This window comes from Heloderma suspectum, chromosome 2 (assembly GCF_057233095.1).
Source record: "Heloderma suspectum isolate Gila_16-S chromosome 2, 16-S_ref, whole genome shotgun sequence".
NCBI classification, from domain to species: Eukaryota; Metazoa; Chordata; class Lepidosauria; order Squamata; family Helodermatidae; genus Heloderma; species Heloderma suspectum.
In genome coordinates this window covers 337004343-337148032 of record NC_139459.1, presented here as the reverse complement: position 1 = coordinate 337148032, position 143690 = coordinate 337004343, and the positions used below count along the sequence as shown (strand labels likewise).

The window sequence follows — 143690 nt, the reverse complement described above, 5'->3', positions numbered from 1 at the left end:
TCACGACTGGGGAAGGCAATGGCAAACCACCCCGCTACAGTCTGCCACGAAAATGCCAGCACAAGCGGCATCCCTCTAGGGGTTAGTAATGACCCGGTGCTTGCACAGGAGGAACCTTTCCTTTTTTTCTCGTACATTGGAGTTATGCAGAGAAGCATGAAGAGATGGATGAACACAGGGATGGGACAGACTAAACAGCAAGTAGTGCCATGTAGCTCAGCAGAAAAAGCTTCAACCACAAGGCCTGAGACCTGTATGATCTTTGTCAGACAGAGCAGACTTTAAGTGTGTGGAAGGGGAGTGGGCTGTATTCTGGAAGCAAGCAAAAAGATTTCCAGATAGGGTAGCCGCTTGTGCATCACCACAAGAGGGCATCAATCTGCATTAAAATGCGTATGTTAATGTGCATGTCTAGATGGAAATTTTGAAATAATTTATCTAATTTATGTAGAAATGCACCTTACCATGTTGGGGAAGACTGGGCATGTTTAGCCTTGAGAAGAGGACTGAGGGGAGATATGATAGCGCTCTTCAAGTACTTGAAAGGTTGTCACAGAGAGGAAGGCCAGGATCTCTTCTTGATCATCCCAGAGTACAGGACACAGAATAATGGGCTCAAGTGACAGGGAGCCAGATTCCGGCTGAGATTCCGGCTGAACATCAGGAGAAACGTCCTGACTGTTAGAGCAATACGACAATGGGACCAATGACCTAGGGAGGTAGTGGGCTCTCCCACGCTGGAGGCATTCAAGATGAGTCTGGACAGCCATCTGTCGGGGATGCTCTGACTTAGATTCCTGCAGTGAGCAGGGGGTTGGACTCGATGGTCTTGTAGGCCCCTTCCAACCCTACTATTTTATGATTCTATGACTGTGCCCAGGTGATCTGTGTGCCTGCTCAGTCTGCTGTCCCGGTGCTAACTGCTGATGGGCCGCTTCAAGGGCCCTGCCCTGCGCCGTGTTCTTATGGTTCCTTATCTTTGAACTGGACAGCCCTTCAAATAGAGGACTGCCCTCTGTAAAGTAGGTCACGTGGCCACCTTTTTTCTAGCTCTATGGACCACGTGGCTTTTCCTGTAAGTATCTCACTTTTCCCACTCAGACATGCAGAACTTTAGTCAATGAGATAAATAAAAAATAAAAACGTTCTCTCATTCTGCGGTGTTATTTCAGCAGCGGGTTGAAGGGAGGGTAGCTTCGTGCTCCGTGCAGTGAAAGTAGGAAATGCCACAACATTCTGGTAATGAAATGACAAGGCAAAAATTACAACGCTTCCTCCTGCCGTTATTGATTGCCCTCCATGGTGACTTCTGTTATTCCACTATTGGGCCTTGCTGCTCAGAAGACATGGTAATGTTTTGGGCTAGATGAAGCACTGCCACCATCTAGTGAGCACTGGAAGAACCTGCTCCCAAATTGTTCTTTTTTGTTGCAAGACCTATGTGAATCAGCGTTTGCATTTCCTGCATCACCTGAAAATCCCACATTCATTGAGAACAGGGGTAGAACAGATATTTTGGCCTACAACTCCCATCATGGCCAATGGTGAGGGATGAGGAGAGGTGTAGGCCAAAACATTTGGAGGACCACAAGTTGCCCTTCCCCCCATAAAATGACTTGCTTCTGCTTTGTATGCCACATCCATACGAATAGGAGTGTTGCTTTCCTGATTGAAAGGTTTTTGCGGCATCATGCATAGTTCACAATAGGCAGGAGAACTCTTTTCTTTTAGAAACCACCCTTTAAGCTCCAATGCCCCATACAACTGATACTCAGAGCTGGTTGACCCACTGAACTAGTGGAATGGCCTACGGGAGGTTCCATAATAAGCTATTGCTGGTGACTCCTACTGTTCCTCACGTGTGGGCCTGGAATGCTTTGCTTATACCACAGATGAAGGTAGGATGAAGAATCTTGTAGCTGCCTAGTAATTGCAGACAATATCCTCTTGCTTCCTCTTGAGCAGGGATGGCCAATGTTTGGCCCTCCAGGTGTTTGGGCCTACAACTCCCGTGATCCCTTACTAGTGGCTGAGCTGGCTAGGGCTGATGGGAGTTGTAGGCTGACACATTTGGAGGGCCACAAATTGCCTACCTCTGCTCTAGGGGTTAAACGTATAGGACTCCAGCTCAGACCAGTCCTCTTGAAACCCTCACAGTTCCACTGAGCCTTGTAAGAAAGTGATTGGGGGAGATAATCTGTTTCACAAAACTCAAATAAAACAAACCTTCAAAACCCAACATTTTTATGCAACAGACACAGCAAGAGCTTGATAGATCCCCATCTTGTAGGCCCCTCTCCCAGAGTTTCACAAAGGCTCAAGGAGCAAACTTTCCTTTCCTGGGAAGGAATCTTTATCCCAGTGTATTTCCAAGTCCTTGATAGGTAGTCCAGGCAGCATCTGGAGCAGTGCTGGGCAGACTTTAAGGTTTTGATACCTACTTTTTTCCCACTAGAACCCAAGAGCCACCAGCCAGAGCCTGGTGCAAAAGATGTACACTTAGAATTAAAGGAATTTGTTCTGAGCACCAACACAGCTCTCCGTCCTTCAACACAAAAATCCACTCCTTGTTATCCCAGGCATCCTTCATTTCAGCAATATTAATTGCAGGTCGGAGTAGGGAGAGAATCCTTTGGTGCTGCTGTTGTTAAATAGTTGGGAGTCAGAAATTCTTGCTGAATTTCAAAGGATAACTGGGTTTCAGTTTGTGTATTTGTTTGAAAGTGCGAAAGTAGGTAAAGTGCAAACTGAACTAATTTCTCCCACATCTCTAAGACCATCTTTTAAGGACATTTGCATATACACCTTCATGTGTCAGTTTTTCCTCTCTATCAGTACTTTCTGTACTGTACTTAGACCAGTTGAAAAGGTACCTCACTCTTTGATCAATATATTTTTCCCCTGAGATATTTTTAATATGGGTTTGGACTAGTGTGACTTTGTTAGTCTAGAAAAAGCATCTCTCCCTCCCTCCTTCTCTCTCACATACACACACACAAATGCCAGTGGGATGGATAAACAGTTGGACAAAAAACCCTTAAGTTTAAAGAGATTGCATGCAAATGATATGTTTGCATAAGAATCATGCAATTATACATAAGAATTATACATAAGAATCAATGTATAGATATTCATACCCGAAGCAGCATTACCATGATCACCTTTCTATTTACCAATTATATATCGGATGCGCAGTTGACCAGAGCTGCTCAGAAATTCCATACCACGCCTCCAACAGCTACTCCTGTCTTGACAGTAAACAACAAGTTTGACTCCAGCAACTGCCAGCTCCCACTTCAGGATGTACTCACACATCACTTTTTGTCCTGCATATTGCAAGTTATCTTTTCACAAATCTCTGGGTGAATCTGGATTGCAGGCAGACATCATACATCAGGTAAACTGAATGGATTTAAAAGGAAAAATTACCTGGCCATGGGATTGGGAGATGAGGTATTACCTTTAGAAGGTAAATACAGGTCCGGAACCATAGAAGGGTAGGAAAGCAGCTGGGGTCGGGGTGTTAAGTGAAGATTGGCTGGCTGGGGATGTGTTAAGCCAGGGGCGCAGAAGCTCTTTCAGCCCAAGGGTCAAATTCCATTTCAAAGAAGTTCTTGGTGGCCACAGTCCAGTGAGAACCTTTTAGAATGGAGGGAAAACTGTACAAAACATGGAAACCTCCTAATGATCAGTGGTTGGGGGAAGGGGTGAGCCTGGGGGAAAGGGGTGTGACCTGGTGAACCTTGAAGGACCAGATTGGGACCGCCAGAGGGCCACACTTGTCCCCTAGTTCTGAGGTTGTGGATTAAGCACTCCCTCCACTGCAGCCTTTCTCCTCCAAAACACCCCTACCCAAAGGTGCTTTGCAAAAGGAACAGCTGTCCAACAAATATTACACCTGACTACATAGTAGTGCAGTTTGGTCCTCACCATCACCTCTGTCCTTTGCCCACCTGTGATGTGATTGACTATCCAGTTATTTGGAGCTCCCATATCCTCCTCAGCAATTTCCTCCTATATGAATTAAGGTTGGAACAGTCGGAAACCACTGAGCCATGCCTATTCTTCTTTTCAGAGGGCTGTGAGATCTGAGGTGATTCTAGTTTGGAAACCTGGCAACTGACCGGCTGGTATTGTCTGTCATGCCATGCTTCCAAAGAAGGTTCCTGCAGGACACCCTAGGGATGTCTGGTTGAAATGCCTCTCCTAAGACCTTGCTACTTGCACTAAGAGCTGTAAGCTAACATATGCTGGTACGTTTGGCCCCACCCTTTTTGCTTGTGGCCACACCCATCACTGGAATATGTCTCCCGGGGGCTTCTCCAAAATGGAATTCAGCCCTTCAGTGGGAAGAGGTTGAATGCTACTGCTCTAATCACTTAGAATTTGTGAGACCTTCAAGCTAAATTCCTTAATAAGAGTTAACTCTGCATGAAGAGTTAACAAATGAAGAGTCTTCATTTGTGAACATCGTCCCTCTCTTAACCTTGCCTGTGTAATCTAAAAGTATTGATCACAATCACAACTTTTGCACTGTTGATTTATAGGAGCAATTTTAGTACTATCAGGCTTTCAATATCATTAAATGCTCAGACAATATGAAATATATGCCATAGGTTGGATCCAGGATCTGCCTTCCACAACAGTAAGGGTTTTGCTTGCAGAAATTCCCTCCACCCAATTTTGGGGGATCCCCCTCCCCCCCCCCGCACCACAGCTCCCCCCATTCAGCAGGGTCTCCTGACTCTCTGTGTAGCAATTTCAGGAGGCTAGAAGGGCTGCTCTGGGAATGAGGGGACAGGAAGGTGCAGTTGACCCAGATTAAATCTGGATCCAACCCATTATCTGCGTTCACAAACACTGTATTTGAAATTATCACAGATTCACATGCATTATGGATTCCCCCACCCCACCCCCAATTTCCTACATTGTAATGTTAGAAAGTGCACATCAAGGACACATATCATGTGAACATCCAAGTTTAATTTTACACTATGGCACTGAAGTATGTTATGGAACAAATTCCAGTCTCAAAACTTCCACCTTTTTTTAAGCACACCATCTGTAGTACCCTGTACTACAATTCAGCTCCATATTGCGCCTTACTTTTTAAATGTTGAGCTGGTTGCATCCTTACTGGTACATGTCAGGGCCAGCTCAAGATGTTTTGCTACCTCAGGAGAAGAGCATGATGGAACTGCCCCCCCCCCCCCGGCATTCCATGTACGGAAGCTGGTGGCCAGACTGGCAGTTGACTCTTATGTCAGTGCTGGATGTGTCTACTGCATCTGAGTGCAGCAGGGCAGCTTAAGGGGTGCAGGGCAGGCTGTGTGGTACACATACACCTCTGCCCTCCGATACCTTGCTGCCATCTGAGGCAGCCGCCCCATTCTGCCTAATGGTAGGGCCAGCTCTGGTTACAACATACTGCAGAACCAGCCACATGCTCAAAGGCTTCCTTCCCTCCCTCCCTCAGAGGTCAAAAAAGGAGAGGAGGAACAGTTTCTATTAGCTGGATGATGCCTTAGGAGAGAACCTGCTATCCAGCACGTGGCAACCCCTGCCTCCTTCCCACCCACTCCGGCATTTCACAGAAAACAATGGGTGCTTCTAGATGGAGGGCTCCTAGCACTACCAATTAAAAGGCATTATGCAGCTATTCCATCTTTTCCTCCTCGATGGATTCTTTTCTGGTAAGAAAAAAGAGGGAAGAGGCAGTCAGAAAACACAGGAGGGCTACAAACAGAAAACGATGTCACCTGGGATCTGTAAAACTCCGTGTTTGAGGCAGGATGATTGCAGGATAAAAGCCTTGTCTGGCTTTTATTATTTTTTTATTATTTTTATTTTTAGACCCAATATCTAATGGTAAGAGATAAAGTGGTATAAGAATGAGATGGTTCTGTGGATCTGGAGCAGGAGTGGGGAACCTGTTTTAGCCCGATGGCTGAATTCCTTCTTGGAGAAGCTCTTGGGGGCTGCATTCTCGGGGGGGGGGGAGGCACAAGGCCAAAGGCAAAGGTTGTGCAGCCAAAGATACAAATAATACCAGCATATGGTAGCTTCAGGCTCTGAGTACCAGTAACGAAGCCTTAGGAGAGGCACTTCAAGCTTTTATAATGGGGAAAACTTCACAAAAGCTGGAAAACCACCAAACAATAGGTGATTGGAAGAAACAGAGTGGGGCCAGGGGAGGGGGGCGTGGTGATCTGGGGACCCCTGGTTGGCTATGTTGGGGCCTCAGGAGGGCCAGATTTGGCCCCCAGGCCTGAAGTTCTCCACCGCTTGATCTGGAGGCATGCTCACACTGAAGAATGTTGGAAATATTAACTTCTACCTTCATCTTTTCCTAAAACACATTTTCTCATTCAAATGCCAACCATATTTATTGCCACAGTAAATCTCAGTTCCAAAATATCAAAGGGCCAAAGTTAAGCACCAAAGGTTTCAACAGGAGAGCATTTAAACATGTGCTTCATTCTCCCATTGCATGAATAGGGCTCAAAAGTGCTCAGCTTTGGCCAGATCCTTCCCAAATTGTTCAGAATGTTCAGAGTTAGAAGGCATTAGCAGAGCTATGAGACCCAGTTCCAAAATAAAGCAGACAGTCTCAGGGCCAGCCCTACCATTAGGCAGACTGAGGCAGCTGCCTCAGGCAGCCCATTTCAGGTGTCATGAAAAGGCATCAAATTGTTTGTCATTTAAGGCACAATCCTATGCATGTTTAGACAGAAAAAAGGCCTACAATACCCAGCATGCCATGGCTGCTAGGGCATGCTGGGAGTCGTAGGTCTTTTTTCTGTCTAAACATGCATAGGATTGTGCCCATAATGTATTATTACTGTGTTTTTATGGGGAGGGGGACAGGTCCTTGTGGGATTTTATGCCTCAGGTGCCAAAATAACTTGGCTAGATGGGGTATTGTGCCCCTTGACTTGGGAAGGGGAGAGGAGGCCATTTGCTGGACCACCCCTGGACAGTTTTGTGTCTTTCTGAAAGAGGTATAATTGTCAGGTGAGTGCCAGGATTAATAACATAAGAAGAGCCCTGCTGGATCAGACCGAGGGTCCATCTAGTCCAGCATTCTGTTCACACAGTGGCCAACCAGCTGTCCAGAGGAAACCCACAAGCAGGACATGAGTGCAACAGCACCCTCCCACCCATGTTCCCCAGCAACTGGTATGCATAGGAATATTGCCTCTGATACTGGAGATAGCACACAGCCATCAGTACTAGAAGCCATTGATAGCCTTCTCCTCCAGGCATTTGTCCAATCCTCTTTTAAAGCCATCCAAATTGGTGGCCATCACTACATCTTGTGGAAGTGAATTTAACTATGCGCTGTGCGAAGCGGTACTTCCTTTTATCTGCCTGAATCTCCCACCACTCAGATTCATGGAATTACCCCCAGGTTCTAGCATCATGAGAGGGGGAGAAAAAAGGAAAAGGTACACACAGCAACCTATGCATGTGAGACAACATAGTTGAAAAGCCAGTGTGGTGTAGTGGTTAGAGTATTGGATTAGGACTGGGGAGACCCAAGTTCTAGTCCCCACTTAGTCGTGAAGCTCACTGGGTGATTCTGAGCCAGTCATTGACTCTCAGCCTCACCTACTCCCCCGGGTTTTTATGAGGATAAAATGGAGAGGAAGAGGATTATGTACCCTGCCTTCGGCTCCTTGGAAGAAAGGCAGGATATAAATGTAACAAACAAACAAACAAACGTATATGGGAGAACATAAGCTAGGAAGGATTGAGGTGGGGGGCACTGACTGTGGGACAGGGATCCATGAATCTTAGATTCTCCAAAATGTAATATTTATCTCAAGGAGTCTGGTAAAATGTACATCTAAGGCCTAGTAGCTAGCTGCTAAATTACAAAATAACACACCTAACTTGCCCTGCAAGGGAGGGGGACAGGGACACTTAATGGCCCAACCAGCAGGGGGCAGAGTGTGTTACCACCCTTAGGAATTTCCCCTCTGGCTGTATGCCTTGGTCCCCTTTTGCAATGGCATTTCCTCTGAATGTTCCTTGAAACAAAAGAGAAACAGCAACAGGAAGAGCGTGACCCAGAGAGTTGCCAGTGATGGCGTCCACTGCTGACCCCCCCTGACCCTTTGGCAGTGGCAGCACAAGCAGAACGGAGCAAAACAACACAAATACCTGAGGCATGTGCAACAACAAGGCTAAAAATAACAGGCCAGGCACACAAAAACAAAAAAAAACACAGGTAGCTGCGTTGGTCCATGGGGGCGGGGGGGAGCCACACTAAGGTTATGCCTTTATTAGAGTCAAACAAATCATCACAAACTTTAGTTAGCTGGGATGTTAACAAAACAAGCCATGGGTGAGGTGAGCATGATGTTGAAGCCCCCAAGTTTGAATTCTTTTTATCTCCTGCACAGTTCACACTGAGAAAGAAGTTAAAAGTGAAGATGGAACAGAGTGAAGATTCCCCTGTAATGATTTGGTGTCCTACTTTAAAAAGGACTGTCCTCTATTTGAAGGGCTATCCTGTCCAAGTCTGGTTTAAAGATAAAGAACTGTAAGGAAGGGGAGCAGCGCAGGGCCTCGGAGTTGCCCATCCACAGGCAGCCAACTGAGCAGGCACACAGGTCACCTGGCCGCTATGGTGAGATGTATTGTATATGTATTAAAATTATAGTTATTATTTCTAAATTCCCATCTAGACATATAAATGTCAAGGGCTCCTTGGAGGGCTCTCTCAGTCTAATCCAGTAGCCAAGTCCAGACACAGACAAAGGGATCCTTTTCAAAGCTTTATTCTTCTTTTACAACTTAACAACTCTACAGGTAGCAACTAGATCTGAGCAGCAGCATCCCTATGCCCTAAGTTGGAACAGTTGGTCCCCATTTGAAAGGCAATTACTGGCAGACCCCTGTATTTAAGGACTAGGGAGAATCCTTCCCCTTTTCCCTTGGATCCCCAGGGCGCAGCCGATTGAGTGCGCGCCAACCGGGTACTACGCTCCTCTCGGTGCCCTCCATCTCGCGCCACTCTCTGCATCTGCGTCGCGCATCCACTAAGTCTGCTATCTCTGCTCGGTCACTCCCTGGACTGCTAACTAAACTCGGAATGTGGGTGGGAGGAATCTCCGTCAGCTGTTGGTCCTGGGAAAGAGGAGCACGCTCCTCTCCCAGGAGCGACTGCTCTTCCTCAGCATCAGAACTACTCTGGGATTCTATGGGCTCAGTGTCCACCCTGACAATAAATTAGCATATGCAAATGTTATTCAAATTACTGTCCTCTTTTGTCCTTTCTTTTGGTGATGCACTTCCCCTTTTTTGGTGATTCTTAAGTTGCCACCCTACATGTAAAGAGGAGAAATACTCCACCTCCCATCTATTTGTGTGAATGATACAGGAATAAGGCCTGCTTTTCTTCTTCCCAGGGTGCCTCTGCCCACCACAAAGAATCTATAGCTACTTACAGTGTAGGAAGCAGAGCCAGAAATAATAATGGGATATCCATGCACATGATGGTGATCCTTCTGAAGAAAAAATAGCATTATATGCCAGGACCAGCAAATTAGAGAGGTTTAGGCAGCTTGCCTCAGGCAGGGAATTTTAGGGAACCATTAAAAGTAATTAAAATGTCAATTATTCCATTTATTATTATATTTTTACACAATGGGGGGCAGTATTTGGATTTTCTGCCTCCAGCACCAAGAGATCTTGAGGAAGTCTCCATTATATAGTCCTGTACTTAAGGTGGGGGTGAACAGTATGGACAAAAAACACATCCTCCTGAACAACCTCTGTAGAAGTACCCAGTGTTGTTTGCTGGTGTTCCTATCCAGCCATGGTGTTTCTAAGAGCTGCCCAAACCCTATACCAATTCCCTCTAAATTCTGCACCAAGGAAACTCAAATGTAGCTCTTAAGATAAGTTATGCAAAAATAAATAAAACGTTGGTGATTTCGCCCACTTTGTGTGATGTTTCTGTTTGCCTGCTGTGTTCCCTGTGTATTAGTTGAGCTTCTAGAGGATTAAATCATACATTTTGGGGATGGTCTGGTGTGGTTACAAGAGGAAAAAAAACCTGAAAACATATGCTTAACATGTGTCCAGGTACCTCAGACAATTATATCTCCTCCCCCCACACACACACTTTTCTCAAACGTTACCCCCCCAAAAGTGTAGTCACTCCTTAGTGGAAATGCAAAAAACAATGAAGCCATTCTGAGTCCCACTGAAATCAATGACTCAAGTGTCTAAGGGCGCAATGCTATCAAGAGAGGCAGCCACCTCTGAACTTGGAGGTGACCGCCTAGCCAAAGCACGGCAGGAGAGGCACGAGGGGGGGGGGTGTCATTCCCTCCACACCTCTCCTGCCCTGCAATTTTCCACCAGATAGTTGCAGGGGGGCCAACCGGGAGTGGAGGCTGCTGTACGACACATTGGATGTGTCCAACACGCAGCTCCGCTCTCCCCGCCTCGGAATGCCCCCAGCCCTTTTCAGTCGCTCTGCACTCCTCTTCTGAGTGCAGAGCACGGGGCTTCTCCGCACTGCCTCTGAGGCAGTGCAGAGGTAGGGGGAGGTCGGTTTTCCTGGAACCAACCTCAGAGCGCAGGCTCCAAGGTCGATTCCTGGAAAAGAGCATAGCCTGTGGCCCTCTAGACAGTGTCTAGTGGCCATAGGATTGCTCCCTAAAGCTATGCTTAAATCCCTTTGACTTAAAAAAACAAAAACAAGAAACAGTATAAGGCTGCAACCCTATACACACTGACCTGGGAGTGAGCCCCACTGAATTCAGTGTGACTGAATTCTGGGCAGACATCCCTAGGACTGCACTGTAAGTGTGGAGGTAGCAGTGGTATGCACTGACCCCCAAGAGAGGACATGTCCCTGTTAATCTGCCCCTCACCCAGTGGAGATGTTGGCTGTCCCTGCTTCGTACATTACCACTAGAGGGCAATCCTCCCCTAACTGACTTAGAGCAAGGGGACGCTGCTAGGGATTTCAGTTCCTTTTGATCAAAACTAACCCAGTTCTGGATGGAACATGGGGCTCAGCGTTTGAAGTCTGCACATTTCTGAGCTTGCAACATGGTGCGCAGACCCCCAAAATTGTGTTCGATAGCATGCATACTTTTGAAAAATGTGCATAAAAAATGCATCCTTTCAAAAAATGTGCACAGATAGGCTTTCATCAATGGGAGAAGAATGCATACAAAGATGTGCACAACTGATGCGTACATTTGGGGAAATACGCATGGATTTTCATGCAAAAAGAAAAAAGCCAAACTCTCAATCTGATACAGACTTGAGTTGGAACAAGCTTCGAGATGGAATCTGGAGAACTAAAGTGAGCTCGAATTTTGCTGATTTGCACATCTCTATAAGGAAGGCTGAGCGCTGAAGAATTGATGCTTTCAAACTGTGGTGCTGGAGAAGACTCTTACAAGTCCCCTGGACTGCAAGGAGGTCAAATCAGTCAATCCTAAAGGAAATCAACCCTGACTGCTCATTGGAAGGACAGATACTGAAGCTGAAGCTCAAATATTTTGGCCACCTAATGCGAACAGAAAACCCCCTGGAAAAGACCCTGATGCTGGGAAGGATTGAAGGCAAAAGGAGAAGGGGATGGCAGAGGATGAGATGGCTAGATAGCATCACCAATGCAATGAATATGAACTTGAGCACACTCCGGGAGAGAGCGGAGGACAGGAAGGGCTGGAGTGCTATGGTCCATGGGGTCGCGAAGGGTCGGACATGACTTAACAACTGAACAACAACAACAGACATTGCAAGCTCAGCTACCCCACCTGTTCAGGCAGAGTAATTCCTGAGGTCTTTTTCTCTATCTACCACTAGGATCACACAAAGATCTGTCACCAGGATTCGAGAAACTGAATTCTCTTGGTATAGGAGCATGCAAGATTTCAAGTCATACAGAACTCTGCATCAGGAATAATTGAAAGGTACCTAAAGTTAGGGGCTGCGGTGGCTTAGTGGTTAAGACGCTGAACTGCAGACTGGAAGGTTGGCAGGTCAGCAGTTCGAGACCCGAGTGCTGCGTGATGGAGTGAGCTCCCGTCTTCAGTCCCAGCTTCTGCCAACCTAGCAGTTCAAAAGCAAGAAATTGCAAGTAGATAAATAGGTACCGCCTCGGCGGGAAAGGTAACAGCGTTCCGTGCACCTCGGTGTTCAGTCATGCCGGCCACATGACCACGGAAGCGTCTTCAGACAGCGCTGGCTCTTCGGCTTAGAAACGGGGATGAGCACCGCACCCTAGAGTCGGACACGACTGGTTGGGGACACCTTTACCTTTACCTAAAGTTTCCCAAATCCATGTTTGCAGGGGGGATGCTAATGTGGGGGGATTTGCAGGGGAGAATCAGTAAGTGGCTTAGGGAGCTCAACCCTTCCCTTACTCCCCTCAACCTTCCTCCACTATGTAAGATTAATTAGTTTACTATTGCCTATATCCCACCATGGGTCACTGTGTATGTATCTGAAGCGGAAGGAAAAATCACACTTTGGCTTGGATCCAGACTTAGTCATACTTAGGGTAGGCCCACTGAAATCAACTTCCTCTCCATGCTGCCCATCTATCTCAAAAGTTAATCATAGAATAGTAGAATAGTAGGGTTGGAAGGGGCGTATAAGACCATCGAGTCCAACCTTAACTCATGACTAAGTTAAGTCCCATTGATTACAATGGGTCTGCTCTAAATATAACTAAGCCTGGATCCAACCTTTGGAAACCAAATCCCTGTCCAAATAATAGACCAAAAGCTGCCTGCAAGCTTTTATACCTAGCCTTGCTTCCTCTGTATTTATAGCCAAGAATTAATGTCCCCTCCATGCTGCCTATCTATCTCAAAAGCTTAGCACCAACCGATATTAGCCCACCAATAAAATAACTCATTTGGTTTTGTATTTTGCCTGCCTGTAAGACTGGCTCCCAGCCACAGATGTAACATGGGGCTCAGCCAAGAAAAAGGGCAGGGTGACCACCAGCTCAATGCTCAGAGATTGCAACGCTGCAGCAAGCCGTTCTGCTAGCCTTTAGCAGACAGGCAGCCATCTCATTCCTGCATCTGGGAAGTGCGCCCTAATTAATTCTTTCTCCATGAGGCTGGGGCGCAAAATGATGCCCAAAGACAGGGGCTTACACTTCAAAACTCACTGGAAAATATGATGCTGCTTGACCTTTGCTCCAAAAGAAGGAAGGCGGATGAGATCACACTGGGTAGAGGGCGCTCACCTGCTCCTGGATCTTTGCCTGGCGCACAGCTCCAACTGCACACCAGGCAGAGGCATTGCTAGTCCTGGCCTCAGCCCTAGGGGCCTGGCCCTGAATCTATTCCACAGGACCCCAGATCTATTCCACAGAGCCCTGAGTTCCACTGGTGCCAATAGAAGGGGTTTTTCCTCAGTTTACTTGCCATGCAGCAGGCAATTTTCAAGAGGGATTGTAGCCAGAAGAAGGAAAGCTCCTCTCCCCACATGCTATAGCCCCCCTCAAGAAAAATCCTCCCTGCATGGCAATTAAGCTTAGGGGAAACAAACTTTTTCCATTGGTTTGGGATGATCTGGGGCAGGGTGAAAATCAACGGAAGAATTTATTTTATTTGAGATGACTAGGATGAGAAATTGATTGGCTAGCTTTGTAAATAAATCCTCATAATTATCTCTAAATTTGCCTATGTAAATTAGCATATGCAGATTTCACACAGATTTGTGTCTGTGTTCAGATTTGGCCTGGGCACCAAATCTTTTAAGATTAAGAAAATCCCCTCCCAGCAGGGCTCTTGTATCTTTAATTGAGCTTTCCCCAGCATGGAGATAATATTGCTGAGGAACACTTCACCTATTGAAACTGTGCCTATCATGGTGCTGCTATTAAAGGCACAGGAAGTCTGATAGCAGCCACCTCAGTCTCCAGCTATATTTTGGAGCTCAGCTCTCCTCTGTTATTGTAGCTGTGTTTGTTTGCTCTCCTCCCTGCTCCCCCCCTTCACTCATGTTTTGCCCCTTTTAACATAGCTGTGTGGCAAAGAGAGGACATGTTTTCCTTCTCTATCCTGTCCTCCCACTTGCCAAACACGGGCCCCTTTGATCCTGTTGACAGAGTAAATGGGGCCAGAGTCCTGGACAAACAGTCCAAACGCCTTGACACGTGAGTGCCCGACTCGTGAGGGCTTGCTGACCTCCATCACTCCAGCCGCAAAACATGCTCCCTGCCAGGCCCACTGCCTCCTCCCCAGTCAAGCCCCAAGGTGAAAGGTTTTCCCCTCACTCTTGGTGCCCACTGAGAGCCATCATGGAGGCAAGGGACTCTTTGGTAAGGCAAAGCATGGAAATGAAGAAGGGCTGTCTGAGGTTTTAGGCAACAACAACAACAACAACAATAATAATGCAACATTTAAAGCTTTTTATAGAGCAATACTGTACTCCAGTTCCACCAGGGGAGAACAGTGGCAATGTGTCCTACTTCACAGAGGGCACTCCTTTATTTCAAGGGCTGTCCAGTCCAAGTCTGGTTTAAAGGTAAAGAACCACAGGAAGGGATTGTTGGCAGGGGCCTTGAAGTTGTCCATCAGCAGTTAGCACCTGGACAGCACACTGAGCAGGCTCATAGGTCACCTGGTCATGGTGGTAGCACGGTGTGTATTGTATTTCTATTTAAATTATAGTATTGATTTCTAAATTTTCAGATTTACACATACATCAACATATGCAAATTTTATGCAAATCACTGTCCTCTTTTGTCCTCTTTTTTTACTGATGCATATCCTCTTTTTTGGCAGTGCATAAGTGGCCACCCTATGGGGGAGATACGTCACCTCTACTGAATAGCCGCCACATCCTATGCATGCTCAGCCAGAAGGGAAGCAGGAAAAACACACAACTAGAAAATGGCAAAATAGCATGGCACACACATCACCGGACTCCATGGAAACTTGGCCAGTGCCAACCAATCAAGGGCTTTGCAGGTGATGACACCCGCATGCTGGTCACACCTAGGTAAGCCAATGAAGTCACATACCCCTACATCACCATACACAGAACGTGAAAGACATACTACAGTGCCCTCCAGCCCAAGCAGCGCAGCCAGCAATGACCCTGCTACAGCCAGTCTCCAGGCATCTCTACAATCCATGTATGCTCCTCACAAGCAATGTTTCAGAGCACAACACACACAAAGGGGAGGAAGGAGAGCACACACAACGTAGCATCCACATAGCTCCCTGGGCAGGATGTTAGGAGTCATATCATAGAATCATAGAATAGTAGGGTTGGAAGGGGCCTACAAGGCCATCGAGTCCAACCCCCTGCTCAGTGCAGGAATCCAAGTCAGAGCATCCCTGCAGATGGCTGTCCAGCCTCGTCTTGAACGCCTCCAGTGTGGGAGAGCCCACCACCTCCCTAGGTCATTGGTTCCATTGTCGTATTGCTCTAACAGTCAGGAGGTTTTTCCTGATGTTCAGCCGGAATCTGGCTTCCTGTCACTTGAGCCCATTATTCCGTGTTCTGCACTCTGGGATGATCAAGAAGAGATCCTGGCCTTCCTCTCTGTGACAACCTTTCAAGTACTTGAAGAGTATAAAATGATGGATCTAGTTTCCAAAGCACAGTTCCAATCAGGTGGGTATTTTAGAACTTATAGAGTAATGTTTGAGTGTTTGAAGAGCTTCAGTACATCGTCATCACAAGACCCAAATATCCAAACATAACTCCAGCCCTCAGGAAGGATCCTCTACACTAGGGGTGGACAGAAGGTAGATTGGGATCTACTGGTAGATCTTTGGGTGGCATCAGGGTTCATTACGGTCAGGCAGCTGCCAAGGGCCCAGGGGCTCAGTAGGTCCCATGTGGCTGGAAGCCATCTTGGATTATCCCAAAAGTATATGCATGACTTGACGTTGACATTAGGTCAGGCACTGCATCTTGGGTCATTTAAGATGGTAGTCTGAGTGGCCAACACGGAGCCAAGTGCCACTGGGAAGTCAGAAGCATTGCCACCCACCACAGCAGTCAGCCACTGACGTCACTGGCCGTCCCTCAACAAGTTCCCCTGGTGGGCAACGGTGCTTCTGAATGTGAGCTGAGGTGGCACTTAGCTCTGTTTCCATTCAAGAGTGCCGGTGCTGCCTGCACAGGAAAACATGTGCGGTGAGGGCCCACTCGGTCGGTGAGTGACACAGCAGCAGGTGGGTCAGGGGCAGATATTTGGTGCCAGGGGGAGTTTGGCACTAGGGAGGCAGATGTTTGGTGGCGGGGGTCTAATTGGCAGGGCCATGCTTGAGGGCCTGCCAAATTGTAGTGTTGGTTCTATCTGGGTGATTTGCAATAGATTGGCAAGATTTTCTGACCCCTAATTGTTTATCAATTACAGCTACAAAAACATTTTGCCCTGCCTAAATTAGGCTGCTGAAAAGATGAAAGCTAGGAGTAACCAGAAGCAGACTTTGACTTTAAAGGACTGTGAGCTCAGTTCAGTTCTGGTACTGGAAGCAAATTCCTGGGCTCAGAATGTGGGCAGAGGCACCCTGTTCTTTAATTCTTATGTGTATGCCTTTTGCACCTGGCTCTGCCTGGCAGATCTTGGGGTTCTTGTAAAAAACAAAGTAGATCTGACAAGTCTGAAGTCTGTCCACCCCTGCCTACATGTTAATGTGCTAGAAATGAGCTTGCAGTATTCAGACAAAATCTTTAATCCTTATTAAGATAAAAAGCCCATGCTCTCGGAAGCATGGCCATCTTATTCTAGATTAGTACCCAGGGCATCTCATACTTTAGCAAAACTCAAACTCACAACTGATATAAGACTAGTGATCGACTTCCCAAACCAGTGTTGCTGGCCCCATTCCAGTAGGGTGGGAATGTTTTTGTCCTCGAATTTACAAGAAAACAAAACTGAAAGCTTGGAAGTGGCAAATTCCCAGAAGGATGCCTTTGCCCAGAAACACAAGGAAGAGCCCTGCTGTATTGTTTCAAAGAACTGTCTAGACCAATGTTCTGTCTCCAACAGTGGCCAGCTGGTTGTTTCTGGGAAGCTTACAGGTAGGGTCTGAAAACATAGCCCTCCCCTGACTGTTGTCCTCAGCATCTGGGATTCAGAGTAACCACTGCCTCTGAACCTTTCCTTTTGGTAAACAGACCTCTCCTCCTCCATGAGTTTGTTGAAGCCCTTTTAAAGCCATCTAAATTGGTGGCCATCACGACATCTTGTGATGCAAATTCTATAAGTTAATCAGGCATTGTGTGAAGGGGTACTTCTGTTTTCTCTGCCATGACCCTGCTGCCCCAACCTATTTTATCTGGTGATACTCCTTTAGGGTGACCACTTATGAATCACCAAGAAAGAGGACAAAAGAGGACATAAATTTGCATCACATCTGCCTATTCTCATATATAGGTATAGATGCAAATTTTAAAATGCTTATTATAATTTAAACAGAAATACTGTACATCTCACCGTGCTGTCGAAGACTGGCCTGGTTTGCATGTAATGAGAAGCCTCTATGGGTGAATTTCCCCGTGGGGTTTGTCACTGCAGCCAGTGGACGACATTTTGAATATTTGAGGCGTGGTGGGGGTGCGCCGTAGATTCTCTTATGTGCAAAGCCAGCAAGGGTAGGTTCTTGGGGTGGTTGACAAGCCCCCTGCAACCCTAAAACAGCCCATGGGTTCTTAAGGGTACTTAAGGGTACTTACGAGCCCTTGCCAGGTTCGTAAGTAACAAGAAGCTGCGGGGGCTTGGATCGGCAACCTGGCACCTACAAGAACTACAACCCACTGCAGCCATGGTGGGCTGCAGTTATCATGTGAACCAGGTCACTGTGATCAGGTGACCTTTGTGCCTGCCTCCTCAGTGTTCTGTCCAGGTGCTAACTGTTGATGAGCAACAGTTCATGTGGTTCTTTATCTTCAAACCACATCTGAATGGGACAGCCCGTCAAATAGAGGACACCTTCAACTAGGTGCAAACTACTGCAGTAGATGAAGCTGTCCCATTCCCAGTGTTGAACTAACATTCAATGGCCAATCTGGTCAGCTTCTGCATGTGGAATGGACAAAGGCACCATTTTGTCCTTCACCTCAGGCAGCAACTTGTTTTAGGCCGGCCCTGTCAATGGCATTAACCATGATAACTAAATGAAAGCTCCATGTCTAGAGCTACAATGCCTCAATTCCAGATGCTGTGGGCAAACATCCGTTGGCATTATATAATTTCTCTGGTTTGGTAGTGAGCTCCAAGGGAAGCATCTAGGAGCCTAGGAAGCTGCCTTATTGACCATTGGTCCATCTAGCTCAGTATTGTCAGTATTGACTGGCAGCAGCTCTCCAAGGTTTCAGTTCAGAGAGGAGTCTTCCCCAGCCCTACTTGGAGATGCTGGGATTGAACCTGGTACCATCCACACACAATGCATGTGTTCTACTGTGGAGCTGTGGCCCTGCCCCTAAGCAGGCTGCAGTTGGGCACAAAAAGCTGGATTCTTTGCACCTTTGGTTTGATCCAGCAAGGCCATTCCTATGTTCTTGGTTCCATTACGTTTCAAGCCTCGGCTGAGATTCAGCTGCTCCAAGCCCTACCCATCCTAAAAGCAGGTGCCTGGGCCAGCTGTCATGCTGTATCGGAGAAGGCCCAGGCACACTGCAGGCAGCACGGTGTATGCAGCAGTGCCCCCCCCCCCATGCTTGGCCCAAGCTGCAGCTGTCAGTTCCTATCTTTAGTAGGCCTGGTGTCCCCTTACAACCCCACACATCTGTGTTCCCCCTGCATGCTGGCAACCTGCCTGCTGGCCAGCTCTGCACCCTCTCTCCTCAGTTCCTAAACCCTCAAGGGAAACAACAGCAGCAGCACTGGACACCCCTGGCCTCAAAGCACCCAGTACGTACCCACTTCCATCATGGGAGGGGGACTTCTTCTCTTGTCTATTTTGATTCACGAAAGTAATCAAAGGGTGCCAAGCACATGAAAAGAGTCCTATGATGTGGTTGTGGACCCACAGAAACTTGGTGTCCCTGGTTAAAGAGATCTCTATGTCCCTTTCTGGTTGCTAAAAGAAAAGGCAGGTTCTAAACTCAACATTGTCTTCAGGATTGATTGCACTGGCACAGGCACTGTATAGGTAGCACAACTGCATGTGGAAGAAAAGCTAGAAATGAAATGCAACACTGAGCTACCTTCTATTCCTAAATACACAATGCCCAATCCTTTCCAGCCCCCTGTTTGTGTGCATGGTTTGCATGGAACTAAGGAATGGCTGGTCTTTCCTTTGTTAGGCAGATCACTGGTTAGTAGTCCAAAATGATGGGTTGATGCTTTATCAATGGGAGCTAATGATTAGGTAGGAGATGGTCTCCTGACAGTGGTGGGGAGGGGTAAACCTCTCTGTGCTTTCGAATGAGATCCCCATCAGGGCTTACCCAACTGAGTAAGCACAGATGTGTGAATGGGTGAGAAACAACTGGCAGTTCGGGAGGGAGGAGGAGGAGAGAGTGGGGCTGTTCACAGGACAGGACGGCCCACTGTGGGTTATTTAACCCATGGTGAGGCTGTGGCCACAGTTTTGAATTTGCAGCCCCCACTTACAAGTATTCACATAGAGCATAAGTAGAGGCAAATCAAGATTCCTAGGAAAGCAACTTTGGCAACCCCCAGTTTCAGTTAACTTCAGCTGGAAAACACTGACCAGGTTTGGATGACATGCTGCAGATAGTTGTGGGTTATTTAACACACACCAAGTTGCCGTGCCTGGATTATGTCAGGGTTAAATAACCTACCACACTCACTTGGTTTGCGTAACACAACAACTTCTGAGCAGGGGTTGCATATGCAGCCTGGCACCCACAGGCACTGCAGATTGGCGTGGGTTGAATAACCCACGACAAGCTGCAGCATGTTGTCCGAAGCCGGTCAGTGTTTTCCAGCTGAAGTTAGTTGAAATTGGGGCTTGCCCAACTTGATCTTGATTTGCTTCCACTTATGCTCTACTTGTAAATAAATAAAATATTACCAAGACACCATAACAGTACAGTCTTACACATGTCTACTTAGAAGTAAGTCCCACTGAGTTGAATGGGACTTTCCCTCACCCCTGCCCATAAGTGTGCATAGGAATGCAGCCTACATCTCCAGTGCTCTCTCATCCAAAAGAAACTAAATCCAGTTATGTAGCCTCTGAAGCTTCTCGCTGCTCAGGGGAAGTGTAGAGTGTTCACTTACAAAATACCAAAAAAGAGGAAATGTATCACCAAAAAAGAGGACAAAAGATGGCACTTATTTGCATAACACTTGCATATGCTAACATATATGGAAATTTAAAATTAATGACTACAGTTTAAATAAAAATACAACACATCTCACCATAGCGGGGAAGACTGTGACCAGGTGACCTATGCACCTGCTTAGTCTGTCGTCCGGGTGCTAACTGTGGATGGGCAACTTCAGGACCCCTGCCCTGCATTCTTATGGTTCCTTATCTTTAAACCAGGCTTGGATAGGGCAACCCTTCAAACAGAGGACACCTTCAAATAGAGGACTGTCCTCTGATAGCTCTTGAAATAGAGGACTGTCCTTTATAAAGTAAGACACATAGCCATCTCCCCCCATATATACCTGCCTGGACCTTAAGATTGTCCTCAGTGGTCCTCCTCCAGAAGTCCATGCCAAAGAAAGTGAGATGGGTGGCTACAAAGAAGAGGGCCTTTTCTGTTGTGGCACACCAGTTGTGGAATTGGCTTTACAGAAAGGCTTGCCTGGCACCTACGGTGTGCTCTTTCTGGTGCCAGGCGAAGACCTTTTTATTTCCCCAGGCTTTTTAGTCTTTCAGGGCAAATCCTATGGCCGCTAGACAACGGCTAGACAGCTATAAGACTTTTCTGTTTCAGGGAACTGAAATCAGAGCCAGCGCGCTGAGCTCAGTTCCCAGAAAACTGCCTCCCTGTTTCCGCCCCTGCCGCCTCATAGGTGGCACGGTTCGTCCCTGGCTCCACACTCGGAAGAGCAGCACGGAGTGGGGGGAAAGGGGGCATTCCTGCAGGAAGAGAGGGGATGGTGGAAGCACCATTATGCTTCCTATGCGCCGTCTAGCCTCCCCCCCCCATTCCGAGATGCCCTGGCTAGACAGTCGAAATCGGCCATCTAGTCACAAATGCAGGGTGGCCGAAGCATGGAGAAGATCCCCTCTGTGCCCTGCATTGGATAGTCGGTCGCCTCCAAGTTCGGAGGCAGACGACTATCTCCCCATAGGATTGCGCTCTCAGTTTCTGTTTTAAATCTGTTATTGTATTTTAAATCTTTGCACTGCTGCTAGGTTTTATTTTGGTTTTTACTTTTATTTTATACTGTAGTTTTAAACTTTTTAACCTTTGTATTGTATCTTATGTTGTATGTTATGCTTTTAATTGTTGTGACCGCCCAGACAGCTTCGGCTATTGGGCAGTATAGAAATGTAATTAATAAACAAACAAACAAACATAACATAACATAACATAACATAACATAAGCATATTATACTTTCAGGGATCACCCTAGGGAGCATGCAACAGTATGAAGACCCCACCCCACCCCTTATGCATGCATTCCCAGGGGCTTTCCTGCACAGTTTGAGTCAACTCTGTAAACTCAAAAACCAGACGCTCAAAATGTAAGGTAATGCTTAAGTAATGCTTAAGATCTCCCTGCAGAGCTAGGCCGCATCCAATCCTGTGCTGACCCTAACAGAGGGCCTCTTCCATGCTTTCCCTTCCTTTTAAATTAAACCCAGCCTCCATGCCAGCTGCAGCTTTGGGGCTGGATGCTACTCCAGAAATGTCTGCTTGGCATTTCAGTGGCATCTTGCTTCTAGCTATTTGATCCAATAAGACATCGGGGAGGCCAGGGGAGAGAAATCTGTTAGAATGGGGAGGCCGGAGCTGGCAAGGCCAGTTGCCTGTGAATGCTTTGGGTGAGCAGGGCTGGTGGGAGTGAAGGGGGCAGTGTCTCCTGCTGCTGCCTCCTCTCCCCCCCTCCAGTTCTATTTTTATCTTCAGGGCTGTGTGAGCCTCACCTACCACCTTGTTCTCTCCATGTTCAGATATAATCCAGCACCCCTCCTACTATGCATTTTTCAGATGCTGCTGACATCACAAACGCTTTAGCTGGAATGCTGGGACTGTCCCATCGTAGCCTCTAGTCCACGGGGATCTTTTGTGGAATGGAGTAGGGAGGGGGTGCAAAAGGGGACATGGCTTTTCTTCCTGTTGAGGTATTTAATCCATTTCTATGCAGAGAAACAGAGCTGCACATCCAGTGAAAAAAGCTAGTTGCCTGCAGATAGAAGTATGAAGGAAAGCTCTGCCCTGAGCTCCCATCATGGATTTTGCTAGCCATGGCGCAAAACCCCACAAAAACAAATTTGCACAACTTCCCAAGAACAGGCATTTTGACTGGTCAGAGTGCCAACTGGTTGGGGTGCAGGTGGAAATATGTGTTCAGTCAGCTTGCTGTTACTGAGCAGGCCTATCACCCACTTAAATGCAGCTAATTAATTAAATTTTATTACATTTGCATTAGAGTAAAATCAATTGTTCTGAAGCAAATAGCACACTTTGTTTCTGGATGAGCTATGCACGTGTCATAGCAGGCCTCATCTTAGAACAGGCCCCTCCCTCCCGTCTGAGGGTGCTTCCAGATGAGGCCTTTATCCTGTGATCACCCAACCTCATTTTACAGGGGGTCAACAGACCTCTACATAGTAGTTAAACAATCAAAGCCCTTCATCACTCACAATACTTCTGTTTTAATGCCACCACTTTTTTATGATCAAAAATCAGAATTCAGGCACATAAAATCATGGGAATGTCCCTGGAATCACAAGAGGTAGATTCATAAATCATAGGGTTTTTTTTTCTAATCTTACATCACAATCACATCCTTTTATTCCAGATTAATTTCCTTGGAAGAATTATCATCCATTAGTTCCATGCTTGTACCATTCTAGTTCAAATCAGAACTTTATCCAGAATCATGAATGGAAAAATATGAAAATGTATGATTCCCATTCTTTAATCAACCTGTTTGTGAGTACAAATGAATAGCTGAATAGTGTTGAGTGACTTTTTGAGATTTGGAGTACATTCCCCACACCTTCTAGCTTTCTCCACATACAAGATAGGAACTGGGATAGGGAGGAGGATTAGAAAACAACTTTGGTCATAGTTCACATCCTGCTGATGTCAGTGGCAAAATCCCTATTGATTTTATTGGCTTTCAGATGCTTCTTTTACTTGTTTGTTTGGTCATGAAAGATCTTTCCTGATACCCTTTTGACCTTGCCCAACATCAAGATTCAGTACTAAACATTACTTCTGAGTTAACCAGTGCTGTGATTAAGCAAGGTGCTTCAAAATACATTTCTAGCCTCATTCACATGACATTATACCACTATTCAGATGTGCCAGTGTGTGTAGGAGGAAGTGGAATAACGTCAGCATGCACAAGTTCATCTGGGTTCAGGCCAGGTTTTGGCACAGAAACAGCCTTGGTCGCCCTGTATGATGAGCTATGCCAGGAGAAAGACGGGGAGTGTGACCCTGTTGATTCTCCTTGATCTCTCGGTGGCTTTCGATACCATCGACCATGGTATCCTTCTGCGACGGTTCTCTGAACTGGGAGTGGGAGGCACTGCATTGCAGTGGTTTCGCTCCTACTTGGAGGGTTGGCTCCAGAAGGTGGTGCTTGGGAAACACTGCTCGGCCCTGTGGATTCTCCAATATGGGGTTCCACAGGGGTCAGTTTTGTCCCCCATGCTGTTCAACATCTACATGAAACCACTGAGTGCGGTCATCTGGAGTTTTAGAGTGGGTTGTCATCAATATGCTGATGACACGCAGCTCTATTTCTCCTCTTCATCTTCTTCAGGTGAGGCTGTGGATGTGCTGAATCACTGCCTGTCTGCGACAATGGACTGGATGAGGGCTAATAAACTGAAGCTCAATCCAGACAAGACTGAGATGCTGTTGGTGGGTGGTTCTGCTGACTGGATGGAGAGTGTTCAACCTGTTCTGGATGGAGTTGCACTCCCCTTGAAGGAGCAGGTCCATAACTTGGGGGTCCTCCTGGAACCATCTTTGTCACTTGAGGCTCAGGTGGCCTCAGTGGCAAAGAGTGCCTTCTACCAACTTTGGTTGGTGACCCAGCTATGCCCCTATCTGGACAAGGATAGCCTGGCTTCAGTTGTCTATGCTCTGGTAACCTCCAAATTAGATTACTGCAATGCACTCTACGTGGGGCTGCCTTTGAAGATGGTTCAGAAGCTGCAGCTCATGCAAAATGCAGCGGCCAGATTGTTAACAGGGACCAGAAGGTTTGAACATATAAGACCGACTCTGGCCTGCTTGCACTGGCTGTCTATATGCTTCCAAACTCAATTCAAGGTGCTGGTTTTTACCTATAAAGGGCCTTCTCAGTGGTGTCCCCCCATCTGTGGAACAAGCTCCCTGATGGGGTCCGCCTGGCGCCAACATTATTCTCTTTTCGGCGCCAGGTTAAGACCTACCTCTTTCCCCAGGCATTTGGCAGCACATTATGAGTTTTAATTGTTCCTGGATGTATCTTTAGTTATGTCTGATAGTTCAATGTTGTTTTTAGTTATATGTTGTTTGTGTATATTGTTTGTGTGCTTTTATATGCTTTTTTGTAAATGGCTTTTAAACTTTTTATATTGTATTTAATGTTTTCACTTTTGTAAACCACCCAGAGAGAAATGCTGCTGCTGCTGCTGCTGCTAATAATAATAATAATAATCTGCCATTGTATGTATGTAGTGTATTTATGAGAGAGAGAACACACACAGGGGTAGCAGGAGATGCTTCCATAGCAGCGTTTTGTGGTCATGCCCACAACTCTGTTAAAAAACCTCCAGCTCTGCCTACAGGCCCAAAAACGTCAGGGACGTGGCCACTCTATGTGCCGAATGGAGCATCTGTTGATAAGAAGGCAGCAACCCAAACAGACCCATCTGCATGGTAAATTGGAGAGTGGGGAGAGAATAATAAATTAGAAACAATGTCAGTCAGTATTGCATATCTCTGTAGCATTCCTGGCATGGTGTATAATTTGACCAATAAAAGCTGAAGCAGAAACAGCATAAGAAGTTTTCACTTCTCACTCACTGTGAAGGTACCCTCAAGCAGGAGTGGTGGTCCACACTGCGGCATGCGGAGCATCTGGCAGGCTCCCCCTGAGGGCAGGGAGGGAGCCTCCCCCTCTCCACCAGACCACGGAGAGAAGAGCACTTTGAAAGCACAAACCAGGATGGACCTGTGCTTTCAAAACGTGGGGGGTGGTGGTTTGCATGATCACCACAGCCCACCAGGGTTTATTTAAGCTACGGTGGGGTTGCTGCATGTGCAGGTGCCCATTTTGAATATTCAGCCCCTGGTGGGGAGTTGCCATGATTTAACGTGCTGTCCAAACATGGGCAGCAGGAGTTGTTTCAGGGTTAAACAACCTTCAAATAACCCAGATAGGGTTGACCCTCAAACAACCCTTGCTACTGGGGTTCGGAGGACAAGACAAACCATGGCAACCCCCTGCTGGGGGTTGAATATTCAAAATGGCCTCCCGCCTACCCCGCAATAAGCCACAGTGGGCTGAGGTGGTCATGTGAACTAGGTCAGAGAGAAACAGTGGGTGGTGGTGGTGATCTTAAGATCATCACCACCCCACAGTTGCTTTCTTAAGATCATCACCACCCCATACTGTTTTTCTCTTTATCTTTAGATTCTCAACAGAGAGAAAGAAATAGTTTGGGTGATGATGATCGAGAGAGAGAGAGAAGGAGGGAGAGAGAGGGAGAGGTGGCTTTGGCCATACCGATCGCCAGCATGCATTCTCTCCACAACGAATTTCCACCAAGGGAATGCAGCCCCTCAAGGGAAACAAAGTTGCCCACTCCTGCTGTAAAGGCAAATCTTACTCTGAGTCAGGGTTCACACCTGCTCAGCCAAAGAATGTGTTTTGAATGCCAGGCATTGGCCCCAGAATGTGTGATGTAGTTAGAAAGCATCTCTGAACATGTGCAGAATGCATTTCTGCTACCACTGAGTATTTGTAAGCATGGACCACCCACCTACATCTGGGAATAGGGAGCAGGGCTTTGGGTTACTGTTTGGTTTTCAGGCAGGCTTGCCCCCTAAACACACACACACGCGCACGCCTCTTTTCTGAACTTTCCATTGCATACAGAAGGGAGAGGAAACATTATCTTTCCCCATTTTATAGAAAGGAACTCAAGATTGAAATGACTTCTCTGGCAGGTCCAAAAATGTCTGCTCTAAGCCGATGGGATGCTCCTGGCAAGGCTAGGATAAGCATAGTGCCTTGGGAGTGAGCCAAGAAACTCTTTGGAGTGAGGTAGGGACATGTAAGCTGTGGCCCAAGGGACTTATTACGTGCTGTACCTAGCCATGGCATAGCCAGGAAAAAACTCTCCCTAATTTAGAGAAGAAGGAATCTGTCTGTGAAACTCCTTCCCAGCACGACCGTGTCAACCCCTGCTTGTCCTCCTGGCTCTAGAGGCACGGGACCTTTGCTCACTAGCCAGCTCTCTCCTTGGGTACCTCATGATTCAAGAGATCACTTCATTTTCACAGCAGCTATTGCAATCACTTGGGGGTTGCTGGCAGGAAACTCCAGGCTGGCTAAGAACCTTAAAGCAGTGCCTTCCTCTTGTGCAGAGACTGAGGCCCTGCATTCCCCGACAAATGCCATTGTTTATCTCAGACCCAGATAAGGGCCAGGCAGCCTTGTGGATTTGCATGTTGTTGTGCTGGGTGAGTGACTCACCCAGTGTTAAGTAAGCCCGTGCCAGGCTGGAGCCCCTCTCTATAAATAGTTGACCTTTCCTCCTCTCCAGCCCCAGCTGGGCCAAAATCCAGGAAGGAGCGTGCTTCACCAAAAACAGTCTGCTGTTGTCTGTACTCTCATTAGTGCTGAATTTAATTTGAACCAGGGTTTGCTAGGGCTTGGCCCCAACACTTATTTTCAATGCCAGGGCTCAGCTCTTGCAAACTGTAAAGTAGCAGTTGCCAACATGTATGGCTATTGTGCCTCAAGATGAGTCCACAGTATGAAAAAGGCTACTCCGGTACACATGACAGGTCATACGTATGGTACCTCATGCTTTAGTGGTGCAGTGCTGCCTGTAGGCCTCTGAGCTGTGGAGCAGGCAGAAGTGCAGTGCTGGAAACACACAGCCAGGAATGCAGGCCTGACTTTGCCATAGCCAGGCCTTTGGCGTCTCTTGCTCCTGTCCAGGAGTGCCACAAACCTCTGGTGCCTCTGCCACTTGGAGCACCCATGCTGCAAGTTGGCCATCCATGATGTAGAGTGATAAAAGAATGCTCCTGAATATGTGCAACTTGGAGTTCCTCACAACTAGTAACCAATGCCCACTTTCACATATCTAGGTTTGGGAATTCCAGAAGCCATGGCTTCCATGCAGCCTTTAGCACAAGCATCTTTTTTGTTTTCTTTCTGAAGATTGAGATCACACAAAAGGATCTGAAGAATAAAAACGTGCTCATACTGAGGACGCTGCACCGCATTTTCAACCAGCTCATTCATTGTTGGGCAGCAGGACCATATGGAAGGACTTGGAGACCTAATGCTAGGCAAAGGACCATAGCACAGTAATAAGGCATATAGTCTCCTGCTGACTTAACAAAGCCTGGGAGCGCAGAAAGCAGGGGGCAAGCCTGTCTGTCTGTCTGTCTGCACATCAAAACCAATTTAATTCAAGTACTTTAATTTACCCCAACTTCCCCTGAGAGAGGGAGCATGTGAGGGGTGGTGTTTGCTAAATGTGCCTACTTGGAAGTAAGTCATGCACATCCATTGCACTTGACTGAGCAGTTGCATTCACAGAGGGGAAGGAGAGGGGGCGACCAGTAGCAGAAGCATGGACAGGGTGGGGAACAAGCCTCTCTCATTTGCTGAGCAGCATCTCTGTGGTTGATGATGTTCACTTCAACTGGCGGACTCTGCCCAACCCCAAAGTAAGGCGGTTTAAAGTGCTCTTGTGTGACATGTGAAAGCGGGTTTTTAGGTGGTGTATACTCCGCTTTTCTTGCTTTGTGTGCTGCTGACCAATCAAAGCCGATTTCATGAAAATATGGATAAAACCAAAAAGTGCTTCTAATTCTGTTTCTATGTAGATTGGGCCATGCGGAGGGTACCAGTTTCAATCCCCAGCATCTCCAGGTAGAGTTGAGAAATACCTCAGTGTGAAACACTGGTGAGCAAATGCCAGTCAGTGTAGACAATAATGAGCTGCTAGATGCACCAATGGTCTGTCTCTAAATAAGGCAGCTTCCTACATTCCCATGTCCTACGGCTCCATTATGTTTTTTCCTCAACCAGCATTTATGAAGAGAGCATTCAGTCCTCCATTTCCTCTCTGTTCTATGGCTATAAGATGGAGAAACTGACCTTCCTGACACAGAATTGTCATGAGGGTGAATGAAATGCAGGTTGCAATGCAAGATGCGACATAAAAATGCTAAATAACCAATACACAGAGAGTTTATTTCACAATCAAGTTTCAGAGGTGGCTCTTAAGGAAATGCATGGCAGGACTGTTGTCCGCTGTTCTGAGTTGGGAAAACCCATGCAAACCCCTATGTTTTATCAAATGGTTGTGTGTGATCAATGGCTAACCTGGCACATATATCAAACAATAGTTTCCAGCTGTATTTGAGAGTGTGTACAAGACAGAGCTCTCTGCCCCTAACCAGCCTAACATACACAACCCAGAAATATTCTAGTAGTTGTAAAACAAAGATGAAAGGAGGAGCTGGACTCTTATTACTCTAGATCCAAAGAAGCTGAACAAATATATTAAAGGGGAACATCTTTCCCTGCCCACCACATAAGACATTTTTAGGATTTTGGCAGTATTTTTCACTAAATGAACCGAGTTCACTTCTATGCACATAGTGCTTTTGTAAGCTACCTTTTGGGTTAAAATCAGCACTGAAATCTTTTATGGGAAAGTGCAACATATAATTGAAGGCATCCAATGTACCAAGTGAAACATTTATTATGTTTTCATTTGGGGGAAAGTGTTAACAGAACCTAACAAAAGGCTGAAAAAGGCAGAGCAACAAGTCTAAAACTGAATAAGCAAAAAATGAAAATTACAGTTTAGGAAATTATATATTTAAGTGAAAGACTAACTGAAAATGGTGTACAGATGGATGCCAGCAGAATGTCACCATAAAAAAAATAAGTAGGGACTATAAACACTGTCAGGAATAGGAAATATGGTAGGGAAATTCATGCACATAGCCAACTTACAAGCCTTACCAAAAATAATGCACAGTAGGTATGTGCTGTAATTTTGGACAAGGAGTTTGGAAAGCTGAAGCAATTACTCCAACAACCCCTGTACTCAAATATTTTGTTAATAAAAGACAAAATGTTGAGTGATGCCTCAAAACAGGAAATCAGTGCAATACTTTTACAAATGTTCAGTGGTTCTGAGAGACCACTGGCATATGTTTCTAGAGCCCTCACAGGAACAGAATGCCATTATGCACAGATAGGTCAAAGCTTTATTTTCTGAGTATATGGCTATAAAAAGTTTAATGTGTCCTACATAAGGACAATTGTTGCATAAACTGATCTCAAATGTCTGGTATCTATTGGTAAGAAAGGACTGGCAGATGCCATCCCATTATCCAGACTCTTTTTCCAGCTTAACTATTAAATATACACTAGGGAATAGCAGACACATTATCCAAAGGTGTTTCACTAGTATTGTTAGAAAAAAATATGAGAAATTTGACAAAGGGCTATAATTCTGTGGTAGAATATATGCAAAGGGTGCCAGGTTCAATCCCGGGCATCTCCAACTTAAAAAGAGCAGGTAGCAGATAATGAGGAAGACTTCTTCCTAAATCTCTGGAGAACTGCTGCCAATCAGAGTCAACAGTACTCAGCTTGATGGATCAGTGACCTTCCATGGAAGAGAGAGTAGGACCCCAACCAAGAACAACTGCAAGGTGGAAGGAGAGGGAACCTGCTGCTTGCTGCGACCTCTGCTTCTGCAGCTGGGACTCCTGATCCACCACATCACTGTGAGTGCTGCCTCTTCACAGGATTATGGCCCTGACTCAGCAGCTTCTCCAAGGACTGCCATCCTCTCCAGCCCAATTGTATCACCTTCCTGGGCTGGGGGCATAAAAGCTAGGCTCCTGCAGGGGCTGTACGGCCACTGAAGGGGTGACGCCAAAGGGGTTTGCCCCTTTGGGGAAGCCACTTTGGGGGAACACGAGGGCGAAGGCCCTGCCCCTTGTCAACAGAGGGGTGGGGGTGTGTTGGGAGGGATGTGCTTCAAAAAAAGAAGGGGAGATGAAGGGACACAGGGAGCAGCCATTACAACTATACAGGGCAGAGGGAGATATGGTGGGGGGAGACAGTTGTGTGTTCAGGGGAGCGGGGACCTTAACAGGGTCCTGGTTGTCCCCAAGCAGTCCCCCAATACAAATAATCTGGATAGCCTTGGCAGCAGCCCCCCTGGGTTGAAAATACTGTTGGTGAATGCCAGGTCGGTGAATGGTAAGGCAGCTGCCATCCAGGACTTGATCCTGGATAAGCATGCCGACCTGGCATGTATTACAGAGACCTGGTTGGATGAAGCTGGGGGTGTTACTCTATCTCAGCTTTGTCCCCCAGGGTTTTCTGTAGAACAGCAGGCTAGACCTGGGGGGTGGGGGGGTGGAGTTGCAGTGGTCTATCGTGATACTATCCCCCTCACCAGGTGCCCTGGCCCACAGTCCACTGGGTTTGAGTGTGTTTACTTAAAAGTGGGTGCTTGGGACAGAATAGGGATTCTGTTGGTGTACCGCCCACCCTGCTGCCCAACAGTCCCCTTCCTGAGCTAGCCGAGGTGATCTCGGCGGCAGTGATGGAATCCCCTCGGCTTGTTCTGCTTGGAGACTTCAACATCCATGCTGAGGCTGTCCTGTTGGGAGTGGCTCAGGACTTCATGTCCTCCATGATGACCATGAGTCTGTCCCAAGTGATTTCTGACCCCACTCATACAGCAGGTCACACTCTAGACCTAGTTTTCTATGCTGAGCAGGATGATGGTGATCCGGGTGTGGAGGAACTTTCTGTTGTTCCGTTGTCATGAACAGATCACTACCTGGTGGGGTTTAGACTCACTGGAACTCAGTGCCTCTGCAGGGGCGGGGGACCGTTTAAGCTGGTCCGCCCCAGGAGGCTGATGGATCCGGATGGTTTCCTGACGGCTCTTGGGGATTTTCCTGCTGCCTTGGCAGGCGATTCTGTCGAAGCCCTGGATGATCTCTGGAATAGGGAAACGGCTGAGGCAGTGGCCACAATCGCTCCTGAGCGTCCCCTCTCATGGAATGGAGCTAAACCAGCACCCTGGTTCTCTAGGGAACTGGCGGCGATGAAGCAAATGAGACGGAGACTAGAGCAACGTTGGCGGAAAACTCGGAATGAGTCCGATCGAACACGGGCTAGAGCTTATTTGAAAGCCTACTCTGTGGCAGTGAGGGCAGAAAAGAAGTCTTTCTTTTTTGCCACCATTGCATCTGCAGGGAGCTGGCCAGTGGAACTGTTTCGAGTGGCCAGGGGCCTTCTACATCCTGGTCCATGTGATAAAAATTTTGACCACTCAACAGCCCACTGTGAACAATTTGCTCAGCACTTTGCTGATAAAATTGCTCAGATCCATTCTGACTTGGATGCTGTAGTTGATGCAGATCCTGTGGATGTCACTTTGGCTCTTGCTTGTTCAGTGTTGATGGATTCTTTTCAATTTGTGCAGCCCGAGGATGTGGACAGGATCCTTGGAGTGGTGAGAGCCACCATATGTATGCTGGATCCTTGCCTGTCCTGGCTTATTAAAGAGGCCAGAGGAGGACTGGCTGAGTGGATAACAGGAGTGGTTAATGCCTCGCTGATCATAGCAAACATTCTTTTCCAACAGCACAAGAGAGACTCTACACATGGACATCACCAGATGGTCAATATCGAAATCAGATTGATTATGTCCTTTGCAGCCAAAGATGGAGAAGCTCTATACAGACCTGGAGCTGACTGTGGCTCAGATCATGAGCTTCTTGTTGCAAAATTTCGGCTTAAATTGAAGAACGTAGGGAAAACCACTAAACCATTCAGGTATGACCTAAATCATATCCCTTATGAATATACAGTGGAGGTGAGGAATAGATTTCAGGGATTAGACCTGATAGACAGAGTGCCTGAGGAACTATGGACGGAGGTCCGTAACATTGTTCAGGAGGCAGCAACGAAATCCATCCCAAAGAAAAAGAAATACAAGAAAGCCAAGTGGCTGTCTGATGAGGCTTTACAAGTAGCTGAGGAAAGAAGGGAAGCGAAAAGCAAGGGAGAAAGGGGAAGATATATCCAACTGAATGCAGAGTTCCAGAGAATAGCAAGGAGAGACAAGAAGGCCTTCTTAAATGAACAATGCAAAGAAATCGAGGAAAACAACAGAATGGGAAAGACTAGAGATCTCTTCAAGAAAATTGGAGATCTCAAGGGAACGTTTTATGCAAAGACAGGCATGATAAAGGACCAAGAAGGCAGGGACCTAACAGAAGCAGATGAGATTAAGAAGAGGTGGAAAGACTACACAGAAGAACTATACAGGAAAGATCTTAATGTCCCTGATAGCCATGATAGTGCTGTCACTGAACTTGAGCTGGACATCCTCGAAAGTGACGTCAAGTGGGCCTTAGGAAGCATTAGTAACAACAAAGCTAGCGGAGATGACAGTATTCCAGCTGAACTGTTTAAAATCCGAAAAGATGATGCTGTTAAAGTGCTGCATTCAATATGCCAACAAATTTGGAACACTCAACAATGGCCGCAAGACTGGAAAAGGTCAGTTTCCATTCCAATTCCAAAGAAGGGCAACGCCAAAGAGTGTTCAAACTACCGCACAATTGCGCTCATTTCACATGCCAGCAAGGTGATGCTCCAAATCCTACAAGCTAGGCTTCAGCAGTATGCGAACCGAGAACTACTGGAAGTACAAGCTGGGTTTCGAAGAGGCAGAGGAACTAGAGATCAAATCGCCAACATTCGCTGGATCATAGAGAAAGCAAGAGAATTCCAGAAAAACGTCTATTTCTGCTTCATTGACTACGCTAAAGCCTTTGATTGTGTGGATCACAACAAACTGTGGCAAATTCTTAAAGTGATGGGAGTACCAGACCACCTTACCTGTCTCCTGAGAAACCTGTACGAGGGTCAAGAAGCAACAGTAAGAACCAGACATGGAACAACCGATTGGTTCAAAATTGGGAAAGGAGTACGACAAGGCTACATATTGTCACCCTGCTTATTTAACTTATATGCAGAGTACATCATGAGAAACGCCGGGTTGGATGAATCAGAGGTCGGAATTAAGATTGCTGGGTGAATTATCAACAACCTCCGATATGCAGACGATACCACCCTAATGGCAGAAAGTGAAGAGGATCTCAAGAGCCTCTTGTTGAGGGTGAAAGAGGAGAGTGCAAAAGCTGGTTTGAAACTCAACATTAAAAAAACTAAGATCAAGGCATCTGGCCCCATCACTTCCTGGCATATAGAAGGGGAAGAAATGGCAGCAGTGACAGATTTTACTTTCTTGGGCTCCAAGATCACTGCAGATGGTGACAGTAGCCATGAAATTAAAAGACACTTGCTCCTTGGGAGGAAAGCTATGGCCAACCTAGACATCATAGTAAGAAGCAGAGACATCACCTTGCCGACAAAGGTCCGTCTAATCAAAGCTATGGTTTTCCCAGTAGTAATGTATGGCTGTGAGAGCTGGACTATAAGGAAGGCTGAGCGCCGAAGAATTTATGCTTTCGAACTGTGGTGCTGGAGAAGACTCTTACAAGTCCCCTGGACTGCAAGGAGGTCAAATCAGTCCATACCAAAGGAAATCAACCCTGAGTGCTCATTGGAAGGACAGATACTGAAGCTGAAGCTCAAATATTTTGGCCACCTAATGCGAAGAGAAAACTCTCTGGAAAAGACCCTGATGCTGGGAAAGACTGAAGGCAAAAGGAGAAGGGGACGGCAGAGGATGAGATGGCTAGATAGCATCACTGATGCAATGAATATGAACTTGAGCACACTCCGGGAGAGAGCGCAGGACAGGAAGGCCTGGCGTGCTATGGTCCATGGGGTCACGAAGAGTCGGACACGACTGAACGACTGAACAACAACAACCACAATGGATTTGGAGCTCTCACACAAATCTATTCCTGCCCCCCCCTCCAGCTTTCTTGATTTTAATAGCGTAATTTAGGAGGGGGGTGTCTTTTTGTTGTCACTGTTGTTAAACCATTGGGAATTGGAAATACTTGCTGATCTACTGCAAATCACCCAGTGTATCTTCTGCCCACTCTTGCTGTGTATCCATAGATCTACCACAGGGCACTCTGGGAATTGTCGTTCAGTGCAGGAGTTGACACCCTTTAATAGAGAATAATGAGCAGTTCCACGATACTGCAATTCCCAGACCTCTCTGGAGAAATCACAGAAGGTAAACTGGTTTCAAGTTGGTTGCATATGAATTACAGACATCCCACAACATGTCCCCAGAGTTTGTTGTTGCTGAGGTGCACTGATTTAGCACATATGAGCACTGCATGGCAAATAACAACTGGGCTGATTCACAAGAACCTGCTAGTCCATATGGTTGACTGCAAGATCTGTTAGCTAGCACAGTCCACACATGATGGAAATATGGTGTGTATGTGTGTGTATAAAGTATTGTAGTGGACCCCAGGTTCTTAGAAATGTAATGAGATCTAAACAACAGGGCCAGATTAAGACAAATTTATAAAATACAGAATAGGGTAAGTACATAATTGAGATAATAAATAAAGGGAAATCAATAATATAGCAATGATGCCAGAATAAATGAGTGCTTCCAGCATTTCAACAAACCATAACTGTTATACCACAGTGAGTCTGTTACAGTTCTGTCTCTCCTTTCCCCACCTCTGGAGGTGTCCCTTCAGAAAAGAGAAACCCCTAACAGTCACTCCTTCAGCATCATTCAAGCCTGACATATAGCACAGGTTTTTGGCTCTTTCAGGAATGGATGCCTCTCCTGTTAAGAGTAACTGCTTCTCTCTCTGTCAGATCTTTTACTCTCAGTCTTCTGTTGTCTCAGGTGCTTATTCTCAACTTCTTTCACTGCTATCTTCTTTGTTTCATGAAGATTTTCTTTAGCTTCCCTCTCTGTCAGCCATGACTCCTGCACTCCAGCTCTTCTTTCTCTTCCTCTTCCTCCATATCAACGGCCAACATCCTTTTTCTGTTACCTGGGCAACTTGCTCCCTTCCCCCACCCCCTGCTTTATCTAACTGATAATTTCCGCTCCTTCGACAACACCCCTTTCTTAATGGGATGCACCCTCACTTCCGTTTGCACACTGAACAGAATAATCCTGCAACCATCTTGGACACTTACATACCCACTGTGGTCCTCCTGCAGATTTTGAAGAAGGGGTATGGGTTTAAATAAACAAACTAACTAATAAACTAGCTAGTGTAACTCCTCCTCACATTCTGGTAGCTTTTTTCTGGTGCTAATAACAATGACCGGGGGGGGGGGATTTTGGTCAGGTCCACAGCTGAGGAGGGAAGTGTTAACCCCCCCTCCCTGTATGCTGCAGTTATGATGACTCCCCCACACACATGCTATGAAATAAAATCAAGCAAACCCTGATTTGCTTTCTAATTACATGTTTAGCATCACATCTAGACTGGTGTTCAGACTGATTAAATGCGAAACAGTCTTCAAATTAATACTAGTTTTATTCTAAGTACAAGATAATTGTTTGCTAAACAGCCTAGCATTCTCCTAACTCTGCTTCCTGCAACTGCCTGGAACCACTTCTCTGTGTTAACATAACTGCCCATCTTATAGGGACAGCCTCACAGGCGGACCATTGCTTTAGATGGGCAAGATGGAGCCCCCCAATATCTTAATTCCCCCCTCAATATTGTCTCACCATAGACCCCAAATGCAGGGCTTCCATGAGGAGTACTCTGCCTGGCTGCCATATATGGACATGCTTGGTCCCCAGAGCCAATCAGGGACCCAACAATTAAATTGAGAAATGGGCAACCATGGGCAACACTTGGATTTCCTCTCTTAATTGATTCTCACATGTGTGCAGAGAGAGGGAGAGAATTTGTCTGTGTGACTAAGTGTGGGTGTGTGAGCTAGGCCTGCCAACACGATAGCCAGCAGCCAGAGACCAGTCAGCTGAGCTCATGAGGTCCAGAATCCAAATATTGGAGGGAAGCAGCAGCCAGAAGGTAGGTACATTGCCTATGGGGGATATTTTTAATCACTTTGCCCTTTCTTTGTCATGGATTGCTGCTTTGGAGCAGATAAATGTGGGTTCAAAGGAGTGCTTTAGTGTTTTTATGAGACTCAGGACACCTCCCCACCTCTGTTTTGCACTCATGATCTTAAAGCTAACTTTTGTCCATTTGCCTTTTCTGTGCTCTGTCTGGTTGCCATATATGGACATGCTCAGTCCCCAGAGCCAAACAACCCATGAAGAGAACCCATGGTTTGTTGTTGGGTTGTGAACTTTGGGGTGTTCGTAGTTAACAAATCATGGTTTGTTAGCATGGCTGGGTTCACACAACACAACAACCCATGATTCAACAACAACCCATGATTCAACAACAACCCATGCATACTCAATCAGGACTCTGGCTTGTTGTGTTGTATGAACCAGGTTGGTACAGAAAGCTGTCACTGGCTGATCTGCCCTATAATTTCTGTTTAAAGCAGAGTTGTCAGTAATTAGATGATGATGATGATGATGATGATGATATTTATTTATACCCTGCCGTTTTCTCAGTACTGGGACACAAGGCGGCTTACAAAAATTAAAACATATACAGTTAAAACATATGAAAATATTAAAAAGTTAAAATATAAATTAAACAACAATGCAATTAAAATTATATTAAAACAGCATTTATTTATTTATTTATTTATTTATTTCATTTATACCCCACCTTTTTTCCTCTTGCAAGGAACCCAAGGCGGCTGACATTATCCTCCTCCTCTCCATTTTATCCTCACAACAACAACCCTGTGAGATAGGTTGGGCTGAGAGTCTGTGACTGGCCCAAAGTCACCCAGTGAGCTTCCATGGCCGAGTGGGGACTAGAACTCGGATCTCCCGACTCCCAGTCCAGCACTCTAGCCACTACACCACACTGGCTCTCGTGTTAAAACAGCATTTTAGCAGCTTACCCCCAGGTTCCAACTATGTCCCAAAGGTCTGCTGGAACAAGAATGTTTTAGTCTGTCTCCAGAAACACATCAAGGAGGGAGCCATGCTCACCTCCCTGGGAAGGGTGTTCCACAGCCGTGGGGCAGCCACCAAGAAGGCCTTCTCCTGGGTTCCCACCAAACCTGCCAGTGACAGTGGTGGGACTGAGAGAAGGGCCTCCCCAGAGGATCTCAGGACATGGGCAGGTTCATAAGGGAGGATATGTCTGTTGGATAACCTGGACCAGAGCCGTATAGGGCTTTATAGGTCACAGCCAGCACTTTTAATTGTGCCTGGAAACAGACTGGAAGCCAGTGAAGCTGTTTTAACAAGGGAGTTGTATGCTCCCTGTAACCAGCCCCAGTCGACAGTCTGGCAGCAGCTCTTTGAACCAACTGCAGTTTCCGAACGCTCTTCATAGGCAACCCCATGTAGAGCGCTTTGCAATAATCCAAATGGGATGTAACTAAGGAATGTGTCACCATGGCCAGATCAGACATCTCCAAGAACGGGCGCAGTTGGCTAGTTTTAACTGGCAAAAGCACTTCTGGCCACCGCTGAAACCTGAGCATCCAGGCTTAGGGCTGAATCCAGGAGCACACCCAAACTGCGAACCTGAATCTTCAGGGGGAGTGTAACCCCATCCAAGTCAGGCTGAATCCCTATTCCCTGATCTGCCTTTTGACTGACCAGGAGCACCTCTGTCTTGGCTGGATTAAGTTTCAATTTGTTCTCCCTCATCCAGTCCATTACTGATGCCAAACACTGGTTAAGGGCAGAAACAGCTTCCTTGGAATCTGGTGGAAAGGAGTAGTAGAGCTGGGCGTCACCAGCATATTGGTGGCACTGAACTCCAAAATTCTGGACAACCTCTCCCAGTGGTTTCATGTAGATATTAAATAGCATGGGAGACAGAACAGAATCCTGAGGGACCCCGCAAGCTAACAGCCACAGAGTTGAACAGGCATCCCCCAACACCACCTTCTGAGTTCGCCCTGCTAGGAAGGAATGGAGCCACTGTAAAACAGTACCCCCAAGTCTCATCCCAGTGAGGCGTCCCAGAAGAATACCATGGTTGTTGGTACTGAATGCCACTGAGAGATCCAGCAGCGACAGGGACAGGGACCCCTATCCAACTAACAGGGACACACTTCCCCTGTCCAGTTCCTGGCGTAGGTCATCCAGCAAGGCGACCAAAGCTGTCTCCGTCCCACACCCAGGCCTGAAACCAGATTGAAATGGATCAAGATAATCCATTTCATCCAGGAACCCCTGGAGCTGTGAGGTCACCACACACTCTAATACCTTGCCCAAAAATGGTACATTAGAGACTGGACGATAGTTATCTAGTATGGTGGGATTCAGGGAAGGCTTCTTCAACAAAAGTCTCACAACCGCCTCTTTTAAGCATAATGGAACAATTTTGTTGTTCAGTCATTTAGTCGTGTCCGACTCTTCGTGACCCCATGGACCATAGCACGCCAGGCCTTCCTGTCCTGCGCTCTCTCCCGGAGTGTGCTCAAGTTCATATTCATTGCATCGGTGATGCTATCTAGCCATCTCATCCTCTGCCGTCCCCTTCTCCTTTTGCCTTCAGTCTTTCCCAGCATCAGGGTCTTTTCCAGAGAATTTTCTCTTCGCATTAGATGGCCAAATATTTCAGCTTCAGCTTCAGTATCTGTTCTTCCAATGAGCACTCAGGGTTGATTTCCTTTAGGATGGACTGATCTGACCTCCTTGCAGTCCAGGGGACTCGTAAGAGTCTTCTCCAGCACCACAGTTCGAAAGCATCAATTCTTCGGCGCTTAGCCTTCCTTATAGTCCAGCTCTCACAGCCATACGTTACTACTGGGAAAACCATAGCTTTGATTAGATGGACCTTTGTCGGCAAGGTGATGTCTCTGCTTCTTACTATGCTGTCTAGGTTGGCCATAGCTTTCCTCCCCAGGAGCAAGCGCCTTTTAATTTCATGGCTACAGTCACCGTCTGCGGTGATCTTGGAGCCCAAGAAAATAAAATCTGTCACTGCTGCCATTTCTTCCCCTTCTATATGCCAGGAAGTGATGGGGCCAAATGCCATGATCTTAGTTTTTTTAATGTTGAGTTTCAAACCAGCTTTTGCACTCTTCTCTTTCATCCTCAACAAGAGGCTCTTGAGATCCTCTTCACTTTCTGCCATTAGGGTGGTATCGTCTGCATATCAGAGGTTGTTGATAATTCTCCCAGCAATCTTAATTCCGACCTGTGATTCATCCAACCCGGCGTTTCTCATGATGTACTCTGCATATAAGTTAAATAAGCAGGATGACAATATGCAGCTTTGTCATACTCCTTTGATCTGAGCCACAGTCAGCTCCAGGTCTTGTTTTGACTGACTGTATAGAGCTTCTCCATCTTTGGCTGCAAAGGACATAATCAATCTGATTTCGATATTGACCATCTGGTGATGTCCATGTGTAGAGTCGTCTCTTGTGCTGTTGGAAAAGAGTGTTTGCTATGATCAGTGTGTTCTCTTGGCAAAACTCTATTAGCCTTTGTCCTGCTTCATTTTGTACACCAAGGCCATGCTTGCCTGTTATCCCGGTGATTTCTTGACTTCCTACTTTAGCACTCCAATCCCCTATGATGAAGAGGACATCTTTTTTTGGTGTTAGTTCTAGAAGGTGTTGTAGATCTTCATAGAACCGATCAACCTCAGCTTCTTCGGCATCAGTGGTTGGGGCATAGACTTGAATTACTGTGATGTTGAATGGTTTGCCTTGGATTCGTACTGAGATCATTCTATCGTTTTTAAGATTGTACCCCAGTACTGCTTCTCCCACCCTTTTCTTGACTATGAGTGCTACTCCATTTCTTCTAAGGGATTCTTGCCCACAATAGTAGATATGATGGTCACCTGAATTAAATTCGCCCATGCCTGTCCATTTTAGTTCGCTGATTTCCAAGATGTCGATGTTCAATCTTGCCATCTCATGTTTGACCACCTCCAACTTACCTTGATTCATTGATCTGACATTCCAGGTTCCTAAACAATATTGTTCTTTACAGCATCGGATTTTCTTTTCACCACCAGACACATCCACAGCTGAGTGTCCTTTCGGCTTTGGCCCAGCCGCTTCACTCTTTCTGGCACTACTTGGAAATACCCTCTGCTCTTCCCCAGTAGTATATTGGACACCTTCCGACCTGAGGGGCTCATCTTCCGGTGTCATCTCTTTTAGCCTTGTGATACGTTCCACGGGGTTTTCTTGGCAAGAATACTGGAGTGGGTTGCGATTTCCTTCTCCAGTGGACCACATTTTGTCAGAACTCTCTGCCATGACCTGTCCGTCTTGGGTGGCCCTGCATGGCATAGCTTATGGCTTCACTGAGTTACGCAAGCCCCTTCGCCACAACAAGGCAGTGATCCATGAAGGGGATCCATTGTGGTACTGAAAACTAATTCCTGGGCTGAGCATATGCTCATAGACACTTTTTTCTCCAATTCTATGTCTGCCTCCTTGAGCCACTTGTTTTTCACCTGTTGTCATTGGTTGATGGACCTCCAGCAAGCCTAAAGTCTCCCCGCCCCCGATATAAAGAATTTTGGGAACTGATTTGCACTTATAGTGTAGATACCCTTAATTTGCTGACTTTACTGAACACATGCCTCTCCAGCCATGCCTCTCCTCCTGTTTTCCTCTAAGCCACGTTGTCCTTTGCCAAAATGTACACTGAGTCAAAACTCAAAGTCTGTTTTAATTGTACAAATCAGATAAATGTATATATTAGTATAATATATTCTTTCTGCAAAATGTCTGTGGTTTCAGCACATTTTTCAGCACAACAAAGAGCATATTTGAGAACAGAATGCTGAATCCTGTCTGTAGCAACATCCCCACCTCAAGACCTAATCAAGACCCCAAGGCAAAGAGCAGGTGGCACTGCAGTAAGACCCCTAGTATTCAGCTAATGTTGGAGGACCCCTAAGCATGAGTTTGGCCCATTAGCCACGCAGAGGCTGGAATGTCTCCGGACAGATTCTTTCCAATCCAGAGCACAGAAAAGCAGCTGTCAGCACAGCAGTGTCTGCTCAGGCCGCCGTGTAAACATTGGCAGACTCATCTTTTCCATCAAGTGGCAGGCTACCTGCGCACAACTGCACAGAGGCTATTTTTAGCCTGCTCTTTCCAGCAGTGAAGATTGATAGGAAAGCAGCACCAGTCCCATCCACCCCACCTTAGCATGAGCCTGCAGTAAATCCCAGGCTTGGCACTGTGTAACCACAGCCATCATCCTGTGTAACATCGCTGAGACTGGAGGCTTGGAACCTGACAGTGCTGCTCTTCATGTTGCCATTCCTTCCATGCCATGTCCAAGGTGTGGTGTTGTAGGCAGGCCAGTTTTATCCCTTGGGATTGTAGGCAGCCAATTTAAGGCCTGGTCTGCCTCCTCTTTTATGTACCACTTTGGTGGAAGATCAGAGATTGTTTGTTTGTTTAATCCGTGTCTGCCAACAGATAAATAATATGCCAACTCCGTTTCCATAACTACTCTGGAAAAGCTACTACTGGACCTCATAATGCTATCCACAACATCAGGGGTTCATACACCTGCTCTTCTCCCAATGCGATTTATACCATCATTTGTCAGCAGTGCCCTACTGCATTCTGAAAGAGTGTCCTAGGAGGTTAAAATATTTCCCCACTGGTTTTGGAACATTGCCATTCCTGATGTCAGATTAGTGCCCGTTTATTCTTTTCCATAGATCAAACAGAGTCAAACAAGCTAGTCTCTGTACAATTCACCAAGAGATTCAACTCTATTTCCTCTGGTTTGAATAAGGACAAAGGTGTTTTGTTTTTTTTAAATCACACTACATATGTTAAATCAGTTCACCATTGCAGTGATATCTGTGTTATCACCTAACAACCTTTTGTGAATGGCAGATGTTAAGGTAATAATCAGTGTTTGTACTTTTTGCATTTCATTTCCCTCTGACAACACAGCTTACATCTCCCCTCCCTGCCCCTGCCCCCCGTGTATATAAATCTGCTGATTTGAGGATAACACTTCATGCATCTGATTTCGTGTCCATGAAAGCTTATGCCAGAATAAATTTTCTTGTTTTTAAGATGCCACAAGCATCTTTAGAGTTATGGGCTTCCTATCAGATATCTGTGAGTAGTGGTCTCGGGTTGCCCTGAGGCAATGCAGGGCAAATGCTGACAAAAGAGTGTTAATGTTCATGAGATGTGTCTCTAGGGGAGCTAAGATGGAAGAAGGCTAGGTGATGGTCAGAGCAGAGGAGATGACTCATCTGGGATTTTCCAACCCCTCTAGCTAGGGTGAGGGGGCAAGGTGTCTGTGAGTGAAAATAACTTTTTCCTTGAGTCAGAGATGAATGGAAACAGAACTGTAATTTTTTAACTCTGTAAGCGAGCAATCTTATGGCCGCTAGTCAGCAGCTAGATGGCCATAGGATATGTGGTTTTCCGGGTACCAACCTCGGAGCCTGTGCTCCAAGGTTGGTTCCCAGAGAATCGACCTTCCCCCCTTTCCGCACTGCCTTGTGCACTGCCCGCTCAGAAGAGGAGCGTGGAGCAGCCAATGGGGCATTCTGAGGCAGGGAAGGCAGAAATGCCGGACACACATCCTATGTGTTGTCTGTCTTGCAGCCTCCTCCCCCGCTCTGCTTTCCAGTGGCTAGACAGCCAAAATTGGCCAAAATCGGCTGTCTAGCCACAAATGAGGGCAGGAGAAGCACGGTGGGAACAATCCCCTCTGTGCTTCTCCTGCCCTGGATTGGATAGGTGGTCGCCCCCGAGTTCGGAGGCAGCCACCTATCCCCATAGGATTGCACCCTAAACTAACCATTTTGGGGTACTGGCTGCCTTCATAGAGATCTGATGTGAGACACATGGACTTCATCTGTTGGAGAATGTAAGTTACACCTCCACCTATGCTCAACCAGTATACTTGTAAATAAACTCAAATATTACAAAATGCCAACAAGCCTCCAGTGATCTCCTTCCAAAGGAAACCAAACCTGGGTGAGTGCTATGCCCTTAGAGCTTCTCACCACTCATGGAAGTGCAATCCTATGCATATTTACCCAGAAGTATGTCCCACTATATTCAATGGGGCTTACTTCCAGGTAAGTGCACACAGGATTTTTACCTACTGGTATACATTTTCTGCTGTGGTCTTAAACTCTTTACTAAGGTAAGTCCCATTGAACTTAGTGGGACTTCTGGGTAAACATGCATGGGACTGTACTGCATTTTGATTCATTAATTAATTGACTAATTAAATCTGGATAAATTTGCACATGAGAAAAAGTAGTTCTAAAGAAAAAGCATTCTTTTGTTGATTGTAACTGATGCTCACATGTGTCACAGCAGGCACCATCTTGGAAGAGGCATCCCCCCTTCTCTCTTCATAGGAGGAAATTCCTCAATAAGATGGAAAAATAACAACAAAGAGTCTTGTGGCACCTTAAAGACTAACACATTTATTATGGCATAAGCTTTTGTGGACTACATTCCACTTCATCAGATACAAGATCGCATTGCCATCTGCAGTTTTTTTTATAAGAACTTGTAATAAAAATAGTTTAGCATTTTTAAAATCTACTGACCCTTTTACTGGGGGCTCCCTTTTAGTTGATTAAAATGTTTTACATTGATTACTAGCCCAATCCTATGCATGTTTACTCAGAAGTAAGTCCCAGAGTGTTCAGGGGTGCTTACTTCCATGTAAGTATGCAAAGGATTTAAGATTTTTACTGGAATCCTAAACACATTTACTAGGGAGTAAGCACCATTAAACACAACAGGACTGACCCCTAAGCAACCACACATAAGACTGAGCTGGAAATGTTGCAACCCATCTTAATATTGACCAGGCCTAGACCTGCTTAGCTCCAGAGAAAAAACATTATCAGAGAATCGACCTTCCCCCCTTTCCGCACTGCCTTGTGCGCTGCCCGCTCAGAAGAGGAGTGTGGAGCAGCCAATGGGGCATTCTGAGGCAGGGAAGGCAGCCTTCAGATCGTGTTCTGGATCTTCTATATCACTCTGCAGAGTGGTTTTGATCAGATTACTTTCCTGGAGTGTTACTTGTTCATAGATGTCTCCTGAACAATATTATTGGCAGTTAGGGTCATTGATAGGCTTAGTAAGAACTGGGATATTAATCCAGTCGTCGTCATCATCATCATAGCTCCCTGCAAGAGCTCAGTTCCTCTGAAAGTTTAATGAATGAAACACGCCATAATTTAAGCTAATGGACTAGTAAGGCAAGCTTTGCAAAGTTATTCAGACTTACAAAGAGAGAAGAAGGAACAAAACACTACACTACAGATGACAGCAAGTGGTGTTCTGTTGTTTTCTCTTCTGGGTCTGTCCTGTAATATATTGTTGTCGCCTATAGTTCCCAGCTAAGACCACTCAAACGTATCATCAGTGATCTACACCCCTTCCTGGATGGTAACACTATCCTTTCACAGGCTGTGGACAATAGGCCTGTACTTGCTTACAGACGGCCACCCAACCTGAAAAGGATACTAACCAGCCACAACAGACCTCACAGTGGAGATATAGACACAGGAACCAGACCCTGTGGCAGGCCCAGATACCAAATCTGTCCCCATATCTATTCTGGCAACACTATTACAAGACCTAATAGTGCCATCCACAACATCAAGGGTTCATATCTTCCAATGTGATATACACCACCATTTGCCAGCAATGCCCTACTGCATTCTGCAAAGGACAAACAGGCCTGTCTCTATGCAAAAGAATAAATGGACACAAACCTGACAATGGCAGGCAATGTTCAGAAATCAATGGGGGAACATTTCAACCTCCCAGGATATTCTATCCTTAAGGTGGCCATTCTTGAACACAGGAATTTCAAAGACAGATACCAAGGAGAAACTGCTGAAGTACAATTCAAGAGATTCAACTCTATTTCCTGTGTTTTGAATAAGAACAAAGGTGTTTTGCTGTTGTTTCAATCATGCTACATATGTTAATCAGCTCACCATTGCAATGAGGTCTGTTTTAGCACCCAGCAACATTTTGTGAGTGGCAGCAGTCAAGGTCCTCAGGCTGTCGCATGTCATCTCTGGGAGTGAGGCTTTCTGTGGAATCCCCATCTTCCTTCTCTGAGGAAGTCTCCTTTGAGTTCCTGTCAGCCAGGAGCCTGGTATGGATGCAGGATACAACAACAACATTAATATTTACAATAAGCATTTCTTATCCCTTCTTCCTCTAAGGACCCTCTCTTCCCCCATCTTACTCTCAGTTGTTCTCTCTCATCATCCAAACCTGCCTCGCAGGGTTGTTGTGAGAATAAGATGGGGAAGAGTGAGAGACCATGTAAGCCACCCTGAGCTCCTTGGAGGAAGGATGGGATAAAATGTTTTGGGGCGGGGGCTGCAGGGGGAGGAGAGCAAAAGGGAAGTCTTGTTGCATGATCAGAAGTCCACACATGCAATGTTGGATCTAATCCAATATTTTTGCTGCTATATTTTAAGGCCTCAGTTTGGGCATCATCTGCACTAATGGCAGGTGAGGAGATAAGCTTTTGTCTGGACTGCACCATTTCAGGGTGCAGTGGGGAGGACTTACACGACTGACAGAACAATCCTATGCATGCCTAGTCCAAAGTAAGCCCCACTGAATTCAGTGGAGCTTACTCCCAGGTTAGGATTGCAGCTTGAATGCTCCTCCATTAAAACAAAACAGCACATAGAAAGATAACACACAGGAAAGGGAGAAGACTAAGGGCACAATCCTATGCATGTTAAGACAGAAAAAAAGTCCTATAACTCCCAGCGTGCCCCATGCTGATAGTTGTAGGAATGTTTCTGTCTAAACATGCATAGGATTGGGGCTTAAACTAGATTATTTTTTCTTGAGGTGTAGGGAGTTGTTTCGTATGGGAGAGCATCCAGTTATGTGAGCCCTGCCCTGCAAACAGAAAAAGGTTTGCCACCTCACCTGTGAGAAGAAGACCTTATACAGCTATTCTTCTGAAGCCAGAAGAAACACTTTCTTTCACTCTCCTTCAACCCCAGCCTGGTGACTTGCTCAGGCCCATGTTAATAGTCACCAAACCCTGACCTAAAAGGAAGGAGGCAGGTTCTATTTCTGGCTTTGCTACTGATATGCTGGAAGACCTTGGAAAGGTCACCTTAAAAAGATCAGAGGAAAAGTTTTGTGTGTGTCTTTTTTGGCATGAGTAAGTATTTTGTGATAAAGGATTAGGGGCTGAGCATACATAAAGTGTGTGCATGTATTTCCTTTTACATTACAAATTCAGGCCCTGCCTATTTTGTTTTAAGATGGTGAAGGTGACAGGGAATGGGGAAATGGAATAGGGAAAGAATTAACACATAGCTAAACTGGAGACCTTTCTGCTTACCTGGGGTCCATTCACTGAGCATCCCAACAATCCTGAGAGATCAGCAGCATATCCCCCAAATACAAAATGATATATGTATATTGAAGCCTTGTAATTTCAGCTCCCAACTTCACAACTTGACTCTGTAGTTCACTTTTAAGTGTGTTCACCATGCCATGCCTTATTTATCATTGATCTATCACTTGCTCTATTTACATGTATGCCATTGTTGTTTTGCTGTAAATTTTGTTTCCTGCTTATTTACTATATGGCCTTTAATTATGTTATTTTTGTTACTGTCCACATTTATGCTATGCAAAACTGAAGTACTTTGGCCACATAATGAGAAGACAGGATACCCTGGAGAAGATGCTAATGCTAGGGAAAGTGGAAGGCAAAAGGAAGAGGGGCTGACCAAGGGCAAGATGGATGGATGGATTATATTCTGGAGATGACAGACTTGACCTTGGGGGAGCTGGGGGTGGCCGACAGGAAGCCCTGGCATGGGCTGGTCCATGAAGTCACGAAGAGTCAGAAGCAACTGAATGAATAAACAACAACAAATGTTTGATTAAACAAAAATGCTTATCTGAAAAATTACGCTGAACAATCCCCGCCCCCCCAAGGATGACAGAATGACTACGATGGCCACTTAAGCATCGGCAAAAAAAGAAGATAAGAGAGGACATAGACTTGCATTAAATTTGGTTATGCTAATACAGAAACATACATATACATAAGCAAAACGCTAACTGCTGATGGGCAACTTCAAGATCTCCCTTCTAATTGTTCGTCATTTTTCATCCAAACTTGAACTGGACAGCCCATCAAATAGAGGAGGATGCCTTCAAATACAGGGCTGCTCTCTGTAAGGTAGGACACATGGTTACCCTGAAAGGGAGAGAGATGCACTGGAGAGAGATGGAGTGACAAGTCCTTAGTATGCATGAAAGTATCACACTTTTATTTGACATTAATTAACTGGAACCTGGAGCAACTATCACTGTGGTTCCATATTCACAAGCACCAGCATGGATTAGAATCACAATCTGCTCATACACCCTTTTTGCCATCCTCCTGGTGAATATGGAAGGTTAATTACAGTGGCTTGGATCCAAAGAACTATGAGCAGAAGGAGAGAAGTATTAGCTGTGCTGTTTCGTGAACTGTTGTGCAAGGGCTAATGGAAGATTTTTTGCAGTGCCACAGTGCTTTACAGTAAGATACAGGCTATAGCACATACATTCTAGTGCAACCTTTCTCACACTGGTGCCTTCCAGATGTGTTGGACTACAGTTCCCAGCATGGCTGCCTACAGCGTGGTGGGAGTTGTACTGGGTACACCCCAGAGGGCACTAGGTTGGGGAATGCTATTCTAAGGGGTCAAAAAAGGGCCTGGAAAAGAGTAGGAACTTGCAAAAATGGGAGAACTTCTCTGAATTTGGGATAATTTTCCTCACACAGTGTTCTTCTGATAAATCCAAAATAGCCTTCTATGAGCATGAGGGGCATGTTTGCATCCAAGCCACTGTAGAGGTTCCTAATCTGTATTAAATTATTTTGAGTATGCACAGGGATTGATTTGAGCTATTGCTCACCCCTAGAAACCGGTTTCATTGCCATGGTTAAGTCTAGGAGCATATGGAGTAATGAGAAAATAATGCCTCTGAACATAGCTAATTATGTGTCCATATCTGGGATTGGAGACAAGGGTTCTACATAGTAACAAACCACTGAGGCCCAACACTTGCCTTTTTAGAAAATCAAAAAGTGTGTGCTTTTGGTTTCAATGTTTTGCCTCCCTCTTTTCTAGGGTCCATCTGACCCAAACTATAGCATGAAAGTTGTACTTTTGTTTTAAGTTTTATTTAAATCAATAACAACATTATATTCATTTATTATTTATTTTAGAACTTCGTAATCCCAACTTTCAGGGCAAAGTCCTCCTAAAATGGTTTATAAGGAAAATAAATCATAGGATCACATAAAATCAAACAAACAATAATTGAAAACCAGCCCACTCTCATAATACTAGAACCCAGGGTCATCCCTTGAAGCTGAGTGGTGGGAGATTCAGGACAGATAAAAGGAAGGCCCTCTGCATAGTCCAACTATGGAATTTGCTTCCTCAAGCTGTAGTGATGGCCACTAACTTAGATGGCTTTCAAAGCAGATTAGACAAATTCATGGAGGATAAGGCTGTCAATGGCTGCTAGTCATGATGGTTCTATGCTAGCTACCTCCAGGATCTGAAGCAGCGTGCCTCTGAATACCAGTCCTTGGGGAACAACATTGGGAAGGGTTATAGCCCTGATGTCCTGCTTGTGAGTTTCCTAGGGGTATCTGGTTGGCCACTGTGAGAAACCCACAGGACGCTGGACTCTTGTTTGGGGAGGGCTCCAATCCTAATAATAATGTTAAATACATTAATAAATCATGTTACTTATTTCTTATTTATTTGCCCACTGGGTACTTGAGGTGATATACAAAATTCAGGAAAAAAACACACCAATAAAAACAGAATAAAACTAAATCATCATAATTTTCTTGTTATTTATTTAAAATATTTCTTGACCGCCTTTTATGTCAGGAGCTCTCTGCAGGCAGTGTACAGCCATAAAACACATAATGAAAACCAATGGAATAATAAAAACAGGAAAAACCCAATAAAACAGGAATAACAGCAGCAGCAAACATTTTAAAAAACAACAAACACCATTATAAAATAAAAGTTACAACAGACAAGTGCAGCTACAACCCAGTCCAATAAAGCATAATCAGGGGAAAGTGTGAGTAATAATAAAATAAAACCCAGAGCCAGAACATTAATTAAAATCAAATAAAATCAAAACTCAACATTAAAAACCATTAAAAGCTCAATGGAACGATATGGTCATGTGTATAAAAAGAAAAAGAAAATCTGACTTCCCTAGGGAGGGAGTCTCATAACTGGGTTACTGCTACAGGAAGGGCCCTGTCTCAAATACCCACCAATCCAACCTCTCTAGAGTGTGTTGGGAGGGGGCGTGCGTGGGGGGGCGAACAACAGGGCCTCCAATTATGATTGCCAATTATGAGCAGGTTCATACAGAGGGGGGTGGTCCTTCAGATATCCTGGCCCCAAACTGTTTAGGGCTTTGTAGGTAAGAACCAGCACCTTGAATTGGGCTCGGAAGCAAGGTGGGAGCCGGTGAAGCTGATCCAAGACTGGTGTGGTCTGGTCTGTAAAATCAGTCTGGTTTACCTCTGTGCTTTGCACTACCTGCTGTATTTTGAATACTTTTCAAGGGCAGCCCCACATTCAGCCTGTTACAGTATCCCAATGAGAGGTGATTAAAGCATGGATCACTGTGGTCGGATTTTCCTTCCCCAAAAGGGGTGCAGCTGGTGCACCAGGCAAAGTTGATCTTAATTCAGGGTGCAATCTTATGCACATTTAGACTGGAAAAAAAGGCCCTTTTCCTGTCTGAACATGCATAGGATTGTGCCTTAAAAAGTCCTTGTACCACTCCTTATGGCCCCCAAAGGCTGTAGGTGTGTAGGTTTCCTTTCAGTGAAACTTGCACAAGAGAACCTCACTTTTGGATACCAGGGCTATGACCACTGACTCCAATCCCTCCAGAGCGGCAATCAGCTTAGCCTCAGTTTCCTCAGGTCAAAAAGTAAGCACACCATGAAGGATACATCCCTGTGGAATCCAACACAGTAACACAGTTTCCCCAGAAATATTTAGGAATTGTTGACACTGTAGTGTCAGTGAACCCACATCACGAAGATAATGTCACAATAAACTGTCACAGGGGCCCTTAGAAAAGAACAGAGATCGATACATTCAACCAAGGACATACAAGTAAAGAGAGTTCAAGAGTGTTTTATTATTTAGAGTGCAATCCTATGCGTGTTTAGAACACAAAAAAGTCCTACAACTCCCAGCATGCCCTAGCCAGCATCCCTGGACTGGGGCATGCTGGGAATAGTAGGATTTTTCGGTCTAAACATACATAGGATTGCACCTTTATTATATTTATATCCTACCTTTCCTCCAATGAGTTCAAGGCAGCATATGCAACTCTACCCACCAACCATTTTATGTTCATAACAGCCCTGTGAGGTCGGATTAAGCCGAGAGATCGTGACTGGCCCAAGATCACCCGGTGAGCTTCATGGCTGAGTGGGGTTGGAACCTGGTTCTCCCCAGCCCTAGTCCCTCACTCTGATCACATCAGGGATATGCAAGCTGGTGTCTGCCAGATGTTTTGGACTACAACTCCCATCTGCCCCAGCCAGCATGGCTAATGGGCAGGGATTGTAGTTGTAGTCCAAAACATCTGGAGTTCACCAGATTGCTTACACCCCTGTACTCCATACTGGGCAGCCAGCACGATGCCACTTTGGAAGCTCACAAGCTGGAGACATGATGGAGACAGCTGTTACTTGAGCTTGTCTCCTACTAATACTGCCCTTGAATAGGGATGTTCCATTCTTAGTTGCTTAGCAATGGTGTAATTAGGGTTGGACTTTGGGCCCACAACCCAGGGTTCCCTAAATGACCACCCAGAGACAGTAGGTGCAGAAGCAAATTCCTATTTTCATGATGGTGCTATAATTGAAGCGAGTTTAAAATGCAAAATTGCACATGCTCAGAGTATTAGTTTTTTATCTGTGTTGGCAAATGGTGTTGTTGTTTGAACATACCAGGAATGTTAAAGCGGTTTTAAAACATGGAACAGCAGTTGAAGGGGGGTAAGAGAAACGTCACTGGTGTGCTTCACAACTGAAATAATACACATGGCCATCTAAGAGGAGAGCCAAAAGACCATTTATCCAGGGTCTAAAATTACCTAGCTGCACCACTGTTGTTTAGGCCATGAAGGGCACAGTGCTATGCATATTTAGACAGAAGAAAGTCCTACAACTCCCAGCATTCCCCAGCCAGCATAGCATAGCTGGTTAGGGCATGCTGGGAGTTGTGGGACTTTCTTCTGTCTAAACATGCATAGCATTGCATCCTAAGAGACCTATCCTCCATGAATTTGCCTAATCCTTCTTAAAATCATCATATATTAGAGCCTTCTCTTTTGCAGCCCTCCCCAATCTAGTGCCCTCCAAATGTTTTGAAATACAGTTTCCAGCATTCCTGATTATTGGCCATGCTGGCTGGGGCTGATGGGAGTTGAAGTCCATCTGAGGACACCAGGTAGGGTATGGTTACTCCAGTGCATCCAGCTGTAGTCAGTGCAATAGATTAAATCCTGTGTGAATGCCTCTAAGGAGAAAGCGAGTGCTCATAGGAAATAATGCAGATGATTCTCACTGCCAGGAGCAACCAAGTCTAGGTTAAGAACATAATATGCTGCTGCAAGTAAGGGGAAGGGACAGTTTGCCCTGGGTCAGCAGCTTAGTGGGAGAGCCCCGAGCTGTTGCCATGTGATAAAGAGTAGCTCTGGCTATTGCCAAGTAAACAGAGCCTTAGGCTACCATAACATCAGTGGCTGATTCATAATGCTAATGATTAACTATACTGTATTAACCATCTATTTATGAGGGCTTAGGGGAGGGGGGTGTCTGTATAATTCATTATGAGGACCTGCGTGTGTGTGTGTGTGCACGTGTGTGTGTGTGTGAAATTTGTAGCCCATCCATTTCAGAAGCTCATGTTGGGTAAAACTAATTAGATAAGTGCTATAAAAATTGATCAGTTAAAACTAATGGAAACATAATACACACAGAACAATTTAGCCCTACACACCAAAGCCAGTTCTCATAGGAAAGATTTGCAATATCTCCAGCAGGTTGTCAGGCAGGGCTGTTCGCACATAACGACAACTGGTCAGTTTTCCAGCACAACCCATGATTGGGGTTGTGCTGAAAAACAAGCCATGGGTTAACCGCTGGGTTGTTTAGCCCCTAAATGACCCAGTAGTATGGGTTCACACATCATGCTGTACAACCTACAAAGGAGCTAATCGTGGGTTGTGTGCTAAAGCAGAAGAGGCAGGTGGGCTGCATGCAGCAAGCCCACTCATGCACGACAATCCATCAGTTTTTTAAATGCTGTGTTTTTACGTGTGAAGGTCATAGGCTTTGGATGAACTCCAAGGGAACAGAGTTCCATAACTGTGGAGCAGCCACTGAGAATGTTCTGGGTAGCCTTGAGCAAACCCTTGTGTCACCCCTTTTTCCTACTTCACAGGGTCGTTGTGAAGGCAAGCAGCCAAGTAAAATGTTTTGTATCTGGAAAAAGTGCTATTATTATTTCTTAAGGATGGCACAGACTAGAAGCCATTTTTGGTGTTAGGACTCAGTCCTGGTACTTGCTAAGTAGTAATAAAGAAAAGCATGCTTTTTAAGTTGCATTGAAATGATAGCTCGGGGGGGGGGGTTGGTAAGTCACCTTGGGAGTGGTTTTTGCTCTGAAAGATGGGTATACATCTACTAATAAATAAATAAAATAGGTTGCACAATTCATATTTTCTTCATCACCACTGAGAAACCATAACCAGCTCCAAAACCAGGGTTGGGGAACCTGTGGCCCTATAGGTGTTTGACTCCAGCTCCCATTATCCTTGACCATTGGCTGGGGCTGATGGGAGTTGGATTCCAACAACATTTGGACAGCCACAGGTTCTCCATCCCCATCCTAAAGCATCTGAGATTAGAGTAGAACACTGAGTGCTGGTACCTCCTATTTTAATTATGCACTCCCAAATTAGCCTTCCAACATGTAACGTTAGCCAGGTGTCTTAAGCTTAAGGCAGTTTTCCAAGAGAGAGTTTGGGTCTGTCATGAGGTATTTGTATCAATGTTCTTAATGCAGCATAAAGAGTAGAAGCTAGCAACAATATTAAGGGGTATTTTCAATCACTTTGTAATGCAAATATAATACCAGTATTGGCAAGAATGCTCCAGTTTCAAATGCCTCTCTTCCACTCCCTCCACCCAGCTTATTAACAATCACACATCACATATGACACTAATAAATGCATTTGAGCCCCTCTCATACTGTTGGCATCGGGGATGAAGGCTGCAGAGGATTTGCAAGAAGAATGCACTGTGCCATCCTAATGTAGATTTTACGTTCACATTTGGTAGGAGCCAATTTAAAGCAAAGTTGATTTAAGTTTTACTTATGAAAACATACTTTGTTGGCACACTGTAGCATAGCTTTTTGGTCTTTTAAGTGGTTGGTCAGGAGGACCCACAAGTGGATTGCATTCTAACCTAAGGTATGTTGCTCCAGTGACATCACTACCAGTTTTGTTTGTTTGTTTCGAGCTTGTTCTTCCTTTTAAAAGAGAAACAGAAAGACATGATTAGACTAGTTGTGAAGGATGCTGCTGCTGCTCCTCCTTTGCTGTTAATATTTATGGAATAATGCCAGCTGCAGCATGTTAAGCAGGGTAAAAAAAAGCTTTTATCTGTTCTATATATATATACTAGTTCTCCCCTCCTTTACATCTGGTTACCCCTAGAAAGAGAATCATCATAGAATCATAGAATAGCAGGGTTGGAAGGGGGCTACAAGACCATCAAGTCCAGCCCCCTGCTCAAGGCAGAAATCCAAGTCAAAGCATCCCTGATGGATGGCTGCCCAGCCTCATCTTGAATGCCTCCAGTGTGGGAGAGCCCACTACCCCCCAGGTAATTGGTTCCACTGTCGTATTGTTCTAACACTCAGGAGGTTTTTCCTGATGTTCAGCCAGAATCTAGCTTCCTGTAATTTGAACCCATTATTTCTTGTCCTGCACTCTAGGATGATCAAGAAGGGATCTTGACCTTCCTCTCTGTGACATTTCAGGTACTTGAAGAGTATTATTGTCTTCCAGGGTATTAGCTATCCCACCCAATTTTGTGTCGTCTGCAAATCTGATAAGTATTCCCTGCACCTCCTCATCGAAGTCGTTAATAAAAATGTTGAAGAGCACTGGGCCCAGGACTGAGCCCTGCAGTTACCTCTCCCCAATTTGAGAAGATCCCATTGATAGGCACTCTTTGAGTCCAATTCTGTACCCAATTGTGGATCCACCTGATAGTTGTTTCATCTAGCCCACTTTGAGCTAGTTTGTTTATCGGGATATCATGGGGCGCTTTGTCAAAAGCTTTGCTGAAGTCGGGGTATATGATGTCCACAGCATTCCCACAGTCCACAAGGGAGGTTACCTGATCAAAAAATGAGATCAGGTTCATCAGGCTGGATTTGTTCTTGACAAATCCATGTTGGCTTCGAGTAATCACTGCATTGTTTTCAAGGTGCTTCCAGATGGATTGCTTTATCATCTGCTCCGGAATTTTCCCAGGGATTGATGTCAGACTGACTGGTCTGTAGTTCCCAGCTTCCTCCTTTGTGCCCTTTTTGAAGATAGGGACAACATTAGCCCTTCTCCAGTTATCTGGCACTTCACCCGTCCTCCATGATTTCTCAAAGATAATAGACAGTGGCTCTGAGAGTTCTTCTGCCAGTTCCTTTATTACTCTAGGATGCAGTACATCTGGCCCTGGAGATCTGAACTCATTCAAAGTAATTAGGTGTTCCTTGACAAGTTGCCTATCAATCTCAGGCTGTAATCCTGCACCTTCAGCCTGTACTTTGCCTTTGCCAGGGGGTCATAGACCCTCCTTCGAGACAAGACTGAGCTGAAGTAGGAATTGAGCACCTCTGTCTTTTCTTTGTCATCTGTTATCATTTTGCCATCCTTATTTAATAGTTGAGCCACCATTTCTTTCCTGTCTTTTACTCTGCATGTATCTGAAGAAAGCCTTTTTGTTGCTTTTAGCCTCCCTTGCTAACCTCAGCTCGTTCTCAGCTTTAGCCTTCCTGACACCATCCCTGCAATTCTGTGCTACCTTCCTGTACTCTTCCTTTGTTGCTTGTCCTTCCTTCCACTTCCTATATGTGTCCTTTTTAGTTTTCAGGTCATCTCTAAGCTTTTTGTGAAGCCACATTGGTTTCTTCTGTTGTCTTCCGCCTTTTTCCTTGTTGGAATTGTTTGTAATTGTGCCTTGAGAATTTCCTTTTTTAAAAACTCTCACCCATCTTGGACTCCTTTTCTCATTAGTGTTGATTGCCATGGGGCCTTACTTATCATTGTTCTGAGATTATTAAAATTGGCTTTCCTAAAATCCAGGGTACGCATTTGACTACACTCGGCTTTTGCTTCCCTTAGAACCAAGAACTCAAGTATAACATGGTCGCTTTCTCCCAGAGTTCCCGTAACTGCTACTTTATCCACTAAGTCATCTCTGTTGGTTAGGATCAAGTCAAGGATAGCCGATCCTCTATTTCTTTCGTCCACTTTCTGTAGGAGGAAGTTATCAGCAACATAAGTCAGGAATTTCTTGGTGGGGCCATGTTTTGCAGAATTTGTCTCCCAACAGATACCAGGGAAATTGAAGTCCACTGTTCCTACTACATCATGCTTCCTTGAAACACTGGCAATTTGCTTTTCAAAAGTTTCATTCTCATCTTCTCCTTGATTGGGTGGCCTGCAACCACCATGTTTCTTGTATTCTTTGCTCCATTTATTTTAACCCACATGCTCTTGATGGGGCTATCAAGCTCATCCTCCTGCAGTTCTGTGCAGATATATGTATTTTTAACATACAATACAACTCCACCTCCTTTTCTGTTCCTTCTGTTCTTTTTTAACAAGTTATATCCTTCAATTGCTGTATTCCAGTCATGGGAGTCATCCCACCAAGTTTTAGTTATACTTATCAAGTCATAATTTCCCTCCGGTAGTAAGTGTTCAAGTTCATTCTGTTTCCCATACTCTGTGCATTAGTATATAGACATTGAAGACCATGTGCTTTGTAGTCTGGCTTTCTTCCTACATGTTTTTGACAACTATCATTGGGTGCTATTAGAAGGATGGTCATATATATAAGTAAAAAAATTAAAGGTAGGTCTGATGTTGTGGGCTGAAATTAAAGATGGGACTTGGGTGGATCTGACGAAGTGGATTCTAGTCCATGAAAGTTGGTGCCATATTTTGCTGCCATATTTTGCTGCCATAATAAATTTATTAGGCTTTAAGGGGCTACAATAGCCATTGTTGTTTTTGTTCTAACTAAGGAAAGCCTTACAGGGCAAACCAAGGGAAAGCGAAATGTGATTTTAGTGTCACATGTGAAAACGCCCTTAGCAGATAATTGACAAAGTAGCAATCCTACTTCAAGAATACATATATAAAGTATATAAAGGCTGCCTAGTTTTCCTTCAGTCATCCACTGGTAAAAGCAACCAGTGTGCTTTGCCCAGAATGGAAACTTACCTAACAGCTGGATGTTACATTTCCAAAATGGGGATCCAACATTTTTCCCTTTCTGGTTCCCAGCAAACCTAGAGATAGCTGTGGTCCAACCATCCCATGACCTGCAGAGCCTAATTTAAAAGTCTGCAGAGCTCCCCCCTCCCCTCATCTTGGGACATCAAGTCAGATCATAAGAACATAAGAAGAGCCATGCTGGATCAGACCAAGGGTCCATCTAGTCCAGCATTCTGTTCACACAGTGGCCAGCCAGCTGTCGACCGGGAACCCACAAGCAGGGCATGAGCACAACAGCACCCTCCCACCCAGGTCCCCCAGCAACTGGTGTACATAGGCTCAATGCCTGCAGTACTGGAGGTAGCACATAGCCATCAAGACTAGTAGCTATTGATAGCCTTTTCCTCCAGGAATTTGTCCAGCCCCCTTTTAAACTGGTGGCCATTGTAACATCTTGCCTGACAAAGAGATCTGTAGATCTCAAAAGTTTGCACAATTTTTGTGACCTTTTGGTTGACCTAATAAATATGGATTTTACAAGTATATGGTTTCCCTTTGCCTGCAACAGCAGCATACACAAGAGATCACGTATTTGTACTTCATATTGGCTAACCTGGAATAGCTACCACTCCTGGTCCACATTCAGAATCATTAGGATGCAAGAGAATCCAGCCCACATTGCTGTAAGTACAAGAACTGAGAAAGATGGGAGAAGGGGAACCTGTATCAGCCTTCCTTGCCTAGTTCCCTCCAGATGTGTTGGACTACACTCCCAGCATCTCCAGCCAGCATCGGGATAGTGGGATATTACATGGCTGGTTGGGGGATGCTGGGACTTGTAGTCCTGTCCAACACATCTGAAGGGCACCAGGTTAAAGGCAGCCCTACATCCTACCTCAAGATGATGTTACGGGCTATCACTAATCCACGTTAAGTGATGTTTAGGATGCAGTACACTGTTACAGCCCAATCCTAATCATAAGAACGTAAGAGCCGTGCTGGATCAGACCCAGGGTCCATCTAGTCCAGCATTCTGTTCACACAGTGGCCCACGGGAAACCCACAAGCAGGACATGAGTGCAACAGCACCCTCCCGCCCATGTTCCCCAGCAACTGGTGTACACAGACATACTGCCTCTGGTACTGGAGGTAGCATATAGCCATCAGGACTAGAAGTCAGCCACTGATAGCCTTCTCCTTCAGGAATTTGTCCAACCCCCTTTTAAAGCCATCCAAATTGGTGGCCATCACTACTAGTTTAACTATGCTCTGTGTGAAGGAGTCCATCCTTTTATCTGTCCTGAATCTCCCACCAGTCAGCTTCATGGGATGACCCCGGGCTCCAATACGAAGAGGGAGGGAGAAAAATGTCTCCCTATCCACATTCTCCACACCATGCCTACTCAGAAGTAAGTCACCTTGGGGCAAACAGGGCTTACTCGCAGACAAATGTGTATAGGATGCCAGCCTGCCCTCAGATATTCTTTTACTCCGCTTTGGAAGTCTAGCGCTGGCCGCTGTTACTTTCTGAGGAATCCGCTTCCACTAGCACAGAGGTCACTGACTTGAACTTACAGCATCGAGCGCGTCCGTCTCATGTTGCAAAGCGAGAGATCGACCTATAGATCGGGGAGCGCAGCGAGGAGCGGGGAGGAGGCGGTGCCAAGCGAGCCCCGCCCGGCCTGGAGCGAGAACTGGGCGTGGCCTGCCCGCGGGGGGCGTGCCCGCGTCGCTTTCCCAACCCCGTGAGGCTACCCTGGGATTCAGGTTGCTGCTCCGGGGTCGCGAGAGTTCTGTTTCGGCGGCTTTTGATTCTTCGGAACTTTCCTTGCTCGGCGATTGCCGACTGGGGCCGAGGCGGCCGCGATGTCCTCGGTACAGGTGCTTTACCCTCCCAAGATCCACCGCAGCATGCTTAGCCCGGGGTTCCCGAAAGATGAGCCGACTCAGGGTAAGTGTCCAGGAGGAAGCGGAGCAAAGGGGGAGCCCTCGGTTCGGGCTGAGCGTTGGGTTCGAAGGTTCCTAATTCTGGGGAGAGCTTTTCAAGAATCAGAGGCTCAGAAAAGAGAATGATGCATGAACGGACTGTAAGGAGATGGATTATTCCTTGCAGAAGGTGCCATCTCGGCCGGGGGTGGGGGGAGAGGAAGAACCGGGCTTTTTGTGTTCGGGTCAGATCTGATAACCCCCTTCGTGCCCCAGCCCTGGGCACTGACTCGTCTTTCTGAGCCATTGCCCTCGACTCTGGAGACCCACACATTGCCCATTGGGCCATGGGCTTCCTGCCTGATGTCAAAAGCTTCTGAGAACCCTTAGAGGGCATATCTTGTCAATACTACACGCTTATATTGGCTTCGTATCAGTTCAGCTGTCATGGCTTTCCCCAAAGAATCATGGGAATTGTAGTTTGCTGAGGGTCTGAGATTATTACTATTTTTTTTTAAATAGAGGTTTCTCTAACTCTCCCCCCCCCACACACACACACCAATGAACTACAGTCCCCAGGGTTCCACGGGGTGTGTGTGTGGTGGTGGTAGGGAGATGGAAGGATTTTCTTACAGAAGCTAACGGCCCCTTACTGAGAGGCGATGACACGGGTGAAGCTGCAGCGGGAGGCAGGTCATTGGCAGGGAGGGCTGCAGAAAAACTGGGCTGCTTCTATTAAGGCTGGGGATCAATGGATGGAGCAATCGACTTTTCTCCCCAAACGTCTTAAATCAGGTTGTGGGCCCGTGTACCACCCCCCCCACCCCACCCCGATCTGCTTGCTATGGACAAGAGATAACATTGCAAGCCGTGCCTTCTGCCTGTGTGGCGTACATTTATAGAGGCTTGAGTGGTTCTTTTCTTGACTGTGGGAGGGAACACCACGCTTGCCCTGACAAAGTCTGAGAAGCCCGGCTCTGGGATATTTCCGTCACATTGCTGGTTGCCAAGTGTGAAGAGGGCTCATTGCTGACTTCTGTCGGCCGCTGCTGGCTTTGCAAAAGCGTCTGGCTCCTGCGTTTAAAGTGTAAGTCTTACGGGCTATCAATTTGCCGTTGCCAGGTTCTTTCTCTCTCTTTCTCTCCCCCCCCCCTTTCATCTAAGTTAGGTTCGGAGTTGGGTTTAAGTGGGCGCGAGCACTGAATGCTTAACAGCCCTAGGTGCCGGCTAAGTAGGATAGAGATTGGGGTGGTAGGGGGGAGAAGAGAAAAGGAGATGGTGTATTCTCCCAGCATTTGACCTTGAAGCCTTTCCTGCTTCCCACAGCCAGCCTGCACTCATTTGTGCCCAACAGCTGTAAAAAGGACAAACAGTCTACTGAGATGGCAGGCTGTTCTGTGCCTCCTGACCATTAGGAATTGCCATTCCCAAAGTGTGTCACACATCTTAAAAAAAAAAAAAAGTTAGGCACTCTCCCTTACCATACATTACTACTCTCCCAAGGTATAGTCATCTCACTAATCTTCAGAACAAGCCTGTAAGGTAGGTAGGTATCATTACCCTTATATTCAAGGAGAGTGTGGGGATGAGAGTGAGTGCCTTCTTTAGATCTCCTTAGCGAGTTTATGGGAGAGGTAGGCTTTGAAGGAGGACTTGACTGCACAGTCTTTTAGCTCTGTGGTGGCAGAAAAAGAGCTCTCCAGATGTTTTGGGCTTCAGCTCCCAGCAGTCTTGACCATTGACCATGCTTGCAGGGGCTTCTGGGAGTTGAAGTCCAAAACATCTGGAGATCTATCCTCTGCCCATCCCTGTGTTAGCCAATGCAGTACACATGTGACACCCCAGCACGGATTTTTCATACCTTTAGGTGCAGCAAATTGAGAAGGTCCTCTTTTTATTGACATATTAAGGCTGCAATTCTATGCACACTTACCTGGGAGTAAGACATTGAACTCAATGGGGCTTCCTTCTGAGAGATATGCATAGGGTTGCACTGTAAGGCTGCAATAGCTATACCTACTTACATGGGAATAAGCCCCATTGAACTCGGACTTACTTCTGAGTAGACATGTGTAAGATTTCACTGTAAAGCTTGCTGATAACTCTACCTACATGTATACACTTTTGCAAAACTACCACTCAGAGGGGAGGAAGGGGGTTGTACTCAATGTTAGTCCTACTTAAAGTAGACAGACTGAAATGAACGGAACTTAAGTTAGATTAACAATGGATACAACCCATTACTTGCTTTCTCCTCGTCCCCTGTGCTAAATGACTGCTCCTGAGGAAGGAAACACAGGTCAGCAACTCTTTTTCAGCCCGTGTCACCCTCTGGCCCTTGTGACAACTTTGTTCTCCTCCCACCCCACCGACATACTTTTGGAATGACCCTTTCGGATCCACCCTTTATCATTGCCACGGTGCAGAGCTAGCCAGAACTTTGCCTTGCAGCGCTCTCTCATGTGATGGTGCTTATAGAGCCCCTACTCCGCCCCCCGCCCTTTCCTGGCACCCACAATCTACACAATAAACAAAGGCGTCTGTTTTCCTGCCCGGCGGCGGGGGAAGGCTACGTGATGTGGCAAACTTCTGTCCTGTCCAGGCTGCCCTCCCCGCACCACTGCCAACCGCAGCAGTTCTTCTCTCTCGGGCTGAGCAAACAACCCTGCCCCCTTCACGGCCAGGATCAAAGCGTTTATGGCCAGAGATCCCCGACTCGGGGGAATTTCTCGCATTCCAGGGGAACTTAGATAAACAAGCAGTTTACGTCTCTCTCGGCTTATCTTTTCTAAGGCTTGCATTGCGGGAAAGTGAAACTTCGTTCGGGGGGTCTGCTGAGAGAGATGGAAAAGGTGACGTGGTCATCTGGAGTCTAGATTAGGCTGATTTGGGGGCATCTGCTCGCCTGGAAAGTGCTTTGAAATCCAGCGTCTCACTTCATTTAATCAGCGGCGTTCTTATTAGTCATTTCCCCAGCTGGTTCATTCAAATCCCCGCTTGAAAGATAAGGGATTGAAGCTGCGTGTGTGACCGGCCAGCAAATCCAAGTGCTAGGATGGGTCTCTGTTAAGGTCCAAGTCTGGCCACTGGCGCGCACACACATCGAAGTTGAACTTTAAATGACGAGGATAGTAACATGTAGGGGAGACAGGGAACTTTGGAAAGAAGAGATGGTAAACTGATCTATGGTGATGTGCGCGCGCATGTGTATAATATGGGTAGAATTCAAGGTAAGTCCTACTTAAAGTAGACCATTTGAAATGAATGGGCCGTTAGCCATGACTAACTTAAGTCCCATTCATTTTAATGAGTGTAAGTAGAACGTATGTTGGATTTTAAGTACATTATATAAATTTATTTATTTATTTATTTATTGCATTTATACCCCGCCTTTCTTCCTCTCGCAAGGAACCCAAGGCGGCTTACATTATCCTCCTCCTCTCCATCTTATCCTCCCAACAACAACCCTGCGAGGTGGGTTGGGCTGAGAGTCTGTGACTGGCCCAAAGTCACCCAGTGAGCTTCCATGGCCGAGTGGGGACTAGAACCCGGATCTCCCAGCTCCTAGTCCAACACTCTTGCCACTACACCAGCGATGTAGAGAGGGATCCCCCCCCCCCCCGAGTATGAAAAGTTGGCTGCTGGTGGAATTTTGTTTCCCCCCCACTTTTGGCCACAAGGAATCAGGAGCGTATTAGCCCTAGGACAATTGCTTTAGGCGTGGTTAGCTAAAACAGGTGGTTAGCGCACCAGATTCGCAAAATAGCAGTTTTCATCCTTCGTTACAACGTATCTGAATGACTGAGTGGTCGTCTTTCGTTGGATTTGTGAATTTATTTTTCTTTTGCGTGGGCTGAGGTTGCTAGGTCCAGATCTTGACAGGCCTCCTAGGGAGGGTTGAACAGAACGGGAAATGTTCTAGCAGCTACAGCGGGTCCCGACACCGCGATAACAGGTCCTTCTCGGTTGACTCAAGGTCTCGATCAGACAGCCGTAGTGGTGGTGCACAGTCCGTGAGGCGATGCTTATCTGCATTTTACGTTTGCAACAACAACAAAGTGTTGGGAATAGCTCCGCCGCTTGAGTGTCTGGTTATATAACCGAAAGAGGCTGGCAGTGGCTTGGGGAGCAAGGTGCGCAGAGAGCCGCAGGCACGCTGCCTCTCATCAGCACGTTCACCTGAGGGTTAGCAACAAATGCCCGCTCCGTAAATGCATCGAAGCTGAAAACCGGCCCCTGCTTTTAAGCCGCCGGTGATCGCAACTTAGACCCCTTCTGGACGACAGCGAGGGCTTCGGTACCGGGAACAAGAGCCCGCCAACAGGCGATGGGCTCAGGCGGTCTCAGAACGGAGCTTGGCATCGGTGCGGTTGAGCACAGGCCGCCGCTGCTCTGCAAAGCGCAAGCCCAGCGTGCCGGTAGATCGCGCGTAGGTAAACAAGCTTCGAGCGGGGCGAGGACAGAGCTCTCGCGCGCCTCTCCTCCATTGGCCGCTGCCGCGCGCCGCTGCCCTTCTGATTCGTTGGAGACTCTACATCCCCGCCGCGTGGAATTTATTCCTGCCCCGCCCCCTGGGCCTCGCCGACTGTTTTATCCCCCGGGCGGTTTAGCCCCGCCCTGCCGGCGGGAGAGCGAACTCCGCTGTTCTTTCGGATTGGCGGAGCCGTTCCCCGCTTCTTGTGGCTCGCCTTCCCATTGGCCAGGGGCGGCGTGGGGTTGGAGTCTTGGTCGCGGCGCAGGGATTCCAGGGCGCACGCGGCCGCCGCAATATTGGCGAGGGAAGGGCGTGGCCCGCGGGAGGAGGGCTTTAAGCCGGTTGCTCGGCGTGGTCGCTCGCTGTCCGGCTGGCCATGCTGCTGGCGCCGGGCCCCGTTTGCCGCCCCGCTCCTGAAGAGCCGCTGGCCCCAGATGCCGCCGGAGAGGAGCCTCGCTGCTTCGGTACTTTGCGAACGGGAGCCCCGGGTGGAGGCGGGTGGAGGAGGATTTTGCAGCCTGCGCAAACCGCTGACCCTCCGCTTCATCTCTCTCTCGCAGGGAAGACCGCCTTGGAGATGCGCTACCGCCTGGGAGCGTTGATCGGTAGCGGCGGCTTCGGCACGGTCTACGCTGGGACGCGGCTCAGCGACTCCCAACCGGTGAGCGAGCGAGCGAGCGAGCGGCGCCTTAAAAAAAAGATTTAAAAAAATTATTAAAAGCTGCGGAACAAACAAGTACAAAAACGGATTTTTAGCCTTCCCCAACTTGGTGCCCAAGTTATATATTGGACAGTCCAATATATTGGACTGCAACTCCCGGCATGCTGGCGTGGAATGATGGGAGTTGCAGCCAAATACAACTGGAGGACACCAGGTTGGGGAAGAAGAGGGCAGTGGCGTCTTCTAGGGGAGGTGGTGGGGGTATCCCTGTGGCTTATCCACACCTGGTCATGCTCGCCAGATCCCGTTCCGGGCTGAGTTTATGGTCTACCATCTGCAAAGAAAGAGGAACAAACGAACTGGGTATGTGGGAGGCAGGAAGATGTGTCATTCCCTCGATTGAAAGTCCATAGCATTTGCTTAGGGTGCTTCTAGATGAGGCACCCATTGCCCTGTCTTGTTCACAGAATTTTAGGGGTGGGAACTACATCCTACAGATGTAGGTGTTTCCCACTTGCAATCCTCCCATGTTTTCCCACCACTTCCATCTTTTTTTTTAACCAGAAAAGAAACGAGGAAAAGACGGAATGGGTGCACATTACCTTTTGAATCCCAGGTTGTAGGTGTGATTTCCTTATCTTGACCCTTCTGTCTCTCCATGTTTACTAAAACGTGTTATTTAGGGTGGTCTCTGTCCCAGAGGTGCACAATCTGCTTTAGCCCATGGGCTGAGATTCATTTCAGATAAACTTTTGGAGGCTACATCCCAGTGGGGGGCGGGGCTGAGGGCAGAGGGGGTGGAGCCCCAAATATCAGCATTTTGTAGCTTAAAGCTCTTGTTGCCAGTAACTCAGCCTTAGGAGAGGCATGTCAACTTCTTAGGATCGGGGGGGGGGGGAAGCTGCACAACAGCTGGGAAATCACGGGGAGTCCAGAAGGGCTGGATTTGGCCCTGGGGTTCTGTGCCCGTGCTCTGTCCTTTAAGAGTTATGTCTGTAGACTCCCTGGTGTGATGGACTGCTTGTGAAGTCTCCTTCATGTGGAGCCCATTATGGCTCATCAACTGGGTTTCCTGGGAACTAGCTAGTTAATTGTTAAGTAGAAATATACACCTAGCAAACACCCATGCTGTGATGAGGAACAAACTGATGCTATTTACGGTATATATAGTGTCCACATTGGGCTATGCCCAGTTGCCTTATAAGTAGGTGCTGGAGAAGACTCTTATGAGTCCCCTGGACTGCAAGGAGGTCAAATCAGTCAATCCTAAAGGAAACCAACCCTGAGTGCTCATTGGAAGGACAGATACTGAAGCTCAAATATTTTGGCCACCTAATGCGAAGAGAAAACTCCCTGGAAAAGACCCTGATGCTGGGAAAGACTGAAGGCAAAAGGAGAAGGGGACGGCAGAGGATGAGATGGCTAGATAGCATCACCAATGCAATGAATATGGACTTGAGCACGCTCCGGGAGAGAGCGCAGGACAGGAAGGCCTGGTGTGCTATGGTCCATGGGGTCACGAAGAGTCGGACACGACTGAACGACTGAACAACAACAAGTCCACAATTGTACTCAACACTTTATCTGTTATGGGTTGTTTCACACGTTACATTTTGTACTTGAGTACCGATACTTGGTTACAAAATACACACATGGTTTACTGGTTGTCAATAGCCAGCATGTGTTTAAGTCATTCCTATTGTGAGCAAAATCTTAGGTGTTCAGAAGCTGTGGATGAGAAGGTTTGGAATCCCATTTGTGCTATATTTTGTTCAGAACTCTGGGGACCACAGGTATGACCATCAGGATTGGCTAGTGGTGAGGAATAGTATGACACTTAGATTAGTATGCCACCACATTTTTTAAGGTTACTCTATTCCCCAAAGGGCAGAACATTTGCCCTTTAAGAACTCTTGATCATGGACATTCAGTTGTCATTTAAAACATGTATCAATCTACTGCATGCACATCAAAGCAGTTTTGGTGCATGTTTGCAGCTGTACATCCAAAAGAAGCCACCAGTTCAAGCACATCTTCATCTCAAATAGATAAGAAAAATTTCTGATGTTTTTGTTCTGGGGGGTGGGTTAAGTAAGTAGACTTTCCAGTGAGGAGACATTCCAGCAATTTAGATCTTAATTTTTTGTAATGTGATAAATCATCAACAATCCCCTTTGTTATGGACAGAGAATCTTAAATTATATGGGATAATTCAGTGAAAGCCATGTCCAACCAAAGATGGTATCTGCTCAAATAGCAGGACAATCAGTGCTCTCTTAATTGGGTATTTGGTAAGACTTCATAAAGAACTCCCATACTCCATGAGAAAATTAGATCACATCATACCATGGGGTTGTTGTTGTTGTTCAGTCGTGTCCAAATCTTCGTGACCCCATGGACCATAGCATGCCAGGCCATCCTGTCCTCCGCTCTATCCCGGAGTGTGCTCAAGTTCATATTCATTGCATCAGTGATGCTATCTAGCCATCTCATCCTCTGCCGTCCCCTTCTCCTTTTGCCTTCAGTCTTTCCCAGCATCAGGGTCTTTTCCAGGGAGTTTTCTCTTCGCATTAGGTGGCCAAAATATTGGAGCTTCAGTTGCAGTATCTGTCCTTCCAATGAGCACTCAGGGTTGATTTCCTTTAGGACTGACTGATTTGACCTCCTTGCGGTCCAGGGGACTCGTAAGAGTCTTCTCCAGCACCACAGTTCGAAAGCATCAATTCTTTGGCGCTCAGCCTTCCTTACAGTCCAGCTCTCACAGCCATACGTTGCTACTGGGAAAACCATAGCTTTGATTATACAGACCTTTGTTGGCAAGGTGATGTCTCTGCTTCTTACTATGCTGTCTAGGTTTGCCATAGCTTTCCTCCCCAGGAGCAAGCGTCTTTTAATTTCATGGCTACAGTCACTGTCTGCGGTGATTTTGGAGCCCACGAAAATAAAATCTGTCAGTGCTTCCATTTCTTCCCCTTCTATATGCCAGGAAGTGATGGGGCCAGATGCTATGATCTTAGTTTTTTTAATGTTGAGTTTCAGACCAGCTTTTGCACTCTCCACTTTCACCCTCAACAAGAGGCTCTTGAGATCCTCTTCGCTTTCTGCCGTTAGGATGGTATCGTCTGCGTATCTGAGGTTGTTGATAATTCTCCCAGCAATCTTAATTCCGACCTGTGATTCATCCAGCCCAGCGTTTCTCATGAATACCATGGGGTACTTATCACATAATAGATTCTCCCTATCTTAAGGAGTGCCTCCAGCAACACCAGACAGGCCGCTTAACAAGATCAGCCTCAGATGGCTTTCTCTCTGTCCCATCAGCCAGAACAGCTAGGCTGGTGGGGACAAGGGAGAGAGCCTTCTCTGTGGTGGCCCCCACTCTGTGGAACTCACTCCCTAGGAAACTCTGCCATGCCCCTTCTTTAATGAGCGTCCACCATGCATTAAAAACGTGGTTGTTCAGGCCAGCATTTGGGGTGGGTTAGGGTATTTTTAGAAATACAGTGTTTTAAAGTAGAATTTTATTATTTTAAAATTGTATTGCTGTACATCGCCCAGAGTGGCTGGGTGACCAGCCAGATGGGCAATTAAGGAATTCAGTAAATAAAAAATAAAAATAATACAGCTGATCCAGTGTAGTTCACATAACATCTTTAACAGTGTTTTTGAAAAGAATCAGCCTTTGCTGGTTTCATGTTGCTAAAATAGTCATAAGAGAATCTATAACATTGAATTAGACGTACTGTTTTCGTATACCAAGTAGTCACCTTTTCAATATTCTTTTGACATTCCTTCTCGAAGGCAACACTTAGGCCATCTGCCATGGGTTGGAAGGGTTGTGTAGTTTGCAGAAGGTGTCTTCTTCCTCCTAGTTTAATGACAAAAAGGCAGTGGTGTAGTTTGCCAGGGCTTGCAGGGTCCAAGCACTGGGCCTTTTTGATTAGCGGGATGCTGACATTATCTGTCACTCCCCTCAGAATTCCCATTCCCTCTGAACCTAGCTGCAATCTTTACAATAGCTAGGGTGAAATGAATTTTCCCAGCAACAATATATTGTTCCCTGTTGTAATGCAAAGTGTTTTAGGGTAGCCTGGTCATGAATGGGCAATTAAGACCCATTAGCTTTACAGAATAGCTGCCCAGGGTAGAGATGAAAACTGCTAGAACTAATTTGTTGATATGGATCGACACAGTTGCCTGCAAGTTTGGGCTCTCCTTGGGGGCGTGGCTATGGGAATTGTCATGATGAGTGCCTGCACTCTGAAATTTACCACTACACCACTGCAAAAAAGAAACTTGTGCTTGGAATCCAGTAGATCATTGGTCTTTGACTGCTGGGTCAGATCCCGCTGCAGGGTTGCAGCAGGGCCAGCTTCAGGTCTAAGAAGATTGATGACTACAGTATGGGACTTTGGTCCTTTACATCTTGCTCTTCCTTCTTCTTTCAGGTGGCTATTAAATACGTTGCCAAGGAGCGAGTCTTGCAGTTCCAGCACATGGTGAGTTCTGGTTCTTCTGTGCTGATGGTTCTTGCAGTGCTGACCCCTCTACTACTTGGGCTGCAGACAGTGCAAAATGCCAATCAACCTATTTATCTCTGTTCTTTCTCTAGAATGGTACCCTCGTTCCGCTGGAAGTCGTTCTACTGAAGAAGGTGTCATCCCCAGGTTGCCGAGGTGTCATCCGCCTCCTGGATTGGTTTGAGCAGCCTGACTCGTACTTCATCGTGATGGAGCGCCCCCTTGTGTCTCAGGACCTGTTTGATGTCATCACAGACCGGGGCCCGCTCCCTGAAAGTTTGGCTGCCAGTTACTTCTGGCAGGTGGTTGAGGCGGTGCACCACTGCCACCTGTGTGGTGTATTGCACCGGGACATAAAGGACGAGAACATCCTGGTAGATCTCCTGCAGGGTGACCTTAAGCTCATAGACTTTGGCTCAGGTGCATTGCTTCGGGATTCTCCATACACAGAGTTTGACGGTGCGTACGCTACATGTGAAGGAGAGGGAGGGAAGGCAGCATCTCCAGGTCTGAAGAAAACCAGAAAAGACCCTGGCCTGAAACCCAGGAAAGCTGCTGACAGTCAGTGCAGAAAATGCTGAGCTAGTGGGACCAAGGGCCTGACTTGGGCTAAGGCAGCTTCCTTTTGGTGGTGAGGAGCACATGGGTGAAGAAAATATAGGTGCAACCTCTGAACATAGGAAGCTGCCTTATATTGAGTCAGACTATGGGTCCACCTAGCTCGGTATTGTTGACACTGACTGGCAGGAGCTCTGCAGGGTTTTTCAGGTACAGGTTTTTCTAGCCTTACCCGGAGAAGCTGGGGATTGAACTGGGCACCTTCTGCATGCAAAGTGTGTGCTCTACCACTGAGCAATGGCCCTTCCGAGCAAATCAGGACTCCGCTTCTCTGCAGCGTGAGAACCATCACAGTCATACCATCCATTGTGAAATAGCTTGGTCTAAAATACACTTAATGCCCCCAACCAGAGAAATGATTCTGATGCCGAAGCTTTCAAATTGTAAGGCAGCCTCCCTGTGGAAGTGCAGGAAGCTGGTAGGGACAGGTATGAGCTCTTCTATTTACTGGGCCTGTCAGGAAAGCAAAACCCAATTTGTGCCTTAAGGCACAATCCTATGCATGTTTAGACAGGAAAAAAATCCTACAACTACCAGCATTCCCCTGCCAGCCATGCTTTTTTCTGTCTAAACATGGATAGGATTGTGCCCATAGTCAGTATAAAATGAGTGGCTACAGGAAGGTTTGCAGGAACCCCTCTGCGTGTTTATTGAATGTGCTGAAGGGTTTTCAGAGCTGTGTGTGAAGCCCTGCCCACCACCAGAACTTTGCACCCCCTGCTCTGATGAACTTCCTCCTGAATGTCTAGCAGATGGTAGTCAGGAGGGATGAGGTGATGTGCAGGGTTACGCCTTGTGGTCCTGAGAACCCTTCCGCATGTTCATTGAACACAGAGAGAGGTTTGTGAGAGCCCTTTTTTGTGTCTCACCATTTGCATTTGACACAACGAAAAGCTAATTAAGAGACTTTCTTTATGCTGTTTATTGAATCTTTCCTATCAAAAGTAGACTGAAGGCCTAAGCAGTCTGCTCTTTTTTTCTGAAGGTGACATATTTCTTTTCAGTTGAGAACTGTTATTTGTTGTCTTCTAAAGAAGATCAAATTGCTAGATTAAGTCTCAGGACGACAGCTTCATTCTTGCTGTGACATGCTTGATCATAGTAAAGTGGAGTAGTTACCCCTTAATTGTTATAGTCGTCCGAGCTGACAAATACTTTCAGTGTTCGTGTGGAGGAGAAATTCCAGTTGGATGTTAGTAACTGTTAATTGATCTATTCATACACAGAGTCGGGAGATGGTGGATACTTCAGTTGTATTGGAGTGTGCTCTTGTGTACGTATCATAAATCGTTGGCCTAGTTGTCACTGAGGTAGCGAACCCATGTCTGGACTACACTACTTTTAGGTTGTATCCAATGTTAGTCTAACTTAAGTTCTATTAATTGCAATGGGTTTACTCTACATAGGACTAACATTGGATACATCCCTTAGACTGCAGCTGAGGGCTCACATGATGAATTCTCCTTCATCAAAAACATTACCTTAGAGGGCATTTTTCTTCTTTTGCATGGACAAGCCTTAATAATTTGAATTTTATTTATCGTCTCAATAAGTCTGCAGATAGAATCACATTTTATAGATGGGGAAACCTGGAGGTGCAGTATGCCTATGGTCAATTCTTGTCTCTGCTGCCTGTCTGAATATGAATGTTGTATCTCATTTCTGCAGTTTGGGTCTGGCCACCCTTTGCCTCGTGTGGGTGGTGAATGCTTCGGCTGAAGCATTTCAGTTCCAGTGGAGTGTCTTTGGGCATGGCCTCACCTGTTCCTTTCCATCCCTATAGGCACACGGGTATACAGCCCCCCTGAATGGATAAAATACCACCGGTACCATGGACTGCCTGCCACTGTGTGGTCATTGGGAGTGCTGCTCTACGATATGGTGTGTGGGGACATCCCCTTTGAGCGCGATGAGGAGATCCTCCTTGGCAAACTCCACTATCACTGCCGGGTATCCTCAGGTATGGATGCGGCTGTTGGCCACAGCTGAGCTTCAGCTGTTGAACATGTGCCAGATACGGTTGTCAACTATCCTGGGTCAAGTTGGACTCCAGTCACAGCACGCTTATGCATTCACCCCCCCCAAGCTTCTTTACCACCTGACACTTTCCAGTGATGTGAGAGCAGGGGGAGCACTTGGGCACCATCCTTCGCCCATCCTGGTTCACTCCAGATTTGTTGGTCTACAACTTGCTCCTCGTTGGGAATTGGAGGGCACCAGGTTGGAGAAGGGTGGTGCTATGATGATCAGCATCAGTCTCCACAGCATGACTTAGTATTACTGGTATATACACGCTATCATTAACTAGTGATGCCCTGTTCCATGAGTGGAAGGGAAAACAGGTGAAGTGGGGTGCCCCACCCCCTTTTTGCCCTTCCCTTCCTGTGTCTTCCACTGCCACCTGGTGGAACTCTTTTTCCCCCTCTGGCTGCCTTCACCACACTGGCCTTAAAGCTCTCTGGATCTCGGGTATTTGCTTTAGGTAGTGGGTGGGAAGGGGTTGGCTGGTATAGACAATACTAAGCTAGATGTACCATTGGTCTGGCTCAATTATAAGGCAGTTTCTTATGTTCTTAAGCAAACAGCCATCAATACATCTTGTGGCAGTGAATTCTGCAAATTACTGTCAACTTACCTAGGATGGATGTGAGGCTTCTGGACCTGTAACTTCCTGGCTTATTAAAAATCTGTGCTCTGTAAAATATCTTCCAGACCAATTTTATTTACATGTCAAGTTGCATATCATTGCTAGGAGACAGGCAATTTCACTGCTGAATTCCTTAAGGATTTTCTGTGTGTGCCATCTGGATCCGGTGACTTACTCATTCTTAATTTTCCAACTAGCCCTAGAACATCACAATGGTTGGGACTTATGGAGAGTTGGTAGTCACATGTGACAGGACCAGCCTACCTCTTAAGTTGATTAAATGTGCTCCATGTGAATGACTTCTTGCATTTCTTAATTGAATTGAGTATTAACACATAGACCCTGCCCTACTGTGACACGATCCTGAGTCACCTTGCAAAGTGATCATTCCTCAGCTTCATTTCCCCATCTCTAAAATGGGAATCGTTGTGGTTTGCTTGTTTGTGTTTCTAACAAGGCAAAGCTTGCAAAGTGCTTTGCCGGCTGGGCGGTGCAGCATTAATGGTGATTTCTTTCCTTGATAGACTGCCGTCACTTGATAGAGTGGTGCCTCTCGCTGGCCCCGGAGAAACGACCTTCCCTGGAGCAGATCCTGGCCCACCCCTGGCTTCTGGCCTTCTTGGAGCAGAGTGGCCGCAAAGTGCAGCAGCCCACGGTCCCTAAAGCCGGCACCAGCCTGTGACTATGGTGGCCTCTGGACAGCCTCTGTCACGGAGGGGACAGTTGCAACTTGGCTTCTCCTGCAACCACAGGCTGATGTAACCACTGTCTCTTATTCCTGCTGATTAGCTGAGCGGCCGCCCCTGGCAGAGGTGTTGCCGCTGGGGGTGACTTGTGAAATCCCAGGTCCATGGCAGTGACCCTGCCCAACCAACTAGACAATGGGGCTGACACTCGGCCCCTACCCAAGACAATAGAGACCAACGAGCCCTGTTCTGTTTACACAAAGACTCTGCCTGCCCCCAGGCATTGATAAAGAGCAGAAGGCTGGCAACAAGCAAACAATGTTTAAAGGCTTCTGTGCAGGCCCACCTTGATCGGTATTGGAGCACCTCGGGACCTCCTTGAGGTAGCAGGACTGGATGAACATTTTAATGTACCATGGCTCTGGCAATGTCTCTGCAGGTGCCGGATTCTTATTTATTTAGCGTGACGTTCCTTTGGGAACCTTTGCTTCTTCCTCCTGTGTTAATACTAAAAGCATCTACCTGCTGCCATATCTTTGGGTGTAGAAATGTTTTCTCCGGTCCAGCCAGAAGGTGACATGGATACTGTAACATCTCCCCTCCTCACCCCAAATTTCCATTCCTGTCCAGCCATTCCAAGTCTGAACCCAGCTTCCAGTGCCTGACCTGGTTTGTGCACTCACTCTCTCTCTTCATCTTGTTCTGCTTTATAGGTTGAGGGAAGTAAAAGCAAAGAGAGAAACAAAGAGGGCCCAACCTCCTCAAAGTGTGCACGCAAGGGAAAAAACAAGCCAAAAGGGCAAGATTTTATTTTATTGAACTTCTTAACAAAGGAATAGTCTGGAAGATTAGTGAAAGCACTGGCTTAATTTTCTGGCTTTCATGCCCACCAGCAGCTTGAAGACTCCTCAGTTTCTGTTTTGACGCTGTCTGTAGAAGTCCGGCTGCTTTTCACAGACCTTCTTCATCTTTGCCGGCTCCTCCTGGGAGAGCTTGAAGCTGCATACGGCTGGCGCTTGTGGGCATTCCAAATTGTCCCATCGGCCCCTTTGATCACACTCTACCCAAGTGGAGTTTTGGAAGTGCAGTTGAGGTTTCAGTTAGTGCAGAAGATGCTTGATGCTGCAGATATCTATTTTGAAGCTGAATAAATACGTTACTTCCATCTACTGATAGTGTTTTCCACCACCACCCAACTTTTTTTAGCTTTACAGATTGAGGGGACGATAGGAGTCCATGGCATGGAGCCCTTGGGTCACATGAAATAATCAGGCCAAATAATTCTTGGGGTTTTTTTATGGGAAATGGAGCTTTGAAGGTGGGGCTGTGGTGGGGGCCTTCTCAGGTCTGTCCATTGGCCCTAGAAAGGGTTCAGGTTCTGTACTTCTAAGGATTCTCAGAGCTTTCCAAGCCTGGGTGGGGAGGACTGCCATTCTTTTGGCCAAGTATGCTTCTCCTTTTGTTGCAGACCTCCTGTCTACCAGTTACTGAAGGACAAGCCCCACAACTTCATAGTCGCTTCATGGGCAGTTTCTTCCGACAATGGCTAAATGAAGTGGAGACTCTTGCTATTCAGTTGCATCCCCTTCACAGGGTCCACAGCCTTGGGCCAGCCTGTATGCTTGCCACGAGCCCGTCCACGCTGGAGTGGAGAGAGTCTTGCTTGATGTCACAGTGTGTTCAAAAACCAGGGTGATCAGGGGTGAAAATAACCTGCCCTCTTTCCCCAGGTCTGAGCTGGAAAGAGGAGTGAGATCTCATCCCTGTTGTGCTGAGCTTTTGAGACACTTGGGAAACAGTGAGAAGTCTGCTTCCTGAGCAGTTTTCCAAGGCTCAGTGTGGCACCAAGAAGAGCCCTTCCACATTTCTAAAATATGGCTCTCCCTGATGCTGCTGTCACCAGGTTGAAGCATGCACTCCCCAGGGGTGAGCTGGCAAGTGCATTTGTGGATCTTTGCACCTACACCAGGCTGAGACCCTGGAGAGTTGAGCAGTCTTAAAATTCCTGTCTGTTTTAACGCCAGCTTCCTGGCATTGCCCGTCCTCACTGAGACAGACTCCCACAAGTGGGTGCTGGGGCACAGTACTAGCCAAGAGAGGAGGTGCGGGGGCTGCGAGAACCAGAAACCAGCCCAGGGAATTGCCAGCATCAGTTTCCGAGCCTGCTGCCTCTGGCGATGTACTTAAAGAGTATTTATATGCCAGTTCAGGGTTTGATTTTGTACTTGTGGATTTTTGTGTGTGTGTTTTGCTTTGTTACTGCCTCCCATGCACATTTGTGCAACCACATAACACAGTGCCTCGCCCATTTGGGCTCTAGCATCCACAAAGCCCTTTCCAGGATGAAATAAACTTTTATAAGAAAAAGAAATGACTGTTTTTATTTGCACCCAAAATTCTACACAAATTCAAAGTCTGTATAACTCAAAATACTATTTTATTTGGATACTGCGTAATATATCTAAATATCTTATGTCGTTTACATAGAAAAAACACATAAAAAACATAATACAATCTGTCAAACTGTTACAGCTTACAGACACACACGAACACACACACACACACACACACACACACACACAAGCATTATAATCAGTTTGCATGAGCAAGTATGTTTTCAGAAGGTGTGTAGAACTCGCCACATACTGTGTCCTGAGCCAGACGTGGGTGGGCACCACTACTGAGGAGCTCTGCTGCTGTGGTGTCATGTAGTGACATTCTTAAAAGTAGACTGGGTGTATACAGGGCAAGATGGTCTGGTAGGTATCCTGGTCCCAAGTTGTTACTGTCTCAGTAGCAAAACCTTGAATGTGGTATGGTAGCTAATGGGCAGCCAGTGCAGTTCTTTTAATGCAGGTGTAAAGTTTACGTGTCTGGGCACCCCGCTGACTCCCCTAGCTGCTGCATTCTATACTAGGCACAAGGGCAGCCCTACACAGAGCGTGTTACGGTAATCTAGTTGTGAGGTTGACAGTGCATGAACCACGTGGCTAGGCTCTCTGCATTTGGGGTGGGTGTAGGTGGCACACCAACCAAAGATGCCAATGGATGCTCCGAGCCATTGAGATCGCCTGGGCCTCCAGTGACAAAAGATGGATCCAGGAGCGCCCACAGGCTTTGGCCCTGCAGAGGCCATGCAACTCCATCCAGACAGGTAAACTAATTCATGGACCTGGGAACTGACCACCAATAGGTTCTCTATCTTACCATGATTCAGCCTTGGTTTATTGGCTTTCATCCAGTCCATAACTGTATCCAGGCAGTGATTTAGAATGTGCACGGCCTCTCCTGTCTCGAACATTGCAAAGAAGTAGAGCTGGGTGTCATCAGCATACTGATGATGCCCTGCCCAAAATCTATTGATCTCTCCCAGTGACTTCATATAGATGTTAAACAGCACTGGGGACAAAATAGTGTCCTGTAGCACCCCCACAGTTCAATAAAGCATGCAGATCTGACTTCAGTGAAAAGAACAATTGCATCAGTGTCGTTTTTATCAGTTGTGCACAGTTCTTTTACGCCACTTTTTTAAATACAAGAATTAGATGGCTTTTAGATCAGTGTCTAAAATAGCCTTTGATCATAGATACCACAATATCATGCTGCAATTATGTGCCACAAGATAAGAGAGCCGATGTGCACGCTTGTTCTGTTCTGATAAATCCCATGCTTAGTACGGTTGCTCTCACCCTCTTAGGAAGTGTGCGTGAAACATTTCCTGCTTCCTTCTGGGCTGGGGTGATATATCTTGCTTTCCAAGGTGTGAAGCTGAATTAACTGGGTGTGTTGCAACATGGGGAAGCAAGCAGCTGAGCTGCAAAGCTGTGGGACTGATTCAACCTGTTCTTAGAAGCTTGTGGTTGCAGCACATGATCTTTCTAAATCTAACGTGATTTCTAGGCCGCTTTTAAGCATGGAACCCACAGGTTTATGAAATGGAGGGAGTTGTCCTTTAAAACCCACCATCAGAGCAGTGTCTGGGAGAAATGAGGAAGGAATCAGACTAGACTGAGAATCTAGCCCACCACAGTAAGTTGTGGGAGTCGCCGCCTTGTAAAGACATGGGCAAAAAGTGTGGCATGAGTACTGTGCGTTCAGGTTGAGGGAGGTTCCAGCTCCCTGAGGATGTGGGTGGGTGTGCTGCTGCCTGACGCAGGTAAAATGTGTCATTTTCTGTTCAGGTCCTGACAAGATCAGAGCTAGCCTTGCACCCCATGAAAAGGGGCGAAGCATAAATGCTGCTTGCGCTGGGGCGATTTGTGTTGAAACACAAAAGCTGGTGTTGCGAGTCTTCTAGGGTAAGGAATACCTACCTAATGGGGCTTTGGGAGACTGGGGTAGGGGGAGAGGATGTCGCAGGGTCCTCTCGCATCAGGAGCTCGTGCTAACCTAGTACTACTACTGACAGAGGTGGATTGCTACTAGGTTGGCTAACTCCAGAAGTTTTCAAGCAGCATTTGCTTAATTCTGTGGCAATGGAATGCAAGAGTCAAAGAAATTATATCAAAATCATGGTATTTTATTATAATCTCTCCAATTACTCAAGACTTTGTGTACAGAGTTCCAGTCATCTTGTTTAAGCCTTTAAACATAGATCATTACTATAATTCGCTTTCACAGACTGCAAGGTTGGGGAGCCGAGAGACCACGTCTTGTGTACCTCCTCCCCTATTGAGAGGATAGCTGAGATTTGGACCAGGGACTCCCACTTCATAGATGATAAGCTTAATCCTTATTTTATGTCAGTTTGTGCACTTGTTGTTTTGACATTGTCCTTCTTGTAGAGAATTCTGACTTGAGTTTCACAGCATTTTGAGCAAGATGTGTTGCATAAGGACGGGTCACAGGGAGATGACAGGTGGCTCCTAGGATAAATTAGTGAGACCAGCAACAAAATGTTACTGTATCTTCCTCTCCTAACAACAGTGCTCCTGTTCAGGGTTCCAGCCAGGCAAACATGCCCTGATCTAGGATATTCTATTCCATTCCTCCCATCCACCACCCCTGTTTTCCCATTTTATTTCCACACTTAATGTTCTGTGGCTACTGAGGTTGTTCAGTCCTCATTTGGCTGGGGGGGGGGGCGTTGGGGGGGACATTTGCAAACCTTAGGGTTCTCCCAAGTATGCTTGTACCTCTCTCTGGTTTTTCCTTCATGTTTATGCACCACAAATTGCATAGGTATGTGGGGGCAAGCTGGGCTAGTAACTACCGTAGACCTGTTTACAAGTCTGGTTTTCACTGCATGTATCAGTGACTGTGACCATTTAAAAAGGGGAAAGACTACAACTAGGATCTGCCCACAAGAATTCAACACCAACATATGTCTGGTAGAAGCTTCAGCAAGAAAATTCAAGAGCAAGTCCACTAAAGTCGGGCAACAGCATTAGTGCTTCACGGAAGCCACTGGTAGCCGCTGTTCACACAGCAGAAACGGCATTACAGAAAAACTGCTTCCACTACACAGGAACTCTGAAACGGAAGGACTCTGCATTTAATATCAGGCCAGAAGGGGCTGAGGTCTACTTGCCAAGTTACTGCCTTAAAGATACCCGGTACCATAGATAAGGAAGGGCACCAGCTCTACAGACAGGCAGGTTCCCCAAGGTAATTTCTTTTTTTTTCTAGCAGAAAGATCTATCATTAGATTGTGAGCCTTTGGGACAGGTAGCTGAGTGGGAATTCGTGTATACTAATCCTGTGGTAATTAGCTTTATTACTTGATGACCTGTTTGAAACTAGCATCAGTCATTACAGTGCTTTCTTGGCACCCTCAGGCAAATACCAGCCCAGGTGGCACTGCTGAGGAGTGGCAATGACCTAGCCAAGCCACTCAGCTAAATTGGCATGTTGAGAAACTCGGGTAGAGCGAGGAATCTGTTGTTCAGGGAGGGAAGTGATTATGCCATTGCTCACAAACATGTCCAGCTTGCTAGGGTGGCCAGGTGTCCTCTTTTACAGAGGACAGTCCTCTATTGGCAGGGCTGTCGGAGGACCATCCTCTAATTGAAAGCATCCTGTATTTGAAGGACTGTCCAGTCCAAGTCTGATATAAAGATTATGAACCACAAGAAGGGAGAACAGCAGGGTTCTTGAAGTTGCCCATCATCAGTTAACACCTGGACAGCAGACTGAACAGACAGGTACACAGGTCACCTGGTTACAGTCTTCCCCACTGTGAAATTGTACTTGTGTTTAAATTACAAGAGCTATTTCTAAATTTGCATTTATACAAGTATTTTTAATTAAAATGATTTTTAGGCCACCTTTTAACAGTAGACCCTTCTCAAGGTGATGAGAACCCTTTCAAATTAGCATATGCAAATGTTATGTACATTGGCATCCTCTCTTTTGGTGTTGCAATTCCTCTCTTTTGGAGATGCATAAGTGGTCACTCTAAGTCTAACCCACATTTCCTGAGCCAATGAAAAGCCACCAAAACTAAAGAGCAATTGTGCAGTAAATGTCGTTTGAGCTGAGCATGTGGTTCAGCAATCACATGGCCATTTAACCACATGCTGAATCCTGTGAGAATCTCCACTTAACCTGCATTTCCTATGGTCACGCAGATGAGTCCTGAGATGAATTAACCTGACATTTTGTTTTGTTTACAACTGATAAAGTGGGGTCTATCATAAAAGGCTTATACCACAATAAACTTTAAGAGGCCTGACACTTTTTTAGGTGGCAAGGAATGGCTTAAATAGGTGTGCGTGCATGTGTGTGTGTGTGGGAGTGAGTGGTGTGAGAGAGTGAACACAAACCACTACCTTCCCAGAATGAGAAAACCACAAACTATATTCACTCCTCCCACCTAAAAATTATCTCTTGAACCAGTCCAGAATTTGAGTCCTGGAATAAGAGAGTCATCAATATGGGTAGTGCAAAAAGATAAACTGATCCCAGTACCTTTTTTACTTGGGCGGGTGGAAGGATGGCTTTTGAGGGCTTAGGTGTTTGAGGGCTGTTGAGAAGGAGGTGACTCTCCCCTAGGAGCTCAGAGGTAGCTTGTGAGTCTGTGATGCAGCGGCAGAAATCCATGCTTCAGTCAGCCAAGCATTGCAACACAGGGCAAATGGGTTTACATCTGTCATGAGGATTAGATCACCTCCCCCCTCTTGTGATACGTATTAGATTACAGGACAGCTACATTGGAGGAAATCCTATTAGTGAACAGGGAAAGAACGTAGTTGGAGCCAAGAATGTACTGAGTTCAGGCGCTCTCCCTCTTTTTTTGGTCTCCAAAAAGGGCCTAATCAAATGTGCCAGGAAACTTGCAAGAAGGAGGTAGATTGCTTCTAGGGTGGCCATTTACACATTGGAAAAAGAAAGAAGAGGAAATGCATTACCAAGAAAGAGGACAAAAGAGGACCAAGATTTACATTAAATGTGTGCATGTTAGTTCATACATATAGATGCACACTTCGAATTAAATATAACTAGAAATATAATATGTCTTGCCATAGTGGGGAAGACTGTATGAGTTGTGGGCTTCTTAGTCTGCTGTCCATGCGCTAACTACTGATGGGCAATAGAAAGCAGGGGTGGGGGACATGTGGCCCTCCAGATGTTGTTGGACTGCAACTCTCATCAGCCTTAGCCAGCACAGCCAGTGGCAAAGGCTGATGGGAGTTGCAGTCTAAAACATCTGGAGGGCCACACGTCCCCCACCCCTTGCCTGCAGCCTCCTGATCTCCCTTCTTATGGTTCTTCATTTGTAAACTGGACAGCCATTCAAATAGAGGACTGTCCCCTGTAAAGTTGCTCCCCATCGCTGGCCCAGCTGCATTTGCTACAGCTGCTAAGCCACCTTCTTCAGGGTCTACAGCTCTCTGTGCAGTCCCCTCAAGAGGAGGTTTTTGACTATCTGCATTTGAATACCTCCCCACCACCACCACTGGGTAGTGCTGATCTGAGTCCCCCCCTCCTCCAAGTTGGAATTTGCTATGCAGGGGGAAACATACAGATACCTATATGCTCTCTCCCCTGGGTAACTCAGATCAGGAAAATGACATGTAGGCTGGCCATATGTCCTCTTTTACAGAGGACAGTCCTCTGTTTGAAGGGCTGTCCTGTCCCAGTCCGGTTTAAAGACAAAGAACCATCAGAAGGAAGAGCCGGGCCTTGAAGCTGCCCATCAACAGCACCTGGACAGCAGACTGAGCAAGGCACATGGGCCACCTGGTCACAGTCTTCCACACTATGGAGAGTGTACTGTATTTTATTTTAATTATGATGATAATGATATAATGTCTAAATTTGCATCTTTACATATAAATTAGCATATGCAAATTTTATGCAAACTGGTGTCCCCTTTTGCCTTCTTTTTTGGTGGTGCATTTCGTCTTTTTTGGTAATTCATAAGCAGGCACTCTAACATGGCACAAAGGGCAAACAACAACATCCGCCCACAGGGCCAGGGCCCGATCCAAATTAGACTCTCTTCCCATGCCACAACTGTATTTAACCACTTCGAAAGCTGCAGGAAATTTGATCATAGATCTTCTGGCATCTTATCTAGTTTTGCCCTAAGAACTGGACATGGGGTCCAGGGCCGGCACCAAGGGTAGGCATGGTTGGGTACCTGCTGAGGTCCCACATCCCAGCAGGGGTCCAGAGTCCCTTGGACTTGCCCCTCCTCTTCACCATGGCAACCTGCTTGTTTATCTTCCTCTCCCTCTGACCCAGACAATGGTGGTGGTGAGAAGGAGGAGCAGCAGATGCTGCTGCCTACTTGCTCACTGGCTCTCTGCCTGCCAAGCAGCAAGTAGTAGCAGTGATGCAAGAGAGGAGGAGGAGGAGAAATAGCAGTTGGTAGCAATGGTGGTGAGAAGGTAGACTCACTGCAGGGGGGCCCCCATTAAGAGACTCTTGCTCAAAGGCCCTCAAAATCCTGGAGCCGGCATGGATGAGGTCCATGCAAAGCAGCATCTGCTACTGCTTTGTGGCATTCTCTTCACCCTTAAGCCTGTTTTCCTTCCTGCATGTCTGCTTTTTCTTTTTTTAATGCTCACCAAACTTTTTGGTCAATCCAGCCACCTGATCTGTATCTTGTGGGGCCTAGCTGCATTCCATTAATTTGCATGTTATCTTCATCTTTTTTTAAAAAAAGAATTGGCGGACTGACCACTTGTTAAGACCACGGGAACTATTTGGAACAGGCTTGTTGACAGAAGAAAGTTTTATGTATGAACTGAACTGGAGATGGCTGCTTGAAACATAATCGTTGTGTATGGTGCAATATGGCCCAAAGGCTGATGCTGCACCATAAAATCTATAATCCTCACAGCTTTTACTGACAGCAGAAGAAACAATGAAGGGAGGGATAGAGGGAAAGGTGACAAGGAAGGAATGTGGGCAAATGCAATTGCAAGTGCATAGGCTTTGTTTCAATTGGGAGTGAGGATTAAGGCATTAAACCTATGGGCTCAGCCTAATTTCAAAAGTCCTCTGCAAGTGATCAGTTCAGACCTCTGGCATGCATGATCTCTTTCCCCTGCTGGGTAGGGAGGAACAGTGGGAGAGAGAAGGGGATTTCAAAAAGAGAGAGAAGGTGTGGCAGTGAGAGAGAAAGAGAGGAGGGGTGGCAGTAAGTGAGAGGGAGAGAAAAGAGAGTGGCAGTAAAAGAGAGAAAAGAGTGGCCTTGCCTAGTTCTGACTCTGGCCTTACCCATCCATAGCATGTGGCCCCTAACAGTTTACCCCTGAGGATACACAACCCTCAGTTGACAAAAAAAAAATGGATTAAGCCATAGGTTTCATGGAAAATATGGCTTGGGGGAGATTTTAAAGGAGAGAGAAATAACACCATGTAAGTGCATGCAAAGATCTTTGCTTCCATGTGGAATTCCTACCACAGAACCAAGAAATTAACTCTCTTAACCATTCTTTTCAGCAGCTCAGACTTAGGACGAGGCAAACTTTTTGACTCCCACTTGCCTTGGAAGTGGCTCCTGCAGAGGTCTAGATGTCCCACGAAGAGTCCAGCATGAATAAGATAATTGTATACGACAAGGCTAATTTTGAGGGGCTCAGCAAAGAGTTTGCCTGCGACATCCCTGACCTGCATGACCTGGATTTTGGTGACTGCATCTCCTCCCTGAAGGTGATTGGGCAGCCCTGGGTGGCCTACAAAGTCCCCAAGTTTGAAGGGGATGGTTTTGCTTTTGAGGAAGGGGATTACGGAGAGATCGACAAGAACAACAAAATCTCCTCCCTCCGATTAGTTCACCAAGATCTCTCCGATCCTCAGATCACACTGTATGAGCACCCCAACTATGAAGGGCAGAGCAAGGTGGTGAAGGAAGAGACCAACCTCACCTATGGTTACTTCAATGACCGTGTCTCCTCCCATGTGGTACAGAGGGGAGTCTGGCTCTTGTACAAGCACCCAAACCGTGGTGGATGGTACCACGTTGCCTGGCCTGGGGAGCGCATTCAGGACTACAAAACAGAACTCAGTTTTGATGACAGCGTATCCCACCTGCGGCCCCTGAAGTCTGGCAGCCCCACCATCACTGCCAAGCTACTGTGGGACCAGAAGAAAGTGGAGGCCGAGAAGGACATTCTGATCGATGAGATTGTGGGGACCAACTGCACTGAATACGAGCAAGCCTTCACCGCCAACACTTGCCGGGAATACACTGCCACGGTTTTCCAGAGCTTCCACTTCAGCAATACCACATCCCTCAAACTGGGCTTCTCTTTCCAGGTCACCGTGGGAGGTGCCAACATCTTTGTAGTGGAGAAGGGAAAGCATGAGTCCACCACCACCAGTGAGAAGGTGGAAGTTCTGCTGCCAGCCAAGATCCCTCCATGCACCCAGCTCTCTATTCAGGTGGTCAAGAAAGAGACCACTACCACGGTGCCGGTAGAGCTCACCATCTGTCAGAATGGGAAAGAAAAGAAAGAGCACGCAGAGTATCGGTGCGTGTCAGGCCGTACCATCAGCACCAGATATACCATGAAGCCTGCCTTGGCAGAACAGGAGGCTTCCCAAGTTTACCCGACACTCCGAGGGATGTAGGAGGAGTGCTGCTTTGCCAAGCCCTCACATGAGGAGCATTTCCAAGCTCAGCTCAGGCCAGTAACATCAGGGGGAGAGAACCTCAGCTATGCTCCTGAATGAGTTACATTGGTATGGAGGACCTCAGGCTATTTCCAGGCTGTATTCAGTATGGAGAAGGAAGAGGAAAGCTAGGCTGGGTTATATCTGGGCATGGTGATAGTTTCTGGGTTTGGAGGATTAGTTTATAGATGATTTGGGGATGACATTGTAAGTTATTAAGATAGTTAAGATGATAGTTTCCATGTGAAAAATGCAAGGCTCCTCTCAAGGATGTACCAGTCTCAGCAGGTCAACTGCAAAACCAAGAATGGGTCTTCTGATCTGCCCCATCCGGAATGTCTCTTGCTATCCTGTTCTTACCTGGCAGGAGACAGCCAGTCAATGTGCTGCCTCGGAGGAGGATTAGATCAGGCATCTCTTTAATCATGAGCTTTTCGGTACCACCTGTCATAGAGTTGCAGTAGAACAGCAAGGCTATCTAGGTCAAATCTGTCAGTGAGGGGAGGAATTGGTGGTTTGTGTTGTTTGGGAAATGAGCCTCTTTGCGGGTTTTAAATGGGGAAATAAATTAGTTCATTTAGTTTACATGCAACACCAAACCATAGTTTATGGGTTTTGACTTAAGTAGTCCAGTTGTTGTTTCTCATTAAAGGTGTTTCTCCAGTCTCAGTGGCTGATATCTTCTTTGTTGCTTGCCCAGGATTCTGAGTTTATTTAAAAAATATTCCTTGTTTTTCATGGAGAAGGCTTAGTGCAAGGCATAGGGAAATAAAACTTCATCAGATAAGAAAAGCTGCAGCCCTAATGGCATTGGAGTCTTTGTTCATAATAATATAAAAGTGCCCTCTTGCCTCCATCCCTGCATACTGAGCATTCTGCTCCACTGTGCAAGTGCCCCCTGCCCCAAATTAATATTCAATTGATTGTGCAATGAGCCATGAAATGAAAGGCAGCTGGGTCAAAATCCAGTTCTCATCTAGGCTTGGGTAACCGGATGGCTGGCACAAGAATTGGGAAAAAAATGGGATATAGGATGAATAGAAAGGATTGCTAAAATGGGAGTGTCTCCATTGTTAGTATTTGTTTTGTAAAGAGAGTTTCTAGTCCTCATGATTGCACAGAGCAATTCAAAGCCCTAATTCCAACGAGTCATGAGTGCACCAAGCCCTATCCTGTTGTCACCGACCCAAACGTGTGTCACCCTGTGTTGAAGTTGGATCACCTTTCTCTTCAAGGCCCTGCATGAATGTCATCCTTCTTACCCTGTTAGCCCTGACTCCCATTCTCAGCTTTGTATCTTAACTCAAGCCATCTTCACTGCTCAGCTCAGTATTCCTAAGTCTACCTATTTAGACTGCATGGGTAGAAGTTATGGGAAAAGTTATGTCTGTTGAATATTACCTGTCATGCTGGTATGAAAGAAGCCTTGTCATGAAAAAGTGTGTAGAACAGCCTTCCCCAACCTAGTGTCCTTGTAATACAACCCTAGTCCCATAATTATGGGAATTGTACTCCAACATACCTGGAGGGCACCAGGAAGGCTGGTGTAGAACCAGTGTCTAGGCCAGAGATAGAAACTATTTTTGGGAACATCTCATCTGAAAAATGGCTTGGTGTACATGTGTGTGTGTTTAACTGCAATTAACATTACAGTACTGCACTATCATGATTCGCCTGGGGGATTCCTCATCAGAAGAAGAGCTTGAACCTTTGGAGCCAGATATGTCAAAGGAATGGGTTGCCTCAGAGGATCCTGGCACTACCCAAGGTGGTCCTGGCCCCTCATGGGTGATGCCTTCAGATCTGCCTCCTCGAGAGGCAGAGAGCTCAGCTTCTGAGGCAGAGGGTGATGATGAGTGACCACGGAGCCCCTAGGCATCATCGCCTCAAGAGGCAGGCCAGCAGGGCTCCTTGAGAAGAAATGCTCACTTACAAAGGAGAACTCCTTAAGAGTCCTTCTTAAGAAGAAAGGACTCCGCTGAGCAAGGGCCTCCTCCCAAGTAGGATTTTTCCAGAAGGCCTGTAACAAACTGCAGCTGAGCCCTGGGTGGGGCTCAGGAAACTCTGGCTCTATAAGCCTTCAGTTTCAGGGTACCTACCCATTGCTGGAACATCATTCTCCCAGCTCTTGTGCCTTGTATCCTGTTTCCCTGACCTTGTCTTGTGATTGACCAGCAAAAATGGATACTGAACAGAAAAACAACTTTAATGTTATATAACTGGCTGTCTAGTTCTGAGAACAGCACCATTGTTGGAAGAGCAACATTACTCAGCAAAAGCCCTGAGTTACGAATAAGTAATGAGATCAATGACAACAGCAAAAGTGCAGGGCTTAAATATTTTGAAACAGAACCAAAAATGGGGTTTGAAAAATCTATGGCTGTTTTGGCAAGTCTCAAAAACAATGTGAACGACTGAGAACAGAATTATCATGTTATATATGGATGATTGGTTAATGTATAACACCAAACTATGATTTGGTATTTCATCCCTGAGTCTTGGGCTTCTGCACTTCCTCCTTCCAATCATGTACTCAGATTCACTTACTTACTGGTTCGTATCTGAGATAGGAAACTATGACTTGCACTTACCTTCCAAGCCAGAAATGAAAACCATGGTTTGAAGAACAAGATTTACAATTCTGATTTGGCAGGCAAGTGCAACCATAGTTTGCCATTTCAAATGCAACAGCAAACTATGATCTGCTGCAAACCAGGAAGTGAATAGTGCTCGCTGAGGGAAGGAGAGAGGAGGGAGTGCATGAACTCAAGGGTCATTTGTGTAAAGCCAAACCATAATTTGGTTATATATGAATCAAGCCTATACTGAGCGTCATACTTCTCTAGTGGTGGGGGACATTATACCAATAAAACTGGAGCATTCTTTAAAACTAGCAACTATATCGAGCCTTCCAGTGTTACCAATGGTTGGACTACTATTCTATGATTCTGTGTATATTTGTCTGCACCTTGTCTTAAATTGCAGGTTTTGAAAGATAGAACCTATATTCAGATTCCTGTAAAACAGACTCAGTGATGCTGAATAACAGTGTGTCTGAATTATCCCATGCATTGCTCATTGGAATGTCAAATACAAGAGCAAATTAGGGTTAGCTCCCCCTCCCCCCCACCTGCTTTCACTCTTCACTTTTCAAATATATAATGACTTGGATGAAGGAGTGTACAGTTCATTTGCCAAATTTCTGAGCATTGTAGAAGACTGATTTCAAATTCAAAACAATCATGAGAGAAGGAAGAACTGAGCCAATGACAACATAAAGCAATTCAACAAAGACAAAATATAAAGCGCCAAACATAGAAAAGAACTCAACACAGAAATGGATTGGGGGACAAAAGGACAGGAAGTAGCACAGCCAAGAAAGAACTGGGGGCTACATTGGACGATAAATTGGGCCACAAAAGGCCCATGGTGTTTTAGGTTGTATGAACATTGGTCTCATGAAATGGGCAGTGTGCAATTGCAGTGTGAGTGTGTAAATATCCTGAGGGCACCCAACAGTGCCGGCTCAAGGTTTTTGAGGGCCCTTGGGCAAGACACCCTCAATAGGCCCTCTCCCTAAGTGACTCTACCTTTTCACCACCATTGTCAACAGCTATTCTTGCTCTTCATCCCCTTTCTCATCATTGCTACCCCTTGCTTGCTTGATAGGCAGAGAGCCAGGGAGCAAGTAGGTAGGGGCATCTCCTGCTGCTCCTCCTCACCACCACTACCATTATCTGGGCCAGAGCAAGAACAGGTGAACAGGCAGGTTGCAATGGTGAAGAGGAGGAGCAACTCCAAAGGGCTGTTGTTAGTGGGACTCTGCTAGGCTGTGGGCCTTTGGCAGGTGCCCGACCATGCCTACTCTTGAAGCTGGCCCTGATTCCCAACTTCTGGTTTTAAAAATACTGGCCTCCCTAGGCAGGTCCATCAGTTGAAGCAGAGCCAGGCCAAATTGTGACAGCCCAGGCCAAGATCCAAGGATAGAATGTGATAGATTAGATGTTAAACCAGAAAAGGCATGCCCTAATGGATTATGGGTGAAGCCTGGCAGAATCTGGATTTTACTAGCATTTCAGATCTAGTACACATTCCAGGCCAGGCATCAGCACCTGGCATACTCAAGCAGCTGCCAGGGCCCATGTATCCCAGGGTTCTATGGTCCCTTGAAGCTCACAGGGGAAGTTGGAAGCATCTGATGGTAGTCAGAACAAGGTAAGAAGAAAATAGGACCTTGGATAGCTCCAAGTGGGTCCTGCTTGCTGGAACTGTCTCCTACTAGAACAATAAGAGGATGTTGTCTTAGCAGGGAGCTAAAGCCAACTGAAGCCTTACATAGGCTGACAAGATGTGCAGTGTGGTTAGCTCCACCTGGCATGGAGGAGCTGACTGGACTGCTAAAAGGTTCTCACCTGATTTTGCAGCCTGAGACTTCTGCAATTTGGGGGAGATGGAAGTTCTGCCAGAGGATGATGGCAAGGCTTTGTCCTCTTGATGGAAGGGCCTGAATAAGGCACTAACCTTCCTACGCCTGAGGATGTTGCCTGTGCCTCGTCCTCATCAGAATCCTCTGCTGCACACTGGAAGGTCATGACAATGTGTATCCCCCTGGACTTGACTCTACCTTTCCTGGGTCTCCACCACACATTTCTGCCAGTGCCCACAACATGGTTCCCCTGTTGGCATGGGCACTGCACTGGCAGTGCTCTGCCAGTAATTCCTCCCCCCAGATGGGCTTACCTGGCAGAACACTCTGCAGTTGCTGTTGGGAGCTGAGTGACTGCTTGATTCCGACAGGCCAGGCACTGAATTTTGAGAATTATAACATGGTGGCTGCCTGATGCCAATAAGAGCTGAGTGGCCACTCAGCTTCCATGAGCACTATGCCATACCAGGAAAGATCATCTGTGTGTATGTGTGGCGACTACAATGCAGGCTGAGTCAGCATCTGCACTGTCAGGAGGCCCAAGTTGTGGTGGGATTCAGCATCAATGGTGGTGGGGTTCAAGCAAGGTGCATCAACCCTGGTGACCCTGACAGTTCCCTGAGTACATAAAAGAGGGGGCGAGTTAATTGTGAGTGGAAAACGAGAGAAACAGCTTTGGAGGGAGATGCAACATGCTAACCTACCCAGCGTGGATTGTTGTTGAACTGTTGGTTATTGTGTTGTCTTGAACTCAGCACATTTTCTATGGGGTTGCTCATTAACCATGCAGTGTGGCTTGTTAACCACCCTGAAATACCCAACAACAAGCTATGGGTTCTCAAGGTGGAGTGGTCGAGAAAAATAAACCACACTGCATGGTTAACAAGCTGCCCTGTGGAAAATGTGCCACATTCAGACAACACGATAACCCATGGTGGATTAGTGTGTTGTGTGAACCCAGCCACAGAGAGCTGTGCTAAATTTTGGGGGATCTGTAATCCAATAGCATCAGGGATGCCTCTCTCTGGAGATCTAATGTGGGGCAGTGGATTTGGATGTCTGTTGGAGTGTTTAAACTTGGGGTCCCCACTAATGTGCCCATTAACACCTCACTTGGAACCCACCAGGCAGGTCCCACCCCTCCTGATTTTTAAACAGTTTTTAAAGATTTGTTTTTAATTTTTAAAAGATTAACTGGGAGGCCACCATGCTGCAAAGTTAAATTCCTTGCATCTGGTAACAATGATGGTGAGAAGACAAGAACTTAAGAGCCATGCTGGGTCAGCCCAAGGGTCCATCTAGTTCAGCATTCTGTTCATACAGTGGCCAACCAGCTTCCCACAGGAAACCCACATGCAGGAAACAAATGCAACAGCACCCGTCTGCCCCTGTTCCCCAGCAACTGGTGTACATAGGCTCACTGCCTCTGGTACTGGAGGTAGCACATAGCCATCAGGACCAGTAGCCATTGATAGCCTTTTCCTCCAGGAATTTGTCCAATCCCCTTTTAAAGCCATCCAAACTGGTGGCCATCACTACATCCTGTGGTAGCAAATTCCATAGTTTAATTATGCGCTATGTGAAGAAGTCTTTCCTTTCTGTCCTGAATGTCCCACCAGTCAGCTTTATGGGATGACCCTGGGTTCTAGTATTATGAGAGAGAGAGAAAAATAGATTCACTGAGGGGGCCCACTGAGGATGTCTTGCCCAAGATCCCTCAGAAATCTGGAGCCAGCACTACATTCTGCTAGGATTAACCTCCTGCTGACTTTTCCTCATATTTTGGGATATTTCTTCATAAGTGTCAAGGATGAAAAGTGTTGGGAATAGAGGCATCATTCCTAAATAATCCCATCACAAACTATAGGCCTAGTTTAGCTCCATGTCCCATAAGTGCCTATAAACTATAGGCCTAGTTTAGCTCCATGTCCCATAAGTGCCACTATTAGTCAACCCAAGGATGTGCCTCTACTCTTTATGCTGATTCATGCTGGTGATCATTATCATCAATAATTCTCTTTTTGTTCTTGTTGCATTGCAATGCATTTTTTTGAGGGGTGATTATTTTTAAACTTTTGGTTTTGCTTCTTTGTTCCTTAAGACAGCCATGCCAGCTTTCTCCTCCCCATATAAATATGTCTTTTCCAGTGATCTGCCTGGCCCCATGCCAAAAGTGAATTAAATCTGAAGGTGCACAAAGAGTTTCCCAAACGTGGTTAGGCTTATTGTGACAAAAAAAAACCCACCCTGCGAATCCCCTCTGATGGGGTTAAAACTAAGCCAGGAGTACTGAACGTCTTTCAGCCCAAGAGCCGAATTCCATTTTGGAGAATCTCAGGGTGGGGGATGGGCACATTCCAGTAGTGGGTGGGCCTAAAGGGGAAATGGGCAGATCCGAAAGACCAAACATACCAGCATATTTTAGCTTAATGCTCCTGAGGTACGGGCCTCTTGCTCTGCAGCAGCCAGGGCCGGCCCAAGACATTTTGCTGCCTGAGAGGAAGGACGAGATTGCGTCCCTCCCTCATTCTGTGTACAGAAACTGACAGGAGTGGCAGTTTAATCTTACCTCAACACTGGCAATGGGCCCACAGCCTCCATTGCACCTGAAGGCAGCTGGCTAGCTGAGTGGGGGGAGGCACACAGCTCAGTCCTCCAACACCTTGCTGCTGCTCCCACCCTACAAAAGCTGCCACCTGAGGTATCTGCCCCATGTTGCCTAATGGTAGGGCCAGCCCAGGTGGCAGCCTAGGCCAAATTAACTCAGTTGCCCCCCATTTGGGGCAGCCCTGACCATTTCTTCTTGCTCAGGCAGCTTTTCTCTTGACCCTGCGCTTGCATCATGCTAATGTTAAACTATGACCCCTCTGGGGTTGCCATGTGATTGCATCATGCAAGTCTCTGCTGAACACTGCAGCTGCCAAGGAGGGGGAAAGGCCCCTGCTGTTCATTCAGGTGTGAGGGGTTCCCCCTCCATCTACCAATGGGTCTTAGTTCACCCATTAAGCAGGCAGTGAGAGAGTGAGAGGGTGTTGATGGGTCGTGGAGGTTGCTGATCAAACTGAAAGTTGGCCCCTTCCTGTTCTTTGGAACTGGTCAGGTCATCCTTTGGTGATTCAGTGCTGTCAATCATTGATGTTGTAACCTTTTACCTAGTTAAATGTTCTGCAAGGTGAGGGGAAAATCCTGTCTGGAGAAAATAAACAACTCTTTGGTCTCAATAGGGCATGTTGTTAATGGTTCTGTGGAAAAGTGGGTGCTACAGACATTTGCCCGCACACAAAGCAAATGTTTACAACTGTGGGGGGGAACTGATTAAAGTGCCAGATATTGCTCTGACATCTCTCCCTCTCTGTGTCTCTCCACGCTCAAAGAATGTTTCATTTTTAGCCTACACAATTGTAGAGACTTCAGGCTTGTAACAATATACTAAAATACACATACATTAGTTAATTCAAATAAGCAAAACAAGACATGACAATTTTTACCACCACTCCAACCTTATAATCATCCAGTATTTTAAAGTCTTACATTCCAATCCTAACCATATTTATTTGAAAGTGTGTCCCTTTCTTTTAATAGGATTTACTTCCCAGTAGGTTTGCTGAGCACTGTAGCCTTCAGTGCTCTCCCAAGGTGCTCAGGCTTTGACCAAAAAACATGGGTCTTTTTTTTACATGTGGTTGGTTAGCATACAGATGGTTTTCCAAAGATAGTTTCAATCTGAATAATTATGATTATGGGACATGTAAGTGAAGAGGTAATCTCTTGAGTATGTCACGTTCTAGCATGGCCTTTGACAGATTATTTTGTTAGGCTAATAACCTTGAATGGTCAGTTGATATCATTTCATAGGAGCTAATTGTTAGGAGATAGGAGATGCTTCTGGACAGACTACTCCTAGCGCTAACAACAATAATAAAAAACATTCTGTAGCTATTCCATGTTTCGTCCTTGACAGATTTCTTTGTGACAAGAAAAAAGATGGAGGAAGTGGTGGGAAGCAGAAGATGTCGTCATCTGGACCCCCCGTAAAATTCTGGGATGAGGCAGGGCAATTGCATGATTAAAGCCTCCTTTCGAAGCACTTGGTGTCTTGACCACAGGAGATCTCTCAGGATCATTTTTTAAAAATGGGATAGCTATTAATGCTTGGAGAAGGTAATGTAAGTGGTGAGGTGTGAGTGAGAGAGAGGTTTGCTGTTTGGAATAGACAGAGGCAGAGAGAGAGAGAGAGAGAGAGAGAGCGCTGAGTGTTTGCTGAAGACACCTTGGGGTACAGAGCATCTCTCTCTAGGCTCTGATATGGGGGTAGCAGATCTGTTGCCTCGTTGGTATAAGTGTTTGTGCTTTGCCCCCACTTGCTCTTATATCATCTTATCTTATATATAAAACTCTAAGTCGAGAGTTAGTTGGTCATCCCTTTTTGACTGCGTTCCCATTGATCAGTCTCATGAAACACACTTCATTGGAAAGCTCTTGACACGCAGATTCCATGAGTAACAACGATTTTCACTAGAATTCAAAGTTAGGAGTTTATTTATGTCCATCAAGCTTTTTTTTTTTTAAGAATTAGGCTTTCTCCTATAACAATGTACTAGAAAGTTTTATTTTAATACAAAAAGTCGTATAATTAAACAAACATAATTAATTGCAAATTGGAGCAAAATGAAATATAAACACAAAAAAGTCTCTGTACACCATTATCAACACAGGTGTAGGCCAAAATACAATGATATGCCAGTAACATACGGCCTGTAAACAAATTATGAAGGGATCTATGTTGCCATGAGTCGTGTGCGCTTATTGGCAACCTCAAGATGGATCAGAACAAGGACATTACAGTGGCCGCCCTGGAGTTTACACCAAGAACATTGTGCTTAAGGAAGTTTTGTAAAGATAAAAGATGTAACACTTTGAATGTTTCACTAAACACAGTTGAATTAAACCTTTCATTAGATCTTATTTTTCTCCATAAACTGTGTTCGTGGGTAACCAACTGATTTTTTAAGAAGCAAGTATTGGAAAAATGCCCAAAGCCTCTAGGGCTTTGTCCTCCAAAGAAACCCAAACCTAAGTAACACTTGTTCTCAAACATCTCGCTGACCAAGAAAGCGGGGAGCGCTTGAATGCTTTGACAGCACTTGAATGCTTTGACAATCAGCGCAACTTGTGGTATAGAAATCATGCTGGCTGTGGCCTCCTGCAGGGCAGTGGCAGCAATATGAGGACTAAGAAACCATCGCCACCTCATGGCAGCAGCTCTGTTTCCACAGAACAAACACAGGGGTGATTAATTATAGTAGGGCAGGCTGTTGGATGTTGGGCCTTTCTATCCATGAGCAATGTGTGCAACCAAAACTGTGACACCATCTTAAGTTGCACATTGCCAGTAGTTGAGTCTTTTTAAAGCCGGCCTTCTCTTTCTCTAGTTTTTAACTATTTTGTACTTTATGTTTATATGCTATTTGGGCAGGTCCTGTCTTCCTAGATGTTCTGTACAGTGCCTTGTTTTAGGTCAGCCTTCCCCAAATTGGTGGCCCCCAGTTGTTTTGGGCTTTAACTCCTATCAGTCTCAGCCAGCATGGCCAATGGTCAGGAATGCTGGGAGTTTTAGCCCAAAACATCTGGAGGGCACCAGGCTGGGGAAGGCTGTTTCCTCAACCAACAATTATAAGTATTATAATTTGTATTGTTATTACAAAAGGTATTATTAATTATTAATAATTGTTATTTAAAGACCATGCTCATCAGTTCAGTGAACTTCCAAAGGGGCTTACCATTAACAACAAGGAAAAAATATGACATAACAAGGACAATAATGGCAGCAGCAACAGTGGAAGAAAACAGAATCCCCTCTACAAATATTTATTGTTTACTTACACAGTGCCTCAGTGCATTCAAGGAAGCTGTCCTAATCAGAGAGCAATCAGAAGCAGTTTCACCAGAAGTTTAGTCTCTTTCAGGAGGTGTTGATCTTTATCTAGTCTCCTTTGTTACAGAAATGAGCATGCTGCAGCTACGCCTATGTGGAGGCAGCCCAAATCCAGTAATAGTCAATCAGGGCAATCAGCTTCCTTTCCTGAACAACTGGTCAGCCCTATAACTGATCTTCTGGATGGGATTAATGCAGCTTCAGCAACATGGGCTTCTCCATATGGGGCTTATAATGCATGATCAAGACTGGTTACTTGCAGAAGTTTGCGGGTCCTTTATACGACGTCGTCAGCCTCCAGGGCCCCTGGATTATGACCTTTATCCTGCCTTTGTAAAATGCAGGGAAAGTCCACTTTTTCTCTAGGAAGCACGATGAAGCATGTTACTTGCTGTAATGGTGCTTATAACAGCAGTGCCATCTAGTGACTGTAAAATGAAACCTATAGAACTTGCTGAGAAATAAAAACAGCTTGTGTAAAGAAACGGTCCTTAATCCCGCAAAGAATTTGGGAGCAGAAGCCCTGGTAAGGATGTGGGATTTTAGCTTTGTGTGGTGAAGCACAGTGGAAGCACATGTGCAGTATTTATAGCACTCATTTGCACATGATTCCTCCTTCACATGCAAAATTGACATACAAAAACACATGCAGAAGCCTGCTTCAGTGGGCATATACCCTTAACTAGTTTTGGGTGCAGAGCTGCATTTTATGCTCTGTACTCCAATGGGTTGCAGGTCTTTGGCAAGTATTTCATTCATGTAATGATCCTATTTGAAGAATAAACTCCATATTTAGTGACTCAAAAGGTGCTTATAATTTTATATTAATTATTTTCACTAAAGATCCTCATAGGCTCTGTGGAAAGTGTCCTTTAACCTCACCCCTAATGTGTTATGTGTACCCCAGAATGGCAACGCAGTTATAAGAATGCCGTTGGCATCTGCATAAAGTGTTCAACAGATGCTTGTGCTAGCTCACCCTGTTTTGGCACCACAGTCGATGAGAAGCAGATTACAGCCTGTCAGCAGCTTCCCTGGGAATTGCTAGGGAGTATATGCTCCTCCCCAGGGAGTCGCAGCTCGCGGCCTGTGCTGTGAGCTGATAAGCATTGTACTCTGTGCAGCAACTCAGTATCAGCAGCTGGCAAACGTCCACCCTGTTCAGGGAGGGAACGTTCAGCTCTGTTCCAGATGTGTGTATGGCTCCAAGTAATGTGTGTAGTAGAGCATGGCTAGAATTCTTCCCTATATGTGACATAGTTCCCTGTATAAAAGTCTGTCCCACTGAATGTTCAGCGCTCTCTGCCCCTTTGCTGACAGAGTGCTTGATCCAGAAGTCTTACCCATGTCTAGTGTGATCCATTGTTCAGCCAGACAACGAATATGTGAGCGTGATTCACTCTTGTAACAGCACACAAACCCCTTCCTTGGGACTCAGTCACTTATTGGCATAAAAGTTTTATATGGTTTCACAATGATCGATACATTTTGGATTGTCTTTGGACTTCTTATACTACAAAGTAATACAAATGGTTTTACTGCAAGGTAGCCCAGAACGGAGAGAAATGTCTCAAGATGCTGGAACAAAGATTTTATTCGCAAAACGCCTTTTTACGAATAAAATCTTTGTTCCAGCATCCTGAGACATATCTCTCCTTTTTGGGTCTACTTTGGATCTTTTGCACTCTCATTTACTGCAGGTGGCCCACACTCTTTTCACTTTGACCGAAAGCTTAAAGGTGCAATCCTATGCATGTTTCGACAGAAAAAAGTCCTACAACTCCCAGCATTCCTCAGCCAGCATGAGGAATGGCTAGCAGGGGAATGCTAGGAGCTGTAGGACTTTTTTCTGTCGAAACATGCATAGGATTGTACCCTAAGACATCCTTTTTCTTCACCCCCCTCAACAGAATAGATTGAGCCTGCGCAGCTTGTAACACAACAAAATAAACTCAGCTCACCAGCCACAATTTGTGGCCTACCTGATACATGGCAGCTCTCACAATCTTTGTTTTGATCAGAGTGTCCTGATCCTTCAGCAAAAACAGATTTAATGAACCCCTGGTGGCTGCATTCAGCCTTATGGGCTTATGAGGATGTATGTAATGATAACAGTATTGCAATGACAATTCCTTAACATCGATTATAAATCAAAGTTGCTTCCAATGCTGGTTTTTTTTCCAGAGCCATTTGCCCCAAAGCAATACATTAAGTTGAGCCTTGGAATTTTCCAGCAAAACCTTCAGGCTACAAGGCAGTTCACAAGGGAAGAGCACCAGCCATCTAATCAGGATTAGATCTTACGTCTACCCCTTGTTACATGAATGTCTTATTCCTGCTATAGTGAAAACCTAGCTACTGCCCATTAAAAATTTATACATTTGCCTTAAACTGAGACAACTAGTCCCTCTAGCTAGCTAGCCCTTTACTGTCAACTCTATACTAGTCTTATAGGCAGAGGTGGCTTCTAATTTTAGCACAGGCTCTGTCTCTACTATAGACATAAACAAGTTCTAAACTGACAATTCATTTGTCTGGAGATGGGACTTCCTGATTACCTTTGGCATCATTTTTTTCTCATTGGAGAGGTAAAAGTAAGAGCTGCTTATAGCACACAGTGGAGAAACCGAGGACTTGATAGTAGCTGTGACGTGGCAGTAGGATGTGCTTAGAGTCTGTATATATATATATATATATATATATATATATATATATGTATGTATGTATGTGTGTGTGTGTATCTAAGCGTTCAACACACACAAAACAAATACAGGGGCACAATTTCAAACCTAAGTCTTATTGAGTGTAGAGAAAAGGCATATTTATTTCTGTAGTTACTAAAAAATGTAAAAATTGTCCTGTCAATGCTTCTTGAGCTAGGAAAGGAGACATAAACTGGGCATTTATTTTCCCCTCATTGCAGATGGGAGGCAGCATAACATATGGCTAGGGAATATGTTAGTTGTAGTCTAACAAAATCTAGAAAGCCATAGGTCCCCAACTCCTGCTATAAAAGAAGCTGTACTGAACATAGTGAGATTTAGGGCATCTCTACACCAGCCTAAAATCCTGCATTTAAAATGGGGTTTTCTGCTTCTCTTTGAAACACAGGATCACAACAACTCTTTTTTTTACCTGTTCCTTTTCCTGCCCCCCTCCTCCCCTTATCCAAGTCTTCCATTATCTTTCATTGATCTCACTCCTCCTCTTGATGCTTTTCCTCTTTTCACAGAGGGAACTCAAGCGGAACACAATGGGGTAATTTGATAGCTCATTGTCTGCGATCTATTTACAAATGGAACAAAGGGCATTTAGTGACAGAGGAAAGAAATGGTGGTTCAACTGTTAAATAAGGATGACAAAATGATAACAGATGACAAAGAAAAGGCAGAAGTGCTTAATTCCGCTTAATTCCTACTTCACTTCAGCTCAGTCTTCTCCTGAAAGAGGGTCTATGTCTCCCTGGCAAAGATGAAGTATAAGCTGAAGGGGCAGGATTGCAGTTTGAGATCAATAGGCAGCTTGTCAAGGAACACCTAATTACTTTGAATGAGTTCAGATCTCCAGGGCCAGATGAACTGCACCCTACGGTAATAAAGGAACTAGCAGAAGAACTCTCAGAGCCATTGTCTGTTATCTTTGAGAAATCATGGAGGATGGGTGAAGTGCCAGATGACTAGAGGAGGGCTAATGTTGTCCCTATCTTCAAAAAGTGCAAAAAGGAGGAACCTGGAAACTACAGACCAGTCAGTCTGACATCAATCCCTGGGAAAATGCTGGAGCAGATTATCAAGCAATCCATCTGTAAGCGCCTTGAAAACAATGCAGTGATTACTCGAAGCCAACACGGATTTGTCAAGAACAAATCCTGCCAGATGAATCTGATCTCATTTTTTGATCAGGTAACCTCCCTTGTGGACTGTGGGAATGCTGTGGACATCATATACCTTGACTTCAACAAAGCTTTTGACAAAGTGCCCCATGATATCCTGATGAGCAAACCAGCTCAAAGTGGGCTAGATGAAACAACGATCCGGTGCATCCACAGTTGGCTACAGAATTGGACTCAAAGAGTGCTTATCAATGGGATCTTCTTAAATTGGGGAGAGGTAACGAGCGGGGTACCACAGGGCTCAGTCCTGGGCCCAGTGCTCTTCAACATTTTTATTAATGACTTGGAGGAGGAGGTGCAGGGAATGCTTATCAGATTTGCAGATGACACAAAATTGGGCAGGATAGCTAATACTTTGGAAGACAGAAAGAAAATTCAAAGTGATCTTGATAGGCTCTACTCTGGGCTGAAAACAGCGGAATGATATTTAATAGGGATAAATGCCAAGTTCTGCACCTAGGAAAAAGAAACCAAATGCAGAGTTACAAGATGGGGGATACATGGCTCAACAGTACTACAAGCGAGAAGGATCTTGGAGCTGTTGTAGATCACAAGCTGAATATGAGCCAACAAGGTGATGTGGCTGCAAATGCTACATTAATAGGAGTATAGCGCCAAATCCTGGGAAGTACTAGTTCTCCTCTACTCAGCACTGGTTAGGCCTCATCTGGAGTACTGTGTCCAGTTCTGGGCACCACACTTCAAGAAGGATGCAGACAAGCTGGAGAGGAGGGTTCAGAGGAGGGCAACAAAGATGATCAGGGGACTGGAAACAAAGCCCTTTGAGGAGAGACTGAAAGAACTGGGCATGTTTAGCCTTGAGAAGAGAAGAGTGAGGGGAGATATGATAGCGCTCTTCAAGTACTTGAAAGGTTGTCACAGAGAGGAAGGCCAGGATCTCTTCTCGATCATCCCAGAGTGAGGACACAGAATAATGGGCTCAAGTGACAGGGAGCCAGATTCCGGCTGAACATCAGGAAAAACTTCCAGACTGTTAGAACAATACGACAATGGAACCAACTACCTAGGGAGGTCATGGGCTCTCCCACACTGGAGGCGTTCAAGACGAGGCTGGACAGCCATCTGTCAGGGATACTCTGACTTGGACTCCTGCACTGAGCAGGGGGTTGGACTTGATGGTCTTATGGGACCCTTCCAGCCCTACTATTCTATGATTCTATGATTTTGTCTCTTTATACCTCAAAGATGAACACATTTATTCTGCTGTCAGCTGTCGTGGACACTATCGGAGGCATGAGGCAAAGTGGATAAACTGGGTGCTCTAATGAAGTGGTCGGTTTCCATGAAAGCTTGTGCCAGAATGTTTTAGTCTTTAAGGTGCCACAAGACTCTTTGGCTACCCCTCTGGAAACTGCATGGCAGTTAACACATGCAGACATATTGCGTAGAATCCAACTAATGTCCTATGTGGAGTAGACGCACTGAAATGAATGGGACTTATGTCAGTCGGATTTCAGTGGAATTCTACCCGGTGTGCTTTCATCATTTTTAGGCTGCAATCCTATACCCCCTTATCTAGGAGTAGGGCCCATTGAAATGAATGGGACGTATTTCTAAGTGGGCACAATTGTGCTGGAAACAGTGCAAAATGGATAAAATGAAAACGTGAGTCTTTTTCTATCTTTACGCCCAGACGGCTCGTTAGTCAGCCGCACAGACTTCAAAAATGTCTCGTTCACCTGATGCCACCCATAACTCCACCCAATATCAATTTAGTCCTTTCCGATTCGTTGCAGGGCCCGGTAATACGTACGTTTCCGACGGTTGTTTTCATTGGTCATACCGATAACAGAGGCCTCTGATTGGTTCTAACTTTCTCGCAGTGCCCACCCGCACCATGATGATTGGATGAATCGGATTGGGAAGCCACTGCCCTTCCGCGGGCGGAAGTAGAGGAAATTGTAGCGGCGGCAGCAGCGGCAGCATGGCGGCGGACGAAGCGGACGCGTTGAACCTGTTCGTGAGCATCGGTCTGAGCGAGAGCAAGGCTCGCGAGACCCTTCGGAACGAGGCGCTCACCGCGTTGCTCCGCGAGGCAGTCAAACAGGTCACCTTTCCCTGTCATAGCTATTAATAATCTGCCTCTCAAAGGGGTTGCCACGTTTTCTCCCCCTCTTCCATTGTGCTTCTGTGTCTTTAAGAACGACCTGACAGGCTGAAATCCAACAGATGTAGCTTTCTCCATCACAGCATTTGCAGACCAGGAAAGGCTGCGGGTGTCGATCTTCTGTCTCTTACAGCTACTTTTAAAAGTGGCAACCCTACCCCACATTCCCATTCACGAGACTATTAGTGGCACACTTCCGAATAGTTATCTCTCCTTTTCCCCTTCTTATGCAAAGAGTATGTTTAGTAGGTTTTACAGAGACATATAATGTGTTGCGAGATCAAATTTAACAAAATCCTCTAAAATAAATTGATCTCTCAGTCTTCGGCAAGGATAATAGGGCTGAGGACTGACGCTGGATTTGATAATAAGACTGGATAACTTCCAGATTTGGTCTCTGCCTTCTCTGATCTTTGGTAAAGATAGACAGGTCTTTTCATTTTAGAGTGGTCCCCACCTCAATTTGAACTTGTGACACATCTTTGTCTCTCATGATCTGTTGCAAGCTGCACCAAGGCTGTAATCCTGTGCATACTTACCTTTGAGCAAAACCCATTGAATACAGTAGGACCTGTTTCTCAGTAAACATGCATAAGTTCAGGCTGTAAGACTAGATTCCGTGCTAGTCATTTTGATAAAGGGGCCACTCAGTAATCTATTTCCCACCACTTTTTTTGGTAAATATTTCAACTTCCTGTTTTCATCTGATGTGGGTAGGTTCCGCTCTGTTTGGAAATGGGTTGCTTCTGCTTTGATGGCTCAGATCAACTACACATTTGCAGCTAGAAAACCCTAAGATTAAAAGCAAAACAAAACAGTAGTGTCAATGCCTAGTACTCATTCTCAGTTAGGTAAGCAATTGTTTTTTGGATGTGAACTTCCTGAGAATGTCAGCAGCAAATGGGTGTGATTTCTAGTCTGCTGTCTCAAAGTGGCTCAGATCTGGAGTCCTTTCTAAGCGGTCTGACCTTGTGACTGGTGTAAGGTGGACCCAAATTCCCTCTGTGGTCTTGCTTCTCTCCCATATCAGGTATAGTTGCAGTTAATTGAGTTATTAAGAGTTTTGCTTGTAGCATAGCTGTAACCTTTGGCGACAGATGTGGAAGGAGGGGCAAGGGTAACATGGGGTGTGTGTGAGGAAATGTGGCTACATGCACTTAGGCTTACTTTAAATTGGGGGTGAGGATGGAAGAGCAGGTGAGCGTCAAGCTTACTTAAGATCAGTCAGTGTTAAGATCAGTGTGCCTCCAAGTGTCAACACCGTTGTCATAAAAATAAGTCCGTCAGAGACATTTATAACATGAAAACTAATATCTCAGTGCAAATTGTTGCTATCCAGACAATATCAGCCCTGTTGTTCTGCTTTGGAATTTCCCTCCTTCATGTCCCTGCGAATCTCAAAGTGAAAGTGATGCTGGAACAGAGAGAATAAACAGAGCAGGCAGAGGGAGAAGGGAGGCAGTTGACTTTTTGCTCTTTTCCTGTTTTGCTTGGACAGGATGAAGTCATTGGGTGGGTGAAGTCATTGGATATGAATGGAGTGGGGATCCTCACGTACCTATTTCTTGTATTGTTAGAGAAACAGGCTGTTTAAAGTATAGTTCCCCCAAATCACGTGATTATTCCATGTTGCAGCTGAGAGATGTGAAATCTGCTTCACTGGTGTTTAAATAACTGCGGCTGGATCTACTGGCGCTGTTGTGGTGCAACAGTAAGCAGGAAATTGTGTCTTGCGCTATCGTTTTATGCACATGCACCCATGCTCTTGTTGAGTGCAGAAACCCAATAAACTGCATGGGTGTTGCATGGTGGTGACTTAGCTCTTTCCTGGGACCCATCCTCTGCAACCTGTACAGTTCTGTAATGCTGGCATTTAAGTTGGGAAGGGGCAGAAGGGGGACAGATCTGAATTTTCCAGCTGCTAAGGCAACCTTCCCCAACCTGATGCCCTCCAGATGTTTTGGACTTCAACTCCCATCAGCCCCAGCCAACCTGACCAATGGTCAGGAATGCTGGGAGCTGTTGTCCAAAAGATCCAGAGTACCAGATTGGTGAAGGATGTGCTAAGGTGGCTTCCTGTTGTACAAGTGGGAAGCAGGGAAGGGGTCTCATCCTGCAGTAACCTCTTGCCACCTGTTTTTGGCATCCTTGGATCAAGTTGTAAAATCAGCTGTTACTTCAAACTGGATTCTATCTTTCCCGCTGACTCCTCTCAACATTTTAGGCTCAAAGGATCCTTGGCTCTGCTGTTGACAAGACAATCGGCACTCTGTTATATAGTGTGGCTTCTCGGCTTAAGGACCCAAAGTATCTCGGCTTCCTCGTGGAATACATCGCCACCAAGAAGATTGCTACAGATCTCCAGCTCAATGGTGCATGCTTAGGATTTATGTTGGCTGTAACTAAGATGCTCCCCACTCTCCTCTTTCATCCACAGCTCATCGGAACATAGGAAGCTGCCTTATACTGAATCTGGTCCATCTAGCTCAGTATTGTTGATGCTGACTGGCAGCAATGGCTCTTCAGGGTTTCAGGCAGGATTCTTTCCTAGCCCTACCTGGAGATGCCGGGGATTGAACCTGGGACCTCTGGCATGCAAAGCATGTGCTCTATCACACTGAGCTATGGTGTTACTAAGCTCTGTCTTAACCTGAGTCATCTAGCCTCATGTTGAGTGCACAGCCAAGGAGCAGAGCATCCATTCCCAGCCTGGTACCCTCTAGATGTTTTGGATTACATCTCCCATCATCCCTGGCCATCGGTCATACTAGCTGGGACTGCTGGGAACTATAGTCCAAAACGTCTGAAAGTACCATTTTGGGGAAACCTGCACGAGGGCAGGTTTTTTTAGCTCCGGAAACGGCATGGTTCTCTGGGTCTAATCCACAGGTCATACTTGCTTTTCTTCCTTCCGCACTTTCAAATAACTGGCTTCCCAACCTTGCAGAAAGCAGTGTTGAACCAGGTGTCCGTCCTGCACCACCCCACCTCACGCTGGAGACATCTGAAAGTGGCTTAGTGAAACAGCCCAGACGGCTCAAGCAAGTGAGCCAAGCCATGTGTCCTAGGGGAAGGCAAGACCCTGCCAAGGTTGCTAGTCAGTCTCGTCTGTGGAAATTTTTTTCCCCTGAGCCCAAGTTGCGTATTGACCATAAAGCAAAAAGTCTGCCACCAGTCCTACCCAGGAAGGCAGGGCCAGGTGTGCTTCTCTACCCTCCAGTGTCCCCTCTTTCATTTTTATTTGTTTTATTTTTATCTCAGCTTTCCTTCAATGACTTTGTGGTGGCATAGATGCTCCCCCTTCCCCCATTTTATTCTTTTGACAACCCTGTGTGGTAGATTAGTCTGAGAGTTATTGACTGGGCCAGGATCACCTATTGAACTTTATGGCTGAGTGGGGATTTGAACCCATGTCTTAGTATGACACTCTAACCCAGCCCTCCCTAACCTGGCATTAATTTGGAAAAGACTGCTCTAACCACTGCACCACACTGGCTGTCCCTCTAATCTGCCTGTATTCTTTGTGTCTGCAGCTGCTCTGGAGTACATTAAAAGCCACCCTGGGGATCCCATTGATGCAGCACACTTTGACCGAGAATGTGGCATTGGCGTGATTGTAACACCAGAACAGATTGAAGAGGCGGTAAGTGTGAGCCCCGAGAAGGGTCTGGAAGTGGCACAGTGCCTCCAGATAGTCCTCTTTGGACACCCGGAGGTGGGCAAGGGGTGGCTACTGAGCTCTCTGTGTGTCTTAAAAAAAAAAAAAATCAAGACAGGCATAGTCACAGTGATCAAGGCTTTCTTATACAGCAGCAGTGTAGTCAACCTTCCGAGGGAAGCTTGGAAGACAGCGACAAGGGAGACAATCATAATTTTTGGTGGTGGCCCCCAAATTATGAAATGATCTCCCCAATGAGGCCTGCCTGGCGCCAACATTGTTATCTTTTCGACGCCAGGTTAAGACTTTTCTCTTCTCCCAGGCATTTGGCAGCATATGATAAGTTTTTAATCGATCCTAGAATGTCTTATGGATATGGTTGTTTGTTTTTGAGATTGTTGGTTTGAAGTTGTTTTAGATATATGTTTCTTTTGTATATATTGTCTGTTCATGTGTTTTTTATGTAAATGGTTTTTAATCTCTGTATATTGTATTTTTAATGTTTTTAATCTTTGTGAACCACCCAGAAAGCTCTGGCTATTGGGCAGTATAGAAATGTAATAAATAATAACAATAACCTGGTGCTCTCCAAATGTTCTGAATTACAACGCCCATCAGCCCTAGCCAGCATGGCTGATGGCCAGGAATTACGGAAGTTGCAGTCCAAAACGCCTGGAGTGCACCAGGTTGCCTCAGCCCCTGTTACCCTTCAAAGCCCATCTTTTGGGGTTTTGCCTGGCTGAAAAGAATCCACTGAAAGAATCAGACTTGATGGCTTCCAAGAGTGCCAGGATACTGAGGGAGCATCTGGGACCTATGGGCAATTGTCCTGATGGGTTGCTAACCTTTTCAGTAAATGTTTCCCCTGGTGTTGGGGAGAGGACCTTTGTCATAGGTTGGTCCTTCACAAAGAAAATACTGCTTTCCCTTTGCCTTAGATGGACCCTTCTCTCTGAAGGTGTTAAGTTGAATTTTGAAACTGGTTCATGCTACTGGCCCTCATGATTCTAGAATTCAGCACTGCAGAATCTAGTCTTATGAGAAGCATTCCCCATTAACTTACGCTACATGGTTTACAATCTTATGTCATTGCTGCTACCTTTATCAAAGATTCCTTAGTCACAATAACACACTGGGGTGGGTCCCATTATATACGTACATTTGTAACCACTATTTATACATACTTTTAGATTGTATACCTATGGGCAGGGCTTGTGTTATTTCTTAATTTTATATAGTACTGCTTTAAACATATATAGATACATAAGGGCTAGTGTTTCCTCATGTTTCCCTTTCTTAAGCAGCCCCTGTTGTACTGCTTTGCAAACTACATTTTAAATTGAGGGAAATTTACACTGCAGCTTGTTATGCAGCAGCTGAGGTCTGGCAGGGAGAAGGCACTGCTATTTGGCAAAACAACAACAACCCAAAGGTGTGTTATATTTACAGATTTTCCCCTTGTATTTCTCTGGATTGAGCCCTAGTTATCTTGTATTCACCTTTGTCTGAAAGTAACTTTAAACTCCTTTTTACCCTATTTTTAAAACTAGAATTTCTCCACTTCTCTCTGTGTCTAGGTGGAAGCTGCCATCAACAAACACAGAGCCCAGCTCCTTTCAGAGCGCTATAGCTTCAGCATGGGGATTCTGATGGGTGAGTTTCAGGGCTGGGGATGTTTTGGAGGAAGGGAAGCTATAAGTATGTTCTCCTTGTGGGATATCTCCTTTTTGCCAGTGTCAGTATACTCATGCTGTAAATGTCCATCTGATCCAGCATTCTCTTTCACCCAGGGGCCACCAGAAGCTTACGGGAAGCCCACACGCAGGACAGCGATAGCACCCTTCTGTTCATGTTCCCCAGCAACTATTTAGTGGCATGCTGCCTCCGATACTGGCGGTTGCATAAACGATAAAGTCATCATGACTAGTAGGCACTGATAGCCTGATCCTCTGTGCATTTGTCTAATCCTCGTTTAAAGCCAACAAAGATAGTGGCTATCGCTGCATCTTACGTCAGTGAATTCCATAAATGAATTGTGCATTATGTAAAGAAGTATATTCTTTCGGGAGGAAGACCAGGCCCTGGGAAGAGTTGGCTTCATTTTGTTGATGCTTCCTTGTAGGCCCCTTCCAACCCTACTATTCTATGATTCTGTGATTCCTTTTGCTTATGCCCATTTGATGAAAAGCTTCCCTTCCCACAACTCTTCTTGCTTAGCTGATGTCATCTTCCATAAACTCTTGGGAGTAAGAAGGCCTCTCTACCAATTTATTGATAGAGATTTGGCTATGCAGCACACTTGCCAGCATTGCCACCTGAGCCAGGGATGCCCACTTGGTAGCTACTGCAGGAACCAAACGTTGGTGCACGGCTAAGAGCCCAGGGGAATTTTTCAACTCCTTCCCCATCAGTGCCTACTTTCTCAACTAGTGTTAGATAGGCTGGAATCCTACTGTAACTAGAGCTGCGTGATTGATCAGTTGACCTGATCTGATTTGTATGCTACCTTTCTTCCCAGAAAATGGCACTCAAGGTGGCTTACAACCATAGGTCAATAAACACTGGATTAAACCAATAATGAAACAGATACATTAAATGCACAATTAAAAGCAAAGCAATAACAGAAAAGAAACAGCACCCAACCCAACAGACCCACTTACACGCCACAGGCCTGCTTGAACAGAAATGCCTTTGCCTGCTGGCAGAAAGACAGCAGAGAGGGAGCCAACCTGGCCTCCCTCGGCAGGGAGTTCCACAGCCAGGGAGCAGCCACCGAGAAATCGTCTGACCCATTTCTTAGCCTATCCTTAATCAGACAGAGCATGTTTCCTCCATGTAGATATAAAAATGTCTCTAGTACAGGTAGAGACTTGAAGCTTCAGCAGCCCTGGAGGTTGTAGGTCTTTACACCACCCAGATTACAGGCCTGGTAAGAGGTCGCCGGTCCAGAGGATCAGTCCGCTGTTGCTGATGGAGATGGCGCTGGCAGTGGTTACTGTGTGTGTTCCTTTTTTCAGGGGAGGCACGGAGCAAGCTGAAATGGGCAGATGGCAAAATCATTAAGAATGAGGTGGACCTGCAGGTATGGCCGGGGCCTGCAGATCTGGACCGGGGAACTTGGAGAAGACAGATGGGGTTTGGCTGGATCCTTGTGGCAGAATTAAAATAGGAAGCGGCCTTTATACTGAGTCAGGCTGTCGGTCCATCTTGCCTCATGTTGTTTTCTTTGACTGGCAGTAGCTTTCCCAGGTCCCAGGCAGATCAGGGCCTCTCCCATCACCTGCTACCTGGAGATGCTGGGGATTGAACCTGGGACCTTCTGCATGCAAAGCAGGTGCTCTACCACTGAGCCATGGCCCTTTTGTTGCAGCATTGACAGGGTCTGCCCGCTAAAGGCAAACCTTATGTACTGTATCCCATAGAGATGTAGTGGTTAAGAATGTCAGATCAGGACCAGAGAGACCCAGTGTCAGGAGGTCCTAGCTGGCCTCTTTCAGTCTACTCCAGTAGCCAACTCCAGACACAGACAAAGGATTATTTTCAAGGCTTTATTCCTTTTACAACTTAATAACTATCACCAGCGACTAAGCTATGAACAGCAGAGTAATCTATGCCCCGGGTTGGAAACAGCTGGTCCCCGTTTGAACGAGAATCACTTGCAGACCCTGAACTTATGGGCTAGGAGTCCCTCCCCTTTTCCCTTGGGTCCTCTGGACGCGACCGTTGCTTGTGCGCCAAACAGGTGCTACGCCTCCTTTCCGCGCCCTCCATCACTCGTCGCTCTCTGCATCTGCGTCGAGCATCCAGCCAGCCCTCCTCCCGTGCTCTTTCACTCCCAGGACCGCTATCTATCTCTGGAATGCTGGTAGGAGGAATCTCTGCCAGCTACAGGGCCTGGGAGGGAAGAGCGCGCTCCTCTCCCACAGACGGCTGTTCCTCCTCAGAATCAGAACTGCTCTGAGGTTCTATGGGCTCATTGTCCACCCTGACACCCAGGTTCAAATCCTTATTCAGCTGTGAAACGCACTGGACCCAGGGCCGGCCCTCCCATGAGCCAGAGTGAGGCAGCTACCTCAGGCAGCAGATTTAAAAGGGCAGCAAATTGTTAGCTGATCATTTTGTTAATATTGTATTTTTACTGCTAGAGATGAGGAAAGGGGCTTGTGGGATTTTCTGCCTTATGTACCCAAATAACATCCTTGGCTTTGTGTCTTATGCAACTTGACTTGGATGGATAAGGGGTGCCATTTGCTCTTCTGCCACAGGCAGCAAACTGTTTTGGGCCAGCTATGACTGGGCCAATTACTCTCTCTCAGCCTAACCTATGTCACAGGGTTGTTGCAAGGATGGAGTGGGCAGAACCATCCATACCATCCTTGGAGGAAAAGTGGGATTAAAATGTAATTAAAACAAATAGATGCAGTGTCCTTAGGGCTGTGTAAGACTCTGCACTTACGAAAAAATCCTACTCTAATACAACTGTGTGACTCGTATATATTGTAAAAATCAAGCACATTTGCATGTACCTATTTTTCATATTTTCTGGAATTCATGGGAAGGGGCAAGATGCTAAAATTCTATCCTCTGATCACTGGAAGTCCTGCTAAGATGACCACCACCTTCAGCTTCTGAAGTCTTCACCAGCGTTGCCCACATCCTTTCAAGCCTAATTTTGCAGTCTCAAAAATAATCTTGAGATTCTTAGGATGCTGAATCGTGCACCAAGTACTTTGCCTGGCTGGTACAAATGCTGAATGCGCAAAGCCCTGCCTGTGGGCTGCTGCTGGAGCCATGACTCCCTCTTCTTGTACAGGATCAACAGAAGAGAGACAGCTACAGCATCAGCCTGAAGCCTGTGTCCCTGCAGATGCATAAGGCTGTGTGAAGCAGGGTGATGCCAAGCCAGTGTGCATTTTAGGAACATAGGAAGCTGCCTTATACTGAGTCAGAGTGTCAGTACATCTAGCCCTTATTGTCGACACTGACTGGAAGCAGCTCTCCGGGATTTCAGGCAGGAGTTTTTCTAGCCCTACCTGGGGATTGAACCTGGGACCTTGTGCATGTAAAGCAGGTGCTCTGCTAACTGAGCTACGGCCCCTCCTCTTTTCTTTCCGACTTTGGTCTGATGGCTGAGGTAAGAGTGCCCAAGAAGGTGAGGTTGAGAACAGGAGCTGTGGCCCATTTGGCTGAAGGAGCTACCTAGGGAGCCAGGCCAAACCCAGGGTGCCCATGCAGTTCCTTCCCCCTGTGCTCACACGGTCTCCCTTCTCCTCCTCCAGGTGCTCCACTTACTGGGCCCAAAGACAGAAGCTGATCTGGAAAAGAAGCCTAAGGTAGCATCATTTGCCCTCTCCTCAGCCTTTCCCCCCACCTAGGAGTGCATTGGTGGCTTACGTTCAGTGCGCACATTGGGGTGTGTGTGTGTGTGGGGGGCAGAGGATTGATCCTAAATTCACAGTCCCCTGGAAGTAATTCCTAAGGAGGCACAAACAATTGCTAGGGGAGGTCATAGAATCATAGAATAGTAGGGTTCGAAAGGGGCCTACAAGGCTATCGAGTCCAACCCCCTGCTCAATGCAGGAATCCAAGTCAGAGCATCCCTGACAGATGGCTGTCCAGCCTTGTCTTGAATGCCTCCAGTGTGGGAGAGCCCACCACCTCCCTAGGTAATTGGTAATTGGTTCCTAGGTAATTGGTTCCATTGTCGTCTTGCTCTAACAGTTAGGAAGTTTTTCCTGATGATCAGCCGGAATCTGGCTTCCTGTAACTTGAGCCCATTGTTCCGTGTCCTGCACTCTGGGATGATCAAGAAGAGATCCTGGCCTTCTTCTCTGTGACAACCTTTCAAGGACTTGAAGAGCGCTATCATATCTCCCCTCAGTCTTCTCTTCTCAAGGCTAAACATGCCCAGTTCTTTCAGTCTCTCTTCAGAGGGCTTTGTTTCCAGTCCCCTGATCATCTTTGTTGCCCTCCTCTGAACCCTCTCCAGTTTGTCTGCATCCTTCTTAAAGGGTGGTGCCCAGAACTAGACACAGTATTCCAGATGAGGCATAACCAGTGCTGAGTAGAGGGGAACTAGTACTTCCCGGGATTTGGAAGCTATGCTTCTATGAATGCAGCCCAAAAGAGCATTTGCCTTTTTTGCAGCCACATCACATTGTTTGCTCATATTCAGCTTGTGATCGACAACAATGCCAAGATCCTTCTCGCTTGTAGTGTGGTTGAGCCACGTATCCCCCATCTTGTAACTGTGCATTTGGCTTCTTTTTCCTAGGTGCAGAACTTGGCATTTCTCCCTATTAAATGTCATTCTGTTGTTTTCTGCCCAGCGCTCCAGTCTATCCAGATCACTTTGAATTTTGTTTCTGCCTTCCAAAGTATTAGCTATCCCACCCAATTTTGTGTCATCTGCAAATTTGATCAGCATTCCCTGCACCTCCTCCTCCAAGTCATTAATAAAAATGTTGAAGAGCACTGGGCCCAGGACTGAGCCCTGCGGTACCCCACTCGTTACCTCTTCCCAGTTTGAGAAGGTCCCATTGATAAGCACTCTTTGAGTCCAATTCTGTAGCCAACTGTGGATGCACCGGATCGTTGTTTCATCTAGCCCCCTTTGAGCTAGTTTGCTCATCAGGATATCATGGGGCACTTTGTCAAAAGCTTTGCTGAAGTCGAGGTATATGATGTCTACAGTATTCCCACAGTCTACAAGGGAGGTTACTTGATCAAAAAATGAGATCAGATTTGTTTGGCAGGACTGGTTTTTGACAAATCTGTGTTGGCTTCGAGTAATCACTGCATTGTTTTCAAGGTGCTTCCAGATGGATTGCTGTATGATCTGCTCCAGCATTTTCCCAGGGATTGATGTCAGACTGACTGGTCTGTAGTTCCCAGCTTCCTCCTTTGTGCCCTTTTTGAAGATAGGGACAACATTAGCCCTTCTCCAGTCATCTGGCACTTCACCCGTCCTCCATGATTTCTCAAAGATAACAGACAGCGGTTCTGAGAGTTCTTCTGCCAGTTCCTTTATTACTCTAGGATGCAGTACATCTGGCCCTGGAGATCTGAACTCATTCAAAGTCATTAGGTGTTCCTTGACCATATGCCTATCGATCACAAGCTGCAGTCCTGCCCCTTCAGCCTGTACTTCGCCTTTGCCAGAGGGGTCATAGACCCTGTTTTGGGAGAAGACTGAGCCAAAGTAGGAATTGAGCACCTCTGCCTTTTCTTTGTCATCTGTTATCATTTTGCCATCCATATTTAATAGCTGAACAACCATTTCTTTCCTCTGCCTTTTACTATGCACGTAGCTGAAGAAAGCCTTTTTGTTGTTTTTAGCATCCCTCGCTAACCTCGGCTCGTTCTCAGCTTTAGCCTTCCTGACACCATCCCTGCAATTCTGTGCTACCTGCCTGTACTCTTCCTTTGTTACTTGGCCTTCCTTCCTATATGTGTCCTTTTTTGTTTTCAGGTCATCCCTAAGCTTTTTGTGAAGCCACATTGGCTTCTTCTGTTGTCTTCCACCTTTTCTTCTTGTTGGAATTGTTTGTAATTGTGCCCTGAGAATTTCTTTTTTTAAAAGCTCCCACCCATCTTGGACTCCTTTTCTCGTCAGCGTCACTTGCTATGGGACCTTACTGATCATTGTTCTGAGTGTATTAAAATCAGCTTTCCTAAAATCCAGGGTACGCGTTTGACTACACTCAGCTTTTGCTTCCCTTAGAACCAAGAACTCAAGTACAACATGGTCGCTTTCCCCTAGAGTTCCTGTAACTGCTACTTTATTCACTAAGTCATCTCTGTTGGTTAGGATCAAGTCAAGGACAGCCGATCCTCTAGTTCCTTCCTCTACTTTCTGTAGGAGGAAGTTATCCGCCACACAAGTCAGGAATTTCCTGGAGGGGCCATGTTTAGCAGAATTTGTCTCCCAACAAATATCGGGGAAATTGAAGTCCCCCATTACTACTACATCATGCTTCCTTGAAACATCGGCTATTTGCTTTTCAAAAGTTTCATCCTCGTCTTCTCCTTGGTTGGGTGGTTGGTAGTAGACTCCAACCACCAGGTTCCTTTTATTCTTTGCTTTATTTAGTTTGATCCAGATGCTCTCGATGGGGCTACCAAGCTCATCCTCCTGTATTTCTGTGCAGAGATATGTATTTTTCACATACAGTGCAACCCCACCTCCCTTTCTGTTTCTCCTGTTCTTTTTGAACAAGTTATATCCTTCAATTGCTGTATTCCAGTCATGAGAATCATCCCACCAAGTCTCAGTTATACCTATCAAGTCATAATTTCCCTCTTGTATTAAGAGTTCAAGTTCGTTCTGTTTGTTTCCCATACTCTGTGCATTAGTATATAGACATCGAAGACCATGTGCTTCATAGTCTGGCTTTCTTCCTACATGTGTCTGAAGACTATTATTGGGTGCTATCAGAGCTGTTCTCTCCGTTGCGGTGCATGCGCCTACGTCCATTGTTACCCCCAACATTACATCTCCCTTCCCCGTAGGATTCAGTTTAAAGCGCTCCTGATGAAGTTCTTCATGCTGTGGCCAAACACATTCTTCCCATCCTTTGTGAGGTGCAACCCGTCCGAAGCCAACAGCCCATCTTCCAGGAAGTATAGGCCGTGGTCCCAGAATCCAAATCTCTCTCGTCGGCACCACCTTCGTAGCCAGTCATTCACCGGGAGTATTTTTCGTTCCCTTTCTATCCCTCTTCTAACTACTGGAAGGATGGATGAGAAAACTATCTGGGCCCCAAAGTTCTTGAGTTTTCTTCCCAAAGCTTCAAAGTCTGACGTGATTTCTTCGTAGCTCTGCTTGGCGGTATCATTTGTTCCATGGATGAGAAGAAAGGGATACCTGTCAGTGTGCTTTATGAGTGCAGGCAACCTTTCAGTCACGTCTCTAATCTGTCCTCCCAGGAGACAACATACCTGGCGAGTCCACGGGTCTTCGCGACATACTTGGGTCTCGATCCCACGCAGCAAGGAGTCTCCCACTACTACCGTTCTTCTCCTTGTTGTTGTAGGCCTGGGTTTCATCGCCTCTGTTTGACTGACCTTCAGCCTCTTGCTCACTCTCATGTAGGTTCCCCTGTGATTCTTCCTCTGCAGGCTGTCCTCCAGTCTCATCCGCAAGTACCTGGAATTGGTTCCACAGCTCCACTGCTTCCACTGGCGCAGAGTGGCGTCTAGTTCTTCTTCTCCTAACTGTCACCCTTTTCCAAGGAGTATCCTCTACTCCATTTTTCTTCACCTCAGCATTTCCCACTGCCTCATCTTGCTGTTGCTCTTCAAGCTTCTGGTCTTCCCTTTGCTGCTGTAGTTCCCCCATTCTGTCCAAGAACTCTTCGTGTTCTCTTATTCCCTGGAGGGTCGACAATCGCCGCTCCAGTCCACTTACTTTTTCTTCCAGCAGCGTGATCAACTTGCACTTGTTGCAGGTGTAGGCCATGTTGTTCTCAGGCTAGAAAACAAACACTGCACACACCTTGCAGGTCACCACCACTGGAGAGTCCTGTCCTTCCATTGCCTCTTTTCCCTTTTTGTGTCTAGCTTTGTGATTGTTCTAGACTAGCTTGTGCCTGCTCCTTACTCAGTAGAGGTTAAAAGCAGAGTCCCACTGGTGTGGAAGTGTGTGTTACAAGACAAATAAATGGAAAAAAGTTAGTTAAAAAATAAAATAAAATAAAAAAGAGAGGTGTGACTCTCCCTCTTGGACCCCTCAGCCACCTCAGTGTGTCTGGGTAGGTGTCACCTGTCTGCATCAAATAGTCATCTGCAGTAGTGTAGAGGCAAATTCAGAAGTGCAATCACAGCCACGCCCCCTCACAGCCACGCCCCTTCTAAGATTGTACAACCTTGTAAGGTATACAGCCTTCAATGGGATCCAAAAACATTGCAGCTGGGAGTAAGGCAGGGGTATTTCAATTAGACGGCTGAGAAAAAATGCAGGGTTATTAATCTTTTTCACTCACTCACTCAGTCAAACACAAACATTTTAGGTTTTCAAAATATGATACTCTACGGAATCTTCACCCTCTCAGCTCAGCCCTCATGGACAGATCCCTTCTCATTTAAATAGCCCCCTTGCATATTCCCTTAGCGCCCCAACATTGCCCATTAGCCTTCCCGAAGCTCCTTTATTATATCTCTCCCATCCCACAACAGAAATGTCCACACACCCAGCTGGATTGAAACATACACACACATACACACACACACACACACACACCTACCTTCCTTCTTTCTCCTCTCCCCCCAACTGATATTTTTCTGTTTCCCTTCCCTTGTACCAAAAAGTGTAGCTGATGGAGCAGGCTGCATTTGGCAATTCTGCTTACTGTAGAAATTAATGTTCAAGCATTAGCTGCAATCCAATGGGTCTTTATTTCAAATTAAATTTACAGAGATCTTGGGAAGGCAGCTAAGGCTGCAGTCCTACTCACACGTACCTGGGAGAAAGCCCAGTTGGCAATTGAACATAGTGGGACTGACTTTTGAGTAAACATGCATAGGATTGTGTGATAAATCCTAAGACCTGGCACAAACCAGCCACCTGCCCTGCCCCATAAATAAATCATGGTGGCAGCACCCCCACCCCCCCACTGCTGCCTTGGTCAGCAGCAGCAGCCCTGAATGGGTGGCTGGTGTTGCAGGAGACGAGGGCAGTGCGGGCACGCAGGCACAGAGCAGGGATGGGCAGAGACACCAAGAGCTGGGGAGGAGAAGGGGCGAGAGGAGGCTGCAGAGCTCCCTCAGGCTCCCTCAGGCTCCCTCAGGCTCCCTCAGGCTCCCTCAGGCTCCCTCAGGCTCCCTCAGGCTCCCTCTGGCTCCCTCTGGCTCCCTCTGGCTCCCTCTGGCTCCCTCTGGCTCCCTCTGGCTCCCTCTGTCGCTCGCTCCGGCTCCCTCAGGCTCCCTCAGGCTCCCTCAGGCTCCCTCAGGCTCCCTCAGGCTCCCTCAGGCTCCCTCAGGCTCCCTCTGGCTCCCTCTGTCGCTCGCTCCCTCAGGCTCCCTCTGTCGCTCGCTCCCTCAGGCTCCCTCTGTCGCTCGCTCCCTCAGGCTCCCTCTGTCGCTCGCTCCCTCAGGCTCCCTCTGTCGCTCGCTCCCTCAGGCTCCCTCTGTCGCTCGCTCCCTCAGGCTCCCTCTGTCGCTCGCTCCCTCAGGCTCCCTCTGTCGCTCGCTCCCTTTGGCTGGCTCTGCGTAGTAGACGAGTGGCAGCCAAGAGGCAGCCACCTGCTCTCCCTCTGCTCCCTCCTCCTTCCCTAGCAGACTGTGACCCAGCTGGGGGCTGGCTTCAAAAAAAGTGCCGGAGCAACACCCCAGCGCAACCCACCACCACTACACCGCTGGTCATCTGTGCTGCTGCTTTCTTTCACAGTTCGTATTTGCTGATCCTAGGCTGGCCAGAAGGCGTCAGTAGAGAGTGCCCAAGACTCAGGGAAGCATCAAGTAATTATGCGGAAAATGAGAAACGTTAGAATTGGTAAAGAATTTAACATCTGTCAGAGTGTGGGGTGTGTGTGTGTGTGTGTGTGTGTGTGTATGTATGTATGTATGTGTGTATAAAGGTGCTGAGTACCATCCTGTGCTGGGAGAGGCTTGTGTTGGAGTACCGTAGCCATGGGGGCCAGAGAGTACTTCTGAAGGATCCACACTTGCAGGCTTCCCATCCTTGAGAATCCTGGGAGCAAACCAGCGTGGTGTTCTCTGCGCGCGCGCGCGCACACACATGTGCCATTAAAACCTTTTGAGGCCCTGAGGCCAGATCCTGTTAAACTCAGTGGCCGCTCCTTGTGTTCTCCTCAGGCCCCAAAGCCTCGTGCTCCTGAGCCGGACAAGAAGGGGAAGGCAGCTGCGGTAGAAAATGGTAAGGCATTTGCTGAACTTGGCTTCTTGCTTTTATATTTTTATTTTTACTTAAGTACATGAAGCTCTGTAACCGCTCTGGAGTCTGCCTGGTCTTCCTGGCACACACAGCTCTGCTGCTTCCCAGCACCGACCTGCTGTCTAAGTGAAGGACACACAGAGCTGGTGGGTTAGACTCTTGGCAGCTCTCTCTTCTCCCAGTTTGCCCTGTTGCCTTGCAATTTTTTTATTTTGCTGCCTTGGAAAATTCCTCTCGCTTGGGCTTTCACATCCGAAGCTTTGACTGAGGTCGGGGTGGGTGGGGGGCTAGTGCCCTCACGAAGAACAGCTGCCAGTGTGCAATTAACCACAGCAACAGCCTGAGGCTGCATGTAGCTGTGGATAGTCAAAGTTGGGCTGCTTGTTTTATTTTTTTAATCTATTGTTTTTATAGTCTGTGTTCCTTCCATTATGGGGAGCTCAAGGGGGAATACATAGGGTTCATAAGGAAGGGCTGTAGTTCAAGAGTAGATATTTTGGACTACAACTCCCACAATCCCCAGCCAGCTGGCTGGGAGTTATGGGACATGTAGTCCAAGACACCTGGAGGGCACCGAGTTCGAGAAGTCTGTGTGGACAATACTGAGCTAGGAGAGACTAGACAGCTGCCTGTGTAAGGAGGTCTACTGTTCAGGCACTGAGCAGTCCTGCATCAGCAAGGTTGCTGTATCTTTTGTCTTCATGCCATGCTCTGGGACCTAGTCCAGGCCATAGCCTGTTTGTAGCTTGTAATGCAGCTGGAATTGTTTAAGCTATTAGACTCCTGATGGAAGCTTTACTTTTGGTTCTGGCAATTTCTCTTCACCCTGAATGCTGGCTTTCTGTTCTGCATTATAACCATCATCATCTAATATGATCAGTTATCTAATTATCATCAATAATAATAATAACTTATATTAGTTTGATTAGTTTATACTAATACTAATACCAATAGTATTAGTTGTAGTAGATGATATTATATCATCATCAGACTAAGAAAGTTAATGAATAATAATAAGTAGTATGTCAGCAACGTACATGGTACTTCATAGAGCAACAAGCAAAAAGACAGGCCCCTGTCCTGAGAAGCTTGCAATCTAAATTTTGACAGAGGTGGGGAGACAGCAGGAGGAGAGGGAAGACCCTGGCAAAGGTAGCAGGGGAAGGAAATAACCCCAGCTGTTGCTGCAAAGGGGGCTGCTTTGCCAGGTCTTCTTCTTGATTCTGTGGCTTCTTCACTACTGGAGCCCTGAGCCAGGCTGTTTCCCTGCAGGTGATGTGTACCAAGAGACAAAATCCCTCATGGAGCAGCTGAGGGGTGAAGCACTCAAATTCCATAAGCCAGGTAAGCTGCCTTAAAGTTCTTTTCTCTCACCTGTGCCTGGGTGCATTTCACTGATTACTTTATCGGCGAGTTCCTAAATATTCCAGCCCCCCTGGACACTTGAGGCTGCTGCTTGAGACAGGTTGGCTGATGCACCACCAGCAGCAATATCCAGTCACACTGTGATTAAGCAGCTGGTTGCACGAATGACCATGATGGGAGCATGCTTGAGGGTTTAGAGAACATACTATTGATTGATTTATATCCCATCTTTCTATGATAAGATCAAACTCAAAGCCTCTCACTTTAAAATATAAATTGCAGCAAAATTATAGCAGTTAAACAGTAGCCTAAGAATTCCTTTTGGGCTAAATTGCAGGGGCCCTGAAGGCCTTGCTTTTCACCTGTGGATGGCATATCACAGCCTTCCCCAATCTGGTGCCCTCCAGATCTTTTGGACTACAACTCCCATGTTCCCTGACCATTGACTGTGCTGGAGGAGGCTGTTGGAAGTTGTAGTTCAAAACAGCTGGAGGCACCACGTTGGGGAAGGCTGGCTTATTGCTTAGCAGTTAGGTTGGATCAGGCCTGAGCACCAATCTTGCCACCCGAGGCAAGAAACTGGCACCTTCCTTCCTGACTGCTTACCCAAAGTCTCGTGAGGCAACGGTCGACCCCTTGTGAGACTTCAGGCAAGTGGGGGTGCATGTTGGGGGGGGGGTGGCTGCTCCAGAGAGCCCTACTGGCTGCTCTCTTGCTGTGGCAAATGCCATGGCAGGAGAGCAGCTGGCAGGGCTCTCAAGAGCACCCACTGGAGGCAGTGGCAGGCCCTCCCGGCAGGGGGTGGGGGGAGTGGCGTGGCGCAGTTCGCTGCTGTTCTCTCTCCACCACCTGATTCATTTGCCTCAGTCTACATAATGAGAAGGCCAGCCCTGTTGGTGCTGATGCTAAGCTTCTCTATAGGTGGAGTTTGTGTCAGTTGCCACCAGATGGCACCCTGATAGCACAGCCCTCTGCTAAAATGGGGAGCGGTAGAGATGGGAGAAGGTGACTTATGAAGCTGCGATCCCACTTGCTTAACCTCACAGACTTGGCAACAAGCAGTGAAGATTGACAGTGGATTAAACATGCCGATTGGACGGATTTTAACATACAGTTCTGTATTTCAGGTTTTTTTCTGGCCCAGAAATGGGGGGGGCGGGGTTGCAGAAGAATTCTGGAGTCACTACCTGTATTTTACTCATCTGTGTCCTGTGTGCTGACATGTTCTTTGCCTCCCCAGGTGAGAACTACAAAACTGAAGGCTACGTTGTCACACCCAACACGATGAACCTCCTGAAGCAACATCTGGAGATCACAGGCGGGCAGGTGCTCTGAGGGCACATCTCTTTTCAGCCTCTGAACTGGGGAGGCTCGGTCCATGTACCAGCGGGCCTGGGTCACTAGGGAGTGTCTCAAGCCCCATGAAACCCCCTGCCCATCTGGGACAGCAAAGTTGCTCTTCTGACAAGGCTGATGGTGAAGCTTGATTGCTGTGGGAGCAGAGAGGTGTCACAGGTCTATGGCACTAGCAGGCATAGGTCTGAAGGGCATGTTCTGCCAGCGCACACATCATGTTCTATGGCTGCCAGACCCAGGCTGCAATCTGATACCTGCTTATCGGGGAATAAGCCTCGTTGAACCCACTGGGATTCACTTCTGAGGAGACATGTATAGCAGGAGTGGGCAACTTGTGGCCCTCCAGGTGTTTTGGCCTACAACTCCCATAAGCCCAAGCCAGCATTGCCAATGGCGAGGGATCATGGGAATTGTCGGCCAAAACATCTGGAGGGCCACAAGTTGCCCACCCCCGAAGTATAGGCTTGTACTGTTTATCTCTCCTGCCCAGCCACCTTTCCACCAATGGAAAAAATCTGGAGATGGAGAGGTTTTGCTCAGCCTTCCCCAACCTGGTGTCCTCCAGATGTGTGGGAATGCTGCTCCCATCAGCCTCAGCCAGTATGACCAGTGGTCATGAATGCTGGGAGTTGTAGTCCTAAACATCTGGAGGGCACCAAGCTGGGGAAGGCTGGGTTAGCTTGTGCAAAGGTTTCTGGGAAATTGATGCCCTGAGAGGTGCCACAGTTCTCCCCAGGCCAACCTTGCAGGGATCAGTGCTTTGCACAGCTGCTTTCCATTGGTTGGATCGAGGATCTGCCTCCTGCAAGGGAAAGGACTCCTTTTGCAGAAGATTCCTCAACCTGACTTTTGGGGATCCCCCCACACCACAGCTCAGCCCACTCAGTAGGGGCTGCTGACTCTCTGTGTAGCATTTTCAGGGGATGGAAGGAGGGGCAGGGAAGTCCAGTTCTGCCAGCACAGTTGATTTAGTGTAAATCTGGCCCCAATCCAATGTCCAAAATCCCTAGAGATGATGAGTGTTTAATTTCTAAAATGAGAGGTACCAGAAGCACCGTCCTGTTGGCATTTGCAAGTGAAGCCTCATTGGCAACCTAATTCTGTCTCTTTCCCCATTGCACTTGTGGGGTGTGTGTGATAGACATGCAGACGGCTGGATGTGCCTGATCTCATCTGATCTCGGAAGCTAAGCAGGGGCAGCCCTGGTTAGTACTTGGATGGGAGACTGCCTGGGAATCAGGCTTCCTGCATTGAGCAGGGGGTTGGACTCGATGGTCTTGTAGGCCCCTTCCAACCCGATGATTCTGTGATGTCCAGAGTAAGGAAAGTGACACAGGCAAGGTTTCCTGATGAGCTGGATTTTGCTCCAGACTCTTGAGGGATGGCAAGAAGAACCTCCTGCTATCTTAATGTAGGGGTAAACCCAGTGTGGTGTCCCTGCGCAAGCATAGGATTGGGTTGGAGATGCCCTTGAGTTTATGGGGGTGGGGGGTATATTGCCTCCAAGGGGATCTCGGTTAACGTTGCTGCAACATCTTCTGCCCTAGGTGCGCACGCGATTCCCTCCCGAGCCCAACGGCATCCTGCACATCGGTCACGCCAAAGCCATTAATTTCAACTTTGGCTTTGCCAAGGTGAGAGACTTGGGCTGCACTCAGATTCTTGTTGAATTGCAGGGTGGGGGATTCCCTGCTACAGCCATCCAGGGCTATATAATGGCAAGTAATAGGCTGCCAGTGAGCCGTTTCCCCAGGTTTCCCTTGGCAAGGATGGGTGGGCCATGTTTGGGAGGGAAAGGAGGTTTCCTGTTGAGCTGCAGGGTGGGGTAACCATGCTGCTTAATCCTGCCCCCCCCCCAGGCAAATGGTGGCATTTGCTTCCTGCGCTATGATGACACAAATCCTGAAAAAGAGGAGGAGAAGTACTTTACAGCCATCCGGGACATTGTGGAATGGTTAGGTATGTGCACAAAAGGCTAGGTGGGCAGAGATGCTAGACTGGGGGGGGGGGATGGCCCCAAGCGACGGAGGAGGGAGAAAATGCTTGGCTTTCCTGAACCCCCTGCTAAGTGAGTGTGTTTTGCACCATGGCATGACATGGGTGTGCCAGGAATGGGGTAGTGGGGGAGCAGCGGTGTGTGTTGATGGTTTGTTCGTGTGAACCCTTTGGGGATTTGTTGACAAGAGCTTGAGGTGCGTGTGAGGAAGCTGCTTCTCATCCCATCCCCAACCCTTTTGAAAACCTGGCATTAAAAACAGCAACAGCCTGAAGACAAATACATTTGAGTCTGCATTGCTGCTTAAAAATCATTAGTGGCTGCTCTGTTTGTGTGTATTTTCTGCATGCGCACACGGTTGACTGCATGTTTTTTGTAGTATTGTAACCCGCCTTGTGAAGGCAGCGCATCCTGAAAGGCGGGCTAAAAATCTCTGACGTAAAATACTACCCTAGATGTGGACTTGGGTATGATAGGGGAGGCTGACCCAAAAATGGTGTGAGGGGGCACCCCTTCTCACGGCCAGGCCTTGCTTTCCCCCAGGATACACCCCTTATGCGGTGACGCACGCCTCCGACTACTTCGACCAATTGTACACCTGGGCCGTGGATCTCATTCGGAGGTGAGGAGGGTGGAGCTGCGTCGGGGACGCTGGAGGAGGCTCCCGCTCATTTCTCTTTGCGCACGTCCCCAGAGTGTCCATTATTCTAATCTTGGGGGGTGGTTCTGGAGGGGGCAGTATGAAAGCATCTTCCTGCAGCACATTTGCATGCCTCCCTACCTAGGAACCTGTTCCTCATCTTTGTGGCTGATGCCTCCGTTCCTTCCTCAGGGGCCATGCTTACATTTGCCACCAGAAGGTGGAAGAAATCAAAGGACACAGCCCACCCCTTTCCCCATGGAGGGACCGGCCAGTTGAGGAGTCGCTCCAGCTTTTTGAGGTACGGCCATTTCGTGTGAGCCGTCTAGGGTGGCTCTGCTTGCAGGGTGGAACTGGAACGCCCAGGAGCTCTTCCTGGAATGTATCCAAGATGTCTGGCATCACTAGCTGCAGTTAGGGCTGCGTGTCTCCACGTGTGTGGAATTCAGCATTCTCCACTTCTTAGTCGTTGTTCTTTTGAAACAACAAGCATCTGGCCCTCATGGTTATGTCTGTAATAATGACTGAAGTCTCATACAACTCTAGGGGTGTCTAGGGCATGATTTTGTTCACCTTCCCCCTCCCTTTAATTTCTGTTCTCCCCATCCTACTGTCTGTTCCCTGCTTCTCCACCCCTTTCCTTCTGACAGTCCTTGTTTCTTGTTCCAAAGGACCACCTTTTTTAAAGTGACTGATTGCACACTTTAGCTTCTGTTGATGTGCATGCTGTGCACTTGTTATGGTTGGGGTTGGCAGGGTTTTGTTGCAAAGGATATATACATATGTCTGCCTGTAGTGCAGGGTGCAGAGCTTCAGTCCTGCAGACCAAATCCATAGAGGGCCACCCCCTTCCCCCAGCGCCACCCCCTTCCCCTGGCCACCAGTTGTTCAGTGGTTTCCCAGACTGTGTGCAGTTTTTCCCCAGTCTAAAAGACTGAAATGCCTCTCCTAAGTTACCAAATGTATTGGCCCCAGGAGCATAGCCAAGTCATTTATAATGTTAGAAGGGCCTAGAGATCCATAATGCTTGCTTAAGTTTGTTATTGGTGCAGTTCCCATGCTAGGAAGCCCCTGAGCATGTGCAGATGAGTAAAAAGGCCGATAGCGCGGTTCAGCGCATTCCATACTAACGAATGCTAGAAGGCCTTATCAGGCCGTGCCTGAGAAGTGAAGCTATGTGTTTATGCTGAACTGTAGGTGGCTGGGCTGAGAACCAAACACCTCTAGTCTATGCTGGGAATGAACGCTAGGGGTGCTTGCTAGTTTAAGCTGCTTTATTGCTAACAGGTATTGTATAAAACCCATTGTACCTGATGGCTCTGGGTTCAGAGAAGCTGTCTGACCCAACCATTGGGTATGCCTGCGTGCTGTAAGTTACCCAATAAAGTCTCCTTGTAAGTATACCTTTTAATCTGATTTATCACTACCTTGGCAACTCTAACCTAAGAGTTCCACACCCACAGCCGGGGCGACACGTCAGTAAGAGCTTTCAGCTAAAACAGGCTAGTACTTTTTGTATTTTTGGCTCCACTCTTTTGCCTTTGGCCCTGCCCATCGCTGGAACGTGGCGTCCTCCGGGAGCTTCTCCGAAATGGAATTACGCCCTTGGGCCAAAAGAGGTTCAAGATCCCTGTTGTAGCGGTGCCTGTTGGAGAAGCAGCAGCCGGAATCCTTCACCCCGTGACAAGCCCTTCCACCCGGCTGCTTCAGTGTGCATTCCGTCTCCGCAGGACATGCGCAAAGGGAAGTTTGGGGAGGGTGAGGCCACGCTGCGCATGAAGATGGTGATGGAGGATGGGAAGATGGACCCTGTCGCTTATCGCATCAAATACACACCGCACCATCGCACTGGGGATAAATGGTACGTGGTGGCCATCTGGAGTAATCCCCAGCATGTTGGATGGGTTTGGGTGCTATGGAACATCTTGTTTGGGGCTGGGAGGAGGTGGAGGCAGTTGAGGAGAAGTAGGGAGTTTCTAGCCCGTGTTCTCTGTTGGGCTGAGTGTGCCACCATGCTTAATGCTTGAGCTGTGGCTTAGAAGTGGTAAGCCTTAGAAGCTGAGCTCTAAAACATGCGGGGAGAGTGGTCTGTGGGGAGAGGGCATTGTCCCCTTGCAGTAGTCGGCCCTTGAGGAGAGACGACTGGCCTCCCAAGCAGCCTTAAAAATAAGTGTGGGTCTGTGTACAGCTACACACCACAACAAGGTTGTGGGAAAGTCCTGAGAACATTTTGAGGGATGGGGCTGATTGCCGGGAGCACTGATAAAGAGCATAGCTACAGGGAGGTGGTGGCGGCGGCGGCGGCTGCTTGTGGCAGCTGATGTTTCTGGAGATCTGAGCTCTTGGCTGTCTCTGGCTTTGCAGGTGCATCTACCCCACCTATGACTACACACACTGCCTCTGTGACTCCCTGGAGCACATCACGCACTCGCTCTGCACCAAAGAATTCCAGGCCAGGTGAGCGACAAACTTCTTGCTCTCCTGTGGGGTCAAGAAAGAGAACATAAGAACACAAGAGCCATGCTGGATCAGACCCAGGATCTATCTAGTCCCGCATTCTGTTCACACAGTGGCCAACCAGCTGTCGACCAGGAATGCACAAGCAAGACATGAGTGTAACAGCACCTTCTCACCCATGTTCCCCAGCAACTGGTGTAAATAGGCACAATTTCTCTGATACTGGAGGTAGCACGGAGCCATTAGGACTAGTAGCCATGGCTAGCTTTCTCTTCCAGGAAGTTGTCTGACCCCCTTTTAAAGCCATCCAAATTGGTGGCCATCACTACATCCTGTGGTAGCGAGTTCCAAAGTTTATAACTATGTGCTCTGTGAAGAAATACTTCCTTCTATCTGTCCTGAATCTCCCACCAATCAACTTCATAAGGTGACCTATGCAATATGATTATGGCCTGTACAGGAATCCCTTATCCCAGGGCTGGGCAAGCTGTGGCCCTCTAGATGAAGATGGACTCCCAACTCCCATCAGCCCCAGCCAGTATGGCCAAGGGCCAGGGATGGTGAGAGTTGTAGTCCACCAACATCTGGAGGGCCACAGGTTCTCCATCCCTTACTTTTCACACAGGCACAAATGTGGCCACAGATTTAGGAGGGTTGGAAGTTATGGATGTAGATTCTTTCAGTTCCTGGTGGAGGAGCAGAATCTGCTATCTCACTATGGTTATTTTTAATTGTAAGTTAAATAAGTTTTTATCTGCACATACATATGGCTCCTGACTTTTTGGCTTTGGTGTTTGTAGGCTTGATTATTTTTGTTGCATCATCATTGTTTTAGTGTGATAGTATGACTTTATGTTGTGACTTTATGTTTGTTTTATACTTGTTTTATTCATATTGCAAACCACTGTGTGCTCCTTTCAGAGGAAGGGTGGGCTATAAGAATCCTAAATAAATCTCTGGGGTGGGCAACATGTTTTGACTTCAGTTCACTGCATCCCTCACCACCGGCTATGCTGGCAAGATCTGATGGAGATTCTAGGTCAAAATATCTGGAGGGTCCCAAGTTGCCTATCCCTGTGCTATCGGGTATGAAATTCAGTATCCTGAGAAGTCTAGTTTGTATCTCAAATGAAAGGCAGGCTTCTAGCCCTCGTGGTTAAGGAAAAAACAGTTGAATAGGTCTCTGTTTTTCCCTAATTGGTTTCTGCACTCCTGCTCTTGGACAAACATTGCTTTGCTTCAAAACACGTGAGTCCTGCAAGCCAAACAAATTCTACAAAACTGAAGATGCGTAAATACATAGCTCACATCAGCCCAAGATTGTGTTGTGCTCCCCCTGTTGTGCATGCTCTGACTGATGCTGCTCTTCTCTCTCCTGGCAGACGCTCCTCCTATTTCTGGCTGTGCAACGCTCTGGACGTGTACTGCCCTGTGCAGTGGGAGTACGGGCGCCTCAATCTCCTCTACACAGTGGTCTCCAAGCGGAAGATCATTCGCCTGGTCGAAACAGGGGCTGTCAGGTGAGTAGCAGGTTTGGCTCTGTGGGCATATTGGAGCGGGAGGGGTGAGGATGACCCTGAGCAAGGCTCTGGCCCTTGCTGCTCACTGCTGGCGTTGCCATTCCAGGGACTGGGATGACCCGCGGCTCTTTACGCTGACAGCTCTGCGGCGCCGAGGCTTTCCTCCAGAGGCGATCAGCAACTTTTGTGCTCGGGTAAAGATGCGTCTGGCGGGGCTCGGGGTGGCGCAGCCAGTGGAATAGGTGGATGCCCAAATCTGGCGGGGTAGGACATCGGTTGCAGAGAAGGCCCTGCTCCTGATTCTTGTGGGCTGTGGAGCTTGAGCAGTGCTGTTACACTGGGGCGTGGCATGGGCAGCAGGACGCACCCGAAGCTGTGGGGTGTCCTTGCTGCCCTGTGCAAGGATTGCTGGCTTGAGAAGAGGGGTGGGCTGTCTGCTGCCTAACTTCAGAAGCCCGCCGCAGGTGATCAGACCTCTGGCAAGAGCAGTCTGCCCCTCCCCTGTAAGCCCCACCGGGAAGGAGTGTCAGAGCAAGAAAGAGAGAGAGAAAAGGGGGTGGGAGAGAGAGAGAGAGGCTGGCTCCACCCACTGCCAGCCTGCTGCGCCAGAGAAATTACCCTCTGTGGTTGGGGTGGGCAACCTTTCGCCCTCCAGGTGATGTTGGACTCCCAACTTCTGACTTGGATTCCTGCACTGAGCAGGGGGTTGGACTCAATGGCCTTGTAGGCCCCTTCCAACCCTACTATTCTATGGTTCTATGATTCCATCAACCCCAGCCAGCATGGCCAGTGGTCACGGATGATGGGAGTTGTAGTCGAGCAACATCTTGAGAGCCACAGCTGCCTTAGGGAATGCGGCCCTTGACCACAGAAAGAAAAGGTTCTCTACTGCTGCTTTAGAAGCTGGCCCTGACTCGAACAGCCTGTCGCACAGTTACTCACGAAGTATGCATCCTCTCTCTCTGTCCTCCTCCCAAAGCATTGGGCAACAGTGCCACTGTGAGGCCATATGGCAGGAGAAAGACCGTGATTGTGGCCCCTGGAAAAACTACCTGGGCCCTGGACATCTGCCTCAGTTCACCAGAAGTCAGCACCTTCTCTGTAGAGCTAGTAAGAACATAAGAGCCGTGCTGGATCGGACCAAGGGTCCATCTAGTCCAGCGTTCTGTTCACACAGTGGCCAATCAAATTCCTATGGGAAGCCCACAAACAGGATGTGAATACAATAACATCCTCTTACTCATGTTCCCCAGCATACTGTCTCCGATGGTGGAGATTATATATGGTCATCCTGACTAGTAGCCATCGATATCCTCATCCTCCGTGCAATGCTATTCCCGCCTGATGGCCCTGTCCTGTTCGGCTGACTCCAGTTTCCCAACAGGTGGGCGTGACGGTTGCCCAGTGCACCATGGAGCCCCACATGCTGGAGGCCTGTGTGCGGGATGTGCTGAATGAACAGGCGCCTCGTGTCATGGCTGTCCTGGAGCCACTGCCGGTGACCATCACCAACTTTCCTGCACCACACAAAGTAAGCCCGTGATCTTTGGGGGACGGGGGAGGGGGGGTCTGGCTCCACTGCCCCACCTCTTGGCATCTGGGCCTCTTTTGGCAGCTGTGGAGCACCCACTGATGCTCTTGCCTTCCTTCCAGACCATAGAAGTCCTTGTCCCCAATTTCCCTGCGGATGAGACCAAAGGCGTCCACAAAGTCCCCTTCCAGCCGACTGTCTATATTGAGCAGAGCGACTTCCGGGAGGTGAGCCTGCTGGTGGGAAAGGGCAGCGATGACCCGAGGGAGAGAAGAAAGCTGACATCCGGGTTTTCTGGGCCTAGAACTGGGAGTGGGAAGCTATGGCAGAATTGCACCTTCTCCATCGATTGTCAGCTGGACCTGCCTCATCCAGCTGTAGGATGCTGAAGTGATGGACGTGTTCTCTGCTGCTGTTTGCAGCCCCATCTGTACTTCTTTTGGCCGTTGCACGTAGCATTTGCATTCCCTGGATGAGGGCCATGCCTGCACTGCAGATTAGTTCACTTCCCTTTGATGAACTTGCAGTAAATTTGGATCTGGCATGGGCTCCTCCCAGCATTCTCAGATACTGGAAGTGCATCCTGAGGCCTCATCTATTGGCTTTGGGCCAGAGCAGCTGGACTTTACCTGCATCATAGAATCCTAGCATTGGGGAGGAGCCCAGTAGGCTTTCTAGTCCAACTCCTGGCTGGATGCAGAAAATCCAGAGTGACAGGATCACCAGCAGCCTCTGCTTGAAGGTCTCCAGCAAAGGGAAGCTAGGGCCCCTTCACCCCTCCAGGACAGTGGTTCCATTGTCAAATCATTCTTACCAAACTTACTGTTGAACTTCTCCTTTAAAAAAAAATCCTCTTAATATTTTAAATGAGGAATGTGCACATAATGAATTGTGGTCCCCAAAGGAGCCCTGGCCAAACAGGCCTTTCTACCGTTTTTCTGCCCAAACGATAATTATTTATTTATTTAATTAATTAATTGGTTACATTTCTACACCAGCCATTCGCTGAAGCTCTGGGCAGTTCACAAAACTATGCCAGATTGTTAACTCCAGATCCAACCTGGTGCCTTCCAGTTCTTTTGGATGACAACTCCCATGAACCCCAGACAGTATGGGCAATGGTCAGGGATTATGGGAGCTGTTGTCTAAAAACTCTGGAGGGCATCAGGTTGCCTTCCTCTGTTGTATCCTGTACTATCTGTTACCCATTTTGACATGTGCTTTGCTCATAAAGCCTGAGTAACAATCCTCATTGGTCCAGTGATACTATATGTGAGATACAAACATATCTTGGTACTGCCCAGTATAAGTGTTACATGTGTATACTTTTATACACATGCACACTCACACTCGCCCACACACAACAGATTATATTACTTTAAAAGCCTTCATTCATTATGCTGGCACATTGTAAAGAACATAAGAAGACCCATACTGGATCAGCCCAAGGGTCCATCTAGTCCAGCACTCTGTTCACACAATGGCCAACCAGCTGCCTGTGGGAAGCCCACAAGTAGGATATGAGTGCAGAAGCACCCTCCCGCCCATGATCCCCAGCAACTGGTATACATAGGCATATTACCTTTGATACTGGAGGTAGCACATGGCCATCAGGACTAGTAGACATGGGTAGCCTTCTCCAGGAATTTGTCTAACCCCCTGTTAAAGCCATCCAAATTGGCAGCCATCACTACGTCTTGGAATGGCCTTACCTTCCCCCCACCTCCCATTCCCCACTTTTTGGGTTTCTATCTGAGGGGACCATTTTCCACTCTGCTCTCTGAGAAGCTATCGTGACCTAGACCAGCCTTCCCAACCTGGTGCCCTCTAGGGGTTGGGGATGATGGGACTGGGTGAGGATGATGGGACTTGTAGTTGAATGCACCTGGAGAGGAAGAGAGTGTTCTCTTTTCTAAATTAAAAAACCTCTGACTGCCTGCATCGTCTGGAATATGAATATAAGCTTGTGCAACGTTCTCCTCATCCTACGCGCATGCCTGGCTGTTCTGCAGGCATACTGACCAGGTCCTCCTCAGCCAAATGTTATCAGGAGCCCTAACTCTGCCACCCCCCTTCCCATGATAGGCCAATGCTGATCTTACAGAGTGTTGGGGCTGTTTCTGCATAGGTGAACAGCTCAGGCAACCAGCTGGCTGCCAGCTGTGCTGTTCTGGCTGGGTGAGAAGAGCACTGGGAGTTCTTCCTTGTGGTCCAAGGGTCCCCGAGATAGCTCTGTGTGTAACGCTGCAGATCCCCGGTGTGGGGAGTTGCCTGGTCTCATTAGAGCTGGTAACTTAATATAATGGGGTCTTTCTATATGCCTGTGTGCTGGCTGTAAGTGGATCCCGTCATTTGGTCTCCACTGATGTTGGATGTCTCTTCTGTGCCAGGTTCCAGAGAAAGGCTACAAGCGCCTGGCGCCTGGGCAGCCAGTGGGTCTGAGGCACACAGGCTATGTCATTGCTGTCCAGAACATCATTAAGGTGAGTGTGCCAAAGCACCTCCTTACGGACTGTTTGCTCTGTTGCCCTATTTGTAGGCTGGGGTCTAAGGCAGGGGTGGGCAACTTGTGGCCCTCCAGATGTTTTGGCCTGCAACTCTCATCAGCCCTAGCCAGCTGATCCAATGGGAGTTGTAGGCCAAAGCACCTGGAAAGCCACAAGTTGCCCCACCTGGCCTAAGTAAGAGCACTCTGTCGAAGGCAAGTGTCAACCACGGTGCTCAGCGTAAATCAGCCTCATGGCCTCTTCCAGCAGCTAAACTTGCAGCTGTGTGGGAATTGTCCCTGAGCCGTTCCTGGCTGTGCAAGGTCTTTCTCCCAGTTCTCTAACCACTTAGTGTTTTTTGTTTGTGTTTACGAGCAAGCAGGAAAACCTGGTTCATTTTACTTTGAATATTTAGACCTGCCTTCGATCAAATAATACTTGCTTGCAGTTATAGAAAACAAGACAGACACACACACACACACACACACACACACACACACAGAGTTCCCTAGCTCTCCTCCACAGATTTTGGAAGCTAGGTTTACCTCCGTTGCAACAGCCAGAAGGGCTTGCTAAGTTAGGAGGACACTTTCCCCAGGCACTGTGTGATAGCTATTGGATATCTGTACCAACATCCTGTTTCAGTGTTATATCCTCCAACTGAAAATATATTCTTGAGTTTGGAGTAAAGGAGAGGAAGATGGATTTTGCTGCTGTCTGTTCAGTTGCATAAAACAGCCTCCCCCAACCTGGTACTCTCCAGAGGTTTTGGATCACAACTTCCAGCATTCCTGACCATTGGCCATGCTGATGGTAGCTGGTCCAAAACAACTGGAGTGTAGCAGGTTGGGGAAGGCTGGCATAAACAGATAATGTTGCTATTTTATATTATCACTAAGAGTGCAGCAGAGCCTTCTCAGTGGTAGCCCCAACACTCTTCTGAATGAAACTCAGCTGAGCCAAGTATATAGTTTCTTGGGGTTCCCCCGTTGTTGTTTTTAATAAATAAATAAAAGGAAGTGTTGTAAAATGTTACCCAAACATTTTCTAGTGCTTAGGATGTTTGTGGGCTGATAACTTCGCTTTTAGCTCCAGTTGCATTGTAATTTTAACAGAGGTGGTCTTAAAGGGTTTCATGTTTATAACTGACCATTCTAGCCTTCCCCAGCCTGGTGTCCCCAGATGTGTTGGACTACAGCTCCCATAATCACCAATGGCCATGCTGGTGGGAATAATGGGAGTTGTAGTCCAACACATCTGGAGGGCATCAGGTTGGAGAAGGCTAGAATCCTTAATTTTGTGTTGGAAAGTGTCCTGTTTATTGAGTGGAACACAAATGAAATATTAGCTTTTATGTGTGCCAGGTCGACTCAGATTTAGTTTAGAGGCCATACTGCAGTTGTTAAGCGACCATAGAGTCCTTTTTCTCTCCCTGGTCCCAAGAGCAACCAAAATGTCCAGCTTGGGGAGGAGTGTGGATGAGAAAAAGGTTTCTTAACACCTCTGGAACTGGCCAAATAGCTAGCTGGTAAACGAAATGTGATTGCAAGGTACTTGTAGGGGGATTCAGATATGGCTTCTGGGCAAGAGTGCCCACACAGACAGAGCTGGGTGTGGCAAATTCATCCTGGGAAATAAGTAATATGCTTCTCCTCCATGCTGAATAGAAGAAATGACAAAGGCAGCTCCCCGCCCCCCACCCCACTGCTGGGCGACTTTTGGGGAGAGGAGAGATCTGAAGGGAGGTGTCCTCGAGATTGGGTGGCCCCATGGATCTGACCTCCGCATGTGTGCCTAGGATACCGATGGATGTGTGCAGGAGCTAGAGGTCACCTGCACAAAGTCGGAGGCAGCAGAGAAGCCCAAGGCCTTCATCCACTGGGTGTCGGATCCTCTCGTGTGTGAGGTTCGACAGTACGAGCGGCTGTGAGTATTAGGGGTGTTGATTGCGCTGAATGGTCCCAAGCTGGGGGGAGGCTGGTGGCGGAAGTCATGGGAAGCTGGACCTGCCCACCCCCTCTGCAGATTGGTGGTTTGGGAAGTCTCCCATCTGCATGTAGCCCTTGCGCATTCTGCTAAGAGGGATGAGCAACAGAGGGCGCAACCAATTACCCCACCACACACCTGCCAGCCCACACTGCCCTGTGCATCCCTACGGTGCGTCCCTACAGTGCAGCTGCTCATTGTCAGGCAAGACGTGCTCCAGTTGCCAGTCTTGGCAGGACTGAACCAAACGGATTACCTTCCAGCCTAAGGCAAGGTGTTCCCCGTCCTCCTTCGACATAGCACCTAACTGGGGAATGAATGCAATAATTTCTGTTGCCCTACTGCAAAAGGGGATCTTCTCCCTGGGATGATGGCCTCTTTGGTGCTTCCCGCCAAGATAGATGTTGATTAGAGCTCGATGAACATGCGCTGGACCTTTGTGAGGCTAGGATCTTCATGGTCCAGCTTGCTTGACTCAGGCCTGATGTGCCTGTGTGACACCATGGTACATGCAACATCACGCCATGCGGGGGGCTCAGCTAGTCCCTTGGAGGTTTAGGGAGGGCTCCTGGGAGAGCCACACCTAGGAGATAGAGATGGCATTGGCCAGTCTGTCCTGCAGAAGCCTTGCCCAACTCCCTCCTAAGCGTAACTTAACCCTTTGGCTTGCAGTTTCCTGCACAAGAATCCTGAAGACTCCACGGAAGTACCAGGGGGCTTCCTGAGCGACGTCAACCCTGTGAGTGCTTGGCCCAGAAGAGGCTTTTTATGCCTTGGACTGGGATGGACAGGAATAGGGAGGTGGAGACAGACTGGCTTTGGGAGGTGTTTGTGTGTGTGCATATGTGCAGGTGGGTTGCAACATTAAAGTACAGAGATGTGAGGAAATAAATATTAAAGGTTAATAGAAATACTAAAGACAAGGTGAATAATACACAAGGAAATGGCCGAGGACAGACCTCCTATCCAAAGAGAAGGAAAAGGTGATGCTGTACTTCATTGGGTGCCTCCTGGTACGCCAGCATCTGGTCTGAGTGTATCCCGCTGGGAGGAAAATTGTGTGAATCGGAGTATGATCAGGATGAGCTTGCTTGTAGCCACATCTGTGCTGCTTCAGAAGTGAATCTCTTTGCCATACAAATACGGATGCAGGCAGGTAACTACAAGGATGGGTGAGCTAGGAGCTATGAGTGGGCGAAATGCCGTTGCTTATTTTAATCTGCGGGGATGAAGAACCTTCAACAAGCCCGTATGTGAGAAGCATTGTTGCACTATTTCAATCTCTCCCCACCCTCACCCCCAATTTCACTTCCACCCCAGGACTCGCTCCATGTGATTGACGAGGCTCTGGTGGACAGATCTGTGTGTGGGGCCAAATCATTTGCCAAATTCCAGTTTGAGCGGCTTGGCTATTTCTCAGTAGATCCTGACAGCACAGATGCAAAGGTGAGTTTCGAAAACACCCAAGAGCCTAGAAGGGGTTTTCCTGTAAGGCAGCCTTCCCCACCCTGGTGTCCTCCAGGTGCATTGGACTTCAACTCCCATAATTGCCAGTCGACGTGGCCATTGGCTGCAGTGGCCGAGAATTATGGGAGTTGCAGTCCAGTATATCTGGAAGGCACCAGGGTGGGGAAGGCTGCTTTAAAGTCTTGGGAGCTTTCCTGGTGCCCTCTGTATGTTTTGTACTGCAACTCCCAGCCTTCCAGATTATTGGCTCTGTTGGCTGGGGCTGATGGGAGTTGAAGTCCAAAACATCTGGAGGACACCAGGTTGAGGAAGGCTGAGTCAGAGGGATGGGGTATGCTCTAAAATGGGGGGAGGGGTGAAAGAAGTGGATGGCAAAAGGCTCTCCCTAATGCCACTCGCTTCTTCTGCAGCTTGTGTTCAATCGGACGGTGACCCTGAAGGAGGATCCTGGGAAGGTGTGACGAAACGACCGTGGTGATTTGTAGTTGCACACTAATGTCCTCAGGAGTCACTTCCTCCTCTTCTTCCCCTGCATAGTCATGAGTGATGGTGGTGTGTAGCACCAGCACCGTTGTCTGCTCTAATGCCACAGTTGCCTTAATAAGCATCCTGGATACAGACCCATCGCATCAATAAAAAAGAAGCCTCCATATGTTCTCCTGTGTTGCTTGTGATGGGGTGGGAGCTGCGGGGAAGGGAGGGGAGGGACACTGCTTCAGGTGTATGATCCTGTTGACGGTGCCTGGTTGGTTGTACCAAAGTATGCAAGTCTATGGACAAAGGTCTATTAATGGAAGCAAAATGGGTAGCCTGTAGAGATACACACACACACTTCAGCTTTGTAGCCAGTGTTCATATTGCAAATAGCAGCTTGAAAGAATATTTATCACCCTTCTGGAATGGAACTAGGAGCCAGAATTGGAACTCTTTCTCTCTGACATTCCTCTTTATTTCTTAATTTGTTTTCTGTATTTATATACTGCCTTTCTGGGAGTTCACAAAATTAAGAGTTTTGGGAGTTCACAAAATGGCAGTTCACAAAATGAAGAACATAAACAATTACAAACATAAAATACCTGTCATTAAAAAACAAACAAACATGCAGTACCAGCAATAAAATAGCAGCCACCGTTAAAATTATTCAACTACCATCCAGCGTCAAGTAAAAGTAGTTTCAATTGATTGCATTTAGAAGCAGGTCAGCGAGGGAGTCAGATGCACTTACTGAAGGAGAGACTTCCACAGTGATGAGGCCACCACCAAAAAGGCTTTGTCTCTTATGCCTGCCAACCTCATGAATCTTACCTGCAGGTACATGAGCAGGGCGTCCACGGCCGATTGTAAGACCCAGTTCATCCAGGTAACTCCTTTCTTGATGCCTGCAACATACCTGTCTATGTCATTGAAAGTACTTTGGATCGGGAACAAAAAGCTGCAACACACATAAAGAGAAGAATATTATTTTATTGATTCCTCCCACTGAAGATAACGGATATTGTTAACATGTTCTCCAGACACTGCTAGCCTAACACTGAAGGCCCCTAACGAAGATTGAGAACAGAATCTAGTAGCCCCATTGGTTACTAGCTTGCTAGTATTGACACCATCTTTCTTTGCTCACATCCCCAGCCCCAGATTATGCAATTGGCTGGGCCTATTTCTTCTGAGCCTGGAATCTGAATGGATAAAAGTGTAGGCTCCTCAGTCACTAACCAGTCCCCACACACAGAATACCTAGGGGAGTAGTATGTCTGGGCCTAAGGGTAAGACCATCAGCTACATTTAGGTGGGGTTGTAGGTATGATAATATTTAATGGCACTTCCTTCAGAAAGGACTCTTTCCCTAATCCCTCCTTGTACCCTTGCCTCTTTTTATCTCTGTTGTGGGGCTGTCTTGCAGTTCAACAACAAAGGTACAGAGATGGGTAACTAATGGGCCAGTGCCTAGATCCAGGCCTTATTGACATTTAATGGACTGCTATTTCAGCCAAAGTGTGAAAAAAGAAGAGCATTTGTACACACAGGTAGGCAACCAAGTTCTGGCCTTTAGCAGCTCTGCTTTCACAACATTTTGATCATTCATGAAATTGAATTGCCCCGTGCTTCAAGTAGGCTTCCATGAACATCGCTCCTTATTTTTGCTGAGAGAATTTAGGAAACAGATGCATGCTCAGAAACTAAAGGGAGTCTTGGCAGAGTTTCCAGGTCAGATGACATGGCTTCTACATCTCACCCATTCCTTGTTCCAATTCCCCATGGCAGCTTCTCCTTCTAACTTTTCTATGTATTACAGTGAAGGGTAAAAATTTGTTTCCCCTCCGTGCCTGCACATAAAATATAAGAATAGCTTTGCATTAAAATACAAGATGAAATGATGGATACTACATAAGTGGTGAAAGACACATTTGATGGGGACAGAGAAAAAGGTAAGACACAAGGCAAAGTTCAAAATCTGTGACAGCTGAGTTTCAGGCATAATTTGGATTTTTTTTGTCCCTGTGCTTGCTTGTACTGTTCAGGCCAACAGCCACACACACACAAATTATCTTAATGCAAACTGCACAAATGCAATTCCTGGGTCAGTTGTTCTGAACATTGACTGGTACTTGTGTTAGTGTGTTGCAGCAAAAAAGAAAATGAAAGCAGGGATGGGGAATGTGTGGTCCTCCTGATGTTGCTGGACTGAAGCTCCCATCATCTTTCACTATTAGCTATGCTGGCTAGGGCTGATGAGAGTTGTAGTCCAACAACATCTGGAGGTCCACATGTTCCCCATCCCTGCCTTAAAAGACTCTCCATCATCTCAGTTCCCAATTCGTTCCCTAGCTTTGAAGTTCACGTTATTAATTTCTTTCTCTTTTTAATCTAGGAGTTGCAGTGGTGTATCATCTTCCTCTTTCTTGTCCTTCCTGAGTCCTGAATCCCCATTTTTCTTTCCTTTTCCTACTCTTGTTCTCGATTATTTTAATATTCATATTGACTCACATTCTTGTGTTAATATGGTCATATTCACGTTTTTCAACTTTTAAAATAATCATTTTTGGATTCTGCTGCTGCTTCTTTTTGCTCAGAACTGTCTTGGATGTTAGGCATCTGTGCTCCCATTTCCATTTATTCGCTTTGTCCCACTCCCCCTCAGCCTTGGTTGTCTTCTTTCTTACATTATTTTTGTTCCTGCATCAGAGCCAGTGAACTTCTCTGGCACACATCTCCCCGAGATGCTTTCTTCCTGCTCATCTGTTCTGTTTTCTGCCAATCTTGCTTCTCTCATCTTACCCAACCTTCTCATCCTCAATATCTATTTGTTACTTTCAGTTCTCTTGTTTGACTTTTTTTGCCCATTCTTTCATCAATTTCTGGTAGTTTGGCCCAATATTTAGTTAATGGAAGTAACTCATTACCCCCCGCTTTTTTTTGGAAGAGGGAGAAATTCCATGTTTATGGAATATCTCATTACTTCCCTCTTTTTCCTGCTGGTGCTTTCATAATATTTTCTTTCTTGTTTTACTCATGTAATTGTTCCCCCAATTCTTAAAAAAAAAAAAACACCCTTTGGAGCCCCACCACCTCTAGCACAATCTCCTCTTTTCAATGGCCTATCTAGTCTAGCATGCTGTTTCCCACAGTGGTCAACTGGATGCCTCTGGGAAGCCCACCAGAAGGACATGGGGCCAACAGCCCTCTCCCACTGTTGTTTCTCAGCAACTCATATTCAGAGGCATGATTCCTTTGATTCTGGAGGTAGTATATAGCCATCATGACTAATAGCCATTGATAGCTTTATCCTACGTGAATTTGTCTAATGCTCTTTTAAAGCCATCTAAGTTGGTGGTCATATTTTGTAGCAGCGAATTCCATAGTTCTAACTATGAGATATCCACCTCTATTTTTCTGGTCCCTCCTTCTCCTAGTCTTGCTAATATTTTCAATTGTCTTAAGGGATATATCTGCCTGGATGTTGGGAGTACCCCCCCTTTACTTTTGTTGTCTCTCAATTGGCAACAACACCCTTCAGTCGTCTCAACATAGGGCGTAATCCTATGGCAGCTAGTCAGCAGATAGACGGCCATAGGTCGGTTTTCAGGAACTGACCTCAGAACCTGAGCTCTGAGGTTGGTTCCCGGAGAGCCGACCTGCACCCCCTCCTGCGCCGCCTCGTAAGCAGCACGAATTGGCCTCGCACTCTGCGCTCATAACAGCAGTGTGCAGTGGTGAAAATGGGTGTTCCTGGGGCGGGGAGGTTGGAAATGCCAGTATGACACATCCTGTGTTGTCTGGCCGCCACTTCCCGTGCTCTGAGGTTCTGCGGCTAGCCAGCCGAAATCAGCTGTCTAGCCGTGAAAGCAGGGTAGGGGGAGCGAGGAGGAGATCCACTCCTCCTGCCCTGCACTGGTGGTTTCCCCCAGGCTTGGAGGCGGCCGTCAATCCAGATAGGATTGCTCCCTCCAGATCCTCTTTTTCGGCTCAGATTTTGGCTCCAGCTGACAGCTGTTGGTTCTCTTTATATGTACTTCGGGCACAATCCTATGCATGTTTAGACAGAAAGAAATCCTACAATTCCCAGCAGTCCCCAGCTAGCATGCTGGGAATTGTAGGACTTTTTTCTGTCTAAACATGCCTGAGATTGTGACCTTACCCTATTAAACTCTTATTCAGACACTCACTCTGAGTTGCGTTGACTGCTGTCATGTTTTATTCCTTGGGCCTTCTGCCTCCCATCTTAAACTTGTTTTCTCTTTTCCCAACTCTTCTGTTCATGTAACTTTTCTTTCTTTATACGTTAATCACTTTAGAATCCATCAGTGGCTTCCACTTCTGTTTCATATGGAATTTAAGCTTCTTCTCTTAACCTGGAAGTATCTTCCTAGTCTTACCCCTTCTTATCTCTCTCTGCTGCTTTCTCTCCTTGATCTCTCTGTTCATCAAATGCTAATCTTATTAAACCTCCACTCCCTTGTGCTATTTCTAGTCTCCATGTTTTCTCTTTTGTGGCTCCTTATGCGGGGAACTCTCTCCCTTTTAAATATTCAGCTGGCCTCTGATTTGTTGTGGCGAAGGGGCTTGCGTAACTCAGTGAAGCCATAAGCTATGCCGTGCAGGGCCACCCAAGACGGAGAGGTCATGGCAGAGAGTTCTGACAAAATGTGGTCCACTGGAGAAGGAAATGGCAACCCACTCCAGTATTCTTGCCAAGAAAACCCCATGGAACGTATCACAAGGCTAAAAGAGATGACGCCGGAAGATGAGCCCCTCAGGTCAGAAGGTGTCCAATATGCTACTGGGGAAGAGCAGAGGGTATTTCCAAGTAGCGCCAGAAAGAGTGAAGCAGCTGGGCCAAAGCCGAAAGGACACTCAGCTGTGGATGTGTCTGGTGGTGAAAAGAAAATCCGATGCTGTAAAGAACAATATTGTTTAGGATCCTGGAATGTCAGATCAATGAATCAAGGTAAGCTAGAGGTGGTCAAACATGAGATGGCAAGATTGAACATCGACATCTTGGGAATCAGCGAACTAAAATGGACAGGCATGGGCGAATTTAATTCAGGTGACCATCATATCTACTACTGTGGGCAAGAATCCCTTAGAAGAAATGGAGTAGCACTCATAGTCAAGAAAAGGGTGGGAAAAGCAGTACTGGGGTACAATCTTAAAAACGATAGAATGATCTCAGTACGAATCCAAGGCAAACCATTCAACATCACAGTAATTCAAGTCTATGCCCCAACCACTGATGCCGAAGAAGCTGAGGTTGATCGGTTCTATGAAGACCTACAACACCTTCTAGAACTAACACCCAAAAAAGATGTCCTCTTCATCATAGGGGATTGGAATGCTAAAGTAGGAAGTCAAGAAATCACCGGGATAACAGGCAGGCATGGCCTTGGTGTACAAAATGAAGCAGGACAAAAGCTAATAGAGTTTTGCCAAGAGAACACGCTGATCATAGCAAACACTCTTTTCCAACAGCACAAGAGGTGACTCTACACATGGACATCACCAGATGGTCAATATCGAAATCAGATTGATTATGTACTTTGCAGCCAAAGATGGAGAAGCTCTATACAGTCAGTCAAAACAAGACCTGGAGCTGACTGTGGCTCAGATCATGAGCTGCTTGTTGCAAAATTTCAGCTTAAATTGAAGAATGTAGGGAAAACCACTAAACCATTCCGGTATGACCCCAATCATATCCCTTATGAATATACAGTGGAGGTGAGGAATAGATTTCAGGGATTAGACCTGATAGACAGAGTGCCTGAGGAACTATAGACGGAGGTCCGTAACATTGTTCAGGAGGCAGCAACGAAATCCATCCCAAAGAAAAAGAAATGCAAGAAAGCCAAGTGGCTGTCTGATGAGGCTTGACAAGTAGCTGAGGAAAGAAGGGAAGCGAAAAGCAAGGGAGAAAGGGGAAGATATATCCAACTGAATGCAGAGTTCCAGAGAATAGCAAGGAGAGACAAGAAGGCCTTCTTAAATGAACAATGCAAAGAAATCGAGGAAAACAACAGAATGGGAAAGACTAGAGATCTCTTCAACAAAATTGGAGATCTCAAGGGAACGTTTTGTGCAAAGACGGGCATGATAAAGGACAAAGAAGGCAGGGACCTAACAGAAGCAGATGAGATTAAGAAGAGGTGGCAAGAATACACAGAAGAACTATACAGGAAAGATCTTAATGTCCCTGATAGCCATGATAGTGCGGTCACTGAACTTGAGCTGGACATCCTCGAGAGTGAAGTCAAGTGGGCCTTAGGAAGCATTAGTAACAACAAAGCTAGCGGAGATGACTGTATTCCAGCTGAGCTATTTAAAATCCGAAAAGATGATGCTGTTAAAGTGCTGCATTCAATATGCCAACAAATTTGGAACACTCAACAATGGCTGCAAGACTGGAAAAGGTCAGTTTAATTCCAAAGAAGGGCAACGCCACAGAGTGTTCAAACTACCGCACAATTGCGCTCATTTCACATGCCAGCAAGGTGATACTCCAAATCCTACAAGCTAGGCTTCAGCAGTATGCAAACCGAGAACTACCGGAAGTACAAGCTGGGTTTTGAAGAGGCAGAGGAACTAGAGATCAAATCGCCAATGTTCGCTGGATCATAGAGAAAGCAAGAGAATTCAAGAAAAACGTCTATTTCTGCTTCATTGACTACGCTAAAGCCTTTGATTGTGTGGATCACAACAAACTGTGGCAAATTCTTAAAGTGATGGGAGTACCAGACCACCTTACCTGTCTCCTGAGAAACCTGTACCAGGGTCAAGAAGAAACTGTAAGAACCAGACATGGAACAACCGAGTGGTTCAAAATTGGGAAAGGAGTACGACAAGGCTGCATATTGTCACCCTGCTTATTTAACTTATATGCAGAGTACATCATGAGAAACGCTGGGTTGGATGAATCACAGGTCGAAATGAAGATTGCCGGGAGAATTATCAACAACCTGAGATATGCAGACGATACCACCCTAATGGCAGAAAGCGAAGAGGATCTCAAGAGCCTCTTGTTGAGGGTGAAAGAGGAGAGTGCAAAAGCTGGTTTGAAACTCAACAGTAAAAACACTAAGATCATGGCATCTGGCCCCATCACTTCCTGGCATATAGAAGGGGAAGAAATGGCAGCAGTGACAGATTTTATTTTCTTGGGCTCCAAGATCACCGCAGACGGTGACTATAGCCCTGAAATTAAAAGACGCTTGCTCCTTGGGAGGAAAGCTATGGCCAACCTAGACAGCATAGTAAGAAGCAGAGACATCACCTTGCCGACAAAGGTCCGTCTAATCAAAGCTATGGTTTTCCCAGTAGTAATGTATGGCTGTGAGAGCTGGACTATAAGGAAGGCTGAGCGCCGAAGAATTGATGCTTTCGAACTGTGGTGCTGGAGAAGACTCTTACGAGTCCCCTGGACTGCAAGGAGGTCAAATCAGTCAATCCTAGAGGAAATCAACCCTGACTGCTCATTGGAAGGACAGATACTGAAGCTGAAGCTCAAATATTTTGGCCATCTAATGCAAAGAGAAAACTCCCTGGAAAAGACCCTGATGCTGGGAAAGACTGAAGGCAAAAGGAGAAGGGGACGACAGAGGATGAGATGGCTAGATAGCATCACCGATGTAATGAATATGAACTTGAGCACACTCTGGGAGAAAGTGCAGGACAGGAAGGCCTGGCGTGCTATGGTCCATGGGGTCACGAAGAGTCGGACACGACTGAACGACTGAACAACAACAAGAAGAAATTATTAAAAACTCTCATTTTCTCTCTTGCACTTCCCTCTTAATACATCATTTTACTATTTTGGATCTTTCCTCCTCCTAGATTAATCATTGTTTTAAACTCAGGTGGGGAAACTGTGGCCACCATATGTTGGACTACAGATCCCATTACACCTGACCATTGGCCAGGCTGCTGGGGTTGATGAGAGTTTAGAGTCCAACTTCTGGAGTGCCATAGGTTTCCTACCTCTGCTTTAATGTTTTCCCTCCAACTCCGCTCTTCTTTTTGTCTCATGTCTTTTAGATTGTGAGCTGGTGATCAAGTACTGTTTCTTTTTAAGTTATTCACTACCTAACACCAATTAGGTACTTTCATAAATAACGTAAGAGCCCTGCTCAATCAGACCAAAGGCCCATTTAGTCTGCCATCCTGTTTCCAAGTGGCCAACCAGATGCCTACAATTAAGATGGCCCAGGTTTATATAGACTACAGCTCACTTCATATATCTGATGGTGTGTCTAGTCCACAAAAGTTTAAGCCACAATAAGTGTTCAAGGTGTCACAAAACTCTTTCCCTCCCTAGCTGCAATCCTGATGAACCCCCAGCCCAGATGCTGCAAATGCTATGGCTAACTGCAGTGTAGGGGGCGTGATTTATCTTGGGACCGCAGCTGGGGAGAGAAGAATTAAACTCCTTCCTGTGCACTGCAGTCCCAATGAACCGCCCCCCCCCCTTTCCCTGGGGGCACCTAGTATTTTTTTAAAAACCCTGATGTAGTTGCCAACAATGTATTTAGCAAAGTATCAAAACCTGAACCTTCAGTTTTATACCATGAAAACTGGAAACTTGCTCACCCTTTAAACAAAATAGAAGCTGAAAATCATAGGCTTCCCAGAAAACCTGTGCTTCCCTGAAAGACAGGTTGCTCCTGTTATTGATCCATCCTCACAATGGCCTGGTTAGCACATAACAACATCAGAGTATGGGCTGTTGTTGAATCATGGGTTGTCGTTATGTGTGAACCTTGCACTATGGTTTAACTATGGGATCTTAAGCAGTAACAACCCAGAGCTCACAACCCAACAACAAACCACAGATTCTCTTCCTGGGTTGTTCACGGTTAACAACCCATATTTAAACCACAGTGCAGGATCCACATGTAACAACAACCCATACTCTGGGTTGTCATTATGTGTGAATCAGGCCTGTGAGTCCTAATCTGCCCTGTCTGTACAAGTTGGCTGGATGCCCTAGAACAAGTGGAGGGGAACCTCTGGCCTACAGGCTGAATCCGACCCACCAGTTCTCCATCTGGGCTATGTCAAGACACAAAAATAGCTACACAATTATAGAATGGCTGGTCAGATGGATGGGAGTAGGGCATTTGTGGATGGATGGTGTCTGTATGGGATGGATTGGTGGTGGGGGGAGCGTGTATGTGATTTTGGTTCTGCCTACCAGTGGCATGCAGTTCCCAGGTTACTCACAAGGGAATGCAGCCCTTGAGGTGAAAAGGCCTCCCCACAACTTCCCTGGCACATTACCTTTTTATCTAGCCCTTCCTTCAAGGAGGCCAGAGTGACATAACATAGTTCTCCACCCCATCCCCCACTATCAATTCTCACAACCCTTTGAGCAGAAGCTATATAAGAGCTCTCTGTGGATATGTGTCTGAGGAGTTCTGCACTCTACATCTTGTGATCAGAGGAGTGATATAGGTATTATAAAAATGTATTCATTTGGTGGGAACTTCTATTGGTGCGACCATGGAAGGAAAAGAGTGAAGCAACATACATATTGAAACAGAGAGTGGTTTTTCATGGCAGAAGGAAGAAAGAGAGCTTTGCACAATCTCAGCCCTGGCATTTTAGCATGTTATTTATTATATTTATATCCTGCCTTTCCTCGGAGGAGCTCGAGCAATGCCTCAGACAGCTGATTTTGGGTGTCACAAAAGGGCAGAAAGTAATGTATTGCTGTTATATTTTTGCTGCCTAGGAAGGGAAGGTGCTTGTGAGGTTTTCTCCCTCAGGTGCCAAAATAATTTGGGTACTATGCACTTTGATGTGGGTGGGGGTGCTATTTGCTCCTTGGGAAGCAACGTGTCTTGAGCCAGTTTTGCTATATCCTCACAACTCTGTGATGAAGGTGAGCCTGAGAGAGCATGTGTCCCAAAGTCACCTGGTGAGCTTCATGGCTGAATGAAGGTTTCAGTTTGGGCCTCCACGGCCCTGTTGGTGTTGTTCAGTTGCTTCCGACTCTTCGTGACTTCATGGACCAGCCCATGCCAGAGCTTCCTGTCGGCCGTCGCCATCCCCAGCTCCCCCAAGGTCGAGTCTGTCACCTCCAGAATATCCTCCATCCCCCTTGCCCTTGGTCGGACCCTCTTCCTTTTGCCTTCCTCTTTCCCTAGCATCAGCATCTTCTCCAGGGTATCCTGTCTTTTCATTATGTGGCCAAAGTACTTCAGTTTTGCCTTTAATATTATCCCCTCAAGTGAGCAGTCTGGCTTTATTTCCTGGAGTATGGACTGGTTTGATCTTCTTGAAGCCCAAGGCACTCTCAGAATTTTCCTCCAACACCACAGCCTAGCAGAACATAAAGTTCTGGATTCTACCCTGCCCGGCCAAGGCCCTGATAAGATTGTGCACATCTTCTGGTAAAGGCGAACGCAGCCTGCGTGTCTTGGCCAGCTCTCATGTCTAGGCAGCACACCACACGCAGGAACACTCTGTCTACTGTGAGCATTTAAAACGCTGTGGGTGTTCTGTTATGTAAAACCAGGGAGCCCAGTCCTATTATTGTCAAGGTCTGAGGAAGGCGCACGCCCCCCCCCCCCCCGTTCTGCAAAAACCAATCAGTACATATGCAACCAGAAGGAAGAGGCATGCAGATGTCTCCCGATTTGCACGATCTCTTTGAGCAGCAGAATTCTTCGAATCCCCGCCGTCCTCCTCCCACCACACCCGTCCAGCCTCCAGTATCCAGGCCGGGATGGCAGCATCAATTATGCTGCTTGCTTCTGGGAAGCGCCGAGTGATATTTTTGGTTGCCTCGGAGCAGGCAGCAGAGGCCGGCGGCTGGAACGGCCAAAAGACGACATCATCATCAGTCACTCGCCGCTCCGTCTGCGTGCGTGAGCGGC

General features: G+C 46.7%; 3 protein-coding genes across 4 annotated transcripts; all 3 read left to right on the top strand.

The window, feature by feature from the left end:
• The first annotated feature begins 58709 nt into the window (after positions 1-58709).
• LOC146355088 (serine/threonine-protein kinase pim-1-like) lies at positions 58710-74880 on the top strand. Of its 2 annotated transcripts, none has more exons than XM_084832517.1 (6): positions 58710-58940; positions 63950-64050; positions 68499-68549; positions 68663-69029; positions 70972-71148; positions 72360-74880. In XM_084832517.1, exons 1-6 carry the CDS (start codon positions 58856-58858, stop codon positions 72515-72517), a joined length of 939 nt encoding a protein of 312 aa, XP_084688643.1. In that variant the 5' UTR covers positions 58710-58855; the 3' UTR covers positions 72518-74880. The 2 variants fall into 2 exon arrangements, with proteins under 2 accessions (XP_084688643.1, XP_084688642.1); XM_084832516.1 differs by lacking the exon at positions 58710-58940 and adding an exon at positions 63620-63853.
• A 1411-nt stretch (positions 74881-76291) lies between these two features.
• LOC146355087 (epidermal differentiation-specific protein-like) lies at positions 76292-84256 on the top strand. The gene is made up of 3 exons (XM_084832515.1): positions 76292-76550; positions 76703-76819; positions 82419-84256. The coding sequence occupies exon 3, from the start codon at positions 82488-82490 to the stop codon at positions 83544-83546; it is 1059 nt and encodes a 352-aa protein (XP_084688641.1). The 5' UTR covers positions 76292-76550; positions 76703-76819; positions 82419-82487; the 3' UTR covers positions 83547-84256.
• A 15497-nt stretch (positions 84257-99753) lies between these two features.
• On the top strand, positions 99754-132980 carry QARS1 (glutaminyl-tRNA synthetase 1). The gene is made up of 24 exons (XM_084840565.1): positions 99754-99909; positions 102194-102341; positions 103503-103612; positions 105205-105280; positions 106645-106709; positions 108907-108960; positions 115442-115502; positions 116793-116864; positions 118126-118211; positions 119789-119875; positions 120101-120200; positions 120781-120859; positions 121070-121178; positions 122608-122738; positions 123242-123334; positions 124717-124854; positions 124961-125048; positions 126239-126385; positions 126508-126612; positions 128776-128868; positions 130670-130797; positions 131530-131596; positions 132178-132303; positions 132735-132980. Exons 1-24 carry the CDS (start codon positions 99787-99789, stop codon positions 132783-132785), a joined length of 2337 nt encoding a protein of 778 aa, XP_084696691.1. The 5' UTR covers positions 99754-99786; the 3' UTR covers positions 132786-132980.
• Positions 132981-143690: the final 10710 nt, after the last annotated feature.

Coding starts and splice junctions, on each gene's coding strand:
- LOC146355087 (XM_084832515.1), top strand. CDS start 82,488: ATGTCCCACGAAGAGTCCAGCATGAATAAGATAATTGTATACGACAAG.
- LOC146355088 (XM_084832516.1), top strand. CDS start 63,766: ATGCTGCTGGCGCCGGGCCCCGTTTGCCGCCCCGCTCCTGAAGAGCCG. Junction 68,550..68,662: donor TCTTGCAGTTCCAGCACATG/GTGAGTTCTGGT, acceptor TTCTTTCTCTAG/AATGGTACCCTCGTTCCGCT. Junction 69,030..70,971: donor TCCATACACAGAGTTTGACG/GTGCGTACGCTA, acceptor CCATCCCTATAG/GCACACGGGTATACAGCCCC.
- QARS1 (XM_084840565.1), top strand. CDS start 99,787: ATGGCGGCGGACGAAGCGGACGCGTTGAACCTGTTCGTGAGCATCGGT. Junction 103,613..105,204: donor CAGAACAGATTGAAGAGGCG/GTAAGTGTGAGC, acceptor CTCTGTGTCTAG/GTGGAAGCTGCCATCAACAA. Junction 122,739..123,241: donor CATCGCACTGGGGATAAATG/GTACGTGGTGGC, acceptor CTGGCTTTGCAG/GTGCATCTACCCCACCTATG.